The following is a 144179-nucleotide window of genomic DNA, read 5'->3' as shown; positions in this document are numbered from 1 at the left end:
TATGAGTGAACCCTATTACCTCAGGAAAGAGTTCCGGCCCTTCCTTTCACCTCTCATAAAGAAATCTATTCTGTTGGGTGCACGTGCTCATGGTCACACCAGGCATGAGTAGAAGCCTTGAAGCATCTACACTGGTTTCCTCGGGGGTATGTGACCAGCTTCTATTTAAGCACTGAGCTTATAAATGAGTTCCCACAATTTTCTGCTGCACATGCCCTCCCAAAGCAATATCTGATGCAGAAAGGAGTATAGGCTCGGACACTGAGCATGTTTCAGCCCTTTGGAGCAGGGACTTACCATCCATAGAAGGCCACTAGTCATCATTTTATTACTTTAGAAGTAAGAGAAGGATTTTTTCTCCTTTGAGTAAAAAATGTTGCAGTAGATTCTCTTGCTAAAAGAGTCATTTAAATATTACTGGTCACGTCACATTGTAGTTGTTTGGAAATAATTATATCCATATCACAGACAGTAAATAATAGAGGTACGTTCACTAACGTTTTATTCATGTTCTGTTTTAATATGGCAAACTTAGAAGTAATTTAATCTCCCAGTAAATTGAAGTGGTGGGGGGTTCTTCACACAGAAGACTGCAAGTTATTAATTCCGGGCAGTCTTCATCTTGTACAATTAGTCACTGTTTGCAGCTGGAAATGTTTTATTAATTTTCCATAGCAGTTGATTTTCCACAGTTTTCTCAGTTTAAATTAAGCAGTAAGAGCTGCTGTTTCTTCTTAAATAAATTTTCTTTCCACAAAAATACATGCCTCTGGCTATGTCAATTTTCCCATTTGATTAAAGTGCCAGCAGGCAATTAATAACTTAATGCATTTTAAAGTACTTTTGGAAAAAGTAATTTGAATAGCCAAACTTGTGTATTTGAATTGATTGTTGCAGAAGATTTAATAGGCATTTGAAAATCCTAGAACCTTGGAAAGGACAAATGTGACCCAACAACCGTGTCTGGGGGACTGTGAGGTAGTCTTCGTAAAAAGCCCACAGCTGGCACTTGCATGAGGGCTGAGGGTGCAGGTGACTACCTGACTATCACATTCCAGAAGGCTGGAAAGAAAGGCAACCTCAAAATGGTCTTCATGGAAATGTACAGACTGTGATGTGTGGTCTGAGTGGGGAAGTCATTTAGAAAGCAACAAGACAACATGAATGAACATGGAAGACTTGATGCTAAGAGAAAGAAGTTAGGCACAAAAGGACGAGTATGATGTGATTCCACTTATATGAGGTATATTTTGTAATTAAATGCATAGAGAAAGAAAGAATTAGTGGTTGCCAGTGGCTGAGAAGAAAGAGGGAATGGGGAGTCAGTGGGTAAAAGAGTTTCTGTTAGGGGTGATGAAAAAGTTCTGAAGATAGTGCTGATACTTGCACAACATGAGACTCAATGCCACTGAATTTATATACCCATACAGGGTTAGAAGGGTCAAGCCTTTTTTTTTTTAATTTTTATTTATTTTTTCATGAGATACAGAGAGAGAGGTAGAGACACAGGCAGAGGGAGAAGCAGGCTCCACGCAGGGAGCCCCACACGGACCCGATCCTGGCTCTCCAGGATCACACCCCAGGCTGAAGGTGGTGCTAAACTGCTGGGCCACCAGGGTTCCCCAGAAGGGTCAATTCTATGTATTTATTGTTTACGATAAATTTTTTAAAATTTTAAAAATAGCAATGTGGTCTTTTACTGTGTTCAAGGTATAGAAGCAAGGATGTGGTAAGTCCTCCAGTGCAAAATTCTCCATTTCCTTGGGTATTTTGGTAGGAGCCATGACCAACTATGCTGATAACACAGGAGCCAAAATTCTATGTATCACCTCTGAGAAGTGGGGTGAAGAGATGACCAAACAGACTTCTCACTGCTGGTGTGGGTGATCTGGTGATGGCCACAGTCAAGGAAAAGCAAACTAGAACTCGGAAAGAAGGTTCAGCCAACAGAGTAATTCCATTTTTTTTTTCTTGTCAACTGAATTCAAAAGTAATTCAATTCCAAAAGTCATCCTGGAGAATGATGTGTTCCTTTATTATGATCATTACTTGGGTACCACAGTAAATAATAACAAACAACAAAAGTGAGATGAAAGTTTCTGCCATCATAGAACCAGTTACAAAGGTGTGTGCAGACTTGGGGCCCAGGATTGTGTTCAATGCGGGCAATATTGCATGATTCTCTGGTGTGTTTGTTAAAAAACAAAAACAAACTCACCCCATTAAAAATTATTTGCTCCTCTCATGCTTCCCAAAAAGTAATGAAGATATTCAGAACTTATTGGTTTCTCTTCTTAAAAGAAAACATGCAAAAAAATAAAAGAAAATAAAAGAAAACATGCATTAAAAAGAAAAACATGCCATAGTTTTTTTTTAAGATTTTATTTATTCATGAGAGACACGCAGAAAGAGACAGAGACATAGGCAGAGGAAGAAGCAGTCTCCCTACAAGGAACCTGATACGAGACTCAATCCCAGAATCCTGGGATCACACCCTGAACTGAAGGCAGATGCTCAACCACTGAGCCACCCATATGTTCCACTGTAGTTATTTATGAGAGTTAGTTGCATGTGTTGGATAGTGAGGTCTCTAACTGATCTCTGTTTTACGGACTGAGGATCAGTAGACCCTATTCTGCTGCATCTGTACATATATTGACCAAGGCTCAGGAAAAGTTGAAAGCTCAGCTATGCTTGCATATTCTATTCCCACTGGTTTGTTGTACGCTCCTGAGAATCAGTAGGATTGTTCCCAAACCTGTTTATACCGGGTTATTTTTAATTATGCAACTTAATTAAACATTATGTAAGCTGATGAAATGTAAGCTCTCAAAGAAGAGAGTTGTTGTTTCTATGAAAACCAAGTTGAATGCCTTTGCAAAACCCGATAAAGGTGAGCCCCCCCCAAAAAAATATTGCAGATATACTAGGTATGAACAAAGTAAAGTTTATAGAAATGGAAAAGGATTCTGAACATAGGTTACTTTACAGGTGTCTTTATGTTTCCTCTTCACTTGAAAGAAACCAAAACTAGAACCCTTGTGTGCTCTACGCCTCTGTTACTAGAAACCAGCAGACTCAGAGGCAACAGTTAAGGCCTTAGCTCCCATCCAACTGCATCTGATAAAATAGCATTTACCGAACTTTCAAGCATCCAGAGCAGGGAATCAATAATCATTGTTATGACAAAGCCAACAGATTGGTAGTAGCTGCTTAGGTCCTCCTGTGTTGACAAGTATTTTGAAGTTACCTCTGGACTCAGGGAGCAGAAGTGAAAAGAATCAACAATGTTTTCCAGGAACATAGAATGGAAACAGAAAGAAAAATATGCCTCATGTTCACCACAACTAATCCAGAAAAAAAAATAGATGAGTGTAAATTAAAAACCAACTATTCTAATTGCTAGTTATTTTTTTAACTCTTTGCCAGAACAAAGCCTGAGTGTACTTTTATTCACATAAAATGACATGTGTCCTCCAAAGCACCCTTCTTGTTTCAACCTTAGACCCACCTACTCATGATAAATGGGGTCCCACCGATCCTGCTGACCTACCCCAGGACTCCCCACTGGAGAATAATATCCTATTCACTAATCTTCTTCCTAAAGATATATCAACAACATTGACAATTGTGTTGGATTGCTTTTGAAAAGCCCATTCTTAGGGGCTAGCTAACTTACACTTCAATCATCCACCTGCTTAAAGAAAATGTAAACTTCTTTTTAAAAATGTTTTGAAGAATGACATCTTGTGTCTGAGAGATGGTGTTGGATTGTTTTCCTAACACTGAGCTGGCATGTTCCTGACAGCTCTAATATAGATACTGAGTCATGTGTGTGGTCTCAGAAGAGAAAGGAATAGTGATTCATGTTGTAAATTTCAGTTTTTCACACATCTAAATGTGTGTTGTATGCCAGCTGAGGGCTTCAGTCCACTTAGTGCAAGAAGAAATGGCAGCTGAATTGCATTGATTAAAAAACAACAACTATTGAAATAATAGGATTAATACTATCACCAGCTATTGCTAAGAACCACAAGTTCAGTTTGGTGTTTGCTATGTTTATTATTAAATATCAGGGCATTAGAATGGGTTCCCCTTTTGGAGAACTGCTGATAGGAAGAGGGGGAATTTAAAACTGGCCAATCATTTACCCCTTCAAAAAATATCTTTTATTTAGCCTTTTAAAAAAAATTTAAGTTTCTTTAGTCACCAGATTCAGTTGTATTTGTTGTTGTTGTTCTTGTTTTTGTCATTGTTGTTTTGTAGATTTTTGTGCAAAAGGAGGCTTTTAGATATACCTTGGTATATCAACAAGTTTATGAGTTCTAGGTTTCTGAGTAAATCTGTCCCAGCTTTCCCCACCTTAAAACAGAAAAAATTTTAAAAAAAGGAAAATTGTATCACTTGATGACAGAAACCTACTGAGCATGACCGGAATCAAAACCTCCCAAATAAACAACAACAACAAAACATACAAACAGGCTTAAATAAGATAGAGGTGCCTTCATTTCTCACATAAAAGAAGTTGAGTAAAGCAATCCAGGGTTATCATATCAGCTCCATGGTTATAAAGAACGAGGCACTTTCTAGCTTGATGCTGTGCCATCATTTATGTGCCATCTCATTTCATTATGACTGCTCAGGTTCCAGTCATCATGTCCACCTTCCAAGAAGAAGAAAGAATCAAAGAAGAGTATACTTCCTCCCTTTGAGGACACATCTCCCACATTACACATAACATTTCTTTTTACATGTCATTGGCCATATTTCAATCATTTGCTACATCCAGGTACAAGGAAGATTAAGGAGGATATTCTTTTGACTAGATGTGTATAACTAAAAATTAGAATTTTCTGTTACTAAATAAGAAAGAACAACCACTAAAATAAGTGAAAATAGAAGTATAACTGATATTTTGAGAAAGGAGAAAATAGAATCATATAAAATGCTCAATTAAAAGAGAGCAAAAGAATAAAACAAAAATGGTATCAACAAATAGAAATGAAGGGCAATAGAAAACAGTAATGACTATAACAGATATTAATCCAACTTTATCAATAACCACTTTGAATGTCAAAGTTCTAAATATACCAATTAAAAGAGTTTGTCAGAGTGGATCAAGAACATGATCCAACTATATCTTGTCCACAAGAAACCCACATTAAATATAGAGATGTATCTTATATTTAACAACAATATCTTTGAGGTGCCCGGGTGGCTCAGTCAGTTGAGCATCTGCCTTCGGCTCAGGTCATGGCCCCAGGGCTCTGGGATTGAGCCCCATCTTGGGCTCCCTACTCAGTGGTGAGTCTGCTTCTCCCTCTTCCTCTGTTCCCCCCACCCCCTCCACTTGTGCTCTTTTTCTCTCTCACTCACTTCCTCTCTCAAATGAACAAATAAAATATTTTTTTAAAAAAAATTAAGTTAAAAAAAAGGATAAAAACGATAAAAACATTCACATTAACACCCACCAAAATAAAACACTTAGGTTATGAATCTAACAAAATATGTAGAAGGGTTACATGAAAGAAACTACAAAATCTTGAGAAGCAAAACCAAAGAACTAAATAAATGGAGAACTATTCTATATTCAAATAAGACTCAATATTATCAAGATTGAAGTACTCAGTATTGTCAAGACATCAATTATTACTGACTTAATCTATAGGTTTGATGCAACCCCAACCAAAATCCCAGGAATTTATTTTATGGATATTGACAAATAATGCTAAAGTTTATACGAAAAGGCAAAAGATCCAGAATAGCCAACATAATATTGAAGGAGAAGAACAAAGTTGGAAGGCTAATGCCACCCAACTTGAAGAGTTACCAGTAAAGCTACTTTATATCTTCTTCTTACACTGTAATCAAGAAAATGAAATAAATCAATAAAACAGAATAGAAAGTCTAGAAATAGACCCACAAAAATGTAGTCACTTGGTCTTTGACAAAGTAGCAAAGGCAATACAGTGGAGTAAGGAAAGTCTGTTCAATAAATGTTGCAGGAACAACTGGACATCCACATGCAAAAAAAAAAAAAAGAATCTAGACACGGACCTTATACCCTTCAAAAAATTAACTCAAAATGGATCACCAACCTAAATATAAAATGTAAAAGTATAAAACTTCCACAAGATAACATAAGAGAAATATGATCATACCTGTACCTTGGGTATGATCATGCCTTTTTAGATACAATGGCAAAAACATATTCCATGATAGAAATAATTAATAAGGTGGACTTTTATTAAAATTAAGTTCTGCTTCGTGAAAGAAAGTATCAAGAGAATGAGAAGACAAACCACGACTGGGAGAATACATTTGCAAAAGACCTATTTGATATAAGGACCATTATTCAAAATATACAAAGAACTTCTAAAACTCAACAATAAGAAAACAGACCACCCAATTAAAAAGAATGGCCCACAGCTCTTAACAGACACCTCACCAAAGAAGATGGGTGGTGGCAAATAAGCGTATAAAAAAATGCTCCACATCCTCTATCATCAGGGAAGTGCAAATTAAAACAATAAGATACCTATATATATATGTATTAGAATAGCCAAAGTCAAGAATATTGACACCAAATGGTGAGGCTTATGGATCAACAGAAACTCAGGCACTGTTAGTGGGAATGCAAAATGGCACAGCCACTTTGGAAGACTCTGATGTTTTCCTTACAAAACTAAACAGACTCTTACCATATGATCCAGCAATCAGGTTCCTGAGTATTTACCTGAAAGAGTTGAAAACTGATGTCCACACAAAAACTGCACACAGATGTTTATAGCAGCTTTATTCATAATTGCTAAAAGTTGGAAGAAATCAAGATGTCTTTCAGTAAGTCCAAAGATGAATAAACTGTGGTTCATCTAGACAATGGAATATCATTTAGCACTAAAAAGAAATGAGCTATCAAGCCCTAGAAAAGACACATGGAAACCTTAAGTGCATATTGTTCAGTGAAAGAAGCTAATCTGAAAAGGCTACCTACTGTATAATTCCAACTATGTGACATTCTGGAAAAAGCAAAACTGTGAAGACAAGAAAAAAATCGGTGGTTGCCAAGGGTGGGCAAAGATGAATCGGCAGAGCACAGAGGATTTTTAGGGCAGTGAAAATACTCTCTATGCTATTATAATGATGAATATATGTCATTTTGTACTCATCTAAACCCTATGATATTAAGACCAAACCCTAAGGTCAGCTATGGACTTTGGGTGATTATGGTGTGTCAATATAGATTCAGCCTTGGTAAAAAAATGTACCATTCTGGTCAGTGATAATGGGGGATGTGATAGATGTGGGGGGCAGGAAGTATAGGGGTAATCTCTGTACCTTCCTCTCAATTTTGTTGTAAACCTAAAACTTCTCTAAACAAATCTTTAAACAAATTTTTTTTTAACAAAAATAAGGAGGAAGAGAAAACAAAAATTGGAATTAAGTTGTATTCTTGCCCTCAAAGGAGCATCATAATCTGTGAAGACAATTTTAGGGAAAGTGACTTTTGTGCTTCAAAATTTCTTTGTTGATACTATAATATATAGAGAGGGTGGATGGATTTTTGGAGGGGTACAGTCTGAGTTTCTTTGCTAGAATTTTGTTCATAGAGTACTAAATGCTCGCCATTGCATCCCCTCGCCATTATTGCATCCCCACCAGATGTGAAATGTTTTGTCTATTTCAAGGAGGCAAGTTTAGAACACTTTGACAAATTTTACCTTATTGTAATCCCAAATAATTTTAAATCCTTTCCCTTCCCTCCACTCCATTCCCCCCAAAATTTCAAGAACAAGAATCAGTTGCCTTTTACCTTTCAACACTAAAAAAGAAAACAAAACAATAAAAATTATATCTACTTGTTGAAAAGTTTAGAAAGTCACAATAGATAAAATGTAGAATTTAGGAGGGTTGCCGTTTCTTTTCGCTATTTCTGAAGATTGTACTTGTTTCTCTCTTTTTGGAGGGTATTTTCCTCTCCTTCCTTCATTTCTTCCTTCCCCTTCATTTTTTTTTTCTTCCTTAAATCCTCATGAAAGAGATTCATCAGAGTTGGTGCACAATTTCCAACAAATCCAAAATCTAGATCTCTAAGTCTCTGGTTCTGGGGTTTCAGATGCACCAGAATGCCCCTGCTTTGGGCAGAAAAGATAAAATTTGTCTGCAGCAGGCTCTGGAGCCAGGCCTCCCATCCAGGGATCCTTCAATGCCTCTGTCTCTATTCCACTGCCAGCCATGAGTTCTTCGAGGACAGCACCTAACTTTCTGCCTTTCCTAAGGGTTTTTTCTACTGCCTTGTGCCCCTGCCAGATCCCCCTGAGCTCACTTGCGTTGATTCATGAAAATCATTGATATCTAAGCTTTTTTTCTTTATTCCACTGCTTATACATAGTAAGCATAGGGTAACTTTTCTGAAAAGTTAAATCGAAAAGGTGAGTTAACGGGCTATTGGATGTATAGTGCCCATTACTCTTGGCTGAGGGAAAGAGCATTCTAAGCAATAATTTTAAATCCTTTTCACTGAGTACCCTGAAGCAATGAAAGGAGTAAGAAAAGCAAGCTCGGTGGAGAGCATTAGTCAATTATCATTGAAAATTATTTAAGCTTAAATAACTAAAATAATTTATTCTATAAAAATCATACGAAGTAGTGGAAAGGATTCTGCATGGTCAATTTGCTTTCTCATGTAGCAGCTGAAGAGGTAAGCAAAAAATGTTGAATTCTAAAAGTCTCAACTTAGTGAATTAATATAAATTTGTGGGTGGCATTAAATACCCAAAGATGATGATGAGTCATTGCAGCAAGTGGATTGGCAAATGGGCTTAAATTATTTTCACTGATACAAAAACATAATAAAATGAAAGCATTGAGTTCCACACAAATGATGACCTTCTCTGCCACTTCCACAATAAAATGAACATTTTCCAATATTTATGGAGAATCACTAGGGAATAGTGGTTAAGAACGTGGACTTAGGAGACAGCCCACCTAAGTTTGAATTGTATTTCTGCCACTTCAAGGTATAGATCCTTGGGCATATCAACAAAACACCATGTGCCTTGGTTTCTTCCTCTGTAAATTAGGGCAGTGTGTGAGTTACTCATGTAAGTGCTCTGAATAGGGCCTGGCACACAGGAAGTACTATGTGTTAGCTATAACACATGCATTCTTTGGTTGTTGGGTAGCTCTGTCTTTGCCCCAGCTGTCTTTGGGACTGTGAGCTGTGGAGGAATCGCATCCTCAGCCTGCACACTGTGGTGGTCCTCACCATTCTTGGAATGTGGGGGAAATCATGTGTATTTATGTCGGGAGGGGAGGAGCATCTTCTCATCTCACTCCCACTGCTCAGGATGCTCCTATCCGTGTGAAGGGGGCCAGTAGTCACTTGCTCCTGCCCTCGAGACTCTACCAACAAAGATTTTGAGCACCTTTCGTGTGCCTGCCCTTGGTGAGGTGTGGGTGATACTGGGATTGACAGGCACTGCCTGCTCTGGAGGTCGCAGTGAGACATAGTGTGAGGCAAACAGACAGAGGAGGGCACAAGAGGCCATGAGAGCCCATGGAATACACCAACTGGACTTTGGAGGGATCAGGAAAGACTTCATCCAGAAGGTGACATATTTAATTGAATGTTAAAGAATTGATAGGATTCTCTAGATAGATAAGAAGGGATGGAGTAGAAGAAAGCAAGCACCCAAGTGCCTAGAATGTGACTAGTTTAGGGAATAGTAGGTCATGCTCTATGGATCTTATCCCAGTATTGGGTTAACCCTCTGGCAAGGGTGTGGCTATTCCATATGACCTCTTCTTTCTAGTTAAGAAGACGGAGTCAATTCAAGCTTGGTGAGTGGACCACAGGCTGGATCAGTATCTACTGTTCCTGGGCTGGGCACTCTATGCTTTAGTTCTATAATCTAGCTCCTATAGCTTTGCTACAACATGCTGTTGACTTTCTCCTTGTGGTTAAGAACTACATGTGACTCCTCTCTCTATATCATCTGAAACTGGATCTCAAGTTGGGGTTCTCAGACCAACAGCATCAGAATCGTATAAAGAGCGTATTTAAAAATGCAAATTTCAACCAGTGGTCCAAGATGGCATCATGGGAAGATCCTGAACTCCCTCCTTCCATGGCATAAAAACAGACACATAGATCAATGAAACAGAATCGATATCCCAGAAATAAACCCATGCATATATGGTCAATCAATTTATAACAAAGGAGGCAAGAATACATCATGGGGAAAGGATGGACTCTTCAATAAATGGTGTTGGGCAAACTGTCCAGCCACATGCAAAAAGAAAGAAAAAAAGAAAAAAAAAGAAACTGAACTACTATCCTACATCAGACCTAAAAATTATCTCAATCTGGATTAAAAACTTGAACATAAGACCAGACACCATAAAACTCCTAGAAGAAAACATAGGTGTTAAGCTCCTTGACATCACTGTTGGTGATGATTTTTAAAATCTGATTCCAAAACAATGGAAGCAAAATAAAAAATAAACAAGTGGGATTACATCAAACTAAAAAGTTTCTGCACAGCAAAGGAAAACATCAACAAAATGAAAAGGCAGTTTACTGAATGGGAGAAAATATTTCAAATAATATATCTGATAAGGGATTAATGTCTAAAATACATAAAGAACTTGCACAACTCAATAGCAAAAACCAAACAATCTGGGGAAGCAGAAGATGGGGAGGGAGAAGCAAGCTCCTCAACAAGCAGAGAGCCCAATGAGGAGCTCGATCCCAGACCCTGGGATCATGACCTGAGCTGAAGGCAGATGCTTAACCAGCTGAGCCACTCAGGCACCCCAAACCAAACAATTTGATTTAAAAATGGGCAGAGGATCTTAATAGACATATTTTTCAAAGAAGACATACAGATGGCCAATAGGCACATGGAAAGATGTTCAACATTACTCATCATCAGGAAATACAAATAAAGCCACAATGAGATTCCATCTCTCACCTGTCAGAATGGCTATTATCAAAAAAACAAGAAACAACAAGTGTTGGTGAGGATGTGGTGAAAAGGGAACCCTTATGCAAAGTCGGTGGGAATATAAATTGGTGCAGCCACTATGGGAAACAGTATGGAGTTCTTTCAAAAAATTAAAAATAGAACTACAAATGGTGCAACAATTCCACTTCTGGCTATTTATCTGAAGAAAATAAAAACACTAATTCAAAAAGATACACACACACTTATGTTCACTGTAGCATTATCTACAATAGCCAAGATATGGAAACAACTTAAATGTCCATTGATGGATGAGTGGATAAAGAAAATTTGGTGTACACAAACACACACACACAGACACGTAAATACATTCATACACATACACAGAAATACTACTCAGCCCTAAAAAATGAATGAAATCTGGGGTGCCTGGGTGACTTAGCCAGTTAAGCATTTGACTTTGGCTTAGGTCATGATCCTGAGGTCCTGGGATCAAGCCCTACATCGGGTTCCCTGCTCAACGAGGAGCCTGCTTCTCCCTCTCCCTCTGTCATTCTCCCTATTTGTGCTCACTCTCTCTCTGTCAAATAAATAAATAAAATCTTAAAAAAAATCTTATTTGTGACAATAGAGATGGACCTTGAGGATATTATGCTAAGTGAAATACATCTGATAGAGAAAGACAAATGCCATGTGATTTCACTTATATGTGGGATCTAAAGAACAAAACAAAGAAACAATCAAAACTAAACTAAATTCATTGATACAGAGAACAGATTGGTGGTAGTCAGAGGGAAGGGGGGTTGGAAGTTGAATGAAATGGGAGAAGGGGATCTACAGGTATAAGCTTCCAGTTATAAAATAAGTAAGTCTTGGGGAAGTAATGCACATCACGGTGACTATAGTTAATGGTACTATATTGCATATTAGAAAGTTGCTATGAGAGTAAATCTTAAAAATTCTTATTACAAGAAAAAAAATTTTGTAACTGTATGGTGACAGATGGTATCTAGACTTATTGTGGTGATTATTTTATAGTGCATTAAAAATATTGAATCATGTTGTACACTGAAACAAATATATTGTTTTATGTCAATTATACCTCTATTAAAATATTTTTTAATGCAGATTTCCACCCCCCACCCAGCTCTATCGAATCAAATGCACTGTGTTGGGGGCATCTGGGTGGCTCAGATGGTTAATTATCTACCTTCAGTTCAGGTCATGATCTCCAGGTCCTGGGATCGAGCTTCATGTCAGGCTCCTGGCTCAGTGAGAAGGCTGCTTCTCCCTTTCCTTTTGTCCCTCCCTCTGCTCATGCCCTCTCTCTCTGTGTATCTGTCTGGCTCAAATGCATAAATAAAATCTTAAAAAAACAAAAACAAAAGCAAATGCACTGGGATGAGCACTAGAAATCTTCATTTGTAATAAGAAAAAGGACTGAGGGGAAAATATACTTTTAAAAGCATATTCCCTGGTTAATTCTGATGCACATTATAGGAGAACCACTACTATAGGGCCTCGTAGAGAGCTTCATGTATTGTTTATACTCAATAAAGCTTCCATAAATGAAAGACTAGATGGATATCTAGGAGGGGAATGTGGTGCAGACAGGGGAGGGCAAAGGAATGGAAAGGCCTCAATAGGACAATGGGCAGCTACTTCCATTAAAAAGAAGGCTGAGGCCCTGTGGTAGAGGAGGGATGGCGTGACGGGGGCCATTATGAGTCTTCTCTCCAATGTAGACTTAAGTGGAATACTTGACTCTGAGACCTCTTCCGAGGTCTGCCACTTGTCCCCATCTCCTTTCTCTGGTCTTGTTCTCCACAACATAGCTTTTCCCCAATTGCTTCTCCAAGGTAGGGTTAGCAATCACCCCTTCACCTTTGTAGTTCCCATAAGCACAGAGCCCCTATGGCTGCAGGCTCAAGGTTTGTTGTGGTGAGCTACACCCTGCTTCTTCATGCTCCACCCTGCTCTTTTAAAAATGAGAAAAATTTATTACTTCAGACCTCCACAGATCAGCAGAAAAATCAGCCAAAATTTTTAACAAATAAATCACAAATGCCAGGTGAATATATTGCAAATTCCAGGTAGCAAACTAATAAACATGACCCTTCCAAAGCCATGGTTTTCGACCACAGTTACATCTTGCAATCATCTGGGTGAGCTTTTAAAAGAACTGCTTGGTCTCACACCCAGAGATTCTGAGATATTGGTCTGGAGTACATTATGAGTTTTGGGGATTTCTAGAAGCTCTTCAAGGAATTCTGATGTGCACTGGATTGAGAACAACTGCTCCAGCAACATCATCATTTGAGAAATTCTCATGGTAGTTTTCAAGCATCCTGATAAGTCAGTATAAGAAGGGTAGTTGAGGGCAGGAGGGCATCAAACTGTATCACCCTGGCTGGACCTGAGCCGAATTAAAGGTTGGCTCAATGAAACACATGCTCAAGACCCTGCTAAATTGTCTCTAGAGATAGAAGAGGATGGAGAAAACTATACTTACTGGGACACTTTTCAGGGACAGAATTGGAACAGGTTGGAAAGAATTCTCTGATAAGTCCCTTGAAGTATAACATGATTAAAGCCCCAAAAGGCATGCTCGGAGGGGCAATCCATGGTTACCAAACTGTCTCCTAAGAAGAATGAGCTCCGTTAACCATAGGGATTTTGTTTTGCTAGTTGGTAATTAGAACTTTGGGGCCAGAAGAAAAAAAAAAAGAAAAGAAAAAGAAATTTGGGACTGGAGGTGAACTGTTGATACCACCAACTGGTGTTCCCAAACCTTCCCACCTTAAGTCTTGAAGCTTTTCTACATATTGAATAAAACTGTAAAGAAAATCAGTTTGAATGGGATCCAAGTTATGAAGTCTTCTTGTCTCACTCTTGCACCTGCCCATCAGCTCCTCTGCCTCCCTGAAAAAAGCCTCTGGTCCAGGTCCTATGTCTGCAAAGACAGGGACGTCCAGCCCAGACTCCTGTTTGGTAATGGAGGGGGAAGCTCAAAAGCATTGCTTTCTTCTGAGACAGCATTTTTATTATATCTATTATAAAACCTCTAGCCAATTTGGATTAGATTTTTTTAAATTGTGCAGTTATAAAATATTTTTGCCAACATGTCTTAGTTAAAAAAAAATCTCTACTGATGCTGATATTTAAGCATTTTTAAAAATTTACTTTTTTTTTTTTTTTAGTTAATTCTTAAACTCTCAAAACAGCATAGGTGAAAGCATAGGTTACCTAAGAAGGAATTTTGAGCATCTTTCTGGCAGTTAGTTTAGGACTAGCAATAAACAACTAAATTCCCCAGTGGAGAGGCATGAGAGACCTTTTAACCTCAATCTGAAGTTGGCTTGGTAGCTGAATGCAACAATATAGCTAGTGCATTTTCAATGTCATGACCCATGTGTGCTTGGGCTACTGCCAAAGGGGTGTCTTATCCTCATATATCATAAAGCATTAAGTAACTTGAATTTAACAGGCACTTTATTTTTTTTAATTTTTATTTATTTATGATAGTCACAGAGAGAGAGAGAGAGAGAGAGAGAGAGAGAGAGAGAGAGAGAGGCAGAGACATAGGCAGAGGGAGAAGCAGGCTCCATGCACCGGGAGCCCGACGTGGGATTCGATCCCGGGTCTCCAGGATCGCGCCCTGGGCCAAAGGCAGGCGCTAAACCGCTGCGCCACCCAGGGATCCCCCTAACAGGCACTTTAGAACCAAGCCCTGGAGTAGGTGTTTGGCAGGTGTGGTCTCACCCCTCCAAGAACTTCTTATCCTCATGGGGAGAGAATACATTTTCCCATACTATAGGCAGTTATATACCAAACTGTATCTCAACATAGATGATAGAACATGTACCTATTTTTTAACTCAGTTATTTCACCCACAAAATGGAATAATAATACTCACCCACAGGGTTGTTGCTGAATGAAATAACTCTATGCCATTGGAATAAAATATTTAAGCTCCAAGCATACAGTAACAGCTCAAGAAATATTATTTCTTTTCTATTAATCAAGGGGGAGAGACAAATAAAGATCACCAGGACTAGTAGTTTTATTTTATTTTATTTTATTTTTAAAAAAGATTATTTTATTTATTTTGGGGGGTGGTGAGGGGCAGTGGGAGAGTTTTAAGCAGATTCCACACTGAGCCAGATGTCAGGCTTGATCTCATGACCCTGAGACCAGGACCTGAGACCAAACCAAGAGTCAAGCACTTCACCGACTGTGCCACCCAGGTGCCTCAGTATCTTCATTTTAAAAGTAGAACTCAGAAAGGTAAAATGAATTGCCCAAAGTCACACAGCTAGAAAGAGGCAGAGCTAATAACCAAGGAAAGGAACTGTATTTTGTTTCGAATTTCTCGGAATTCCAGGGTTCTTCAAAATTTCCCCCTAAACTTGTGCCCCACCCCCGGCAATAACCTGAGGTCGTTTAAATGACAAAATACAAGTCCTCCACCTGGTTTAAAGCCACATTCATCTGTTTTCAGTCGAGAAAGCTGCTAATGGCTCTCTTACCATGCCTTTCCCAGTCATAGCACAGAACCAAAACATTTGCAGCCTGAGGATTCCCTCCCACTGCTTCTAGATCAAACACAAACAGAAGCAGTGGGAGGCCAGGCCATCTCTAACTGAGAGAATCAATATCAATGAAACAGACAAAATCCCAAAATCTCAAAATAATGAAAACAAAGATATCCAAGTAATAAAATCTGCTAGAATCACAAAGACAACAGAACTCCGATCTCAGCTGGCTCAAAGAAAGTGTCCATTAACAAGGGATTAACACAAGGGAAGTACACAACCAGTCAATAGGAAATGAAAACATTTCACACAGTCTAGCCGCATTTGAGCCCACCCTAGGATTATGGATGAGGGTGTGTTGAGATGATGTGGTCCGGACTAGAGAAAGACAGTCTCCAGAAACCATTAGCCAGATATCAACTTAAGAAACACCCCAAACTGCTATTTGTATGACTGAAAATTTGGGCTAACAAACCAGAAGATAAAGCAAAGTACTGATTAACTGCCCTTAATTAGTCTAGTGCACTGCAGTTTTAAAATTAAAATTTGAAAGAAAGCCTCCATCAAAGAAAGGATTCCCCCCCTTCCTGCGCAAAAAAAAAAAAAAAAAAAAAAATTAAATTATGGAATAAAATGTTATTAGCTTACCATAAAAGAATAATAATGTTATATCATTATATTCCTTCTTATTATTATAAAATAAATAAAATAAGTAAAATGGCATTCCCATGCCCAGTATGAAGACAATGTAGCACTTTTCAATATAAAATATTACAGTTTGGATGAAATCGAAAGCAAATATCAAAATTGAATATAGTTGACCAGTGTGCATAAATCAGTATAATAATTATATTCTTCTAAAGACTGTGATATTCCTAGTTAACAGGCAAGCAGCCCATAGAGTTGAATCAAAGCTATGCTATTTGTATGATAACATTTCTGTGAGGGTTAACATTTAAAGTAAAATGAAAAAAAATTTTTTTTGCTCATTTTATTTGAGGAAAAAGTTATTACTATATCTACTTGATTAGCATATCTGTAACCAGGTGCAATGATTTCAGATAAGATGGATGTCGTGTCTTTGTTTGTTAATTACTAGCAACTCAAAGAAGATTGCCTATTTAAAAAAGTGCCTGGCCTCATAAGCACGTCAAGCTCTGTAGTCTAAACTACAGAAGTGCCTTGGCCTGAAAATGTGAGTTGGACCCTTAGAAACTTACTACAAAGGAAAGAACAGAAAAGAACAGAGAAGAGGGAATGGCCAAAGTTTGAATCCTTCATGAACACTGAACCTACAGCAGTTCAGACTGTTTAATAGAAAATGAGCTCAATAATCACCCATTCACCCATAACAGATCAGGACACACCATCACACATTGGATCTGCAATGGGATAGATTATTTGAAAGTGGGACTGCCTCAAAAAGTCTGACTCATCCATTAGGGTTTCCCTATCATAGATGGGTCACTATTCCAGAAGAAAGTCATATTTATAATGGCTTCTTCCATTCCATATAGGTCTCTGCCATCCAGGGTATATCTCAGCAGCTGCTATCTGAAAAATCTTCCCTCCACTGGTTTTATGTCAACATGTATATATACAGGCTCACATAAATCACTCTTTTGTTTTCCAATTACTAGAATATTCCTCATTTCGTCTACTTAGCATCCCATGTCTCCTAAGGAGAAAACATTTTAGCAAAAATGTGAAGCTTAGTCTCAAAAGCTTATTACTTAAATCCAAAGGATTTGAGGCAGGTCTTTGAGGCTATTAGTAAAGGCTTAGAAGAGACAAGAGTAGTTTAGATTGTTTTCTCTATCTAGGTGCTGGGAACATCTTTTCATGTAGATGCTCTCCAGACCTTTAAAACAATAACAACAGCAGCAACAACCACCAATTCATCACTTAGCAAAGTGGCAAGGGTTAGCATCCCTGCCTGTTTTTTAAATTTCTCTAAACATAGACTATGATAATATTACTCATTTGAACTGCAGCCACTTGTGTGCATTCACCATCATCCATGGGGAATTATGAAGGTGTTTACACAGAAAGATACTGAAACTTCTCTCCTTGCTGGGATTTCAACATGGTGTCTTAAGTCAACAAACCAAGTGCCCACTATGTACCAGTCACTGGGGACATGATAAATAAAAGGTTCTCCAAGAGGCTGCAAAGTATTTAAGACATGTACATGGATTTTGAAATCCGGTCACCCTAGAATCCAATCTAAAGAGATAGACAATATAGTCTAATGATTCTCCCCTTATCCTTGCTAAAAGAATTCCTCTATGGGATCTTTGTTCAGTTAAAAATGCAGTATCCTAGAATTTAGTGCAGATAGAGTAGTTGTGAAACATGTTCTGGCCATGAGATGACTGGAGATGGATATGAAATCTGGGGAAATGTTTAATGAGGAAAGGTGGCTTCAGCTGGCAGGGTCTTTTGCTTCCCTGTCCTTCTCCCTTCTTCCTGCTAGAGTTCTAGTAGCCACATGGCAATGATGAGTCCAAGAACAAAAGTCAACACTTTGAATGGCAGAGTGGAAAGACAAAGAGCCTTCGTCCCTGGGAATTTTGAGCCAATGTGGTGACCCTATAATGCCTTCCCATGACATCTTGTTGGGTGAGCCAAATGAACTCCAACTTGCTTAAGCCACCAATTGTTAGATATTCTACTATTTGCAGCCAAAGCACCTCTGAATGAAAAACTAATGTCTCTGGGCTTCATTCCCTTATCTGCAAAACAAGAGTGTAAACTTCACCAACTGTCAAGATTTGCTTAAAGCCTGTTTGATGTATGTATAATCCCTAGCCCAATGCCTGGCTCACAGCAATAACTATATGCTATCATAATTATTATTTATTAATAATATTGAAGTGAATATTTCTTTTTCTTTGACAAAACTTAAAGGAACAGAGTCGTGCTTTCCCTGAGAGGAAGACAATCTTCTGGGCAAGGTGCTAAGGTCATATGGGGTAGAACCAGCTAACCAAACTCAACTTTATAAGGACCTTCACCTTACTTAGTAGGATAGCCTATAAATAGTCAATATCCAAAAACTATGTCCCTCTGTCCTTAATTTAGGAGATTTTTTCTGGCTCATTGTTAATGCATACTAACTATTTTTAACACTTGGAGAGCAAACTATTGCTTTCTTTATAGTGAAACCAAATCCCTTGGCTGCATTTCATTCCTAAGCAGCAATCACACTAGCAAACTGCAAAATTAGCATCTAGTAGCTCATTTCAATTAAAAACCAGAAAAAAAAAATTCTTTGGACACCACAGGTTTTTGCTTCCAAAGATAGCACTTCTTTTTTATTTCCTTGAGTATGTGAAATTGCCCTAATTCTGATTTATTTAGTGTGATATGTATTTGGCTTCCTGACTTCAATTTTGTAGCCAAAATGATCAGTTGTTGCTCTTTTTCTAAGCCTGTACAAATTAGTCTTACTTGAAGCCTGTTGACATATTAGTCTACCATAATCAATACAAGGAGCTTAAAAATAAATCTTGTGTGATGATTTAGAGCATCCTCTGTGATGTACATCCCAGCATCAAGATACTGGCTTTCAGCCCTCTCCCAGTCCCTTCCATTGCTTAGCTACAATTTGGCTCAATAACATCAGCTCAGCACATTTAGAATACTAGTCAACAGTGGGTGAGATTTGAGATTTTGGCCAAACCAAACCAAACCAAAAAAAACCCCACCTATTTGCTAGGAGGCCTATTTGAGGAGCGATAACCAGAATAAATGGCCAAATGAATCTCAGGGTCTGTTAGGTAGAAATTTTCCATACCACAGAGATACAGTCAACTATTCCTATAGGTATTTCAAGCTTCTCAATTGTCTAGAGGAAGCTCTATGCCATCGCTCTCCAACAGAAGCATAATGTGAACCACTAATGTGAAACATACATGTAATTTGAAGTTTTTTAGTAGTCATGTTGAAATAAAAAGTAAAAAGCACAGGTAAAATGAATTTCAGTTGTATATTTTACTTCACCCCAAAAGTATATCCCAGATACTATCATTTCCAATATACGATCAATAATAAGAATTAAGGAGATAGTTTTACATTCTTTTTTTTTGTATTAAATCCTTAAAATCTGTGTGTATTTTACACCTACAGCACATCTCAGTTCAGACTAGCCACATTTCAGGTGTTCAGTAGCCACATGTGGCCGGTGGATAACATATTGGATAGCTGTATTGGAAAGCCTAATATTTCATGCGTTGTCTTGACATCCTTGAGCCTCATGGGGGCCCCCAAGTCCTAACTCTGAGTTCCCCTGCTCTTGCTGCCCAGTGGGAAAGCCTCCCTACCCAGCTAGTTTCCCTAGCAGCCAGACCAGCTGTGCTCCACCTGGTACTCAACCTAATGAGCTTCACCTCTCTGCAAGCCTATGGAATTATCCAAACAAGCCAATCACATCCTCCTCTGGGAAGCAGAAGTCACCTCACCCTCTTGTTACTACAAAGCTAGCCTCTCACAGCCCCTGCTGCTTCACTCTGCTCCCTGGTGCAATCCCTACATGGCTCTGCATGGTGAGGTGTGTCCCCTTCCCCTGAGCTGTGAGTATATGGGACTAACTGCTGTCAATCTCCTGTTCTGTTCGGTGTCATGTATTTGGCTCTCTTTAGCGCCTTAGGGTAAGGCTCTCTCCCACCCATAAGGTGAAGCAGAGGTGAGCAAAACAACAGCATGAGTCTATACTTTCTAAGAAAGTTTTAGAGTCAATTTTTCAAAAATATCTGGAAGAATTTGGACTAATCTCAGCTTTCTGACATTTACGTTGTCTGAAAAACCATAGTTGCAACTTTGTCTATAAAAATTTTTTTCTTTCGTTAATATTTTTGGCATTCCATGGTGCTAATCTTCTAGCCCAGCCTTGTAGCTGGTTATGCCTTGGTTCTGTATTATTTTGTTGTGTGTTCTAGTCATTAGCACTCTTGCTGAAGGTGACCAGTAAAATCGTCATTATTAGACAATGACATGAATTTACTTCAAAGATAAAGGCCTATTCCATGGCAAACCACTCATTTAGTCTGAAAAGGGTGACAGATTCTGAGCAAGTACACTACCACAGCTCTTCCTGCACCTGTGGCAAGATCACTAAGCCAGCTTCACCTCAGAATCCTCTTGATGTTGGAGATGAAATCCTATTGTCCTCTCTGGTCTAGAACCCTGAGGTATGCTTGAGACTTCTTCATGATCCTCAACCTGTAAACAGCAGTCAGGGCACTGCCTCACCTTCCCCTTACATACTACTTTCAAAGCATCTTTTGAATATATATCCCTTCTTCGTGCACATCACACACACTTTCATCCAAGTCTCCAGTGTGTCTAAGGGGAGCCACTGGGCATGTGTTCCAGTGGGTCTCCCTGTCTCCAGGCCTTCTACCTTCCCTTCATCCTCTACTCTGCCACCCAGGTAGTCCAAAATTCAGAGTTCAGTTATGACTTTTTGTCTTAAGTACCTCCAACTTTTCTTCACTGCTACCAACTAACACCCAAATCCCTTAACCTGATAATCAAAACTGTTAACAATCAGGCCCCAGTCTATCTTTTCTCTTTTTTAAAAAGATTTTATTTATTTATTTATTTATTTATTTATTTATTTATTTATTTATGAGAGAGAGAGAGAGAGAGAGAGAGAGAGAGAGAGTGACAAGCATGAGCAGGGGGAGAGGCAGAGGAAGAGGGGCAAGTGGACTCCCTGCTGAGCAGCTCCTTGCTCAGGACTCAGAGATCTGACCTGAGCTGAAGTCAGACGCTTAATCGACTGAGCCACCCAGGCATCCTTACCTTTTCATTTTAACCTTCAGCCACTTTTTTTCACTTATCCATTCTCCAAATTATTTCCAGAAAAACCCAGCACCTTCATGTTATGGCATCTTTATGGAAGCTGCTCTCCACTTGGCTTGGTTTGTCCCTAATTCCTACTTAAAAAAAGAAAGAAAGAAAGAAAGAAAGAAAGAAAGAAAGAAAGAAAGAAAGAAAGAAGATAGAGATTGGATTAAATGAAAATCCCACATTATAATGTAGGACACTGCATGGTAGAGCACGATGAAGTCCCCCAAGGTCTCCCTCATAAGTCAAGCACAGCCTACTCTGTCCACCATGCTAGACATGAGAGATAGCCCTGAGTCATCCAGCTGCTCCCAACAGATTTGTTTGTGTGATTCACTTTATCAGTAAGAGTAGATGTAAAGGAAAAAAATGTATCTATAAACACATAATAAAATAAAAATTGTATTTCACTTCATTATAATTTATCAAGGCTCAGCTTTGTGAGGATGACTCCTAGAGGAGGAGAGGCTGAAGAACACCATCACTGTGTTCATTCAGAAGGAGTCATAAATCCTGGCTCTGTCAATTAGTTTAGGTGGTTAGCCTCTCTGGCCTGTTTTTTTCACCTGTAATAAGTCAGTAAGTTAACTACCTCCTAGAACTTCTCAAGGATGAGAGGAGACTATATGATGTACTTACCCAAGACATACAAATACTACTATTAGTATGAATATCACATGGTTATTTTTAATTCTTACATTTATTACAGTAATTAACCTTAGAAAACTGTCTCTGATTGGAAAAATACTTTAGTAAAAGCCTGCTAGAATAGGGGACCCCAAAGTTTTGTTTTTGTTTGGGCGGGTTGCTTTTTTTAATATCTCAAGAATATGCTATTTACACCAACCCTGCTGGTGATGAGAACCAGAGGGGAGCAATATCTTGGTATCTCCAGTGCCTGGCACTGAATAAAAGCAGCAGGTCTCCTAGCCACAGGTAGGTGACTAAACTTCTTAGAGTTTCATCACCCTTATCAGTTATTTACCCACATTTTCTCAGCTTGGAGAAATTTCAGATTTTTTCCAAAAAACTGGTGCTTTAAACAAAAGACACAAGAGTATAGGAGGAGGAACCTCACCAGGGAGGAAGGGGGACACAGAAACGAGAATGTATCAAAATTAGATTTCTCCCATTTCACCACCACCGGGGGCCAGTGCAGAGAAAGTATCATCTTAACTGACAAGGAGGAAGGAGTTGAATATTTACTGAATGTCTACCTCATACAGGTGCTTTGCTGGGTAAATTATAGAATAACAAAAACAACCTTAGCTATCTATTGAAATAATAACCATTTACCACGCCTTGTACTCATTGCCTTACATACATTTTTTTCAGTTTATTTCATGACAATGTTGTTAGTGTGTAGGTAGGTAGCTCCATTTTACAGAGGAGGAAATGAAAGCTCAGAAAGGCTAAGTAATTTGTCCAAGGTCACACAGCTAGTTATTTTCATTCCATCTAGAACCAGACACTGCATCTGCCGGACCCCAGTTTATCTGTTGCTCTTTTCCATGTACCACGGTAGCTCTCCATAGACAAAGACCTCCAGGGGAGAGATTACCATTTCCTACTAATTCCTGGCTCTAGCAGAACCCCTTACTCATAGTAGGCGCTCAGGAAATATTTACAGAATAAATAAAAGTGGAGAAAAGCCTGGACAAAAGTAAGAACAAAGTTTTAATATATTGCAAAGCAACCAGTGAGGGAAATAAGGAACAAGAGGGTGTCCTTCATCATTCAGAGTGACACCCCGCAACACAGTTGTGCTATTCTTGGTCAGCTACATTTAACGATGCCGGGAGTCAGAAAGAAAGTCCACTGCAGCGACCATCATTTTGCAAGCCTGGTTGGACTCTTCATACCTGCTGCTTTCCATTAAATGCTGTTTAGAGAAATAATTGTGTGACCCTGCCCTGTTGTCATTAAATAGAAATCGTGGTTTGGCTGCTAAAAAATAACATTCAAGGAGTGCAGAGAGACAAGCAATTTTTTCTAAAGATGCTTTCAATGGAAGGCAGGAGGTACTAGAGGGCTTCCCTTTGCAGTAGGCCATAGGAGCGCTGCTCACCCTGCTGGAGGCGCTGGGCGGCCCACGCCCTGGAGCCATCAGTCACGGATTAGGGCTGCAAGGGGTGCCTATGCTTAATCTCATTTTTGAATGAATTAATATTATTAGTTTTGACAAATTAATGGTATTAAATGTGCAAGGTGAGTATGAATTATGTCCACATCCACCTATTACTAAATGTGCCTCATTCTTGTGTAAGAAAGCTTACTGAATCAATTCAGTGGAATCCCCTCTCATTTCTGTGTTTGAAAATGCCTTCTTAGAAGACTTGAAAAGATGGGTTTGTATACGCATGGACACATGTTTAATGATGTAAATCTGTACTTCAGTCCAGGGCTACATAATTGAGTCAGTCAACAGAGGAAGATATGACTTTGTGGTTACTTATTATACAACCTTACAAATGTAATTTTAAGTATACTCCATCCAAGAAAATCCTCTTTTAGAACAGCTTTGAGCCTCCCTCCCTGCCCTTCCCCCTTCCGATGAAATAATCCATGCTAAGGTATACCCATTTCCTTGGTATTAAAAAATAATAATAAAAAGAAAAGTCATATGCTTCGGTGTATCTTTTTCAATTTGAAACCATTTTTTCCCCTAACTTAAGTCTCGATGAAATGCATGTTGTTAGAGTCCTATGTCAGCAAAACTGAAAATGATGTCTGTCATTGAAGATTTGGGGTGGATGATGATCAAGTGTGAATGAGCCTGAATGATTTTCTTAATTGATTGTTTTTAATTATGAATTTAAGGAGTCTATAATGTCAGATGCTGTGAACCTACTCATTTTTTTTAAAACTGGACATTGTCACAACAATTACCACATTTAGTTCCTGATTTAAAAACTCAGACTTTGTTCTGGTAAAGGAGATGCCTTGATTTCAGAAACACTGACCACCACTACACCCATATATGGTAATTCCATTTTCCTTGTAGTGATTAGTGACCCAGTCCAGGCCACTGAGACGGTAAGGAGAATAAAGCTTTTGAAGCCCAGTGTCAGACACAATACCTGGTACTCAGTGAGTACTTATTGAATGAATGAGATATATTCAGTCTAGGTGTTCTCAATGGGTATTTAACAGAAATATTCTGCACACCCATATCTTTAGCAAATCTTACAGACTTTCTCAGAAAATGTACATATATGTACTTCAGTGACCCTATCATTCCCCTCCTGGATTCCTGTATCTTTTCATTTAAAATTTCTACCATTTTTCACTTTATTAAATAAAGCCTTTTGCCACCATTCTATCGAAATGCTGTCCCATAGAAATATAATGCAAACCACATAGTTTGTTTGTTTTTTTTTTTTAAGATTTTATTTATTCATGAGAGACACAGAGAGAGAGGCGAACACAGAGACAGGGAGAAGCAGGCTCCCTGCAGGGAGCTCAATGCAGGACTCTATCCCAGGATCCCAGGATCATACCCTGAGCCAAAGGCAGATGCTCAACCACTGAACCACCCAAGTGTCCCCACATACATAGTTTTAAATCCACTGGTAGCCACATATGGAAGGTAAAAAGAAACAGATGCAATTAATGTTAATGTTTAACACCAAGTGTCCAGTATTATTTCAACACAAAATAAGTATAAAAAATTATTGAGATATCTTACCTACTTTTTCTCATATTAATTCTTTTTCTCAGTCTGTGTTTTATACTGTAGCTTATCTCAATTCAGAGTGACTTTCTCTTTCCCAATCTAACTTCACATCCTACTGACCTGGTTAATTCCATATCATGTTCAATGTTTTGAAATGTTTTCTTCTCTAATGTATCAACTTTTCATTAATTTTATATCTTTCAACTTAATGAGTATTTGTTATTTAGTGCTGCTATATATATATATATATATATATATTTCCTGCCTTTGAGCTGCTTGTGGTGAAGGGAGCTCAGCTCAGAGTTAAGGAGTCCTTTTCTGTTCCCACTGTTAGCACCTCCCTTCCAGCAATTGTTAGGCTTCCTGTATGTAGGGAAGGGCTATGGAGACAGAAAACACTGTGTCTGCTTACAGAGGTGATTTTGTCTGTGTATTGATGATAAATAGGATTGTATATCATAGGAGTTTGAATTAAAAGAGACCTCAGAAAGTACAATGCTTAACTTTGTGACAACTTGACTGGGCCACAGAGTACCCAGATACTTGGTCAAACATTATTGGGGGTGTTCCTGTGTGGGAGTTTCTGGATGAGATTAACATTTACATTTGGAGGTTGAGTAAACCAGATTGCTCTCCGTAATGTGGGTGGGTGGACCTCATCCAGTCAGTTGAAGGCCTGAATGGAACAAAAGGCTTACCCTCCCCTGAGTAAGAGAGAATTCATCCTGCCTGAACACTTTTGATTTGAGACATCAGCTTTTTTTCTACCTTTAGACTTGAACTAAAACTTTAACTCTTTCTGGCTCTCAAGCCTGCTGGTCTTCAGAATGGAACCATATCATCTGCTCTCCAACTCATTGACTCACCCTGCAGATCTTGGGACTTGCCAGCTTTCATAATCATGTAAGCCAATTCTTCATAATCGATTCTTTGTGTATACACACACACACACACACCTCCTGTTGGTTCTGTTTTTCTGAAGAACCCTGACTAATGCAGAAAGCTTTTCATCCAACTTCTTCATTTTAGAATTGAATCAACTAAGGACCAGAGGTTAGTGACTTGCTCTAACCTAAGAGGTTAGTGACTTGCTCAAGGTCACACAGGAAGTTGGGAATGGATCAGGACCAGAAACAGGACCAAGTCCTTGAATTCCAGATTTAGTGCTTTTGCACGCTGTACCACATGCACAGTACCACAATGGTGTGCACATGTGTGTGCATGCGCACATACACACATTTTTTAAAAATTAAAACAGCCTACATAAATGATAATTTTGTTTTTGTTCTTGACAGGAAAGGTTATTTGAAACTCAAGTAAATCATGGTAAGAAGTCCATCAGGGTTATATGGATAGAATTCATGGCTGGGGGTACAAATAAGGTTGGTGGTATGAAGTTTGAAGAGATGATAGCCATAGTTTTTCAGTAAGAATGGAAAAAGCTTCCCAGGGTTTTGGCTCTGCCTGCAGATCTGGGTCGATGATTCCATGAATAAGCAAATGTGAGGTTTGAGTTGTCTGCTTGGCACATTTTCCTGCTACAGTGCATTCCAATCCATAAGTTTTAGAACCTTGAAAAGCTAAGGGTCACGCTTAGCTGGAGTGAGCTGGAGGTCCCAGAACACAGCCACTGAGACAGGCTCTCATTGCCAAGAGGGAGTGAGAATAGCAATAGCCAGCATTTATTGAGTGCAATGGGCTGGGCACTCTTCTAAGTCTTCTCCAATGGTAACTCTATGGGGAATTGCTGTCATTATTTCCTTTTTTGCACATGGTGAAACTGAGGTAGAGGGAGGTTAGTAAGTGGTGGGTCTGGGATCTAGCTCAGGTGTCTGGCTCCAGAACTTGTGCCCTTAACATCATACTATCCATCATATGTAGAAGCCTGAGTATTTCCTCAGAAAACTCATGAAGTCGTAGGTTCTATTCAAGTATCTGTGCTGAGAAATCTTCTAACCTCCTAACACTATTCCCGAATGAGGGCAAGGAGATCTGCATTAGTCCTAGCTCTGTCACTAATTAGCCCGGCCAGCTTCCATTGGCAAGTCACACAACTACTTCTAGGCATCCATTTCCTCTTATATGAATTATGTTGCTAGGTGAATTCTGACAATCCCTAGGTAAATTCTGACAATCCCATCTAGCTATGAAGCTCTTTTTTTTTAAGATTTTATTTATTTATTCATGAGAGACACAGAGAGATGGGGGCAGAGACATAGGCAGAGGGAGAAGCAGGCTACACGCAGGGATCCTGATATGGGACTCGACCCGCGGACTCCAGGATCACACCCTGAGCCAAAGGCAGATGCTCAACCGCTGAGCCACCCAGGCATCCCTAGCCATGGAGTTCTATGGTCCTACTCACTTTGAGATTATACTTTGAGACTATCATGGTATAGATTCTTATTGTAAGCTTTTTAGTTATAGTCAGGAAATACCTTTAATAATATATACATGATTTACCAATTTGTTAGTAAAAATCTTCAGGGGCATATGTCTTATCCTTTAAATGGTATTTTAACACCATGCACCTTCTAATATTTTCAAATGGGATCAGGAAAGAAAAAAGGATTTCTGAAGGAATTTTTTTTAGGAGACAAGGCTGAGAAGTGCATCAAGGTAAGTGTTCCAAATATACATGGACATGTCAAGAATGGGGAAATACACTGGTTTCATTAATAGAGAGTTCTTGTGCATTAGTTTGCATTAACCATTGTCTAGCGAAAGAACACGGTCTAGGCAGACTTGAAACAGGATTCCAGCTCCAGGTCTGGCACCATCTACACCTGTGATCTTGGTGGTCTCCTTGCTTCCCGGGTCTAAGGATTTAAAGGAAGCTGTTAGTTCAACTAATTTTCTTGTGGGTGTAATAGTGAAGAGATGGGCAAGGCCTCCCCTGAGGGCTCAGTTCTGACCACACCACTAGTGTGGACAATCTAAGGCAATTGCACCGGAAAGGAAGTCTCACTCTTGGCATCTTTCACAGGCTCCATCAGACATTGCTAAAGATAGAAATGCCAAACTTGTATCAAAATAATGTGGAGAGAAGCACAGATGGATGAGTGCGCCTTTCCTTCTACCTGACTTAGAACATGGGATCCAGAAGCTGCCCCACATGTCATACCCAGCAGACAGACTCTAAAGGACCACCCTCAAAAGCTCATGTTTTCCTGAGTGTAATGGAAGGCTACTGTCTCTATGACTGCTTACTATAGAAGCAGGGCTCTCAGAAATAATTCTCAGTTTTTGCTAAATCCTAACAGAGACCCTATTATGTGTGTATTTTGATCCACTTGGCCCTTTGGTGAGGAGGCCACTTTAGATTCCATCTAGTCCTTTCCGAAATTCAATTTAATTCGGTTTTGTTCAGTTCAGTAGAATCTGCCTCTGGGTGTGCCTTCTGAGGGAGGAGAGGTCTGACTTCAGCTTCCCCATTCTGTTCTAGACCTGTGATCTCGGACAAGTTCCATTCCCTAACCATGATCTGTTCTAGCACTTCCCAGTAATACTCTAACCCAAGTCTTTAGCTAATATTACCATATTTTCCTGGTTGGAGAACTAATCAACTAACTGCTCTATGAAACAACAACTCCACAGGTAAAAAAAGAGACAACTATTCCTATTCATGGCTTCTGAGTGTGTGTGCGTATTTCCCAAAACTTCTTCCAAACTTGAATTTGGTAATCCTGAAACACCTTTTTGGTTCTTCTCTGGAGACTCCTGAGTGTTTTTTTTTTATACCAGTGTATTTGGTACCAGACCTACCAACCCCCAAGCGGGCATGAATCCCCCACAGTGATTAGCCCTAACCAATATTTAAGGGCTTAATTTTTTTCTAGTTCTATTTGTTTTGCCCATGCTTCTAATTCATGGTTAGGTTATAACAATGGCTACTATTTAAATTGCTAGAGACCTTATTTTGGGGAAAGAAAAAGCCCTAATGCGTTGTTTATTTGTATCATTATTTTTGTTTTAAAATTATGCCAGGATTTTCTCCCCACACCTTCCTTCATCCTAGGTTTTTGAGGAATAACTAACAGTGAACTTGTCTGTGTAAAACTGCCCTGAGCTATTCTTTAAGTTAATTATCACTTCTTTTGGTTCTGTGAATGGCTGTTCAATGACACTGTCAGCAAGTGGAATGAACCAAATTACTTTAATTATGGAGTAATTGCACAGAGTGATGGTAATTAAATCTTGATCAGTTTAAGTGAGTGAATTAATTGCTTTAACTTGGAATGCACACGGCAGCAAGAGGGGTTGTTTTGTAGTTTAATTAACACCATCCACTAAAGTCTTATCGTATCTAAAATGTAGACAATTAATGAGTTTGATATTATTCTCACCTTCACAAGAACTAGGACAGAATACATGCTGAGAAAGGTACCGTACTCAGGGAATGAAAGAAAACTTAATATTCTTGTCACTTGTATAGATATATTGGTTGCCATCTCTGCCTTCTGGAGAAATGTGCAAATAGAAATATTTCCATATAATTAGCTTCTGGCCCCATTTCATTTCAATATTCCCTGATCTGTGCAACAGTATACATTTCCAAATTTGTTAATGTTTTAAATTTCTACAGCCTGAATTTAACCATTACTTGCTTCCTTTTAGTTTGGAGGAGTCTTGGCCTCGCGAAGGTATGCCTGGGGTCTTCATAAAATCTGATCATTTATAAATCGTCACTTAGTAGTTTTATATTTCTATGCTTTCTATTCCCCAGTACTGGGAAATGCTTTATGTTTTTAGAGGAAGTTTTCTGCCCAGATCTAGACCACCGATACTCAGCATCGACTGCAAATTAAGACCTACAGAACCTTAAAAAATTACCAAGCCCCAGACTTCCTCCAGAATTTTGAGGGTGTAGGATCTAGTCATGAGTATGTTGTAAAAGCTCTTTAGGTGATTCTAATATGCATCACCAATAACAGCATCACTCATTCATTGAGAACCGCTACTTTAGAACATCTGTGTATCCCATCTCTTAACCCTAAGAGAAAGATCGTATTGTCATAATTCCATATAGAGACCCTCTGGTTTGTTTGGTCAGAACCTGAATTCAATCCTCAGACCCTCTGCTGCCATGTCTTAAGAGACAATTCCTCATAAATCTTTTGCAGCTGTACTCTAGAATAAATCTGAGAAGTCCTAGTTTGAAAACGAGAGAAGCAAAGAAGCGAAAGAAATGAGCATGATTTATTTGTCAGTCTTGGACATTGTCTTATTAAGCTCCAAATAAGGAAAAGATGTATTGTTCTAAGCCGCAGGACTGTTAATATGTGCACAGTTGGTTTCAGGGTCATTTCTTAAGTGTCAATGTGTCCTAATGATTAAATAGAATTAGTTGGGGGAATGGCATCTGACTGAGTCATAAGTAAAGTTCTCAAGGTCATACATTGCCAAAGCCACAACTTGAATCTGGTCTTCTCTCATTCCAGTGTCCACAGATGTGAGCCTCTACTTCATGGGATCTGGCTAGAGTTAATCCAAAACAATGGGAACTCGGCCCAAGATGATATGTAGGGTTTGGGAAGTATTCATACATGAGTTGACATGTGAGTTGGATTCTGAAAGTAGGATAGTTTTCTATGTGGAAAAAGAAAAAAGAAGCCAAGGTGCTAAAAGACAGATGTGTGGGAAACTGCATGTGGTCTTGCTCTGACTGCAGGACACAATGTGGAGGACAGAGATAGGTTAAAGCAATGACCCAAAACTATCAATAATCTCAGGCCAAAAGGACAAATTTATTTAGCTCATTGTAGCAACAGAGAATGATCAGCAGAAGGTCCATGGAATAGCTCTGTAATGGAGAGTTAGGAAGGGCTCATTACAGGATTTGGGATCTTGCTGGGTGATTCTAAACAGCATCCAAGAAAATGTAGGCCTGTTCTGTATTGAGGGCCATTACGAGCAGGGGTGATTTGGTAATTGGATGTTTAATCATTTTATCCAGGAGATAGAAGAAACAAAATGGGACTAATATCATCCACAGTGAAGTCTTCCATCTTAACGGGGAGAGGGAGATAGGATAGTCATTTTGTAGTTGCAGAGTATCCTTGTCTCTGTTTCAGATATGGTCGTGAAGTGAAGTTGTCTCATCCTTGCCCTGTGAGCACAGCTTGGCTTCAGTTGGGAATATCACAGGCTAGCTGCCAGTGATGCTTTTTACTTTCTCAAAGGACCAGGTCCTTGATTGCCATTTAAAGAGCTAGGACTTAAAGGTTGAAGGATTTTACAAAGTGGAATGACATAACACAATTTCTGTTTGGGAAAACCCCTCGGGTGGCTATGTAGAAGATGGTTTTGAATGTGGCGAGACTGGATACAGATAAGCCAGTAGCAACAGAGGCAAGAAAACACCCCAGGAATGGGAATGGAAGGGAAGGGACAGTGAAGAGATGCCATAGAGGCAAGCAGGGGAGACTTATGCTACATAACAATTTAAAAAGAAGTGATGATACCAAGTTACTTGGACAAATCAAGCATGCTTCTTGATCTCCAGTGTTTCATTGGGAAAACTGTAAAATTTTAGAGTTTCCTTTTCTTTGAAAACTAAAACCCAGTGTTTACCATGTTCCTGCTGGGCAGATACAATTGCTTAGACAAGTGAAACTTGTCACAGTTCCGGTAATGTCCCTACAAGTACCTTTTTCTTTCTGAGATTGGTAAATTTGCAACATATTCATCTTGGTACAAGTCAGAGCAAAACACCAAGCAAAGAGACTGCTGGTTCCAGGTTCTGTTAGAAGATGGACTCCATCTGTTGGTCTAAGGCCATGAGTCCTGAATCAGCCACCAGGAGCCTGAGAGAAGAAGATAAGAAGGACAGGTGGTAAATATACGGTCAGGTCACCTGGCTCAGACAGTCTCCACCCTTTCCTCACCCCATTCTCCCCCAATGGGCAAAAAAGAGCAAATGGGCTATTCTGGGGAAGCAAGAAATCAGTAGATTGTAATAGAACCCTGGAAATAAGGAGAACAAAAATTTAAAGAGAAAACTTTCTTTAGTATAAGGCAGGAGATTGGCAGTAACTGAACATAAAGGAGAGACCATCTTTTTTTTAAAACAAAGTGCTAATTGTGTTGTCCTACCTTTTTTTTTTAATCCATAAAATTGTCATTTATTGATATAAAAACAGATGCACAGAGAAGACTCTAGGGCTAGTGCAGAAAATGAACCAGACAATGAAATCCAGTAGCAATAAATCATAGAGCATTACAACTATTAATGGCCATAAGTTAAAGGGGGAGAAAGGATAGGAAGAGACCCAAAAGTCTTTTAGTCTTTTTGTTTGTTTTCTTTGGGAGATTGCCACAAATCACTTAATTTTAATCTGTGACAGCACATTTATATAAATAGCTTTGAGCAGAGTGCTTCTTAACATTTACTTCTACTCCATTTAACGTAAATGTTTTGAGGAGCAGACATTGGTTTGAGAGTAACATTTCACAAAACTCAGATGTCTTATTTACCCAGTACTTCTACAAGCCTACCCTGTGGATTAATCTTTTCTAAAACTGTTTTTTTTTTTAAGCCAAATGAAACCCTCAGAAAGTGAGGATTCTATTAGTTCATGACCTTATGTTTTAGTGGAGAAAAAGTAGCTTTGCAACCCATAAAATGTATTAATGTGGGATAGAAATCTTTATCCTTCCACTTACACTAGGTCCAGTCAACAGGATGGATTAGGCCCTAACTAATCTGACATTAGTATTAAAAACAAATATTTAAAAACATATGTATCCATTACTGGAACATTAGGTATGAGGCTTTATTTCTTGGTATTAAGATATATTCTGACCCCAAAAATATTTAGTAGAAATCATGACTATATGTGAAGTTGGGTTGGGGATACAGATTATGACTTATATCACCTTCTCAAGTAAAGATTGATGGCCATTTAAGAACTGATTAGTGAAAAAAAAAAAAAAAGAACTGATTAGTGAGATAGCAGATTAAAAAGAAGGTACCTCGGGGTGCCTGGGTGGCTCAGTCAGTTCAGCACCTGCCTCTTTGTTATGGCTCAGGTCATGATCTCAGGCTTGATGAGATGGAGTCCTGAATTGACCCCATGCTCACTGGGGAGTCTTCTGGAAGATGCTTTCCCTCTGCCCCTCCCCTCTATCTAAATCTTTAAAAAAATTAGAAGAAGGTACCTTGTGACATATTTTGCTGCTCTGCCTTAAACTGTCCAACTGCAGTGTTGAAGGATATCTGCCATAAGCAAACCATGTTAGTGTTCAGATCTCATGACTAAATGGTGCTGTAATTAGCACAAAAGTCATGTCAAAGTCTCCAAAAACCATGAACAGTTCAATTATCAACAAATTGGGAGTAGCATTACATATGTAGTTAATTTATTTTCTAAAACTACAATTTTACATATTTCAAAATGTATCTCATTTCTGTCCAATTGCCTAGGTTTTTCCAACACCTAATTATTACTTATTTCTTCAACACATTTTATTTTGAGCTGCTGCCACTTGTTTTCATTCTGACAAAACCCATGGGGTATATAGATGCATAGTACTTTGTTCCTGCTCTCATGGAACTTAAAATCTACACGAAGAATCATTAAAGGTTAAATGGTGGCATATTAAAATAACACAAAGTCAATTATCTAAGCCACAATATATTGCTCAAGTAGAATAGATCATGTAAGTGCTCTCTGCTTATGGCAGGCAGGAAATTATTGTTGGGTTGGAGTAGTTAGTTGAAACTTTATGAGGAAATGGATATAAAACTGGCTTGTGAAAGATGGATAGGGGCCAGGGAGTGCTAAAATTCCCCAGTTCTTGGGCTGGAGAGCGTGATTTGTAGTTTTTGCAATTTCCAAAAATACCCTCATTGTGGCTGATTTGAAGCTACCAACCTAACATCATTGATCATGAGATGAGAGAGAGACATTCACAATTGGCTCTTGTGAGCCAGTACCGGCTGACTCCAACACCACTGAATGGGAGATTTTTAAGTGGTGAAGATGCATTCAGTTCAATAGTGTTTTGAAAAAAAAGAAAGGATAAAGAAAGGATGGCGTGGTTTTAGGTCCTTCTCAAAGCAAAACAGCATTTTGCCTTATCTCTCCACCCTCCCCTCTACCATCAATCCCAAATTCAAGCTCAGTCCTAATTATAAATCAATTACCTTTGAAAACTACATTCAGGACCCTTCCTATTAAGAGTGACAATGGTGATCTAGCATCATCAGTGCCTTTGAGATGCTGTCCCCACAGGTGATGAGAGTCTCAGCCTGATCAATTTATCCCTTCTTTCTCAGCATCTCTTATGAGCAGGACACACATTTGCCAGATGATGGGCCCAGATTAGAAGCACAGGCTGTGTTCCCAGAACAGATCAAAGTTACATACAAGCACAGAATTATGGGATTTAAAACTTGGTAAAACTTGGCTGATTTGCTCTCTCTCAGCTATACGTTTGAAGTGTTCAGTGGGGACCCCAAGTCCTGATCTCATCGCTCAAGAAATGTTAAAATGCCTCTGGTGATTCTGACTTTAATTCACCATGACTGCTGAAACAGGAGCTTTGGAAACGAAAGCAGTAGCAAATCTCCTGTGTGAGATCAGAGCTCTAAGGGGGACATTTTGTGGCAGCTTCCTTGGATATGAGTGTGGATCTAAAGAAATTAATGGGACTTCAGTATTTCTAACAATTTTTCCAAGTGCAGATGTGTGACTGAGGGGGGAGAAAAGATTGTTTGCCCATTCGTTTATTCATTCATTCAGCCATAAAAAGATGAAAATAGACCTCATTCTTCTTGCTTCAATCCTTGCCTCCTTTTTCTTTCTCTCTTTTATTTTCTCTCCCACCTCCTTTTTTGACTACTTCCCCTCCCATAAAACTTGATTAATGGACAACCTCCAAACTTACAAAAACAGCTTTTGGAGGAACTGTTCTGACAGTACCTGGAATGAGACTGATCCTGGGATCTCCAGCAAGAGTCATGAAAACCCAGAGCAATCTCCAACTATCTACTGCAAGGCAAATCTTGTAGCAGTTAGAGGTAAAAAAATTATAACCTGGGCCAGACCTAAAGGTCTTTCTCAACTGAGAAGATCCCAAACTGCATCATCTGGACTGTTAATGTGTCTTCAGATCCAGATTTGCATCAGCTGAATAAAGAAATTAACCTCTATTAGAAATACTTGAACAATTTCTTTTGCCCTGACACAACAAATAGTTATTGAGCATTTTCCCTGGCCCAACACTAATCCCGTTGCTTTGGGGATATCAGTGAACAGTACAGAGAAAAGACCCCTGCCCTCGTGGAGTCTGCATTCCAACCATCCATTAAACCATAGGCTGACAGATTTGAGATATGGAGCAGCAGGCTCATTTAGGGGAGTCATAAACATAAAGGCTGAAGGCGGAAGTTTAGGATTCTAGACCCACTGTCCATTCCTCAAATATTGTGTCCATAATCCCCTCTCTGATGTCCCATTTTCATTCTAAATTAGAAATTGACCTTTTATCAAATACTGCACTTTCCAGAAAGGACCCCCAAAGTACCAGGCACTTAGGAACCATATGAAGTGGGAGATTTAAAATACAAATCTTAACTTATTTGACAGAAGAAATGGAAGTTCAAATGCTTATTGATTTCTTGGAGAGTGTATAGAAAGCACCCAGCTCAATGTTTTGTAAGAATTACTTAGGCAATAAAGGACCACTACCAGGATAGTCTTTTATTGTCTAGAATTTCTCATGCACAGTGATAATAAAAATGGACTTACTTTTCATTGATTTTATTGTTTTTAGACTCGCTTCAGACAGTGTACCTCCATCTTGCCTGTACCCTGGGCTGACCATCCTGGTCAGCCTCCACCCTTGGGACACCACAGTTCTTTCTTCAAACATTTTCTTAGATTCATCTCATGTATAGAGTCTTTTTTTTTTTTTTAGCAGGGTCTTTTTTTTTTTTTAATTTATGATAGTCACACAGAGAGAGAGAAAGAGAGGCAGAGACACAGGCAGAGGGAGAAGCAGGCTCCATGCACCGGGAGCCCGATGTGAGATTCGATCCCGGGTCTCCAGGATCGTGCCCTGGGCCAAAGGCAGGCGCTAAACCGCTGTGCCACCCAGGGATCCCTATAGAGTCTTTTTGACCAGCCTATGTCAAGGTTGATCTCCTATGGCCATTATAATCCGTTTCTCCTAATTAGGCCTTATTTAAATGCAACCTGGAGTGTGTGAATTACTCCTTCCTGCATATCCTGTATCTTCTCAGACTTAACATAAGGGCAGGACTGGGTCTGGCATCCCTCACCCACCAAATGATAGGTGTGCAGTAATTGTTTATCAGTTGGTAGCAGAGGATGTGGATGGCTGTGTGCAAACCACCATCCCCCATGGGCCTGGTTCCTCTCATGGTAGGGAAGCACATCAGTGTCCCGGCTGGGCCCCAGTTGTTCTTCCTGCAGAGACCCAGTTATGTCTTATGACCCAGGGCAGCAGGCCCAGTGGGGGAAGAGATTGCAAGCCTGGGCGCTGACCTAGTAGCAACATTCCAGGAATAAAGGGCAGTACACTGCTCAAGTACAAGGTAGGGACTTATCTCGAGTCAGAAAGAGAAAAAGAAGGCAGGTAAATCTTTGTGAAACCTTGAGGCCCAAGCAATACTGCCCGGAAGCCAGTAACACAATGTGTCTCCCAAAGGGTAGGACTCTGCCCAACTTTGCCACAAATCCCTATGCAGGCTCCAGACATGGTAGGAGCTCCGCGAAAGAGCAATGTGACGGGGAAAAACCAGCAGCGTCGGAAAAAAGCAGTGGTGCCTGGCAGAGGCGGTAGTGCCTGGCAAGGGCCCCACCTACTCAGTATTAAAAAATCTTAACATTTATTGAAAATACACCTTGTTGCAAACACTAGGCAAAGGTACCTGATGGATATTATTTGTTTGCTATTCACAATCCTTTGAGGTAGTTTGATCTCATGGCTATGATGTGCCAGAAACCAGGATGGTAGTTGACTGGTTTTGTTGAAGAACACATGTGAGGCATCAGGACACATCAGACACACTTGTGAGGTGAGCTCTCCAGGGGCTGAATACTAGGGTGAGTTTTTCTGGTGGCCATTTTATTAATGTGACCCCATTTGATGTCACTGTTGGTGAAACCCCAGAAAATGCGAGTGACAACGAAGCAGGAGAGCTCGGTTTTTGTCTCACGGGGTCAAAGAATGAATCTCACAGACAAAAGAGAGTGAGTAAAGCAATAGAAGTGTATTAAGGGTGGGTGACAATAATGAAATAATCATACCAGCTTGAGGAGAAGGAAGGTAGATAACCACGAATGCAGATATAGAAAGTAGTCCAGGCTCAACTAACCGGAGGATTGGGACGGGGTAGGATGGAGGGATGGCACTGTGCTGTGCTGATGTCCCGAAGGCAGATCACTAGGAAGAAACCAGTTAGCACTGAGGGCTGGCAGATTGCAGTCCCTGCAGGGGCTTGAAAAGGAACAAGCCTTGGAGGTGTGCATGGGAGGGAAGTGGGAAGTCAGTTACCCTCCCTTCCCTCCCCATCACCTCGGGGGGAGGCTCATTAGCCCGTGCCAGTTCCTAGGCCAAAAAGAAGTGACTGCTCCTTACGCTTAGACCAGTGGTTCTAGAACTATGTTGAATGCTGGACCCACCTAGGGGCTTGAAAAGGCCCCACTTACAGGTTCAAAGATTATCGCTGGGCTGAGGTGTGGCCGGGAGGGGCAGATCAGGATTTTTTCAAAGCTCCCCCAGGTGATTTTAATGTGTAGCTGTCTGGGTTGAAAACCCCTGGGTTAGGGGATCTCTGGGTGGCGCAGCGGTTTAGCGCCTGCCTTTGGCCCAGGGCGCGATCCTGGAGACCCAGGATCGAATCCCACATCGGGCTCCTGGTGCATGGAGCCTGCTTCTCCCTCAGCCTGTGTCTCTGCCCCTCTCTCTCTCTCTCTCTGTGTGTGTGACTATCATAAATAAATTTAAAAAAAAATTAAAAAAAAAAAAAACCCTGGGTTAGGGCAAGCCCAGATGAAGGAGAATTGACTGCACCTAATATTTATTGAGCAACTACTATTCCCAGGCACTGTGCTGGGTGCTTTATGTGGATCCTTTCTGATCCTTAAAAATCAACCTGCAAGTAGGTATGCTCCTCTCATTTTGAGAAGTAAACTAAGCCTCACAGCTGAATCAAGGTCACAGAGGCTCTATCCCTTTCCCACTCCCCCCAAACCCAATCTTCTCCTGTTATATGTCCTGGCAGGACAGCCACCACCATTTCAAATTCTGAAAAGAGAGGTGGAAAGAGGCCAGAGATCGTCTTCTCAAACACTCTTCACGAGAGATTATAAAGCCTCTGACCCCTCTTCTGCCAGTGTTGTGTGAATGCCTTTGAACCTGTGTCCTTCCTCACAGCTGTCCTGCCATTATCTCTGAAAAATGTTTGCCCCTGTTTCTGTTGGTACTTCGTCTGTCTCGTTCAGATAACGGTGCCGTGCTAGTTGCTAGGGGATGTGTCAGAGAGAGAGAATACACAGCGCTTGTCTTCGGAAAATCTTTTGGTGAGGTGAGCAACAACTATTAAATGAAACCACTTTGGAAGAGTAATATGGGGTTAAGGAGGTTATTTGAAAAGCAGAGAATTGATCCAGCAATTGGCTGTCCCGTGGGGAGCCTCGGTGGCTCAGCTCAGGCATCTGACTCTTGGTTTCGGCTCAGGTCACGATCTCAGGGTCATGAGGGTGAGGCCCAAATTGGGCTCCGCAATGGTTGTGGAGCCTGCTTAAGATTCCCTCTCTCCCTCTCCTTCTGCCCCTCCCTGCTAAAATAAAGAAATAAATCTTTAAAAAAAAAATACGAAGTGGTCCTCAGACCAGCGGCACCAATAGCCTATGGGAGAATTTCAGAAATGCAGATCCTCAGACCCCCCAACCCAGACCCAGTGATCCAGAATCTGCCTCCTAAACCATCCCCAAGTGATACATTTCTATATTAACATTTGGAAACATTGGTCATGAGCAATATTGCATCACTCATGTCTCATGTTGTTGCTTTAGGAACATCTGTTTTATTCCTCCCTTTCTCCTAAGACTTTTCCCCGTGCACACACTTTTTTTTTTTTTTAAGAGCATCGTTGCAATTCTCCCTTCCCTTCTTAAAGCACATGAAACCAAGATGAACAGGGAACAGGGATCCTGTTCATAACGAAGTCTTTTGTCAGGTTTCCCTATATGGCCCCAGGTGCCCTGGCACAGCTGCTGATATTTAGTTACGTTCTGCACCAGCAATTCTAGCATTTGGGAAGTGAAATTCATTTTTCTCTCTCTGCCTTATGAAAGCCCGGGGCAAAGGAGGTGAAGAAAGGGGAGCTTGGAGGAAATCAGTATTGGAAGTATCAGGTGTAGCAGCGAGGTCAGACCATTTTCATCTTAGGACCTGGCATTTTATTTAGGCCTGGGCAATCTATCCCTTTAAATGGAGTTGGGAGAGTTTCTTTAATAAGGCCACAGACAAAGGTTTGTAACTTTAAGGGGCTCAACATTTGACTCAGAAGTCCTTATATTAAGTTACACCCTTAAAAAAAGGGATTGTGTTCTCTATGTTTGGAATAATTACTCTCGGAAATGGTCAGTGAGGTCCTCTCAAGCATGGTCATCAGGCACTTGTAATATGAATTGTTCCATTTAATAAGCAAACCACAGCTCCATTTAATCTTACGCGAATGCATGATTTTCATTTAGTCAAATAAGGCGAATCACTTTCTCCTCTCTTACAAATCAGTTCTCCTCGTTCTAGTATGAAGAAGAAAGACTTACCTTTGCTACTGAATGGATTCAAAAACTAAATCTACTCAAAGAGAGGGATGAATTTGCAGATATTGGGAAACTTTGGAGTTTCAGGATTGTGGGGACTTTGAAATAAACCGTATCATTCCTGCAAAGTTGCAGAATTTTGCTATAGAATGTTTGCATTTGGGAAAATTCATTATGATCCTAAGTCACAGGTCAGAAATATAATTAAACTGATAGTGTCATAGGGTAAAAATAAAAAGCAAGGCCTGCAACTGCTTCCTGCAACCCCTACCACCACCCCCCAACTCCCCAGAAAGGCTCTTAAAGGAACATTTAAAAGACAGGCCTTTGTTCCCTGTATCTGCGGTGCTCAGGTCAGGTGGACCCTGCGGTGTGGCTGAAATATTTCAAACAGTCACTCACAAATGTGTCATTTGACCTGCTGTTCTTCCAAAGAGGTATGAAAAATGTGTTTCTTGCTGAGATAACTTGAAATCAAATAAACATAATCTCTTTAATTCTTTCTAAATAGTTCCATATTTTAAGTCTAAGCACAATAGAGCACAAAGCTTCTAGCTTTAAAAAAAAAGTTTATTTTTTTACATATGTATTGTTGGATTTTTTTTTCTTCCAGTTTATGTTAGATTTTAAGAGTATAATTTACATTTCAAACCAAGTGAATATATTTCCTTCTGTTTGGAGACACATACACAAAAAATGGCAACATTTTTACTTGGTTAAAGGTATATGTGTGCTTTCACAGGAGTGCCATCTTTAAGCAAAAACATTCTTTTTTATATTAACCATCACTTGATAAACCAGAGGAAAGTCTAAACCAAGGCTTGTAGAGAAATGAAATGATATTTCCTTTTGCAAAATTGGTTCTGGTCCATTGTTTTTATTTATATGCAATAATGGCACTCACTCAAGTTTGTAATAACGCTGTCATGGCTGAAGGGAGTTTGTTTTAGGTATTATATCTATTATCTGCTTCCTCTCTCTTCTTTAAACAGAATCTCTGAGGAGAAAGTCTGTATGTAGCATGGATTTAAGAAGAAACGAAAAATCAAAAGCTTTCCTAAAACCTCACTGGGTAGGATGTTATTTTAGATTGTTTTAAGATTTTTAATAATTCTTGTTTGTTTGCCCTTGGCATTGAACATTGAATAACACAGAACTTGCCTTATTCTTACTGGAGAATTATAAGGCTTGCAGTGCTCGTGCAATGTTCTATTAATTTCCTCTGCTGCTTTCAGGCAAGCCTACCTAACCTTTTGCCCAAACAAGGAATATTTATCTAATGCTCCCTGTCCAAGGATAAATTTAGTAGTTTGCAAGTGTCTGCTTTGCTCCACCACCACTAGAGTGTGCTCTAGTGCCATAAGATTCAGAATGTTTCCTTCAGATGGTTGGCAAGGGAAATGGTTGAAATGCCTAGAAAAATTCTTTCTGTCTAATTGCATAAGTGTCCCTTTAAGAGTCTTGGTAAGACTGGATTATGTTCATGGATTTGATTAAGGTGGAACTGAAGACTTTACCTTCAGTCTTAATACATGACAGGGTTTGGCGAGGGTTCATTTTTGTATTTGAATTAGCTCTGCTTAGCTCCAGTGGGGGTGGTAAGAAATATTGTTTCCCCCTTGGTCCGCAAGCTATATTTCCAGGCAATAACTCTCTCACCTCATCTATAAGAGTGTGTTACCATGGATACATGGTGGGGTGACCTGGGAAGAATGAACTCCTGAGTGTTGGTGGCCCTTGTTGCAAGTTCCTGGCAGACGTGGCTTGCAGAACTTTGACCACAGGGGAGTGATGAGAGCAGTTTCAGCAGCTGTCCACTTGGGAGGCTAGGCGAGCTGGAGGACTGCACGTGATCTTCCCTGTGGTTCTAGCAAATTTCAGCAGCATCTCCCTGTCCTTCAGCCCCCTGCTGGACAGAGCACTGGCTTTTGCTCTACTTCTCCCCCCAGAGAAAGCAGATCATTGAGACTCCCTTCTGGCGCCCTGGTTCCTCCATTTCCCCTTGTGTCTCCATGACTTACAGTCTCTTTGCTCTTGGTCCTTTAAATAACTTCAGACCCAATATGACTTCCTTCTCCAGGGCTCGGTCAAGGTCACTCCAGCAAAGTCTGCAAGTTTCTTATAGCTGGGGCCACTTGTCTCCCTGAGGTGTATAAGACTCTCTGCTCAGGCTTCAGGGAACACAACCTCTGACCAGAAGGTAGCCCAAGACCTCTTTCACAGAAGTATGTGCCCGGGTCTGCCCGGACAGATGGAGGTGCAGCTCCTTTCCAGCTCTGGAGGCCACTCTGAAGCAGATTGGCCTGAGAGGGACCACAACCCCAGAGAGCCATCGGAGGTAGCCAGGGTGCCAGGCTTCCTTTGCTGCTGGATGGGCCTGGCAGGACCCCAGCACCTGTGTGGGACTATGTGCTCCCCCTCCATATGAACCAAGTTAGCCTGGGAATAGACAGCTTCCCAGTGCCCTTTGCAACCTGGCAGTGGTGGTACATCTCTTTGGTTGAAGATTTATCTTATACATGAGGAGATAGCTTGGGAGATTTCAGGGAGACCTCGTACCCCTGTGCACAATAATCTCCACCTAGCCCCTTTCAAAGTCACTCCAAATAAAAGCAGAATCTAAATAAAAAGAGTGCACTTGCTATGTATGTACAACTTTAAGCCAAGCCATGTCATGAGAGGCCTCTTCAGACTCCCAGCAGAGCCCCAACCTATGGACATCCACGAGCCATCTTTTCTCTGAGGTGGCTCCTAGGCAGGCAGTCCTGCAGACTCCCCTCCCAGAAGCCCAGGGCAGCCAGTCCCTACTGGATTCTAAGCCTCCCGAAGCAAATGAACGTCATCTGTCCTGCTGCCGATCCCGATTCTACCAGGAACCCCCCAGCTGCCACTTTTGGATACCCCATAGGCTTCTAGGAACACTCACGGAGGTGGTTTGCGTGATAACAAAGCCTCCAAGCCAACCCTGACTCTTCACTTGCTCTCTTGAAGTTCCTTCAGCCTCTGCATCTATATGACTTGCAGACAGTCTCTGGTCAGGAAAAAAACAATAGAAATCCAGCAATCTACTTCTCACTTGGGCAACAGCATGATCCTGGATGGAAAGAGCACAGGCTCCAAATTCTTCAGCTTGTCAGTTGTGTGACTGAAGGAATTTGTTCCAAATTTCTAAGCCTCAGTTTCCTTTATTTTTTTTTTTTTTAATAAAGGAGAGGCGCTATGGGAACCAGGCTTAGTGTGATGGACTGATACCCTAAGACGGAAAATCTGTGCTACTGATTCAGGCAGAGAATGGGGCAAGCTGGATGCATCACTGATCAGCTCATCTGCACATGGCTCACCAGATCACATTCGTCCAAACTGCCTTTAAAAAGGAAGTCATGTGTTATTCCTTCTTGGGTTTGCATTACTTACTGAATAAGCCATAATTTCAAAGCAACAAGGGGCTGCCAGACATGAAAAGAAAAAGAGAATTCTGAGAGTTGTGCAAAAATAAATATTTTCCTACCATGATATTGAATTTTCACCATCGAACATGCCATATGTTGACTCTTCAGAATCATTATAATTACTTACCTGAGATTTATTAAATGTATCATGGGAGAAGCTGGGGATATAAAAATAAAAAACAAAACCAAAAACACAGTGGTTCCAATTTCTGAGCCTCTCTCCTTCCACCTCAGGATAGAACCACACATCTAGGGACCATAAAGAGAGATTGTTAAATAGAATTTATTGTGCAAAATTATAGTTACAGTTTATGATGAAGAACACTATTTGATGATCTCATACCAATACAAATGCACTTATATTTGGGAGTATTTCCCCTCTTCAGCATCATGGCAGGAATAGAATATTGTGGAAGAACTTTGGACTAAAAAGCCAAGTTCCGGTTCTGTCATCAACCAACCAGCTGTGTGGCTCAGGTGAGACACTTAACTGTCCAGGTGTCTGCTTCTCTATCAGTAAAATAAAGAGTTCTAACTTTAGATCAGTGAGCCCCAGATAATGCTATTCAACAGGATCATCTGGGGAGCTTTGAAAACGTGCAGATATCCAGGCTCTACCTGGAACTGCTAATTAGAATCTCCACAGGTGGGCTTAAGACTCCACACTTTGTAAAAGTTCTGCCACATGTTGCTGATGATCCGCAGGTTTAGGGAATGCCTCATTGGAAAGCTGGCCACATTTGGTCTTTCTTTAACCCACCTCATTTCTCACCCTACTTAAAAAGATGTCTCTCAATTTTACCTGGTTTCCTCCACTACCTTCCTGCTCCCTGATCAGGGATTTCATGACACACTCCTTTGAATCTGTGGCCTTAAAAACACACCTCTGCTCCTTCTATGTCCTCAGGTCCCTCCTCCACTGGGAGCCCCACACTGTTCTTACTGGTTGGGTTCCTGTCCCTGCAGCTGACTAATCCCCATGGATGAAGTCACGTATCCAAGTGAAACCAGCCCCTCACCCCCTCCCCTCACACATCCACACACCCAAGATCCAGGACCAACCCTAGTAGGGTTTAAAGTGGGGGGGGGGGCTGAGATGAAATGTGGGGGGTCTGACCTCTTGTTCTACCACTTTGCTGGTTGTGTGGCTTTACCAGGTTACCTAACCTCTCCTTAACCCTTTCCTGATCTGAAAAATGGGAATAAAAATGATTTCTAGCTCACAGTTTGCTGGGAATGCAAAATGAGATCATATATCCCAGCTAACATTTTTTGAGTGCTTATTATGCAGGAGGCAGTGTTGTGAGCATTGTATATGCATTAATACATTTCACTGGTGGAAGGCAGTCTCAGACCCAGGTAAGGCAGCTCAAAATCCAGGCTCAGCCACTACTCTATAATGTATGTAATGTGCTTGCCAAAGTGCCTAGCTTACAGTAAAAATTGAATACATATTTAAAGAAAATCCAAAATCTGGGTTTTTGCTTTGTACACTGTGACTGTTCCTTTATCTTATAGTCCAATTTCAGCCAGACTCAGCATTATTCTCTATTTGAGACTCCCATCTTACCCCCCTGTCTACTCACCCAGTTCCCCCAGGACTTGACTATATCCTAAGAGCTTCCTCCTATAAGGCCTTCCTTCCTGACCTCTGTCTTTAACCCTATACAGTCTCTCTGCTCTTCTATCATTACCATGAGAAGGGTATGACTTGATGAAGGTTGAGAGACACACAAAAGAGAGTTACATCATGCCAGTCCTCCCAGCCAAGGCCATCCTAGACCAGTTAGCTAGCAGCCAGCAGATTCTCAGACCTGTGAGCAAATTCAGCCATGATCAACAGTCACCATACTAACTTCCCCGCGGGCAAACATAAAGCCTTATTATTGTATATTGCTAAGCTTTTTTTTTTTAAAGATTTATTTATTTATTTATTCAGAGTGAGAGAGAGAGAGGCAGAGACACAGGCAGAGGAAGAAGCAGGCTCCATGCAGGAAGTCCAACATGGGACCCGATCCCAGGACTCCAGGATCACACCCCGGGCTGCAGGCGGCGCCAAACTGCTGTGCCACCATGGCTGCCCTTGCTAAGCTTTTGTAGTGTTTTCTTACACAGAAGTATTGAAGCAGCAGATGACTGGTACATAAATGTTAAGTGGTATCATATGGATGCAATAACAAAAGCCAGAATGTGGGGAATCCTATGGGATAAATAATCCAGTTTCTTCTCTTGTCCTGTAAAATTCTCCACATTCTGAAGGGAGAAATGTTATAGATTAAAGGAGGCTTTAATCTATAAATGTTATAGATTAAAGAAACATATGAGCCAAAAGTAGTATCTGGATCTTACATGAACCCATTCAAGCAAGTCTGCTATTAAAAAACATTTGTGAGACAACCAGGGAAATTTAACACTAATAAGATGATTGATGTTAAGAAATTATTGTTAAATTTCAGGTGTTACAATGGTAATATAGTTGTTTTTTTTTTTAAAGAAACCATATCTCTGGGCAGCCCCGGTGGCTCAGCGGTTTAGTGCTGCCTGCAGCCCAGGGCATGATCCTGGAGACCCGAGATCGAGTCCCACATCAGGCTCCCTGCATGGAGCCTGCTTCTCCCTCTGCCTGTGTCTCTGTTTCTCTCTCTCCTCTCTGTGTATTCTCATGAATAAATAAATAAAATCTTTAAAAAAAAAAAAGAAACCATATCTCTGAGAGACACATACTGAAGTATTTATAGATGAAATGATACAATGTCTAGAATTTTCTTTAAAATAATCCAATGAGGTAAGAAGTAGGAGAGAGTTATTCATGAAACAAGATTAGCTATATATTGGTAGCTGCTGAAACTGGCTTATGGGCACTAGAGATTTATTATACTATTCTCCATAGTTTTATGTATGTTTGAAAATTTCCATTATAGGGACACCTGGGTGCTACAGACGGTTAGGTGTTTAACTCTTGGTTTTTGCTTGGGTTGTGATCTCAGGGTCGTGGGATTGAGCTCCATGTCAGGTTCTGTACTTAGCATGGAGTCTGCTTGAGATTCTCCCTCTTCCTCTCCTTCTGTCCTTCCCACTCATGTTTTCTCTATATATAAAATAAATAAGTAAATTAAAAAAAATTCCGGGGGATCCCTGGGTGGCGCAGCGGTTTGGCGCCTGCCTTTGGCCCAGGGCGCGATCCTGGAGACCTGGGATCGAGTCCCACGTCGGGCTCCTGGTGCATGGAGCTTGCTTCTCCCTCTGCCTGTGTCTCTGCCTCTCTCTCTCTCTGTGTGTGACTATCATAAATAAATCTAAAAAAATTAAAAAAAAAATTCCACTATAAAAAGTAAGGAAAGAAGGAAAGAAGGAAGTGAGGGAGGGAGAAAGAAAGGAAGAGAAGAAAATGAAGTAATTGCTAGGGACAGATGATGAATTACAAAGTAATATCAGAATTAAGGACTTATCACTAGTGTCACTTATGGTAGAACCCTGGGCTAAGCTATTCAGACCTAATTTGAAGCTGTGGATCCTCAATGTTAAATGGGAAACAACTATGATATAATCTTAGAATATGTATGGGGAAAAAGTCACAACATAATATACATGCAAATAATCTCAAGACCAATGAGTGTCTAATAGATCTAAGAAATTGCAACAGATCTAAATCCATAACCAAGGAAAGAAATATGATAGAGCAAGTCTCAGGACGTTAAGAGGAAAATAGCAAGCGTAAAACAAAAACTGGAAGTTATGAGAAAAAAACTTAAAATTATGAAATAGAATAGGATAATAAAGAATAAGAAGTAATTAGAAATCATGAAGTGAAAAATACAGTTGATTATATAAACTGTTAAAAAAAACTCATTAGATAAGCTTGTTAGTAGCCAATTTAAAACTGAAGAGATATTTAGTACATTGGAAGAAAGAATTTAGTAAATCCCTCAAAACGTAGCTTAGAGAGGTAAGAAATGGAAAATATGAAAGAGACTTAGAAACAAGAAATCCAATTAGAGTTCCAGAAGAAAAGGAAGATAACATGATAAAGAAGCAATCTTTGAAAAATATAATAGCTAATAATTTTCTAAAACCAAAAGAACAAAGGAGTACCAAACAGAATAAGAAAGTTCTATGTGGAAAGTTCTATGCCCAGATGTATCACAGAAAATTTAAAAAACAATAAAGGTGAAGAAAAAAAATCCACAAATTACCAAGAGCAAAAAAGGCACAATAGGTAAAAGAATGACAGATTGAAAGTGAAAGTGGATTTCTCAGCAGTAGACAGCAGGGGGAAAAATAGTGATAAAAGTGCTAAGAGGAAAATGATAAATCTAAAATTCTATACCTAGCTAAATCATTGTTCAGAATCAGGGTGAAATGAAAGACAGGCATAGATATATAGAGATTCAGAAACTACTAAAGATACATTTAAAAAAAAGATGAACTCTGAAGGAGACAGCATAATGAAAGAAGAAATAATGGGGGGGGGGAGAAAAACACGTTGATAAATCTCAATATTGCCTGAGAAAGCATTTATTTAAATGTAAATACTATAATATGTTTGACTACATTTTCCCTATCTCCACTACCATTACTCCTTAGGATCAAAGTCAGCTCTCACTTAGATCACTAGTTTGGTTACTGCTAACCATTTTCCCTGCCTTTCATCTTACTTGTTTTTCTTCTCCACTCTGCTGCAGAGTGAACTGTCTATAGCATAAATCATGCAACTCTTTGACAATTTCCTAAGGTTTTTAGGAAAGTGGTTTTACAAGTACATGCACATCATGTGTGAGCAGATGAAACATGAGGCCAGCTTGAGTTTTGTTTTTGCTGCTATAGACACTTTTTCCTTCTCCATACCCAGAAGGAAGTTAGATATCTGTGTTCAATTGGCTCTGTGTTGGAGAACTGAAAGGAGAGGTCACCAGGAAGAAGACAACTCTGGGCTCAGTATTCACATGTGACATTTGGGCTCATGAATGTTGGCTTGTCCCAGAGAGGGTGAGGAAGGGCTAATTGCTGAGGATTTAAGACACAGAAGAGGCCAAACTAGAGAAGTGAGAGAGATTTCTAGAGATAAGAGATCAGATTCCCAAAGGTTCAAGCAGGTTCACTTTTTATCAACACTTGAGACTAAGCACTGATGGAGAATGCTAGAGGTGGATAAAGGGAACAAGAATGGGCCTAGATACACACAGAGATATGTTTTCCATGTCCAGGGGGAATATTTCTGCAGGCCGCAAGCTTGGTGTTGGTGTTGATGACATCTGCATTCAAGGGAAAATGTGGCCTTGGACAATGGGCACACTAGTAGAGGCCACCATAAAGATTAAGTCCAGTATGTTGTGACTGTATAAGCCCCAAAATGACCTGGATAAAGTGGAAAGGGACCCAAGTAATGACTGGGTAAATTTCCTGATAACCAAGTGGGATAAAGACTCAGAATAGATTAAGTTTGACTTATTGAAATAAAGTCAATGTACTCTTATGATATGAATTAAAATCCGTCTCTTCTCCACTTGGATTACCATCACTTCATGATATATCCTCCATCCCACACCTGTGGACCTACCTAGCTTTACCCTTTATAGCCTACTCTCAGGACTCTATAGTCCTGAAAGGAGCATGGATGCTGGTAGGCCAGATTACACATGTTCCTCTGCACTCTAGGCCCACAGGCCTGTTTGCTTGAGTACACCACGTCATCTTCAACTCCAGGTGTTCACACATACAGCCCAACTTCTCCTTCCCCCAGGCAGCAGCCCTTATCTGGCAAACCTCAAACTCTTTCTCCATTTCAGGTCTCAGCTTCTTTAAAGCCACCTGTGTGATCCTATAACATCCTGCATGTCCCCAGTCACAGCCCTCACCACATGGTGTTGTAATAGCCAGATTATTTACTGTTTTTCACAATAAGATCTGTAAACTCTGGGAGAACACAAATAATGTCTGCCATACTTTTGTTTACTGGTACACAAAACTTGGCACACAGTAGATAGAATCCCAACTGATATTTTTGAGGTGAATAATAATAGTAGTGTTAGTAATATATAATTCTTGTTAATAAGATAATAAAAAATGTTGTTACAAACATTTGTTGGAGTCTTTACTCTATGCCAGGCTGGCTGCTAAGCCCCTAACCTAGGTAGTTTTATTTAGTTCTCATAATATTCCCATTTTATAAATAGGAAAAATAAGGTAAGAGAAATTGAGCAACTTGCCCAGCTAGTTAAGTGATTGTGGTGGGATTGAACTTAAGCATTCTAACACCAAAGCCCATGGAGTTGAGATGGAGTTAACCATTGCCTCCAATGGAGTTAACCATTGCCTTCTAGTCCTGAAAGGAGCATGGATGCTGATAGGCCAGATTACACCTGTTCCTGGACTCCAGTGAGACTACCATTCATCAGAGAGGCCCATCTCACCATTCATGACCACTTCCTGCAATGCAGGCATGATGTCTGCTCACTCTATGCCCCCATTCCTACTGCTCTTGCAGCCTTCTTTCATTTCTACAAACAAATGTACTTATGTACTACCCTTGTGTCTAGGATATTGCCTTCTAAGGTGAAAACCTCCTAAATCCATCTTCTTTCATATGCGTGGGGGAGAAAAGTCTCATTTGTCCCTTAGGTGGTGCCTCACCTAACTCCACTCATTTATAGTCAGCTTATTGCAAATGTCCTGAACCCAGTCTCACAATTCAGTCTAATGGTGCACTTGATATGATATATTCCCACAAAAAAGTAAAGCCCTTTTACTGGATTTGTGGAAAAATAAAACACTAAGAATGGCATTAACTGCCCAGTCTGCCATATTCCTTCTCCTGATGCCTGACAGAAGTGTCATGTGTTCAGGTGTTCTTCATCTAGGCTTATCTTTGACTTCACTTGGACTTGCTGTTACTATCCTCCCAAGGTGAGGATTCAACACTCAGCATCCTCACCTTTCCAATCTCAGAGAGACTAGCAGTAGGGATAGATATTGGGCATCAACTAACAGGATGTAAAGCCAGCCCCAGAATCTGTGGAGCTCAGATTCCAGAAGCACCCCTTCTCCCCTGTACTTATTGGAGCTCCCATCCTTCAGAGAAAACCCAGTTTCCCTCTGGGCTCTGTTAACTGAGAAATAAGGGGCTTTTCCCTCACTCATCCTATTTTATTCCTAAGGTCCAAACAGAAGAAAGATGATCTATCTTATTTTACTTAGACAAATTTAACAAGACACTCTTCTGATGGGTCGTGAAACGCTAAGCTGTCCTTTGGCTCTCAAAATATTTTGAGCCAATGTTTGCCTTTTTCTAAAAGCCAACTCTAAGTGTATGGCTATTTTCTAACATGAAAGGAAAATGTCAGTCTCAGAAAATCATTAAAATATAGTCTGAAATCTATTTTGCTTTTTTTTTTTCCTCCCTAACTTCCAAGATTAGATCATCACAAGCGAACTGTCATTTTTAAAGGCAATCATCCCCAACTTTGGTGTTTAGTGTGGCTGAGTGACTAATCATAGAATTTCAGGTCAGGGAGAAGTAAAGAGCAGGGTCACAGCCTGACTGGCTAATAGGGTCTTGGGTTATTGATCCTTAAAGAGTACCATCCAGGGACTCCATGGCCTATACCCAGAGAAACCATTGCATAGTCCATGGTAGGTAGACTTTATTTTTTTTTAATTTTTAAAGTTTTTATTCAAGTTACAGTTAGTTAACATACAGTGTAATATTAGCTTCAGATATACAATTTAGTGATTTAACACTTACACACAGCACCAGGCATTTGTCACAAGTGCACCCCCTCAATCCCCATTTTCTATTAATTCATCCCCCCACCACCTCCTCTCTGGTTACCATCAGTGTGTTCTCTATAGTTAAGAGACTGTTTTGTAGTTTGTCTCTCTCTTTTTCCCCCTGTGATCATTTGTTTTGTTTCTTAAATTCCACATATGAGTGAAATCTTATTTGTCTTTCTCTGACTTGTTTTGTTTAACATAATACTCTCTAGTTCCATCCATATCATTGCAAATGGCAAGGTTTCATTCTTTTTTATTGCTGAGTAATATTCCATTGTTTATATGTACTACAACTTCTTTATCCATTCATCAATTTGATGGACATTTGGGCTCTTTCCATCATTTGGCTATCGTAGACAATGCTGCTATAAACATTGGGGTGCAGGTATCCCTAAATTAGTATTTTTGTACCCTTTGGGTAAATACCTAATAGTGCAATTGCTGGATCGTAGGGTAGTCCTATTTTTAACTTTTTTAAAAAAGGGTTTTATTTATTTAGGAGAGAGAAGGCAGGGGGGAGGAGCAGAGGGAGAAGGATAAGCAGACTCTGAGCTGAGTGTAGAGCTGGATGCGGGGCTCCATCCCATGACCCTGAGATCATGACCTGAACCAAAATCAAGAGTTGGATGCCTAATAAACTAAGCCACTGACACGTAACTATTTTTAACTTTTTGAGGACTATCCATACTGTTTTCTAGAATGGCTACATCAGTTTGCATTCCTACCCGCAGTGTAAGAGGGTTCCCCTTTCCCCACACTCTCACCAACACCTTTGCTGTTAAGTTTAGCCATTTTGACAGGCGTGAAGTGATATCTCATTGTAGTTTTAATTGTATGTGGAATCACTACTTGTGTGCATATAAATGAAAATATTTAATTCATTTTATCAACTATGTTAAATTACTTAAAATGTTACATATCTATACTTAAGTGATTTTTCTTTAGATGTTTAAAGCATCAATGCAGGAATCCTGAGAGAAAGAAAATATACTAGGCTAAGGGTCAGGTACGAGATCGTTATTTTTGCATTCTGAGCTTGTAAAGTTTGTCACATGGAAGGTCCTTTATTCTACTAACTATATGCCTTTGATGATTTTGGGTATGCTAGTTTGGGCAAACTTACATGCTTTTCAGAAAAAGCAGGAAGAATTTGGAGTTGCAAGAGTCAACTCTGGGAAAGAGGAGGATGAGGAGGAGAGCAAGTCCGAAGCTGAGGTAATGGTTGTTGATGGAATACTTCTTTCCATTCTTCTAGAACCAACTCATTTGGCATGAGTGGATTTCCATGGAAACTGGAAAAAGGGCTGAGTTTGGGCTGATGCAGCATGACCAAAGAGCTAGAGGCAGAAGAGAACATGGTGACAAGATTTCCCACTCTGGAATATTAGGAAGACGTTTGGACTTCCATAGACCATGGAATTAGGTGTTTATCCAAGTTAGAGTAAGTCTCCAGGGAGCAAGGAGCTTCCCAGATCACATCTAGGCTGCAAATGAATGCTTTGTTTCTTTCATATATTTTAATTTCTAATAAATTAACTTTGAAATGAAGTGCGAAAGTGTAAGTTTTACTTGCCCTATTTTAAAATCATATCCCTGAGTGTTTCTTCCAAATTTAGATAATAGCAATGATAGCAAATATTTACTGTGACTCACAATGAATCAAGTTTTGTTCTTTTTATTATTATTTTTTATTGTTCAGACTAAATTTATGAGGATGGCACCATCGTCATTCTATTTATTTAATTTCTTTTTGTGTGAGCAATCTGAGGGCCATAAAAGTTAAGAAGCTTGTTCAAAATCACAGGGATAATTAGTAGAGCCAGGATTTAACACAAGCTGCTCCCTGAACTATTATGAAAATGCTTAAAGTCATATATGTGCTATAATTACTTTCTAAATTAGCTGTATAGTTATATGTCTCTTAAATTTCTTTTATCATTTGATTTATATCTTAAGTCTGGTTTAAGAAGGATCTTCCTTAGAGTGAGTGGTTTAGAGAATCTCTTCTGAAAACAATTGGCAAATTGGCAGTATTTACAACCTGTATGACCTTTCTACTACCAATCATCAACTTTTGGAGTACTGATTATTTAGGTAGTCTGATAGGCACTGGGATAAATCCACAGTTTTAGTATTCAATATCCATATTCAATCGGATAGGTACATTTTAATATCATCTTCACATCTTCTACATCTGAATGTAAGAAACTTTATTATTTGACTCTGAATTAGAACTAAAGGATTTTTAAAACTCTAGTTGAATTATTCAGGTATAAGTCCACCAGATTTTGAAACAGTGGTACCATAATATTTGTTATGAGACTCTTCTGTGTTGGAACCAGACATTTCTTTCCTTAAATGCATATTGTGTTAATGGTCTGATTTTTCCAGCCATTCTGCCTCAAACATGTTTTCTTCAGTCAGGCAGAAAAACAAAATAATATTTACCCCATATATTTTCTTAATTTTTGTATTAAAGGTCTTAGTGGAGGGAATATGAATGATGGCTGTGGTTTCTTTCCTATTCCTTTTGGTAGGTAGAGCCTAACTCCCCTTCCCTTGAATTTGGGCTGGCCTTAGTACTCGTCTGACCAATGGAATACAGCAAAAGCAACATTCTGTGTCTCCTGAAGGCAAGACATTAAACAAAACAGAACAAAACCAAAACCCCTGCAGCCTCCATCCTGGCCTCTCATAATTCTTTAGGAAACTTGAGCAGGAATAATGTCAAGTACCCTAAGACTTCAACAATGGAGAAGCCACCTATGACCACTCAGAGCAAAAGTTTCAGCTCAGCCCAGCATTCCTGCCATCCCCACCCAGGCATCAGACATGTAAGGAAGACATCTTGGACCTTCCAGACCATCTACCTACTGAATACCACCAAGTCATCTCAGTCCATGTCATTCAAAACAGGAGAAACTTAAAGCTGAGCCTTTTCTATATTTCTGACTCACAAAATTGTGAGATATAATAAATGGTTATTGTTACATGCCACTAAGTTTCAGGGTAGCTTTGTTTTGCTTTTTTATTTTAATTTTTAAATTTTTTTAGCTTTTTATAAAGATTTATTTATTTATTTGAGAGTGAGAGAGCATACATGCAAGTGGGGGCGGGGGCAGAGGGAGAGGATCTCAAGCAGATTCCCCACTGAGCATGGAACAGGGGGTAGAGGGTTCCATCTCACGACCCTGAGATCATGACGTAAGCCAAAACCAGGAGTTGGATGCTCAATCACCTGAGCCACCCATGTGCCCCCTAGGGCAGTTATTTTTAACACAAAAGCAGATAACTGGAACAAAGAATTTCAAAATACTTTATGAACAATTAATTTCTCTAATATGGATACAATTATATTTGCCAATCAAAGTAGAATGGCTAAATGAAAGAATTTTTTTAAATGTAATTCAAACGGGCAACATTAGGGCAAACATTTATGTGGTTCCTATGTTTCAGGCTCTTCATACACATATAATCTGCAATTCAAAACAGCTGTGGTTTTGGCTTTTTCTCATTCTCATTTATTCCTTTACAAATATTTTATTTTTATATATATATTTTATTTGTTTACTCATGAGAGACACACACAGAGAGAGAGGCAAAGACTTGGCAGAGAGAGAATCAGGCTCCACGCAGTGAGTCCGATGTGGGACGCGATCCCGAGACTCCAGGACCACGCCCTGGGCCAAAGGCAGGCACTAAACCACTGAGCCATCCAGGGATCCCCCTATTTTCTTATTCTTTATCAAAGTAATACAATGCACATGGCAAAATATATAATAGTACAGGACGACATAAAATGAAAGCACTATCTCCCATCCTGCTTCTCCCTTCCCACTAGTCTCCTTTTTCAGAGGGAACCACTTTTAACCTTTCCAAAGTTGTTGTACCAATTTACACTCCTGCTAGCACTTCCATTGTTCGACACACTCCCTGACATTAAATATTATTAAATTAAATATTGTTTTTGCTAACCTGGTAGGTGTGTAGTATCCCATAGTGGTTTATTTTGCATTTCTCTAATTACTAATGAAGTTGAACATATTTTCGTACATTCACTAACAATTCTGGGTCAAATTATATAAATACTTTATAGATTTTTGATACATGTAGCTAAATTACCCTCTAAAATGTCATACCAAATTACTTCATTACTAACACTCCATAGATATGAAATGTCTTCAACAATCGGAGAGACTAAAAATGGCTTACTTTGGTATTTATTTCAAATTCTTTTGGTTATTAGTACATTTGAGTGTTTAAAATTATTCTTCTAAGGCACTGTATAGGGACATTTATGTCTTCTTGTATTGTCCTATTGTGGATGGTTTATTGGATGGTATTCCAAGTATCTAATTTCCAATCTAAAGTCCTGAATCTAAGATTTTACAGATATTAGTAAGATTAAGACACGTTTGGTTTTGTTTCAATTTTTATTTTTAAATTTCTAGGTCAGAGAATTTTCTAGGTCAGGGAAAAAGGTTTCAAGGGAAGATAAATGAAGACAACATTCCTGATTCAAGATCTTGGACAAAGCTGCCTACTTCATGGTGTCATCTGCTTCTGGAGCCTGAGTAGGCTCTGGAAATCCTCAATTAGATGTCACTCATATGGATGGCCTTCTAATTGTTAGGGGGGTGATGATCTGGTTCTAGCTTGGTGTGTCTCCTGAGAATTCTGGAAGATTTTTATTTTGATCAAAGTGTAGATGGATAACAGTATTTCCTAAAGCCTTCCTCAGCGAGATGATGTTTTCTTCTACAAACTTTGATGTGTACTCCATCTCCTGCGTGGAGAGCTCAGGCCGCTGCTGCCCCACACACATCCGACACCCAGACCCCGGGCCTGGCAGCCGCAGGGGGGGCCACACCGAGCCCACTCTGGAGTCGTGGTCTTGGGCCAGACGAAGGGGCCCGCGACAGAGTGACATGTTTGGCTCTATTGTAAGTGAGGTTTAGTAGTAATAATGACTTTTAAATGACAATTTTTAAGGCAGACTTCAGTGCATTAATGTCTATGAAGCTGCTGTAAATGTTCAGAAAGAATAAACAAAGGAGAGTGACTCTTGCTTCCCAAAAGATGAAGTTTTCACACTTTTCCCTATTCCTCTTGCTAAGTAAAACTAAACATTACATGCAAGACAATGATAAGAAGACTGGAAAGTGGAGAGAAAGAGGCAGACCAGATAGGAGCCTCAGAAGTTGAAGAACAACATGCTGGTAAGTTCCCTGGGTTTTCTTTTTGCCTCATGGATCCTAGATTGGTTGCTAGAGACGCTGACAAACCAGAGACATCAATGGGCACACACCAAAAAGCCCCAACGAAAGCATGCTCTCTCCGGTCAAAGGACAGGGAAAGCATCAGGACAGATACATTAAGAAAGTAACATCTCTACTATAGCTAAAGACCAAAGAAAAAACTATGGCCCCAGCTTTTACCCATCCTAGCAGAGGCTGAATAGGGACCTAAATTTCCATCCTCTCCAGGTATCCCCAAATCCCCACCAGGGTGATGTTGGAGAAGGCTGAGGAAGGAGCCAGAACTTTCATACTGGCTAAATCGTAATGGGACCCTTCTTTTCCATGGTGTCAGTGGAATACACATGGGAAGCCTAGACTTCCACCCCACCCAGCAATAATAAGCTGCCCCTCTCTCTCCCTGATATGGTGGTATTAGATGGAGCCTAAAGGAGAGTTGGGATTTTTTCCAGCACCCCAAAAAAGGAGGCCACTTCTCTGCCCTGCCTCCTCCTCCTCACTCTGATGTCAGCAGAGGTCACTGGGGAAGAGGTCACAGTAATAAGATGCTCCTACCCCCACACATACACCTCCCCACTCCCTGCCCAGCTAGGGAAGTATCAATGGAGGCCTAGTGGGGAGCTGGAATGCCCATGTCAGCCCAGCTGTATTGAGGAGCCATTCCCTTAGGTGTCCCTAGAGGCTAGGTGCTAGTGGTAGGTGCCAGGAAGACTTTACTTTCCCTGGGGACTTAAAAGGCCACACAAATGATCTTATTTCCCTTTTGTTTTGCTTTCATTTATTTGGTCCACACATTCATATATTTCTTTCCTTCAATCTGATACTCTATTTCTAATTCGCATGTTCCCTGACCTTGAATTTGCATCATATATACTGTGATGTTCTTTGGATGAGTCAACTTAGCTTGGCTACATTCTTCCATTTTTCAATCAAACACTCATTTAGGTGTTTTTGTGAAGGTATTTTGTAGTTGTGATTAGAGTCTGTGACCAGTTGACTTTAAGATAAGGAGATTATCCTAAATCCTAAATTATCTGGGTAGATATGATTCAACTAGTTGAAAGGCCTTAAGAGCAGAGTGGAAGATTCCCTGATGAAGAAGAAATTCCACCTGTGGACAGCGTCTTCACCCCATGCCCAAGACTTCCAGCCTGCCCTTCCTGACGGCCTGTTTTAGGGATTTCATACTTGCCTAGCCAGCCTCTATGATCACAAGAGACACTTTCTTGCAATAAAATTCATAACACCCATATATCTCCTACTGCTTTTGTTTCTCTGATTGAATCCTAAGTGGTAAACAAATTTTCTAGTTTATAGTATGTATTACAGTAGCTGTCTCTAACCCATTGTGGAATGAACCAGAGCATGTATAACAGGTACATGTTCCTAATATATTTCACTAGTCTCCCCAAGAATCAAGTTCAGCTGTCATGTGTTCCCTTATAAACTCTAATATTTTCTATCTTCATCCTTTCTCTTCTTTCTTCCTTGGTTCCATCCCCACCAGCCTCCTGTATACTTCATCACTATGTCTCTCCAAACACTTTCTTGGATTACAAAAAACTCATTTGACACTTTAGTCCCTATGAATTCCCGTACTACTTCTCTCTTTCCCTTCACTGCCACACTTCTTACAAATGTATCCTATTTTCTCTTCTTAAATTTCCTCATTTCCTACCCACTACTGCCTGGTTTCCATATCTGCTACTCTACTGAAACTCACTCCTTGAACTTTCAAGGTTCAAATACTTCCAACTCACCAAATCTAACTATAGCAGCCCCTGCTAGCTGCTTACTGATATCCATTCTCCCCTTCTTCCTTGGTAATAGAACCAATAGCCATCTAGCTGCAATTGTATGTTTCTCAACTGCCTTTGCCCCTAAGAATGGCCTGTTCTTCAACTGTGACCAATGAAATGTAGCCTAATTGTAAAATGGCATTTCCATAACACTCTTTATTTTTTTAAAGATCTTATTTATTTATTCATGAGAGACAGAGACAGAGAGAGAGAGAGAGAGAGAGAGAGAGAACGAGAGAGAAAGAGAGGCAGAGATACAGGCAGAGGGAGAAGCAGGTTCCATGCAGGGAGCAGGGAGCCGACGTGGGACTCAATCCTGGGACTCCAAGATCACGTCCTGGGGCGAAGGCAGGCGCTAAACCGCTGAGCCACCCGGGCTGCCCTCCATAACACTCTTTAAAAGGATGGGACATTCCCATTGCTTCCTCTAATACAGATGAAATGTCTGGAGCATTAGCATCCATCATGGGTCAAGAGGTGACCTTGAGGACATAAGTTGAGTAGGATGGAGCAGAGAGACAGAAGGAGCTCAGTTTTCTCCTTAATGACATGAGAGAGTTGCCAAATGAATGTTGGACTGACTTCTTTCATAATGTTGGATAAACCTCTACATAAGAAAATAAATGCTTGCATGTTTAAGACACTGTAGCAGAGTCTCTGTTACCAGCAGCTAAAATGCAAACCCTAACAGAGGCACCAGTGATCTATCGTTGTGCATGTATCCATCCACTACACGAATATTTGTTACGTATTATTTTGTGCCAGTCACCATTTTAGGCATGGTATACAGTGCAAATAAGACAGACAAAGTCTGCCAGGTTGGAAATGTTGTTTAGATATATAAATAGGGAAATCACAGTGTAGTTATTTTTTTTTTAAAAGCAGAAGCATAAAGGAAAGGATGGCAGTGTGTAGTTTTGGGACCTATTAGACTACAGCTCCTACTTAAAATTTCAGTAAAACTATTTTGGGAAAGAAGGCAGAAAGATAAAAAAAAATAAGTCTACAAGTAATCCCTGGCACCCTCCCATATTTGGAGATCTGACAGAGCAGAGCCAGGGCAGGGAGGCCAGTGGTAGGAGGAGAGCAAAGCAACATGCTATCAGAGAAGCCTGGAGCAGCCAGTGCTCCAGGTGGAAGCGTCAGCCTACATCCACAGAGGCAGAGTCGGGCACAGACAGGGAACTGGCCCTACTTCGCCCCCAGAGATTAACTGTGAAGCTAAGGAAGCTGAAGTTTCACTGCCTGTCCTTCCAATGCCTGTACCTAATTTTCTATCTGCAGTTTTGTACTTTTTGCTTAAAGGATTCTTCTAATTGTATAAACTCAAGCCCCACAAAACCTATATCTGGCTCTCTTCAACCATCCTTCACCCCTCTGTGACAACCCGACCACATATACTTCACTGTCACCATTTCTTCTTTAGCTTCTTGGGACACATGACCCTCTGCCATGTTCTCTCCTCCTCTCCTGCTGTTCCAGAAATGAAGATATGGGCTAATACTTGACCTTAACCTTGTCCTCAATACACTATGCCTCTGTGATTTATTCATCCTTCTCATCCCTGCATGAGAACTCCCGAATTCCTACTTCCAACACTGATCTCTACTGCCCGTACATGGGCAAGGAATTATGCCCTTCTGAAAGTAATTTGCCACGATTAAAAAAAAAAAATGTATCTTTCTATAAAGCTCATGAGCAAACGATGGAAATGGTATTAATCCTTAGCATGCTCCTTCAGAAAAGAAATAGAAAGCAGCCTGTATTGGCTCGGTGGAAGTCAGGCTTTTATAACCTCATCTGCAAAGTGACATCCATCACTCATGCCTCATGCTGCTGAGAGCTCTGGCCCCCACACCAGGGGAAGGATTACAAAAAGGAATGAACACCGCAGGCCGCAGGCCGGGGATCATTGGGAGCTATTTTAAGAGCTGCCTGCCACACAGCCCCTGCCCTGCAGGAACCCCCACGTGGCTGACAAAGTTACATATGTAAGTACCTGGGAAAGACTAAGGTAGCAACCACCAACCTATGTGGGTAGGTGTAGGTATCCCACCCTACAGTGGAGACACGGTCTTCCTGCCAGATCACTTGTGACACGTTCTAGGTTGTCCCTAAGCTTTGGTGTATTTTGAGACATTCCAGAGGATGCCCTCCTTCCCTTCCACTCCAGAATAATTACTCTAATAATGTAAAATGTCAGCCTAAAAAAAAAAAAAAAAAAAATCTCCCTATGAGCTGTGCTCCGGGGCTGCACGACCGTCCCCGCTCTTTTGCGCACTGCTGCTACCCGGGGCCAGCGCGCGGCGCGCGCGTTTCCTCCGCGGGGCTGTGGCCACGGCTCCACCCGAATACCCCGTCTTCCTTAAAGCAGGAGACAACTTTAGCGGCCTATGAATTATTGGCGAAACTCAAGCTTCTCAACTCATCAGTTGAGTTTTCCTCGAGGTACACGGAAAAAAAAGAGAGAGAGAGAGACCAAGTAGCGGATTTTAATCTCTAATACCGAGCGACTCCATAGTTCGCACACGGGCTTGCAATTAAGTCGGAGGGACCAGGCACGCGACGGACGCGCCGCACTGCGCGCTCTTGCACAGCGCAGGCTCGGGCTCGCCGGCGCGGCCCTCGGGTGTAGTTCCACCCCACACCGGCGGGGGCAGAGGCGGCCCTAGCGACCCGGGTTTGGGCGCCGCTCTCTCCGTCAGACCCGACCAAGTCAGTGCTGGCGGGGGAGGCGGGGAGGGCGTAGAGATGGCAGCCGCGCGCCCGGGCTTGCTTTCTTAAAAGAAGGGTCTGGCTCGTGGCGGGCGACTGTGAGGCCTTTACAACCCCGCGGGTCCCACGGCGTGGCGCGCTGCCGCAGAACCCCCGGCCGCCTCGTGGCAGGCGGGCCGGGTCCTCTCCCCGCGCCCGGCGGAGGATGGTGCGGCCCGGAGTGGGGGCGGGGGCGAGGGGCGCGAGGCCCGACCCGGAAGCCGCCGCGCGGGCTGCGCTCGCCTCTCGCCCGGGAAGCTCCGGGCCGCCGGAGTCCTGGGGCCTGCCGCGGCCTCCTTCCCCGGGCCCCAGGGGCCCATGGGTCTCCATGGCGACGGCAGGGGCCCGGCGGGGGGGCGAGCAGCCCGGGTGGGGCCGCGGCGCTCCGGGGGCCTGCGCGGCGGCTTGGCCGTGTTCGCCGCCGTGGCCGCCGTGTTCACCCTCACGCTGCCCCCCTCGGTGCCGGGGGGAGACTCGGGTAAAGTATCTCAGGGCCGCCCTCCCGCCGGCCTGGCCGGCCGCTCAGCTCGCGCCCCCGCCCCCACCCACCCCCAGCCCGCCAGCCCGGGCTCAGCGCGGGGGTTCTGCGTTTGCAGGATCGACTTCTCTGTTTTCCATTCCTGTAGCGGGGTTCCTGTAGTTCTCCGGCTTTGGAGAAGGGGCTGTGCTGGGTTCCACGTGCTGGGACTCAGCGACCCTCCCCTACTCGGGCAGGCCTTTTTTTTTTTTTTTTTTTTCGGGACCCGAATTTTCCTCTTTGTTTCTTTTTAGCCCCCTCCCCCCCCCGGTATGTTACTTACTGAGCCCTTGTTGTGTTCCAGACAAAAGGGGTAACAGTGGCGGCGATCAGGTGTCGTGGAGAGTGTTGTAGTGCGTGTGGAGACGGTACCCAGACCCCGGACTAAACAGGGCGGGAGGGAAAGGTGGGGTAGCTGGGGGGGCGGGGAGGAAGGCCTCCCAGCGGGGCATTCTAGTGGGAGCCTGAAGGTTGAGAAGGAACCGGCCACGCAGGGTGTTTCGGAGAGAACACTGAGCTGAGTGGAAGCCAGCCGCGCCTTAAAGCAAACTGCTTCCGTTGAAAAGAAAAGCACAGCCCGGTTAACGACACACAAGCAGTCGTTCTGTATTTGTTAACGGGGATGGTTGACATACTCGGGATGAGGATCGAGAGCCGGGTTTGTTTTCGGGTTTTTGTCTTGCTGCCCAGTTAAATGATCATCCAGTGATGCCAGTAGTGCTCCAACTTCAGGTAGTGAAACTGTAGATAGATAGATAGATAGATAGATAGATAGATAGATAGATAGATAGATAGGAAGAAAAGACAGAGAGAGAAAGAAAGAGGAAAGGAAAGGAAAAAGAAAAGAAAGAAAATGTACTGCTTATCTCTTGCTTTGTAACAGGATGACCCCAAATCTAGCTGCCTAAAACAACAGATGTTAGTGGTCTCACGTTCCGTGTGCATCAGGAGCCCAGGTGCAGGCTAGCTGGTCAGGACAGGGTTGTTGTCCTGGCGTGGGCAGGGGCCTGCGGGCTTCTCAGGGCTCACCCTGGGTGAGGATTTGCTTCTTAACAACCTCAGTCCAGTTCTTTGCCACGTGGGTCTCTCGGGGAAGCTGACTCTTTTGGGAAGAGGAAGAAAGGGCACCTTCCACCTTCGCCTGACATTCTGTCTTTACATACACCTAATCTTGGAAGCGATGGATACACCACTGCCCTGTTTTATTCTTGGCAATGAGTATGTAAACACAACCCACCAGCCCCAGGGTGAGAGGATTAGATGGAACACCAGGAGTTGGGGATCACTGGGGGCAGGCTACCCGCCACATTGAGGATCCTTGATGTTCCTTTTACCATCCTTGCTTTTATTTTTTCTTTCAGGTCCTCTTGAACAAGTAGAAGCAGTGTTGCATTAGTATAGTCGGGAATAGAGTTAACCATTTTTCCCAAGGCTTATGTTACATAATAGAAATAACCAGCGTTTGTGGGAGTTTTGACAGTGGAGAACATGACTCAAAGATTGAGGAGTTCTGTACCTTTAAAACAGAAAAAGAAAAAAACGTTGACAATTACCATGGTTCCCCGAGCCTGAAGTTTTCCAGTAGGATGAATAAAAATGACACTCACTGAGCACTTACTCTGCCAGGCACTGTTGCCAGTGCTTTACCTGGATTGTTGCTTTATTTAATCCACTTACTAGCCCTGTGAGGCGGGTACTATCAGTATCTCCCTTTCGTGGCTGACAAAACTAAGGCTACGCGGTGTCCAGAATCACACAGAAAGTAGGGGCAGTCAAGGAAAGAACTCAAGTAGATGGACTTTAGAACATACTGGCTTAACCTCTGCTCTAAGTTCTTTGCTAAATCCATCATCACATATATAGTGATGTTTAGAATCTACTTAAAATCTCTAATTGCTGTCTTTATTAATACTGCCTCTTATTTTTTTCCCAGTAGAATAAAGTTACCCACATTGAGTTACCGCACTTTGTAGGTGTTCTGATTGGTTTAGTTTGATGCTAAATGCTGGTGGCTTCTAATATTTGGTGTTCATTGTTGGGAATGATAAATAAACTTTTCCAAGTATTTCCAGAAAAAATTGTATAATCCTGTCTTTGGTAATCTTGTTTATATGTTGAAAGTATTGTCCTCCTTGAATGTTGTGTTGATGAAATATATTTTTTATCAATAAACAGAACACATCTCAAAACCAATATAAAGTATGTATTTTTCTTCTTGAATTATACTCCATAAATCTATCACATTGTGTAGCCCTGCCAAAGTTGTCTTTTGCACTATTTGATACACGTACTTGATTTATGGGCGGGAATACTCATGATTTGTTGAAGGAGAGTGTGGGCATCTCACCTACACATCTATTTGTTATTCTTGGGAAAAATAAAGTAGCTTATTTAGGTGTTTATGTATTTTAAGGATACCGTCTTTAACAGACTTTATATATGAGAATATAATCGTGTAATTAATATAAAAAATACAATACAGAAGGAGCTGGGTTTTTGTAAAGGTTAAACATCTCACAACTCTGAGCTTGTCACCCTTTTGCATCTCAGGTTGTAATTCTCAAACTTGAATATACTTCAAAATTGCTTGGGGGAACTTGAGCACCAATGCCAGAGGGTTTTAATATAGGTAGGTTAGGGATCCCTGGGTGGCGCGGCGGTTTGGCGCCTGCCTTTGGCCCAGGGCGTGATCCTGGAGACCCGGGATCGAATCCCACGTCAGGCTTCCGGTGCATGGAGCCTGCTTCTCCCTCTGCCTGTGTCTCTGACTCTCTCTCTCTCTGTGTGACTATCATAAATAAATAAAAAAATAAAAAAAAAATTTAATATAGGTAGGTTAGGTCAAGGAATCTTCATTTTAAAACATCCAGGTAATTCTGGTGCAGGTTGTAGTAGGACTTAAATTCAGGAAACCCTAGGGTAAAGGGCTGGGAATAATCATCCAGGAGGCTCTTTTCCCCTTCCTAGTCACATTCTTTTTCTCATACTCAGTTTTAAAAGTAATGTTTCCCTTTAGCTTTATTTCAAGGATACATTTGTAGACTTTGAATAGTAGCCATTTTTTTCTATTTATATTTTAGTTTAACATTTGATAAGAGTAGGTGATGGAAGTTTGTCACATTCCCGATTTTTATACCAACAGAACTCTAATAAAGAATAACATTGTGACTTTTTAATAGTAAAAAGAAGTTAGAGAAAGGCCATTTTTCTTAATCTTAAATGCAATTCTAAATACATTTTACTTGGAGGAGAGTAATTAATGGCTTTTAAATTTTGAATTTAACTATATTTCATCATACCATACGGAAATATCAAAAAGCTAATTGAAACAGTTTGGGACTGCAGACAAGCTAATCCATTCTGGAGTAAAACTATAAGATGTCCTTATAATTACAACGGGAAGTGAGCTTTAAGTATTTTTAGACCACAAACAATTTTTTTTTTTAAAGTCTAGGATACAGCAAGTGTCTTTGGGTTCCAAAGCGCCTTTGCATATCTCCAGAAAAATTAAAAGTTGTCCTTAAGTGATTGAGTTAGGTGAGTAGTGTCTGTCTTGGGAGCCCTTACAGGGCTTCCATGATGCAAGCAGTCATTTACCCTATGATAGGGGTGTATGAGTAGCAAGGATGACAATATGATTTGTCTTAGTCAACCTGTGTGTGCAGGACTTGATTAGTTTCTTTGTGTGACCAGAGGAGGGAGATCCAGTGGTGGTGTCTTGACCAACCCCTGAAATGGGTAAGGTAATATTTGCAACTTAGTAGAAGAGACAGAAATGAAAACGACCAGAATAAGAGGCCATCTAAATAAGTGCTAAGTAGAGATTAGAGCAGGTTCTATGGAGGGGGAAGAAGTGATTAATTCTAATGGGGTAGGTTGGGGAGGGGTATGTCAAAGGAAATGTGTCACTGAGAAGGTGGCAATTGAACTAGGCCTTGGAAGGATTTAGGAGAGAATACTGGGTGAGAAAATGAGTGATAAGAGGTGCAAAAGAACCATTCCAGAGGAACAGTGGGTAATCAGATTTGACTGGTGTGAGCATAGGTTTCATTGATATATGCCTCGTAAAGGGACCTTGAAGCCATTAGAGGGCTAGCATGTTGTGCTGAGGAATCCGAGCAGAGAGCAGCCATTGAGAAATTATGGATTAACAATACAATCCGACCTGTTCTGGGGCAGTGGAGTGGCAAGAGGTGATTTCAGTATGAAGATGAATTGAAGTAGAAAACTGGTCAAAGCTCTTGCTGTCATCCAGGCCAGAGGGTAAAGATCTACATCGTGACTGAGACAGTAGAAATTAAAGGAGCATTGATACCCATTGAAGGATAGAAAATGGACATTAATACATTTCCTAATAGATACTAGTAACTTTCATAAGCCATCATCGATTTCTTACATTGTACCATATAGTACAGTACATAGGAATGAGTCAGAAATAGTCCCCGGAGAGTGCTCTGGATACTTAAAATATTAACAAATAAGCATTGAATTCCTGCATCATAATTTTATTTTATTTTTTTTAATTTTTATTTATTTATGATAGTCACACAGAGAGAGAGAGAGAGGCAGAGACACAGGCAGAGGGAGAAGCAGGCTCCATGCACCAGGAGCCTGATGTGGGATTCGATCCTGGGTTTCCAGGATCGGGCCCTGGGCCAAAGGCAGGCGCCAAACCGCTGCGCCACCCAGGGATCCCCCATAATTTTAGAAATAATCACTGATGGTGAGGAATTACAAAGGGCTATGTAAGTAATATAATGATTTAGTGGTTTGAAGAAATGTATTATGGTAGTCAGAGCTTACCAAAATAACCTGGAGCTAATAAGTATTCGGTGATCATTTAAAGATATCCAACTAATTAATGTAGAGAAGGCATTCAAATGCCAGTGTAGGGCAGGATGGTACATTCTATGGAGTGTCCAAACCTCAGATGTCTGCACATTTTACATTATCATGAAGTTGTGTCTTTGTAGACATTTTTATACTAACTTCTGGAGGGATAATACAGCGTGTTACACTAATACTCTCTAAGGGTTTTTATATATTTGCAAGTGTGTACAACTCAGAAAAATGAGCCCTTTTTAAAAACCAGAATTCACCTATATTTCCACTGACCAGTTATTAAAAACTATCAAAGATCATTTGTTCATTAAGACCTTAGGGAGAAAATATCCTTAGACTGTTTCATGCTGTTAAATCTCTACAGATTTACAGTTTTATCCAGTCAAATTAATGCAAAACCCCAGTGCAAGCATTTGGATTTTGAAAACTTTGGAGGAGTGTCATTTTCTAATAGTAATTATTGGTTTTACATTATTTTTTCACAGGGGAACTGATCACAGCCGCACATGAGCTTGGGGTAAGTATTAGTTTTATTGTTTAATCAATGCTCTCATTAACAGTTTTAGGAATTAAGAAAGTTTAATTAAGCATGGAGTAAAGTAGATTAATTTATTTTCAAACCCCAGTTTTTAGTAACTTATAAGTACAGTACGTGACAATTTACTTTAAGTTTTAAATCCAATTAAACTAAATTATAAAGCAAAGCCTTTCCTATATATACAGTAGCTGGCTTATTATCACCCCAAATTTTGTATAAGCTATGGAGAATAAAATAAATCGGGTTAACAGTTTTAATAAGTTTATTATTTAATAAACTTTATTATGGTGCATGATCCCTTTAGGCAAGACCTTAGGACTGTCAGCATGGTGGTAATCCGATAGCAGTGTGGTCTTTCAACTTTCTCACCAATACAAAATTTCAGAACCTGCTTTTTTTCAATAGCCTTTTAAATGACCCTAATGTACTGTGAACCCAGAGAACAAACTGCTTAAGAACTGACAATGAAATATGTCACCCTTTCTCTAGGTGACACACCATGTGATAGACGCTGCCAAATCCGCTAAAGAAAATATTTATTTGTATTGGCACAAAAGGATTACAATAGAAAACCACTATTCAAACGTGTAGTCATCGCCTCTTAAACTTGCCTGAGGAAAGGGCTACTTTTCAATTAAAGCCAGTGTGACTGTCTTGTAGGTGAAAACCTGACTTGCTGATTTTTCCATAGGTTGCCCATCCTCCTGGCTATCCTTTGTTCACTCTGGTGGCTAAACTAGCAATTATACTCTTTCCTTTTGGTTCAGTTGCCTACCGCGTCAATCTTCTGTGTGGCTTCTTTGGAGCAGTAGCTGCATCATTACTTTTTTTCACCGTTTTCAGGTAAAGTAGTTGATGAGTTAAAATTAATTTTGGCTAATTGGAGATGGAGCTTTGTGATGGCCTAAGTACATACACACACACACACACACACACACACACACACACACAAAACAACCAAACCAACAACCAAAAAACCCAAAACTTTTGTTGCATGAATGGCTTTCCTAATCACTCCTGTGATTTCACTTTCTTAATTTCTAGTAATTTCGTATGCATTTGACCCCTCAGATGATTACACAGTTGGTTGTGCTTCCTACCGTGGAGTAAAGGTGTCACCAGTTCATTATCACAATTCTCTGGTTAGGCAGAACTAATAAGGTTTGTCATTTTATTAAGATGCAGATGGACCAGTTTAATTCAACAATATGAAGTTCATCTTTTGGTAAATGGTAAATATCATTTAATTACTCACAGTGTTGCTGATGAGCAGCTGCCTATCAGGTCCAGAGCTAATACCTAATTATGTTGTATTCTAAATACGCACATGTTGTAGACTTTTTGAAATGAGACCGTTAACTAAGGAAATCAGTTTGGGATATGGTTTTAGTAAGGCTTCATTTTGTTCCATTAAATCTGTAGGGAAGATAGGCAAATTAGACCCTACTTCATTGTTGGAAGGTTTTCTTACTTTGGAAGGCTACCTTGCTTTTTAAAAAAATGGGTCATTAGTTTAGGATGTTGGTAAACTTATTGTCTGTGTTGCTCCTGTCTTCTTCATTCTTAACCAGCCTAACCTATGCCTAAGAAGATTATAGTAAAAAATTCAAGTTATACTTCCTGCAAAGGGAGAACCAAATTAAAAGACTTCTTTCAAAAACTATTGCAGTTTTTATTGTAAACACATTTTTTGTGTGTAAATATAGTATAACTAGAAGAGACAACTTCAAATGCCATTTTTGGGGACTAATGTATTTATTTGTGTTAGTCACAATATTTTGCCCTGTGACTAAACTCTAAACTTCCTTTTTAATTGTTTATAGAATAAAATACCTTTCTATTTATAGAAAGGTAAAAAAAAGCTAACAGAATTATAATTCTAAAGCTTTTAAGTTTGTGGTAGGCTTTCAGATTCAGATGTTATAACTGTTGATCATTTACTACATTTATATCTATATTATTTAATTCATTTTTGTTTCAGTTTTACAGGTTTTCTTTCAGTGATAGTCAATCTTTCAGTATGAACTGTTGAAAATAGCATCTCTGCTTGGATTGATTAGTATCATGAATACTTTCTTTTTCTAAATGATTAAAATAATCTTCTCTTTCTCCTGAGTCTTTTATAATTAAGAATCTGTTGTTATTTCTATTGAGAGAAAAACTGATCTTTAAAATCTTTAGGTTGAAATATAGAACTACTTGCCTTGTATTGAATGTATGAATTAATAATTTTCGCAAGGCATTTCAGACAAAGGCATTTAAAGAAAATTAATACTTGTATTTATTTGATAATTCATCTGTATTTTATTTATTTTATTTTTTATCTGTATTTTAGATGATCATTTCCATAACATATATTTAAATGCTATGTCTCTATAAAAAGCTATTATGCAAATAAAGTGGTTTGTTTTCTAAAACTTTTCCATGCTTTTCAGTATATTAATGGAAGATACCATTCCACACGAAAACTACTGTAAAAATCATACATAAAAATCTTTCTCTTTACAGAATCCAAATAGCTTTGGACAATAATTTTCCTTTGAGTTGTCTACATTCTAAAATAGCTTTTATTATCATGCTTGATTATAATAGGTTTTAGATTAGCACACTTAACCTGTGACCTTTTTTTAAAATACAATCTTAATAAGTTTGTATATCTGCTAACATATGCCTTTAAATCAAAAACTCTAAATATGACTAAACCTGGATACTTGAGAGATTTTAATAATGCTTTAAACTTGGGAAAGTTTCTTTCCGAAAAGGGATCTAACAATATTATCTCTTACATACATTTTAATATGAAAATACTTCATTATTTTGAATACAAATAATTGACAAGGTACAAGTCCTTTGGGAACAACGTAGTTCAAGTGGCAAATCTGTTTTGTCAAACAATAGACACCCTTCAGGAAAGAGCAAGCCATCTCTATGGTAATAGGACTAACAGTAGCCTATTGATTGAGTGGAAGAAGACATTATACAATGTCAGCTGGCTTGTTACAATTTCATTTGTTGTATGACCTGAACTTAACCTTTAAAACCTTTCTTCTGTGAATATAAACCCAACAGCAGGACACAGTTTTTGTACAGCCATTACAGTGACAGCTTTCTTCCCGTCCAGCGTATAGTAAATGTATTCCTTTGCAGGTTGACTCCTTTATCAGAATTTGTTTAGGCGACATTTTACTACTTTATTCATTTACAGGCCAAATCATCGTTCCATTTTGTTGTTGAATATTGAAGGGTTTTGATCCAGGAAACAGTTTTATTCTTTCTTTCCTCCCATCACTTAAGAGAACATTACTGTACATGAAGGATTAGTGCTGACTGGTGTGCAGTAAATTAATTCTTTTAACAGGTTTAGGTTTTTTTCAGGTAATTGTTCACATAGCATTCACTATATTTAGCTCTTGGGGTGGACATAAAGACCTTCTGTACCTTTTAAACAAAGATTGTATTTTAAAAGCAAATTTCTGTTTAAATGTGTTGATGTAAAAAGCTCCATTTTTTTTCAGTAAACATGACTTAGATTGAAAGAACAATTTATTCGTTGTTTCCAATTACTATGTAATTTTTGCTTTCCTTGCATCTTTCTCTTGCTTTTAAGAGCTGTAAGATGTCATTAACACTGCATTTTTTTGTCAGTCTTTCCTAATGGTTGACAAGAACTCATGTATATTCGTTTTGCCCTGATGTAGAAAGCATATGAGTAAAACAGCACGTAGAAAGCTGTATGCATCACTATACTTTATTGAATTAATATAGTAAGATGTGGCAGTTGTTTCTGTATGTATTTATGTATTGTCCCCTTCAGGAGTATTTTTCAGCATTCTTTATGTGAAGGGAGTTTAATTGAAATATGTTTCATTTATATGAAATAGTATTAATTTTATTAATGTGTACATCTGTGCTTTTAATGAGTTTTTAAGACTATATAACAGTGATTTGTAGGAACTGGGATATTCTCTTTCAAGGCCATTGAAGTAAATGATTTTTAAGTTTGATGGTATGATATCTAAAGTGTCACATTTGAAATTCTCAAATTCTATTAATACAAAATTTAAAAAGTTATAGCTCATGTAAGTCACTAATATGAACATGACTTAACATTGCTTAGTACTTGAATTTCAAACTTATTTTCTAAGCAGCCTCAAACTAGGTCCTATATACTTTAATAAGGAAGGCGCACTGAAATCACTGTCACAAAATGTCAGCATACTTACCTTATGTTCTGGTATCACTGAAAGAGAATGGAGTGTGTTGATAGGATTGTATAAAAATTCTTTATCCTGGGGAAGATTTAAATTGCTTATGGTCTGATCTTGTATCATTTATTTTGGTAGGAACAGCACAGGAAATATATTCTCAATAGGTGGGAGAGTCAGCATGTCCTTTCTACACTATTGTGGGCCAGATGGAAGTATAGAAGAATTCATTCAGCAGTGTTTGTTGAGGACTCTTGTGAATAGAAAGTAGGACTATTTTAGTTTTTTTTAATCAAAATTCAGTGTTTGTTTTAAAGAAATTAAAACAAACAAAACAAAACAAAAATAATAAAAAAAAGAAATTAAAACAAAGTGACTAACCACTGAATAAACAGTTTTTCAAATACTTTTTTTCTAGAAGGTACTCTTTTTCAAAACTTGCATAAAAAACTTTCTAACATTGTTAACATTGTACAGTAAAACATTGGATCTCTTAATGTCAACCGGGTTACCAAGAACATATGAATATTAATGATAAATAAAGCCATATCGAAACTATGCCTGCTTTCTACAAAGAACCTACAACCAATTTCAATGATGTTTAAATATCTTCTGGCAGATTATTTTGTGCCAGTATTTTACTTACGGGCTATTTTATTTTTTTGTAAGTTATATACTTCTAAATATTGCGCTGCTGCTAAAAATTAATTTGATTAAACTTTTGGAAGAGGAATATTTGATTCTGAGCACTGTGTCTGCGATTCTTACAGCTTCAGCTCAGATTCCATTCAATAAAGAATAGAAAATCAAAATGCCATACCTTAGAGAATGTAGAATCTCCTGCTTAAGGGACATTTGGATTTTCCAGCTCAAAGAGTATTTTAGATTATTGCCAAAGAGAATAATATGAAGCTCTTCCTAATTTCAGAGGTAACTATGCATAAGTAACAAATAGTCACCAAGTTTTTGTAGTTGAAGAAGAATGGAAAGTACTGGAGCATTAATTTCCATTCAGGAGAATATCTGTCTTGATCCCTGGTTAATTGATCACATATTTCTCTCATACTTGTATTAAAATTGCATTGACTCAGACTGGTTAAGCATATTAAGAGCTTGGTTCATTTGCATTTTCTTCTAAGTAGAGGGACATATTAGGCTCAAATAGCAGCACTTCATTTTGAAGGGGAAAAAAGCAGGGCAAAAACTCTTTTTTAAGACTGTAGAGTCTTTTCTGACAGCTAGTCAGAGTTAGAATTAGTTCAAGGAAATGTTAATAATGCACTGCCTGGCCTAATCCCTTTGATATCACCAGGTATCCTCCTGTTCATGGGTTAATTGCTTTAAAAGCGAAGGCAATATTCTGAGCGGTGGGCCGCTTCACCTTTTCACAGCTGTTACCATTGAGTGACAACTAAATCCCATGTGTAAGATGAGGAAGAGCTCAATCTCCAATTGGGAGAAAATTTATGTAAACCACAATCCCTTCAGAATGTGCGGAAGTCATAGACTTTCTTGATTTACTCTGCTTTTCCCAGAAAGCTCTATTGTTCACTTTCCTAAGTCCCATCAACCCTTTGTAGCAGAATATCACAGCGGCAGCAGATAGCTTGAAATATATAAATGCTATCATAGCTCTGATTAATAGCAGTGCTTATGAGTCAAGTCTGATAACAGTGCAGCTCTCCACTCAATTTCAGATACTGCTAATGGAATCTGTCTTCTCCAATTGTAATATGAGAAGGCCTAATTTGCCATGGAGCTTGGAGCTGTCACCAGTAGGGGATTGTGGGGTCAGATGGGAGCTGCCAGGTTTTTGCCCTGCAGCTTGTATCTCTCACTTTGAATAGAGCAGCCCCCTGCCTGCCAGTTAGCTGATAGGCCGCTGTGGGGTTTATGCCACTATATACAATAGGAAAGGGCTACATAGGCTGACTTTATAATTGTGAAGCTAGCTCATATTTCCACAGCTACTGTGCTGCATAATTTCTAATAAGTGGTTTTAACAAATGTCAGATTATGAGAAGTTTCCTCAATTACAAAAACTTATAAAACATTCAAATTGCTAAATCTGTTTCCTGCCGAGATTTTGCCACTGGAACTAGTCATCAGTCATTATGGTATAATAAATGCATATATTTCTTAAAATTACGAGTAAAATTCTAGATCGTAACTCATATAGATTTCCTACTTTTCAAAGCCATAAAAACAAAGCAGTTTAAAGGAATTGAAGTATTAAGATGTTTCATAACTTCACATAAGACTACTTAATATTAAATCTCTGTTGTTTATCGAATTGAGTAGTGATGCTGGTGAAAATAGTTTTATACCCTCATTCTGCTGATTTTAGTTATTTGGGTCTTTTAAGCTTACCTCATATACATTTAGTTATCTTAATGTCTTAAAAAGTATGCAGCAACTTCTAAGTTTTGAGTTAAAAGGGACTTAGTGAGATGACACGCCACGGCCAGGGCCTTTGAGAACAAGATGCTGGAATAGACTTTTTAACCATTCAGGTTTGCTACTGAATACAAAATACACTATGTAGCTTGAGTAACAAGCTAATTTGAGGTCTTCTGTGTTTTTAAACATTTCAAACAAAATATGATGAAAATTTGTAATTTGGGAGTAATTTTAAGCCAGGCTGTGCTTTCAGAAGATCTTGTTTCCCATTATGCAAGTTATTTGGCACACCATGAGAACTTATATGATGATGATTCCTAGAAAGCCCAGTTCAGCATCTTTTCTTTTAGGTAATTAGATATAAGTTGATGAGATATAACAAAAGGAATTGTTCTAAACCTTGAATAACTTTCTTATTTATCAGTTAATGCATAAATCTGATTCTAATGGGACTTGTGGGATGATATCCTATTTACAGAAGCTATTCATAATCTTCCTCCATTTCGGTTGTTTTTTTTGAAGACCTACAGTTTTTTTCCCAATGTTATTTAGTGGCTTAAGATCGGGAATAATACTTTATACTTTTTCTTTTTGTGTACTGGTAGTTGGTATTTATGCAGTTGAAAATTCAGGCTAGACTCAGTTTTCCTTTTGACAACAATCCTAGGTAGGATTTTATCTGGAGTGAAAGTGAGTTTTTATAAAATGTGGAAAAAGGGATTACTTGCAAGTTTATTAAAGATGGACGTGTTTTACATTTTTTTAGGTGCAGTGGTGGCAGCTTCCAAGTGTTGCTTTAATATACCATGCCCTAAATGATTGGTTTATGTTAATTCGGTCCAGCTTTAAAATGAGCAGAAAAATTTAGGTTCTACTGTTTTCTAAATGGCCACTGACTATAATTTGCCCACAGAGTATCTGGAACATATTAGATGCTCAATGTGTATTTGCTGCCACTGGGTTGAGTGAACTGCCAGGGAAAGAGAGATTCAGCAGTAGCTAGCTTCCCAGTTTGACCTTTTTCCAGGTACACAGTAGAGATAAACATATCGGTGTTGTGATGTAGCCAGAAGGTAACAGTTACACGTTTTCATGAACAAGACACAATAAGATTAGAACTTGGGAGGATGGGGGTGGTAGATTTGCTATTTAATTGTGTCCTGCTTTACCTCACTTTTTTTCTGTAATCCATTACAGTTTTTTAGTCGTCATTATGAATGACACTAATAGTAATTTATTTAACAGTCAGTCTTAGATGCTGCATTGTGGCCTGCCTACTCGATCCTACTTCCATTGAGCAGGAGTTTGCAGCATAGAAGGAGGGTGGTGAAGGGACCCTCCATGTTGGGTCCTTTGCATGCAAGTAGCACTGAAGACAAATACGTTCATGAATTTTATGAGGCACAGCAAATGTGTGTTCTGAAAGAATTTCAGGTTTCTGTTATTTGCCTTTTGATTGAGGGTTAGACAAACATGTGACTACACATGAAAATCAAATACCACGTCGTGGAAAGGAAAATATACCTTATCATCAATAGCAAACCTGTGTCAGTGGTGTAAATTGTAACCTCCTGATTTATCCATTGTGTCAACAGATGAAAAGTGTTCCATCAGTGAGAAAACTCCTGTACAATCAGTAGCTTTCTTAGGAATCTTACCTAACTTTCATGGATTTTTGTGGACCAAAAATAAGGCAGTTATATATTACCCATAGAATTCTGAGCTTCACATTCGTTCGGGTGATTGTAATCCTTACCCCATATTCCTTACCTAGTGGAGAATTTTTGTTATTTGCGTTATCTGGGTGGAACTTCTCTGGGAAGATTTATTTACTGCAAATATACTGGTGAATACATGTCATATGTAACATAAAAGTGTTTATTCACATGAAACAGACTTCAGTGACTTTTAGATTATTGAATGTTATGAATCACCTGTATCATTGCTTTACTCTATTAATATGAGCCCTTAAATTCAGCATACCTCTTCCCAGTGTAAAATCTTGATTTGGATTGTTACTACTGACATGTGACTATCTTTTACTATATAGCGGTTATGTTATTAAAATGATCACAGTAATGGTGTTTTAAGTATGTGGTCATTTCTTCATATAACCTCATAAGATGTTGTCTTTTGTAAGTCAAGTTAGATTCTAAACATATGTATTCCAGTCAAAGAAATGTCTTTTTTGATCTCCTATGAGGCTTTGTGAGAACCAAATGGAGAATAGAAAACATTTTTTCTCATATTGAATCTGATTCATCATAAATTGTCCTTAAATTAAAATGGAAAATAGTTTAGACTATTTTGCAAGATATTCTTGAGTTCTGGTGAAAAGATTTATTTTATTTGCAACCGCATTTGAAGTTCTCTTTCTTTTTTGATGAAGTAGTTTCATCAGTGTCAGTAGAAAAATGTATATCTTTTAATTTAGTGAGCTCATTTTAAGATGCCACTTTAGCACATTTAGTGTAGATAATTAAATTCGCCAACTCCTTAGTTGCTTTGTAAAAAATAATAAGCATGTTTATTCAAAAGAATAAAATGAAAATGAAAAGTAGGACTCTTGGATTACCAGGTGAAAACAGTGATGTTCATTTTCATTTGGAAAAAAAAAATCATCAGACTGAGTCTGTGGGTAGATGATAATTGTTTTTGCCTATTTTGGAGCTACTTATATTTATAGTCTATCTCTACATCTGACTTTATGGATGATTCCAAACAGCTCATTTTGTGGGCTCAGAACAACAGTTTCATTTAAAACCTATGTTTAAGGAATAATGTCAGATTGGATATTCCTTCCATATGTTTTAAAAGAAAGATTAATTAGCCAGAAATCTGGACTACCAATTAACTTAACAGTATTGCATTCAGTGAGGTACATGAATAGTATTTCCTTCTACTTACATAATTTAAATCTGCCTCCCTCCCACCCTTCGAAATTATAGATATGTGTTACTGCCTTTTCAGGAAAAAAGTTTTTTTGTGGAGTATGTATTCTGGTTAGAATTATTACCCAAATGAGATTACAGCTAACCTGTCTATCATTCACTCTGGGACACCCTCCATTGAAAAGGATCATATTTGGCCAGTCTTATAAAATAATGGAGACGCCAACAGTCAGAAAGAATATGGATTCATTGGAGACTCTAGGTATTCTGTGGATTCATACAAAAAATACTTTTTTAAAGATACTCATAAACAGATAATAAAAGGGTTTGTTCAGTCACCTTGTTTGCTTAACAAGTTTAAAAATTAGATAGGCCTTCAGACATATTCATCAATGTGATATTTACAGCATTACTTAGGTAATTCTGCACATTTAATGTCCTCTCTCTTAGACTTGCAGTGGTTTATTGATATAAGAGGGTTCATTGATATTTTGCTCAATAAGACATAAGATGAAAAGTTTGAGTATTTTGTTTGAAATTTCAGAAAAACGTGAGAAAATGTAAGGGACTTACCTTACACATCAGTATACTAAAGGCAATATGAGAAACTGTAAACCTGTATTTTGTCGTTTCCTTTGAAATTTTTTTATAGACAAGGAATAAAGTAATATAAATTTTTTTAAATAATTATGATTTATATACTCTTGCCAAAAGAGTATAAACACTTGAATTAAAGTACAGGGTGAGGGATCCCTGGGTGGCGCAGCGGTTTGGCGCCTGCCTTTGGCCCAGGACGTGATCCTGGAGACCCGGGATCGAGTCCCACGTCGGGCTCCCGGTGCATGGAGCCTGCTTCTCCCTCTGCCTGTGTCTCTGCCTCTCTCTCTCTCTCTGTGACTATCATAAATAAATAAAAATCAAAAAAAAATTAAAAAAAAAATAAAATAAAAAATAAAGTACAGGGTGAGGGTGCCCAGGTGGCTCAATTAGTTAAGTGTCTGCCTTCAGCTCAGGTCATGATTCCAGGATCCTGGGAACGAGTCTTTCAGTGGGGAGTCTGCTTCTCCCCCTGCCCTTCCCCCTGCTCGTTATTTCTCTCTCTCTCAAATAAATAAATAAAGTACGGGGTGGAGGGGTACCTGGGTAGCTCAGGTTAAGCTTCCAACTCTTGGTTTCAGCTCAGATCGTGATCTGCCTTGGGCTTTGTGCCCAGCTAGGCGTCTGCTTAAGACTCTCCCTCTACTTCTGCCCCACCCCCTGCACTTGCATGCTCTCTCTTTCTTTTGTTCAAACCTTAAAAAAAAAAAAAAAGGTATGGGGTGGAAAAATGATTATTCCTTAGTTTCTGTAAGATATGTCCATATGGACATCATTTTATTTTTAAAAAATCAATGTAACAAAAATTAATATAATAAAAATTAGTATAACAAAATCAAAATGAATCCTTTAATTTTTCCCTCAATTTCATGTGTTACTAAGACAGCACTTTTATAATAGTAAAGCACAGCAACAAAAAAGGACATGGTTCTTAAAATTTATACCACTACCAAACTGTCTTTTCTTTCTGTTTTTTTTTTTGCATTTAAAAAAATAAAGAATAAATTCTAAATAATGGCATAAGTAACTTTATAATAAAGCATTATTTGGAAATGTTTGGACTTAGGTCGAGATAATTAGAAACCATTGTTATTTGAAGAGCATTAGAAACTAGAGATAAAGTATGTCTGAAATATATAGGTGGAAAACATTTAGTTTTCAAAAACTCAAAAGGTTTTTCTACTGTAGAAACGTGAAGTGAGGTTGACTTAAGTTTTAGAATGCACAAATATGCTGAAATGGATACTGTATAGTGGTAATCAATAGTCCAAAAAAATTTCACTATAAGTAATAATTTATTTTATAATTTGTTTTATATTTATAATATATATACAAATTCATTTATAAATAAATAATTCATTGGATTTGTAATTTATTTAGAGGATTTTAAGTTCCCCAAATCTGATTTCTTTACTATATTTTGAGTAGGTTGCAGTTTAAAATTTCTATTTCTTGGAATTGCAAATTTTTAGAAATATAGAAAAACCTGTCCTTTCAGTACCCATTTAATTCATTTAATAAGATCTAGAGAAGGGGCAAACACCCTGGTTTTAATGAAAATACTTTAGGAAAAACTTCTTGGAAAGGTATGCCTATACTGACTTGGAAACAATCAGTGGGAGTCAGCCTAGCAAAGGCAAAACGGCATTCCTCATCTGCAGAAAAAATGCAGAGATGGAGAAATAGCTTGTAAAAACAAGAACTTACAACTCATTTAGTGTTGCTAGAACATAAACTATGAGTTGGGTTATGTCAAAAAATGAAGCTGCGGGTAGGCTGAAGCCAGATCATAAAAGGTCTTGTCTGTTGTAGTGAGGAGGTTGCAATACGCTTTTTTTTTAAAAAAAAAATATTTTAGTTATTTGAGATTGAGAGTGTCTATGTGTGAGACGGGGAGGGAGAGATTAGAATCTGAAGCACAGGGATCCCTGGGTGGCGCAGCGGTTTGGCGCCTGCCTTTGGCCCGGGGCGCGATCTTGGGGACCCGGGATCGAATCCCACGTCGGGCTCCCGGTGCATGGAGCCTGCTTCTCCCTCTGCGTGTGTCTCTGCCTCTCTCTCTCTCTCTCTATGACTATCGTAAATAAAATTAAAAAAAAGAAGATTTTAAAAAAAGAATCTGAAGCACAGAGCCCCATGCCAGGGTCAGCCTCACAATCACTAGATCATGACCTGAGCTGAAACAAAGAGTTAGAGATTTAGTAAAGAGTTGGAGGTTTAACCTGAGACACCCAGGCAACCCTGTAATGTGTTTTATAATGAAAGAGGATGCCTTATAGGGTTGGAAGCAGAAAAATAGAAGATCAAATATGTTTTAGATCCTTCACTCTGGTGGCAATGGTGGGCCTAGGGCTGGAGGCAGACCACATAGGAGGCTGTTGAATTGGTGTGAGCTAAAGTAGGGCAGTGGTGGTATGGGTGGAGAGAAGGATGAGTTTTCAAAATGGTTATGAAGTAAAATTGGCAGTATGTGGTATGTTTCGGGGGGAGAGAGGTACAGGAGCTTTGACAATGACTCTTAGGTTTCTTAACTTATGTAACTAGGTAGATGATGGCAGTTACTAAGAATATGGGAACAGGAATCATTTAGGGAAGTGGATGAGAAATTAATTTTACACGTGTTGATATTAAGGTTCTGTGGGTCATCTAGAGTCGGAATGGCTTTGTGGTGAGGTGTACAGCAGTCACTTGGACATCTGTCAGTTTGAGAGTAAGGGGGAGGTAGCACTAGGGACAGATTTGGTTACTTCAGTTTGTGGTTGGCAGCTGACATCAAGATAGCAGATAAGGCCACCCAGGAGGAGTATGTAAGAGTGAGAAGAATTGCCTGAGAATGAAATCTTGGAAACACCAGCTTTAAAGGAGATGATGGAAGAAGAGGAGCTGTTCAGAGAAAACACTGAAAGAAGATCCAGAACCACACAGGGAACATCTGAGGGATGTGGAGCCCTGGTCAACTCAGTAGAGTTGGGGTGGGGGTGGGGGATCAATCCAGCAGGGCGGTCCTGAGAGCCTGTTGTATTTGGCAGTTAGATGGTAATTGTATGCTATTTCTATAGAATGTTAGGGAGAGAACAGAAAATAGAGGCTACAGATGCGGACAGCAGGAAGCTAATACTGACCTTCACTATGATCCTGAACTGTTCATGAAGTCATCTTTGACTTCAGCTTGTCTTTAGTCATTTATCTCTGTCTCATTAGGGTGAAGTGAAGCAAGCTCAGATAGTGAAATATGCCTTACACAATATAATGAGACTACCTACCTACCTACAGTCAGTGAATAAAAGGAGTCTTCAGAAAGTCCTCATGGCTTGGGCACCTGGGTGGCTCTATCAGTTAAGCGGCTGACTTTGGCTCAGGTTGTGATCTCAGGGTCTTGGGATTGAGCTCCGCATCAGGCTCCTTGCTCAGCAGGGAGTCTACCTCTCCCTCTCCCTCTGTTTCTGCTCTCTCTCTCAAATAAATAAAATCTTTTTAAAAAAGAAGGAAAGAAAGAAAAGAAAAGTCTCATGCTTATCACTGCTGACATCGTCCTTTGCCTGTCAGCAGATCACAGACCCGGTTTGCAGGGTGCTGATGTGGGCCATCACATCTCCTTGTTAGCAGGCATATGGTGTCCTGGCCGTGCCGCACCCCTGTCTTCCTATATAGCACTCAACTTGCAAACTTAGTAATGTATACTGTATTGCTTGTCTTTTAGGACAAATACTTAGTTTTAACGAAAATCTTATGATTTTGAAAACAGCTTTATATTAAATTCTTTCCCATCCCAGGCTCCCCTCAACAACAAAGTCCAGTCTTGTTTCACTGTTCCATCCTTTAACCTTTCCACATCCCCTTCCCCGACCCACTTTTCACTACCTGGCATAACTTTAGCTTTCAGTTCACTTGTTTCTTTGATGCCTCTACACTTGTCTTCCATCTGACTGAGACCTAGAACCCTTTGTTCATCCTTTTTTATTGCCTTCATCAGCCCCCTGCTGCTTTGGTACCTTCCCTATCCAATCTAGGCCCCACGGCTTATTACAAACTACCTTCCCTCTTGTCCGCTCCTACTTGCGAGGCAAAGCCGCTAACCCTGGCTCTCTCCAGCCACTTCGGGCCAGCTGCTTCAGACCTTTCGATAGCCATGCTGAAGGTCCTGCGACTTCATATCCACAGTGACTTCAGCTTCAGCTGGGCTTTTGTTGCTACCTTCAAATCCTTGTATGTACCCTTTCTCAACTTGACGTTTTTCACAACAGATGTTCTGAATTTTCACTTTCTTAGTCTTGGTACATGTTACACAGTAACTGTTGACTGATTTTTTTTTAAAGATTTTATTTATTTATTCGTGAGAGACACACAGAGAGAGAGGCAGAGACACAGGCAGAGGGAGAAGCAGGCTTCATGCAGAGAGCCTGACGCGGAACTCAATCCTGGGTCTCCAGGATCACGCCCTGGGCTGAAGGCAGCACTAAACTGCTGAACCACCCAGGCTGCCCTGTTGACTGATTCTAAATCTTAACATAAAGCAAACTTTGTAAAGGCAGTAAGTTAAAATACTGTGTGTTTTAATGGACAGTCACAGTTCAGAAGAGGCTGCTGAAATCAACGAAATTCATACAAGCTTAGCTTATTATACACAGTACTATGAACACCCCAAATCAAATAGTAAAATGATGAGGCCTCCAAATGTTTTCTATTCTACGTACCCTATATTTGGATGCACACATAACTTTCTGTTCTTAGACACATTGCCCTCTCTTCTATTTTTCACAAAGCTATGACCTCTTCAGCATTTATTTTCAGAATTTGCTCACAGTTTGCCTTGGAAACTTAATAGGAATAACAGAGGGAAGGCAGTGTGTTTCTGTCAGGGCTCTTGGGTGCGAGCAATGGACTCTGGCTGTGTTCAGCAGGGAAGAAATGTATTAAAAGTTGAGAAGAACTCTGCAATAACATGAAGGACAACCTAAATTTTAAATGGGCAGTGGATCTGAATGAACTTCTCCAAGGAAGACATGCAAATAGCTAATAATAAAACTTGAAAAAAGGCCCAATATCATTAGCCACAAATATGTGTGTATTGTTTTGTTTTTAACCATTTAAGAGTAAACTGCATAGATAGTATCCTTTACCCTAAAATCCGTGAAAGTATGTTTCTTAAAAACACGCACATTTTCTTACATATCCAACAGTGCAGTTCTCAAAGTCAGGAAATTATTGTTGATACAACATTGTTATCTATGGAGGTGATTAAGATTTTATCAAATGTTCCGATAATATCCTATTTAACAGAAGAAAATAATTTTCCATCATTTCTTTTACAGCTATTAGTTGTTGACTTTCTCTTCTCCCATTTATTTATATCACTATAGATTCATAGATTATTTTTTCATTGGGTTACAATCTACTACAAGCCCAATAATGGGACAAACTTCATATACTTCCCAATCTATTCCAATGAAAAGAATCTCGAATTTTCTTCTGTTAAATCGGAGTGGGACTCTTCCAAGCCTTTATTCTATTGTTATATCCTTTTAGTCTGTTTTGTATGGATTCATGGTCTTTTGCTTTGTTTTTGTCTTTCAAGACTTTGGCTTTTTTTTTTTTTAATCTATATTAGCCAGTTATTTTGTAGAATGTTCTTCAATTTGAGTTTGTAGGTTCAGGTAATATGTGTTGCAAGAATACCATAGAAATAATGCTCTATTCTTTTCATTGGAATAGGTTGGGAAGTATATGAAGTTTGTCCCATTATTGGGCTTTAACTTTGATCATGTGGTTAAGATTGTGTCTGCCAGGTTTTCTTCTGTAAAGCTACCATTTTTCCTCTGCAGTTAATCTACTTAGAGGGGGATGTGTTTTGACTATATATGTATTTCTGTAAAACTTTTACCCAATAATTTTGATAATCCATTATTATGATGATAATGGCTGCTAAATTCCATCATTTCTTTTACAGCTATTAGTTGTTGACTTTCTCTTCCCCATTTATTTATATCACTATAGATTCATAGATTATTTTTTCATTGGGTTACAATCTACTATTATAATTACTGATGTTCAGATTATCCTTGATTTGATCCCTTTAAGCTGGCTCCGTGTCCTTTTGTCATGTCCTCTTTTGAACCCTTCCTTACTTTCTGGCACAAGATATTTCAGATTCATTTTGTACTTGAGATACCCTTGACCTGGAGTCAGCCATTTTTCCAAGGAAGCTAATTTATGTTTTACATAGAGGAAGGACTCTTGTATCTTAAAGATGCTGACTTTCCAAAGTAATATTGACATATGAAACATAGAGATTCCTTTTATTTTATTTTTTTAATTTTTTTTTATTTATGATAGTCGCACAGAGAGAGAGAGAGAGAGAGAGAGAGAGAGAGAGAGAGGCAGACACAGGCAGAGGGAGAAGCAGGCTCCATGCACCGGGAGCCCGATGTGGGATTCGATCCCGGGTCTCCAGGGCCGCGCCCTGGGCCAAAGGCAGGCGCTAAACCGCTGTGCCACCCAGGGATCCCCTAGAGATTCCTTTTAAAATGTTATTCGTTCTTTAAGATTAATTCATTCTCTCATTCACTAAGTTTCCTTTCTGTGCTTAGGGCTAAAGATTTCCAATATAAATGAATTTTAACTCAAATTCACATTTCAGAAACAACGTCAGAATAATTATTATAGGCACCTACATGCTATACAGGTTCCAAGATGAGCTAGCAACCTGGGAATTTTGAAAAAAGAGTAGATTTGAATAAATAGAAGAAATCTGACAAGACATTCACTTCATGGCTACAGCATGAGCAAAGGTATGGTGCTGGGAATAGGCATGTCTTATTAAGGAATTTTGAAGAGCCTAACTGATTGGTGGAGATAATGTTGGTGATTAGTGGCTAGGTACCACTTATTGGGAGCTTCATTCCAGCCTGACTCATTTAGAATATTTCCTAGAGACATGAAGAGTCCTTAAATTGGGGGGCTAGCTAATCATAAAGAGTATGTTTTAGGAAATTTAATGTGATGTTATATTGCAGAATAGGTTGGAAAACAGAAGACTACTTAGGAAGCTTAACTGAGTCTAAGGTAGTAGGAATACAAGTTGAAAAGAATTCAGAAAATAATTTAGAGGGAAGAAATGCCTTCAATGTGATGAATCAGGGTCACTGGGAGAATGGCAAACTCAAAGAAATAGAAAACTGATGATTTTTATAAGGGAAAGAAAAATATATTGCAAAAAGGAACTCAAAACCAAGTTTGGTGATAACAAAACTTTAATTTTTATTTTTCTATGATGCTTGATTAAAAGCCGTAGAATGACTCCACAACTTTTTATCCAAAACAATAAAGTATAAAAGTGATGATTTAGGGCCATATATTATTATTGACTATTAGACATGGTAATGTTTGCTGAATCACAAGACTTGTTAGAAATATTTGGTAATAGCTTTTTTATTATTTTAGATTTATGGTGAAATAGGAAGTTGTTTTGTTCTATCCACCACATTACTCGTCTCAAATCAAATCTTGGAATTGAGATCTAGATTCCTGATTGATTTGAAATGTCTGACTCATTAGCATTGGCATTGAGATGAGCTTTTTTATTATTTTAGAATTATGGTGAAATAGGAAGTTGTTTTGCTCTATCCACCATATTACTCGTCTCAAATCAAATCTTGGAATTGAGATCTAGATTCCTGATTGATTTGAAATGTCTGACTCATTAGCATTGGCATTGAGATGTTTGTTTCCAAGTGTGACTTTTGATTCTTTTTGTGTTACTGTAATTCACATTCCCATCCCCCCCTTTAAAGAAATACATCACTTTTCAACTTCAACCTTGTGTAAAGAAAACATCTCTAGAAACTAAGAACTTGGCTTTCAAGATCTTTAAATCACCAAATATTGTGATGACATCTTTGCCATATGTTGGGAGATAAACTTTAATGTGGTCATGTGGAAGTGCCTGGGCCCAAACACTCCACAAGAAGTGAGAATGAATGTTCCTGAATAGCTGTTTTGCCATTTCATTAATTTTTACAGTTCAGAATATTTCCGTCTTAACCAGACCATCATTCTAATTTGTGGATAGAGCAAGAAAAGTGACACAGGTTTGTTATCTCTCCAGCTACTATCTCTTCAGGCTTTCTGAACTGGCTTGAATCCTAGAGGTTCCATCTGAGAACTTAACCTCATTCAATCCATAGGAGACCAAGCAGGTTTGTTCATTTGTTTGTTAATAAGTCAATATATGGACTTCCTAATTAAAATCTGTTGGAAGAAATTATTATACGAAGTAATGTATTAACCATATAATGTGTTGGGATAGTGCTGGGTGACTGTCATAATTTCTGCTGCTACAGTTTATAAAAAGGAAAAGAAAGTCGGTTCTTTTTGTTGGGAAAGAAGATTTCATGTTATCTGTATTTGCAGGCTTTCTGGCTCATATGCTGGAGGAATCCTTGCTGCGGGGGTGTTTTCATTTTCTCGTCTAACATGGCAGTGGTCCATTGCAGCAGAGGTTTTTAGCTTAAACAATCTGTTTGTGGGGCTGCTTATGGCTCTTACTGTACATTTTGAGGAGGCAGCAACTGCAAAAGAAAGATCAAAGGTAACCTATTTTGATTAAAGTGAAATCACTTTTTGTTTTAATTTTTAGACAGATGCTGTATTTCTTTTTAACTTTCGATGCTGTTTATCTGTTCTGAATACTGTCAAGGCAAGCTAGGCATGTTGAGAGAGAAAATATTCTGAGTTCTTTTACTGTGAACCATGATATCCTCTATAAAACATGCGGCTTTTTTTTCTCTACCAGAGTTCAAAAGTTTTCTGGAGAATGAGAGGATTGAAATGCCCTCTGAATCCTATGGGCAAGATAGGCTTGCTTGCACAGGCACGTGTGTGTGTGTGTGTGTGTGTGTGTGTGTGTGTGTGTGTGTGATCGTAAGATGCCAAGCTCTAGATTGACCACCTTAAATTATATACCATCATGGTACATTGACTTACTCTCTAATTGCAAAAAAAGACCAAATTTGTACTTTTTTTTGGTGTCAAATGGATAAATGAAGTAGTTCAGAAGAAGTTTCAATGAATTATAAGGCAAACACGAATATCAAGATCCTTTGAAATGTGAAGGAACCCTGTCTTCTATGAGCTTACAGTCTAATCATTGGGAATTACCAAACCACCTTAGTGTAGGCAGCCTCTTGCTGTTAAAGAGAAGAGCACCATGGTTTATCAGTGGTTTCCATAAACAGAGCTGTGCTATTAGAGTTTTTTCTCCAAACTTTTTTCTGATTATGAAAATTACACATGTTCAAAAAGAGCAAAAACAGCACCCATAACTGGTTTCTAAATAAAAAGTGTTCAATTTTATTAATTTAATAGGAGAAAAAAGTAAAATGGAGAGGATGCCTGAGTTTTAGTTACAGATTTTATTAAGAATTATACAATATCCTATTACTTGTGGGACTTATCTAGTCATCACACAGACTTTCTAAAACTTAGGTTGAAGGCAGTCATTTAAGGCCAAAGCTGCAATGATGTGGTGAGAGTGGACAATATTATAAAAAAATAATATTGGTGCTAAATATTAGTGTCTGTGGAAGCAAGATTGTTGAATTTAGGTTGAATTTAGCCTGACCTATGGTACAAATGCTTGGTTTTCATATAAAGAATAACTTTTTACTATTGTGTTTACTTAAGAGTTTTAGGTAAATATTTAACCTAGGTTTTTTTTTTTTTTTTTTTTTTTTTCAGATAGCTAAAATTGGTGCTTTCTGCTGTGGCCTTAGCTTATGTAATCAGCATACAATAGTACTCTATGTTTTGTGCATAATACCATGGATTCTCTTTCGACTCTTAAAACAGAAGGTAGGTTTTTGGGTGCTTTTAATGAAAATTTGTAATATTTTCTTAAGGCCTGATATAACATTGATATAACATTTTTGGCATCAGAAAACATGGGGCTTTTTTTTTTTTTTAGTTTTATATAAAGTATAAGTGACCTTAGGTTCTAACAACATTGACTGAAAAAAAATAGGATTTACAGAAATTATGCAATATTGATTGCAGTGACATCTGGCTTGTTTCATAATTTCCTTACTGATTTTGAACAGCATCATAATAATAGGCTAAAAGGAGTTAAAATGAAATAAAAAATTTCCTTGATTGTTCTAATATGTGTCCTAAGACAAAGGATAGTGTGTTAATAATAGATTATTCATTCATCTAGTTGTTTGTTGAATATTTGCTCCGTGCCGGATGCTCTAGGTGTTAGAGATTCAGCTTCCGACAAAACAGACATCATCACTGCTGTTGTGAACCAAGGAAAAATCTCCGGTAAATAACAATCTTGTTTTCTCAGAATGTATTTCTCTAGAATTTAAAAATAATTTATTTTAGTTTTCCCTTTTTCTCAAAGGAAAAATGATCATTAATTTAAATAACAGTATAAAGCAATATGAGAAAATTACTATAGCATGTAAGGCATTGTGAGATGGACATAAAAAGGTGTGGAGCTGAGGTTTTGGAAAGATAGAAGCCCTTTACTCTTCTGTCAGTCTTCCTCCTGGAAGTTAAAACAATAAATACAGAGCCAGTACTGGAGTCATTTTACTTAATTTGTTGTTTATTTGTTAATTATACCTCAGCTGCATTTATTTATCATTTCATTATTTGTTGCTATAGTCAGAATTATATTAGGAAACATATCTTTCGTAAAATTTTTATACAGAAATAGGGAAATTATACCAAAACTTCAGGTAATTGTATTTACCGCACTTGGATATATTTTGTTTTTAGCTTCTGACAACAAAGCAAAAAGGATAACATGGAGGTTATATAACATTCTTATTGTGTGATTTAAAAAAATGGAAATAACAAGTGACAGGAAAGGTCAAATTTTTCTTGGAACTGAATTCTGTTAAGTCAATCACGTACAACCTAAGGGATATTAAACAGCATATAGGCTGTTTCTGACAGTGGTTTTAGAGAATATACTAAAAGTAGTTTATCTGGCCTTTTATAATATAAACCCTTGATTTTTAAAAATGGAGATGTAACATAAAAAATACAATTCAGTGAAGACTTTTCTATAGATTACAAACCTGAGGAGGCCCAGATATTTTTCCTATGGATTGATGGATGCATCGATGGGGATGCATTAACATCCTGCTATCAGTTACCTTAGCCATGCTTTTTTTTTTTAAATCCAGTTTTTATTTCTTTTTTTTTCCAGTCTTCATTTATTTCTCTTTTTTTCCCCCCAGCTTATTGAGATACAGTTGACATATAACATAAACATAAGTTTAAGGCATACAACATGATGATTTGATACATGGATATATTTTAAAATGATTGCCACAATGAGGTTAGTTAACACATCACCTCACACAGTTACAGTTGTGTGTGTGGAGAACTTTTAAGATCTACTCTCTTACCATCTTTCACAACTACAGTACAGTACTATAGTCCCCACACTGTATTTTACATTCCCAGAACTTATTCATATTATAAATGGAAATTTGTACACTTTGACCACCTTCACCCATTTCCCTCATTCCCTACTCCCTACCTCTAGGGATCACCAATCTACACTCTGTTTCTGTGAGTTGGGTTTTTTTTAGATCCCGCTATAAGTAAGGTCATTCGGTATTTGTCTTTCTCTGTCTGACTTATTTCATCTAGCATAATACCCTCAGGTTCTATCCATGTTATTGCAAATGGCAGGATTTCCTTCCTTTTGTGGCCGAATAATACCCCATAGTATGTACATATGGATATATGTCTTCCATGTTTTCTTTTAGAAGTTTTATGGTTTCAGAGCTCTTTCAGAGCTTTTCAGAGCTTCTCTTTGGGGATCCCACCAAGGCTGGGCGTATTTCCTCTGGCGTGGGACCCTGGTCCTTCTCTTTCTCAGGCACAGCAACTCCCATGCCTGCGCCGAGACCTCAGCCCACATGTGAAGCCAGGAGGATGCAGAGGCCTGGAGCGGGGTCACCACTCGGGCTCCACCCTCAGATTTTACAATCAAGTCTTCAATCCATTTTGAGTTCATTTTTGTATGTGGTGTAAGATAGTGATCCAGTTTCATCCTTTTGCATATGACCCTCAGTTTTCCTAATACCATTTATTGAAGAGACTGACCTTTTCCCTTTGAATATTTTTGCCTCTTTGTCATAAATTAATTAACCATATACACATGGGTTTATTTCTGAGCTCTATTCTGTTCCACTGATTTATGTGTGTATTTATGCCAATACCACGCTGTTTTGAGCACTATAGTTTTGTAGTATAGTTTGAAATCAGGGAGCATGATGCTTGCAGCTTTGTTGTTCTTTTTCTTTTTTTTTTTTTTAAAGATTTTTTTGTTTTCTTTTTTTGGTGCGTTTCATTTCCATTTCATTGGTCTCAACGTATCTTTTAATTTCTTTTTTTGATGTCTTCATTGACTCATTGGTTGTTCAGTAGTATGTTCATTTTCATATATTCATGATTTTTCCAGTTTTCTTCCTGTAATTGATTTCTAGTTTGATATTGTGTTCAGAAAAGATGCTTGATATGATTTCAGTCTTAAATTACTAAGACATGTTTTGTGGGATAACATATAATATCTCCTGGAGAATATTCCATGTGCATTTGAGAAGAGAGTATATTCTGCTGCTTTGGGATGGAATGTTCTATATATATTCATTATTACATCTAATGTGTTGTTTAAGCTCAGTGTTTCCTTATTATTTTCTTTCTGGATTGTCGATCCAGTGATATAAATGAGGTATTAAAGTCCTCCTAGTATTATTTTAGTGCTGTCATTTCTCCATTTAGGTCTGTTAGTATTAGCTTTATGTATTTAGGTATTTCTCCATGGGGTACATAAACATTGACAAATGTTATATCTTTTGCTGGATTGACCTCTTAATTATTATGTAATGCCCACCTTTATCTGTTATTACAGTCTTTGTTTTAAATTTATTTTGTCTGATGTCAGCAGTATAATTATCCCTGCTTTCTTCTGGTTTCCATTTGCTTGAAATATCTTTTTCCATCCCTTCATTTTCAGTCCATGTGTGTTCATATATCTGAAGTGAACCTCTTGCAGGCAGCAGATAGATGGGTCTTATTTTTTTTATCCATTCAGCCACTCTGTGTCTTTTGATCAGAGAATTCAGTCCATTTAGATTTAAAGAAATTGTTGGTATGTACTTACTGCTATTTTATTAATTGTTTTTCATCTCTTTTATAATTTCTCTCTGTTCCTTTCTTCTTTTCTTGGTTTCTTACCATGTGGTTTCATGACTTTCTGTAGTGTTACACTTAGATTCCTTTCTTAGTATCTTTTGTCTGTCTACCATGGATTTTGCTTTGTGGTTACCACGAGGCTCATATATAACAGCCTGTATGTATGTATGTACATATATATACACATATATGTATGTATGTACATATATATACACACATATATATGTATATATATGTGTACATATGTACATTTATATGTGTATATATATATACATTAAACAAGCTGTTTTAAGTTGATAACAAGTTAAGTTTGAATGCATTCTAAAGCTATACTATGCGGTGCCTGGGTGGCTCAGTGTTTGAGCGTCTGCCTTTGGCTCAGGTCGTGATCCTGGGGTCCTGGGATTGAGTCCCATGTCAGGCTCTCTGCAGGGAGCCTGCTTCTCCCTCTTTCTATGTCTCTGCCTCTCTGTGTGTCTCTCATGAATAAATAAAATCTTTAAAAAAAATAAAGATATACTTTTATTCCCCCTGCCCTGTGATTTATTGGTGTCATATTTTACATCTTTGTATTTTGTATATCCCTTAACTAATTACTGTATTTGTAGTAATTTTTCTTCTGTTTTATCTTGTAACCTCATACTAGCTTTATAAGTGATTAAACCACTACTATATATTTACTTTACCAGTGACATTTTAAAAATATTTTTTCCTATTACTAATTAATACCCTTTCCTTTTAGCTTAAATTCCTTTAACATTTCTTAATAAGGCTAGTTGAGTGTCAGTGAACTCCTTTAGCTTTTGTTTATCTGGAAAGCTCTTTATCTCTCTGAGTGGTAACTTTGCCAGGTAGAGTATTCTTGTTTAGGAGTTTTTTTCCTTTCAGCACTTTGACTATATCATGCCCTTCTCATCTGACCTCCAAAGCTTCTGCTGAGAAGTCTGCTGATGTCCTTAGGTTGTCTTTGTAGGTAATGAGTTGTTTTTTCTCTTGGTGCTTTCAAGTTCTCTCTTTATTCTTACCTTTTGACATTTTAATTGTGTGTCTTGGTGTGGGTCTCTTTGGGTTCATCTTCTTTGGAATTCTGGGCTTCTTGGATCCAGTTGTCTGTTTCCTTTCCCATGTAAGGCAAGTTTTTGGCAATTATTTCTTCAAATAAGCTTCTGCCGCTTTCTCTCTTCTCTTTCTGGGACCTCTATAATACACATGTTATTCTGCTTGAAATTATCCTATAAATCTCTTAAGCTACTTCAGTTTTTAAATTCTTTTTCTTTTTGCTGCTTGGTTTGGGTGAGGGCCATTGCTCTGTGATTTAGCTCATTTTTTCAGTACAGTTTTTTTTCAGTACAGTTATTGTATTCTTCAGTTCTGTGACTTCTGTTTGGTACTGTCTTATGTTTTCTGTCTTTGTTGGGCTTTTTGCTGTATTCATCCATTCTTCTCCTAAGTGTGGTGAGCTTCTTTTGGACCATTACTTTTAACTATTTGTTAGGCAGATTACTTTACTCTGTCTCATTAAGATTTTTTTCCCAGGGCTTTTTCTTGTTTTTCACTTGAAATATATTCCCCTATCTCTTCATTTTGCTTGACTCTCTGTGGTTGTTTCTGTGTATTGGCAAAATAGCTGTCTCCCGGTCTTGCAGGAGTTGCCTTGTGTAGGAGATGAACGTCATTGTTTAACTTGCTCTTGGTTGTCTCTCAAACCTTTATAACTGTCTAAGCAGCCTAAGTTTTTCTTGGCAGGTTCCAGTTGTTGTGTCAAGACCTGTGAGTGTTCCAGAGGGAGGGATCTTAGTCAGCACCTAGTTTCAGGCTGATTGGACACTAGCTCCTCAGTCAGCATCTTTAAGGTATGCAAATTTATACAGTCCTGTGAGACTACAGTCACAGACCCTCCTGGCCTCCAGAACAAGTGATCTGGAGGTCTTCCCTTAGGGACTGTTGCAAATTCAGGGTTCCAGACGAGTATATGAGCCACTTTCTGGGAGGTGCCAGCAAGCTGTAGTGAGGGAAGGTGAGAATTCAAAGATGTTATCCTTCAGCCTATGTTCCCTGAAAGTCTTTAGATGTATGGTAAATGTGAAACCCACCCCTCAGGCTGAAGTTTTTTCAGAAGAAGACCAGTGGTTGTTTTAGTCTGTTGTCAATGCAGTCCCTTGGGGCTGGCAGCCTGCTAAGCACTGTCCTTCCACTTATTTCAGACCCATAGGACACCAAAATGCAATCCCCCTTGGCCACCAGATCCAGGCACCTATGGGGCATGCCCTGTGTGGGCTCTACACACCAGCTGACTTAGGTTGCACCATTGGTGGAGTGGTATGTGAGGGCTGGGCATTTGCCCAGCTGGCTTTGACAGAGCCTTGATGGAGTGGCATGCAGGAGTGTGTGCATTCACTGGCATTAGCAGGATAGAGGAAGGATGCCAGAAATGGCACCCTCCCATGTCTTTGTCCCCAGACAGAATTATACCAGACTTCTGTCCTTGCAGCAGACATTTGAACATTAGCAAATGAATCTCCTTTACTTTTGGTCTAGCACTTTCCAGACTGCTGCTTCTGTACCAGTTTCTGGGGCAAGTGAGTCCTTAAGAGCAGAGCCTTTGTCCCTTACAGCCCTATAATTTTCCTGAATATTTGACCCATTGGCTTTCAAACCAGATATTTTGGGGGGGGGTCATCTCCCTGGTGCAGGACCCAAAGGTTGGGGTGCCTTATGTGGGGCACAACCCCCTTGCTTCTCGGGGAGAAATCCTATATTTCTGAGATCTCTCCTGGCTGTGGGTTGCATCCCTGGGGTGGGGTTTTCAGTGAGGCCATGTCTCTGCCTCTCCTACCCATTTTCATATAGCCTTCTTATTCTTTGACGTGGAGGTGCTTGCTCAGATAGTTTTTAGGTCTTTGTAGCTTTGTTGTGTCTGTGGGAGGAGGTGAGTTCAGAATCTTCCTACCCTGCCATCTTGAACTGCCTCCTGATTACTATAGTTTCATGATGTAGTTTGAATTTAGGAAGTGGATGCCTCCAGCTTCATTCCTCTTTGGCAGGATTGTTTTGCTATTTGGGATCTTTTTTTGTTCCATACAAATTTTAGGATTTGTTTTTCTGTTTCTGTTAAAAACTGCCATTGGAATCTTGATAGGGGTTTCATTGAATCTATAGATGGTTTTGTGTAATAGAGACTTAAAAAATATTAGTTCTTCCAAACTGAACAAGGGGTATCTTTCCATGCATTTGTGTCTTCTTCAGTTTCATCAATGTATTGTAGTTTTCAGTGTACAGATTTTTCACCTCCTTGGTTAAGTTTATTGCTAGGCATTTTTAAATTATTGCTAGGTATTTTATTGTTTTGATGCTATTATAAATGAGATAATTTTCTTTCTCTTTCAGATATTTTATTCTTAGTGTATAAAAACACAACTAATTTTGCACATTAATTTTGTATCCTGCAACTTTACAGAATTCATTTATGAGTCTAACAGTTTTTTGGTAGAGTCTTTAGGATTTTCTCCATGTTAAGATCATGTCATCAGCAAATAGAGACAGTTTTACTTCTTTTTTTTCTGATTTGGATGCCTTTTTTCTTTTTTTCTTGCCTGAATACTCTGACTCCAGCACTATGTTGAACAGGAATTGGTTAGAGTGCGCACCCTTGTCTTATTCCTGATCTTAGAGGAAAAACTTTCAGTCTTTTACCATTGAGTATGATGTTAGCTATGGACTTGTCACATGTGGACTTTATCATGTAAAAGTATGCCCCAGATCAATTAAATCAGAATTATTTTAGGGTGGAATTAACTACCAGCTCAGCTCTACAAATGGGCAAAACAGCTGGCTTGGATCTCTGCTTTGGGCACTGCTGCAAGTAGGAATACAGTCTGTCAGATCTGAGTACTGGCTACTGAAAGCTCTGCTGCCCCTTTCCTGTCTGTGTTCTCAGGGGTTGAGCACAACAGACCCCTTCCTCCCTCCATGGTCGTCATGAGGTGAAGACCCAAATGAGCCTCCTGGAAAGTGTCCTGCAGTGCTGGGGGAGCTGGATGTCCACCTTGGACTCTCTTTTCCCCCTGGAAAAACTGTAGCCCCAGGGGTGCTCTGTTAGTGCAATGCTGTGCTAACGTGAGGGAGAGGTGATGCAGTCAGAAGGCTCCTTTTTATTTCTAATGTGGTTCTTCTTAGTCTGTATGGTCCAGGGGGTGCTTTAGCCTCACCCCTGGATTCTGAGATTCTTCTCAATGATGTTTTGTCTGTAGATAGTTGCTAGCTGGTCTTCCTGTGGGGAAGACTGGAATCACAAATGATCTATGTTGCCATCTTGATGGCCCTATTCCTAGATAGGCTTCTGATGTCAGAGAAGGTGCATTCAGATAACAGAGAGATACATTGACTGACACAAACTTAAAAAGTAAATATTTTGTGTTAGTTAATTGAAAGAGGAACCGTATGCTTTGTATAAAACATGCAAGACTCAAAGTTGACAAGGTAGGAACCTAGTCCAAGGGCCTGTTTATTCTGTCCTTAGATCAGCTACTGATGAACGATGACATTTTGGGAAGTATGACTCTTCAAAGGACATTGCATTTTCACTAGTTCAATAGCAGAGGCTAGAAAATAAGGTCTACCAATGAAGTGATAGGGTAGTGGGATCTTACTGGTCAGATGATTTAAGGCAGAGTAAGAAGTCCTGAGTCAGTTGGTTACAACCCTGGCTACTCACATTGTCTGGGATGCTTTTAAAAAGTCTGTTAATGTGTGTACAGATGTATACCTACATTTTTGTATATGTATGCATATTTATGCTGATCTCACCCCAAAATAATTCTGATTTAATTGGTCTGGGGTAAGGCCCAAACATTGATATTTTCAAATAGCTCTGCAGGTGATTCTAATGTATGTACAGCCAGGACTCAGTGCCACTCTCCTGCAGTATCTGAAAAAGCTCTCATGTAATTGTCTCCTTGTTTATTTCCTATACAAAAGAAAAATTCTCTATTTCATCATGCCACTCTAAATTGAACTTTATAACATGCAGAAACTGTCAAAATATAAACATTTGCTTTATTTAAAATGACTTTTAAGAATAGCAAAGGCATGTTGCTCAATTAGTTATTTCTTATACTCTTTTCATGCTATTATTTTTATGCATCTCATTACTATAGAAATATCAAATGAAATCAGTACTATAATAAGAATACTACATTTTCAATTAAGAGTGTTTACTTGAAAATGCTAATATAAGTCAACTGCTTATTCTTCTGGGGATTGTGAACCTTGGTTCTTGTATTCATGGTCACATATGAATTTTCCTTTTTTGTAAAGGAAAAGTTGACATATTCCAATTATGGTATTTATAAGAGACCCTTTCCTAATTACTAAAGCAACCACTATTTGAATCTTCTAGTATACAAGAATTCTTTTAGATGTAATTTTTATAAAACTTTGTCAATATTGTCCTTTATTTTAGAAATGTGTAGATGAGGGGGCACCGGGTGGCTCAGTCAGTTAAGCATCGAACTCTTGATTTTGGCTCAAGTCATGATGTCAGGGTTTGGGATCAAGCCCTGCATTAGTTACTGTGCTCAGCAGGGAGTCTGCTTGAGATTCCCTCTGTCCCTCTCCCTGTGCCCCTCCTCACCCAAATAAATAAATAAATATTTTTTAAAAAAGAAATATGCAGATAAGAAATATAGTCTCATATGAGGCAACATCGTTAGGTACAACAAATTTCCATCGGTACTCCATCCTATATGTAAGTTGAGGAAAAGGAACATTTGGATGAGCTGGAAGGTTATTCAAAAGCTAACTTCAGGGATGCCTGGGTGGCTCAGTGGTTTAGTGCCTGCCTTCGGGCCCAAGGCATGATCCTGGAGTCTCAGGATCAAGTCCCACATCAGGCTCCCTGCATGGAGCCTGCTTCTCCCTTTGCCTGTGTCTCTGCATATCTCTCTCTCTCTCTCTCTCATGAATAAATAAATAAAATCTTTAAAAAAAAAAAAAAAGCTAACTTCATTTGTGCCAAATATTTCCATGAAATACCCAAAACCCTTGTCGAAAGAATCATATTGTCAGTGTGTAATCGTAATAGAGAATATAGCTGAAGTCTGCTCCTGGTGATGGTGATGAAGGGAATCGTATGGAACAATGTTTTGGGTATATTCAAAGTCAGCCAAACAGTCATTTCCTGTGGGTTATCTCAGCTGTGTAATGCTGCATTGTCATGACATGGTTTTAAATATAAATACGATACTTTGGAGTCTTCCCTAATATTATTTGCTTCATCCAGATTTCACCTGCCATGCAAAGGAGTTCAGGCAGATGCAATTTTCTAGTAATCCACAGTACTCAGAAGGTTTAACATAGTATTCTGTGGTGACTTAATATAAATTGAGAGATCAGCTCTGTGTAAACATTTTGATGTGTTCCTCGATGTGTTCTTGAAGTTCCAGGATGAATTGATGAAAAATAAACATTGTTCTATGCTTTGATCAATATGCTTTGATGCAGGAACTCTCCCTGGGCTCTTTGTTGAAGTTAAGTCTCTACTTCTGTGCTGGTCTGCTGCCCTACGTCTACCTTCCTATCTCATCCTACCTCAATCAAGCCCGTTGGACCTGGGGAGACCAGACAACATTGCTAGGATTTTTGACACATTTTCTCAGGGAAGAATATGGAACATTCAGTCTGGTAAATTTATATTTAAAGCCCTTTAAGGGAAGTAAGTGGTGTAACTTTAGTGTTCTGCCTGGGTCTTGACTGGAAAAAAAAAAAAAAAACCACCAACAATATTTATCAATGACAGTACAACAGCATTTTCATTTGTTTTTTATATAACAAACTTGCTCCTTGGAATGTGGCCTTTATCATACATTAGGGAAAAACTTGGAATCACTTAACCTCATGACATAATGTTGTATCTCTGAGAATGTTTTTCAAGATAACAAACATTAAAAAGACTCTGCTGCCAGCCCTTGAAACATTTCATTCTTCTTAGCATTGGCTATGACTTTGGTCCCTTGGTCTATGATGTAAAATATTTGGAAAAGATTAAAGAAAAAAAAAACCCTCAAAATTTTTAATTTACCTTGACCAAAATATTTTCTTCTTTCATATTTGACAAATAGTGTTCACAGCAGTATTTGATGTAATACTGATGTGTAAATACTTTATAAGATATAATTTCACTAAAAGTCTTTTTTTTTTTTTAAGTTCAAAAGGCCTTGCTTTCCCTGAACATAAAAGGGAAAAACACTGAATGTGGTTACAGTAAAGATTTACCTGAAAAGTAAAAGGACAAACACATCTTTTTATTTTAATAGAGACAGTTGTATCAGATTTTTCTTTCATGGTTTGTGCTTTTTCTGTCTTATGCAAGAAAGCAAATCTCTTAAGACTACATATTATATGACACCATTGATACAAAACTCTAAACCATGAAAAAACTAAACAACCTATTGCTCAAGGATTCAGACAAAAGGAGTAGAACCATATATTTTTAGAAAGTAAGGGAATAATTAACACAAAGTTCAAGGTAATAGTTATCACTAGGGGGTGAGAAAAGTGAGTCCTATGAATGCTTTGTGAGATACTTCATGGTATTCGTGTAGTTCTGTTTCTTAAATGAATGGTGGCTCTATAGATTTTTAAAAACTCTTTATTCCTTAAATATACATTATATTTGTTGTCTGTATGTAGGGATATTTCATAATAAAATAGCTTAATGAAAGGATAATTATTAATTACTTCTTGACATAGAGAGTTTGATACTTGAGTTTTATACTCTGGCTTACTTATATTGGTTATTCTATTACAATATTGCTTGAGGGTCATTCCAGATTTGAAATTTGTATAATTCACACATAATTGTGAAATTATAGGCTAACATGTGATAATGAGCTCTAATCAAAGTGCCTTAAAGAGACTCTGTAACAAAAGTGTAAAGTCTGTTAATTCATTAATGTGTTAATCATTCCTGCTGGAAATAGTTTAACTGATTTTTAGCCAATCGTTATTTCTACAGTTCTTCCTAAAGGATGTCTGTGTTTACTACCCACTGACTTCTCTTCAAAAACTCAGTAAAGCTCTGAGGTAAAGACTGGATGAAGAGAGATGTTGCATTGTCTATTTAAAACATGTGTATTTTAAATCAAGAGAGTTAAAATACAATAGCCTAACAAAGCTGCAGTTTAAGGCTTACACAAACTTTTCTCTTTTATGTTTAGGCCAAATCTGAAATAGGATCCAGTATGTCTAAAATTTTGCTGTGAGTATGAAATATTTGAAGCTGTTTTTTTTTTTTTTTAAGATTATTTATTTACTTATTCATGAGAGAGAGAGAGGCAGAGGGAGAAGCAGGCTCCACACAGGGAGCCCGATGCGGGACCCGATCCCAGGTCTCCAGGATCACGCCCTGGACTGAAGGCAGCACTAAACCACTGAGCCACCCAGGCTGCCCATGTTTTTTGTTTTTGTTTTTGTTTTTGTTTTTTTAAGATTTTACTTATTTTGAAGTGGGGAGAGGGAGAAGGAGCAGCAGACTCCCTGCTGAACAGGAGCCCGATGGGGTGCTCAATCCCAGGACCTTGGATCATGACCTGAGGCAAAGGCAGACACTTAACCAGCTAAGCCACCCAGGCACTCCTGAAGCTGGTTTTTGTGAATTCTGTATTAGTTCTATAAGTGATTTTTGGGATTTCGGGGCTTGTCCCTTTGTGAATCAGTAGCTATCTGAGAAGTAGCTTTTGCCAGTATGGTTACCAGTTGTTTGTGTGTACTGTCAAACATTCTAGCATTTCCTTCAGTAAGATAAAACTTAAAGTGACTAAAAAAATACAATAATTATTAGTAGACTATATAGAATCTATAAAACTAAAATGTTTCCACTTTCATTTGGATATGAAATTACCCAATGCAGTGTTGCTTTATATATCATTTATTCTTTGTTCTGGTTTCGTCTTTTTCAGAGACGTTTTATAACATTGTACTTAGCATTTGATTATTTTCTTTTTAGGATTGAGCTATGTTCCTAAATTTTTTAAGCTTCATTTAATGTCTTGTAAGACTTTGTCTTTCAGCTGTTCTTAAGCTCTGTTTTTGACTTAAATATTTCTAATATCCAACCTTTTTTACAGCCGGTTAAACAAATATATTTCATTTGTATTACCTACTAAGGTTTCTTTGAAAAATGGGTTAAGGGCAGCCCGGGTGGCTCAGCCATTTAGTGCCGCCTTCTTCCAGGGTGTGATCCTGGAGACCCTGGATTGAATCCCACATCAGGCTCCCTGCATGGAGCCTGCTTCTCCCTCTGCCTGTGTCTCTGCCTCTCTCTCTCTCTCAGTGTCTCCCATGAATAAATAAAAAATCTAGAAAAAAAGAAAAAGAAAAATGGGTTAATATTTGCTCTAAAACCGACATAGATTAAGACAACTTGAAAAATACCCATACCAATCCTGTACTACCTTTATAATATTTTTTATATAAAATTATGCAATAGTCTTCTATAACCTAAAGTGAGCTCTCCTAACTAATTATTAATTTGGGATTCCCAGGACTTTTGGGATTCTCCCTATTTTTAAGATATGGGGAGAATATTTCAACTCTATGTACGAGGCAGTTCATAAGTTCTCACAATTTCTCTCTTGTTTATTTGCTACCTTGTTTGTTTCTTTCCATCCTTCCTTCTTTTCTTTTTTAAATGTCCCATTCCAGGACACCTGGGTAGCTCACTTGGTTAAGCTCATTCTCTCTCTCTCAAATAAATAAATAAAATCTTTTTAAAAAATTTATAAAGAAATGTCCCGAGCAGCCCCGGTGGCTCAGCGGTTTAGCGCCACCTTCAGCCCAGGGCGTGATCCTGGAGACCCCAGGATGGAGTCCCACATCAGGCTCCCTGCATGGATTCTGCTTCTCCCTCTGCCTGTGTCTCTGCCTCTCTCTCTCTCTCTCTCTCTCTCTCTCTCTCTGTCTCTCTCATGAATAAATAAATAACATCTTTAAAAAAAAAGAAATGTCCTTTTCCCCTGCTCCCAAAATGCAATACATAATCATTATAGGAAGTTTAGAAAATATAGGTAAGCAAAAATAAGAATTAAAATTAAAAATAAGAAAATTAAAATCTAACATATAGAGAGAACCAATATTGTTAACCCATTAACATTTTTGTCTATATCCATTCAATATTCTTTATATTTTTGTCTCTAAAAAATGGGATCATAGTGTACATACTGTTTTATTAGCCTGCTGGGCTTCATTTTATACTGTATCTTGAAAACATTTTCGTGCCACCAGTTATTCTCCTGTAGCCTTTTGTTGGTTCTCACAACTGATTTTAAGTATTTTTTTAATGTCTGCCTGAAATTTTTGTGGCTCCTTTTTCTTTTTGGTTGGGGAAAAGGTAGCAAGAAGTTCAGTAATAAAGAAAGCTTTACTGATGTCTGTGGGCTTTTACTTTATTCTCCTTTGCTCCATGCCAGATGACTCACTGCCTGTTCTTCCTACATACCTTACAGGGCTATTATCACATTTGAGATTGCTAGAATATTTTACCTTAAGAAATCCCACATGAACTCCAGAGAACTCTCAAGAGTAATGCTGGACTATACATCTAACTTTTATTAGTTGCATCATCTATTGGGGAACATAAAAGCCTCCTTTATATTGAAATAATAGCTGTTAGGTGATATGCCTAGAAAAAAGAAGACAAAGGTGATGCCCACTCACACCCACACTACTTGTTCGAACCAAATCATAATGTAGAATGAAGGCATAATCCTAGCACTCTCTGATTGAGTGAGAGAATTTCTAGTCTTTAATTGTTTCAGGTGGACAGGAGTGTTGAGAAAAGCAACTCATAATTAACTTACTAGAAAATCCTTCAAAATGATGGAACCTAATCATCTATCCTTTTCCAGTCAAGCAAATTAAATTCTTTCCCCATGCATATCTCTAAATTGCAATCCTGTACAAGGAAATTATTGAATCTAACCCTAGGCAGTGACCATGTTTTAGAGCTTACATTTAAGCAACAGATCTCCAAGAATTAATTTTGAGACTGACTTCATTCCTTTTGAAGAATGGTTTGAAATGGGCCTCATGCTGGAATCAATTTTTCAAGTGTATTTGAAAATGAGTAAGAATATCTTCTCATAGTAGATGAGTCTCCATTAGTAAAATACACATTGTGTGGTTTCCATAATTATGGCATCACATTTTCTCCAGTAAAATTGCCAGTAGGGAAAAGAAAGTTCTTTGAAATGGTGTATAGAGTCATTTCTTTTATAAAATTGGAGACTGCTAGAGCTATTTCAGAACTCAAATAACACATGGGAAATGCTTATTAGTTAATAGAAGAATTTAGTTTAATTATAGGGAGAAAATACATTTCTCAGATTGCTTAAACATTTTTGAACCAAATAATATAGAAAACAAGGAAGTCTTTTTTTTTTTTTGAGAAAGAGAGAGGCGGGGCGGGGGTGGGGGAGCTGGAGACATGGCAGAGGAAGAGAGAATCTTAAGTCAGCTTCATGCCCAGTGTGGAGCCCGAGGTGAGGCTCGATCTCAGAACCCTGAAATCATGACCTGAACCAAAATCAAGAGTTTGGATACTTAACTGAGCCACCCAGGCACACCTAGAAAACAAGGAAGCCTTTTAAGTTAGAAGAAGAGATCACCTTTCTTGTCTTTTTTTTTTTTTTTATGATTAGCTCTCCAGAAAATTATTTGCATTAATTTTGTTTTCTTTCTTTCTTTTTTGTTTTTGAGAGTGAGATGTGGGATGGAGGGGCAGAGGGAAAGAGAGAATCCCAAGTAGGCTTAATGCCACAACCCTGAGATCATGACCTGAGCTGAAATCAAGAGTTGGGTGCTCAAGCGGCTAAGCTACGCAGGCACCCCACATTTTGTTTTTCAATCGCTAAATCAAAGGAGGCCATACCTACACTGGTCACAGAGTTAAAAAGTCGATTTGAGACAACTTCCTACAAAACCAACTGGGGGATCCAAATTGGTTTATATTATCAATACAGCATACCAGTATTATAAATACAGAATTATGTGCTCTAATCCTATCCCAAATAATGTAAATTGGTAATCAAATATTACAATTGGAAAACATCTTAGAACCATTTAACTCTTTCTTATACTTTTTCTCTTATATTTAAAAAAAGACAAAATAACTTTAAAATCTGCCTCTAGCCCTTAAAACTATTCACTGCACAGTCAGATGTATTATACAAGGAATGTTTTATTTGGAACTATCTTAAGTTTGTTTTCTACCCATGATAAGTTAGATTCTGTCTTTTACAGTTCTCAAGTAACAAGTATGAGGACCCAGCTCTCATTCAACATTCAAGCCCTTGCGATTTGGGCAAATATATGTTTAGCAAGAAAGTGAGTAATATAATTTATTTTTCTGTTATTTTTTCCCATATTCATTAATTCAAGTCATATTTTAATATGTGATTAAAGAACATTGCCAGTATTATTTTATATTCCAAATAAATGACCCTAACCACTTCTGTTATAGCAAATGTGTTTTGCTTTCTTGCTAGTTTTTCTTTTCTGATTATAAATTAATGATTTTGGAAGAGTGAGTTATGTATTACAATCTAAGTAAGCAAGTCATTTAATGTCTTAAACTTTTGATTGGATCTCTTACTCTGCCCGTAGCTACTTATTGTTGCATTGCAAAAGAAGTAAACAATTATTTGAATTCTTCCGAAGAAGAAAATAACCTCTGATGATAAAAGAAAATCTAAAAAATACGGCACTCTTAATCTCCATTAATTTTTTGTTCATTTTCTTTTAGCCTGTTTTATGTAAATTTATATATGTACACACATTTATAGTTCTGTTTCCTTGACACTTAACATTATATTGTGAGCCTTTGCCTATTTAAAAAGATTTGAAGTTATTTAAATGTCTGTATAAAATTCCATTCTCTGACTTAGGAGAATTAACCTAAATATTTTTATATTTGAGAATCTTCAGATTGCTTCTACTTCTTCTACTGTTATAAGTAATATTAAAACATTTTTATGGACTTATCTTTATCCACATTTCTGGTTTTGCTTAAAGATTTATGCCTCCATGTTAAATAACTGGGTCAATGAGTATGATTACTTTTAAGGCTCTTGATATATATTATCAAATCAATTTTTCTTGAAGATTATACTAATATACCATTTTAAAATATTATTTTGAGACATGAAATTAATCTTTAACAAGATCGGTGATATGTATTTCTTTGAATTTTAACTTCCTGTCTTTTGCTGCACAGTTCCAAGTAAAGTTGTCTGCAATATGTAGTGCGGTGTATAGGTGATTCTTATGTTTTGGTTATTTATTCCAGCTCAAATTTTTTTAACCTGGGACCTTTATTTGTCTGTAATTAAAAATGGAAAGTTTGGGGACAGCCCCAGTGGCTCAGCGGTTTAGTGCCGCCTTCAGCCCCGGGCCTGATCCTGGAGATCCGGGATCAAGCCCCACATCAGGCTCCTCACATGGAGCCTGCTTCTCCCTCTGTCTGTGTCTCTGCCTCTCTCTCTCTGTGTCTCTCATGAATAAATAAGTAAAATCTTAAAAAAAAAAAAAAAAAAGGAAAGTTTTATAGGTCTAACTTCTTTCCTGTAGTTTAAAACTAAGCAATATTAGGGGATCCCTGGGTGGCGCATCGGTTTGGCGCCTGCCTTTGGCCCAGGGCGCGATCCTGGAGACCCGGGATCGAATCCCACGTCGGGCTCCCGGTGCATGGAGCCTGCTTCTCCCTCTGCCTGTGTCTCTGCCTCTCTCTCTCTCTGTGTGACTATCATAAATAAAAAAAAAAAACTAAGCAATATTATTATTAATATTCATGCACATAAATAATTTTGGACATATTTGATTTTTTTACAGGGACAGACAGACTCCATCTTTAGTATGGCTTTTTACTGGAATGTTTTGCATTTATTCACTGTTCTTTGCTTGGAGGGCGAATTTAGATATTTCAAAGCCACTTTTCATGGGTGTGGTAAGTTTTACTTAGATATATCCTTTGATCAGAAAGTTGGTGAAGAGTGTACAGAGTTGTCCTTGTGAATCTTGTAGAAGAGCAACTTATCTCAGAAATAGTTAAAATTGTGTATACATTATAATAGATAAAAAGTTAAATTCTTGAACCAGTAAAGACTGAGGCTTCTTTTTGGGGGGAAAAATGCAACATTTAGTTAACACAATAGTCAGGTAGAAAAATAAACATAAGGTAGTTTTAAGTTAGTTATTTTATGTGTGTGATTCCAGGTATAAGTACTACTGCAGACCTCCTGGAATTTTTTAAAAAACAGCAAAGAAATAAAGGTTGTAGCTGGGGATTCATAACCCACATATTCCTATAGTTTTTACCTCAGTGGTCTCAGGCCTGTTTTCCCCTGGCTGCCATTTCTGAGATTAGAATATTTCTTCCCTTTGTAGTAGAAACTATAAATGTAGACAGCTCCTTTTCACTGGCTAAAAACAACTCTTTTCTGTGTGGGTGTTTAAGAGGCCTAGTAAATAATACCCTACTTGATCTTCTGAGTTCTGAATTAGTTGAGAAACAGGATAAACCAGGACAACTACAGCAGGTGAATCACCTTTATACTGAGAACGCTGAGATTGGGGAATGTAGTTTATATCTGTGGGTAGGTGGGTCTTCCTCACACTGGCTCCCAGAATGGATGGACTTACCCCCCTCATCACAGGCAGGGCTGCACAGGGCAGGCTCCCCCACCCCCCACCCTCCTGCCCCCTGTGGCCACAGGAATGTGGTCTGCCCCTGGACACATGCCTCCTACCAGCAGGTCACTTTCCAGAAAAAGAAAGAGGAAAGAGGAAGGCCACACAGGCCCACTCCCAGCTCTCAGACTCCCCTTCAGCTCAGGGCCTAGAGTCTTACAGGAAGGAGTGAGGGGTGTTCTACTGCGAGGGGCCTCCCCACATGGGAGGAGACCTCAGGAGTAAAGCAAAAGCATTTCTCCACCTCCTCCCTCTTTGAAATGGCAGAAGTCCAAGGTGCAAGTCCCAGAACTGAAAAGAATGTGTGGATCCACAAAGGGAGATTCATGTGTCAAACTGGAAAGGAGACATATTTGAAAACCGAAAAATAAAGTGATGTGGAGTTGGATTGGGGAAGCCAGTGAACAAGACCCAAGTGACAGCAGGCATAAGCAGTGGGTGTACACAGTGTATTTTTTAAATGGACAAGTACCTGACTGATTACATAAACCGGTCAGCAGGATGTCCTGTTTGCACGTCTCTGTCGCAGGTGGAAAGATTCTGGATGCAGAGCAATGCGGTGGTGGCTGTCCTTGCTGGCCTCGGCTTGGCTGCGCTTGTTTCTGAGAGTAATCGAGTGCTGAACACCAGTGGGCTTCAGTGGTTGGAATGGCTTTCAGCAACTCTTTTTATAATTTACCAAATATATTCCAATTTCAGGTAACACATGCTTATTTTTATGAAAAGTTGCACTCAAACAAGAGATACTTAGATATTTAGATTCTTGGGAATTTATTTGACCTTTAACCTCCACTGGTTTTCAGAGTAAGAAAGCTTAGTCAGAATACAGTGCTTCTTAAATTTTTGAACAGGATCTCAGCATGAATGATGTGTGGTTTCAGAGCATTGCCAACAAGGGCTTGGGTGGGACATATAAACTATTTGTGTGTTTTCCTATAAGGAATCCCAGAGATACTTTGTAGGATCTGGAGGTTATATAGAAGTCCATGATCTAAATATCACTTAGATGGAAGTAAAGACATTTGGGTCTTTTTGTATGTCCTAAAATATTTCCATTTTATACTTCGAAGATTTCAACCTTTTTTCTTTTTTTTTTCTTTTTTTTTTTTTTAGATTGTATTTATTTCTTTATTCATGAGAGACACAGAGAGAGACAGAGACATAGGCAGAGGGAGAAGCAGATTCCCTGCAGGGAGCCTGATGCGGGAGTCGATTCCAAGACCCTGGGATCACACCCTGATCCAAAGGCAGACACTCACCTACTGAGCCACACAGGCAGGCATCCCAGATTTCATCTTTTGAGTAACTAACATCTGGCCCTTATCTAGTTCACTCCATAGTAGTAAATATTAACTATTTTGAAATAAAGTTCTAAAAGTTTCTTAACCCTTATGCATCATTAGTAGTACTATATGTAGTTTTCAAAATATTTTTAATAACCATGCCAATAAAAATCTCACTCTGGCATAAAGCTTTAGATGATAGCTTTAGATGATACTTCATTGATTTCCAGCAGTATTGAATAAATATTACAGCAGTGGAAGAGTCCACTGGAGTTTCATTGTAGTGAGATTTGATTGATATTTTAAAAGGGTCCAATTTCCCCCTTTTAAAAAAGATTTATTTGAGAGAGAGAGAGAGAAAGAGAGAGCATGAGTGGGCGGAAGGGCAGAGGGAAAGGGAGAGAAAGAATCCCAAGCACACTCTGCGCTCAGTGGCAAGGCCAATGCAGGGTTTGATCTCACGACCCTGAGATCATGACTTGAGCCTAAACCAAGTCTCATACACTTAACCTGCTGAGCCACCCAGGCACTTGAATGTCCCTTTCAACTTAAGTTTAAAAATTGATGTTCTTTATAATAGCAGGGTAGAGCCAGTGCTAAGAAGCCTGCGTCATCAGGAGGTCCAGTAGAAAGGGGATGCAAGTCCTAGATACAAGTCCATAGCTAGCTCAACAAGGGCTTTCAAAGCCTACCGTGTTTCCCAAGTTTCTTTTATCCCAATCTTCTCCTGACTTGGATCTTTAGGGTAATCCAGTTTTAACACCAGGGATGCTTGTACAGGCTGGGCTGTTTTATTTTGTTTTGTTTTATTTGTCCCAGAGCAATAGCAACTTTGCTAGGTGGCAAAATGTGAGGCATCACCCTGCAAAGTAGAGAATCACAGTAGGAAACAATTGCATCAATTACAAAGGCAAGGGTTAATATTTTATTCCTAGTTGTGTTCATTTGCTTTGTGACGCTAGCCCAATGATTAAATTTTAGGCTGTGTTTCTCAGAACCATTACATGTAACAGACCTGATAATAACAGGAAAGACATTGCTTGTTCCATTTTTTGGTGCTTTTACTGTCTCATAGTTTTTTTCTTTTTTCATGGGAAGCTCTCAGAATTCATGCCAGTTTTCTTTGAAGTTAGAAAGTCCACTCTATGATTAAAAGGAGTTGTACTGCTGTTGTTGGCAATAGGCAAAAAATGCCTGGAGAGAAGTAAACAACTTTCCCTTCCTTCTTGTTGGTCTCATTCCCTATGATTTCTCTGCCTAGAAGGAAGAGAAGATCACAAGGAGCCTACGGTTTGGGGAAGTGGCAGAAGGGATCAAGCTTGCATGCAAGAGAGTCAGACCAATGTTTCATACAAAGTTAAGCTAAAAATTGGCAGATTTCCTTTTGCATTTCTGAAAATTCCTTTATTTGAAATGGAATTGACATGACATTACCTTGAATTTCACGTGAAATCAGAAGCCTTACTTCTTTTAGTGAAATTGGATATCCTTTTAGGAAGAAAAATAACTTACTCTTGAGCAGTAACCAATTCCCTTTTTATAGAAATGGTCATAAATTCCAAAAGTAAAACAGTACCCTGATTTTTATTCAGCAGCACAATTAGTTCCTCCTCTTTTTCTTGCAGATGACAGCATTCTTTTTTCAAATATCCACATCCTCTTAGAAGACATAAATTAGAGTACTTTGAAACACTGCATACAAAGAATGGAGCAGAAAATAAACACATTCTCTTTAAAACTGTAGGACTATGTTGCTATTTTAATGTTTCCTTATCTTTTTATTTAGCATTTGTGACCAAAGGACCAACTATGTGATTGATAAATTTGCAAAGAACCTTCTAGCTTCTATGCCTCGTGATGCAATTATCTTACTCAGAGGAGATTTGCCAGGGAATTCTCTCCGTTACATGCATTATTGCGAGGGACTGAGGCCAGATATTTCACTAGTGGATCAAGAAGTAAGTATATAAAAAATATACTTAAAACATAGTAATCACTTTAAAACACATATTTTTTAACAGTAGATAGATACAGTTTTCACACTCTTAGAATATATATCATGTTTTTTTGTTTATTTTAACTAAGGTATAAGTAGGCCATATGAATTGCTTCCTTCTCATCTAAACTAAATGTTTTAAGAATTGATGTTTTTCATGTTAGAATCAAATAATAATCTAGGTCTGTAGTTTATATGACAAACCATGAAAGTACTGTATTGCAAATTTATTTTTAAATAGTTCTTTGAAATTCAACCAACCCAGCCATTCAAATTAACACTGCCCACTGGTCTGGGGATTAAAATACATTAGATTGAATATAAAATAAGTCATGCTGCAAGTAAGTAAACATTTCACTCAAAATCGAAATTATTAACCACGATTCTGCTGTAGAATTTGTGTGTAAACTTTGTTGGTCTTACAACAAAATTATGTTTGGAGGGGACTTGTGAAAATTTCCAGGTCTATTTAAAATAGTCCACTGGAACTGAAGAAATGTACTTTAACTATAAGATTTATTATTTAAATGGTAAATACCTTAAAAAGAACAAATCTATCTCTAATGTTTTTAGAGCAGTCATCAGGGAAAGAGAAATTCCTAATCTTGATACTAATCTTAATACTATGATTAGTTTGAGCAAATTTTTAGGCATAATACTTAATAAATTTTGTTGAATGAATGAATAATTAGAATCTTTGGAGAAAACTAAAACAGATTTGCAAATATAGGGAAATTTGCAAATTACACATTATTATAAGCAGTTTGCATTTATATCATCTACACAAATTGATTAATTTGATCTTCAGTCTAGTTTCTGACAAAAGCTAGGCTGTTAGTTGTTAATGTGGTATCCCATCATGATTTTAAATACTGTTTAGGATGGCAGCAACTGTAGTGAGAAGCATGGATTTCAAAGTTAATTAGACCTAAATTCAAGTCCTCATTCTGTCACTTCCAGGATGTGTGATATGGGGCTAATGATTTTTCCTCTCTGAGCTTCTGTTTCCTGATCTATAAAATGGAAATGATCATCATATAAGTTAGGATACTTTTGAATGCAGGAAACAAAATACCTAAGAGTAGCTTAAACTATGGCGTTTTTAATCTCACATAAGAAGTAGTTTGAAGACAGGAGGTTTTAGGATGGATAATATAAGCAGTTCAATGATGTCAGTGTTCTAGGGCCACTTTTCCACATCCATCTTGAACTGATGATTGCCTGGTTCCAAACAGCACAATGAAGAAAAGTGCCTCTCCCCTTCTCTCCTCTCCTCTGCCCTCTCCACTCCTTTCCCCCTCCCTTCCCCATCTCTTCTCTCTCTCTCTTTCTCTCTCTCCCCACCCTTCTTTCTCTCTCTCTATTGAGAGTAACATGTACCCCAGAAACCCCTGTCAGACCTCCTTTTGGGTCCCCCTAACCAGTATTGGGTCATATGCCCATTCTTAAACTACTTAAACGTGGAGAAAAACTAGACCCAAGCATGTAGCTGCCCTGGACCACCTGATCAAAGTCAGGATTGTGTTAGTGAGGAAGAAGAGGGTATTAGCTGCTGAGTGGGCAATCAGCAATATCTAATGTAATTATTTTCATACAATAAGGTTACTGTGAGAATTATATGAGAAATATTGAGGTCATCGCATATAGAAGGTATTGAATTAACGTTAATATCCCTAAGAACTGAAACTGTTGTGTCATAAAATTTAATTCAATAAGTATGTTTTGAGTATTTAAAATGTACCCCTAGATTAAAATTAATTTGTCATTTCCAAGTTAAATTGCTTGTAGGAAGCAAGTAGGACATAATAAGCATAATTGCTCAAAAGGTGATGTCTAAACGATAACAAAACTTTGAAAGTGTAAATAGGAGAATCTTTTCCTTAAAAGAAAAAGTAAATCTGTGCATATAAAAGTATAGTTAAGTATAAATAAAGTATAGAATTAAGAACAAGTGATTTTTCCCAATATTAATGATTTGTTTTAATCAAAAGGACATGTGGGGATATGTAGTTAATTTGGACATACTAGCAAACTCAGATAAATTAGCCAAAGGGTTTTTCTCTTTGAGGTTTAAATTCTCATACATTGAGCTTCTCAAGGGCAGGGATTTTATCTTCTTTCTTGGAGTTGAGCTATACTTGTTTCTTGAGTAAATGGATGAACAAAAGAATAATGACACGTCTCTGTATCTTGTGCAGGTCTCCTAGTTTGGCCACCATAGACATTTCAACTGCAGCAAACATAATTTGAGAACAATGCCAGGCACTGTGCTAGATTCAGAGGCACAAAGCTGAAAACATACAGTCCCTTCCCTCTAGAAGCTCACAGGCTAGTGAGGAGTAGGGTCTGAGCTGGGACAGAGGTAGGTACCAAGTGCTATAGGAGTGTATCATTCTACTGTGGAACCTTCGGAGGGCGTCAGAGAGGAAGTGATACTTAAGCTCAGTCTGAAAGTTGGGTACACATTCTCTAGCTGTGAGAATGGGGGAGGGTCATTCTGGGTAGTCCGTCTACATGGAGGTGAGATAAAACAAGGTGCTTATGTTACCAATAATAGTCACAGCTTAAGAAATGAAATCCAAGGTTTAAGTCATTTGAGGAATAGTCAGTGTCATATGCGTCACTTGTGCACATTTGTATTTTTCAGTGATGCTAATATTTCATGAGTATATCCACATTTTAGAACTTTTTGGTTGTACTTGATAAACTTGTTTCTTTTTGAAGAAGTATATAAAAAATATGACATCATGTGTTATTTTTCTGATAGATGATGACTTATGAGTGGTATTTACCCAAGATGGCAAAGCATTTACCAGGTGTCAACTTTCCTGGAAACCGATGGAATCCTGTGGAAGGAATATTACCTAGTGGAATGGTCACGTTTAATCTTTATCATTTTCTTGAAATAAATAAACAGTAAGCATTCTTTTCATATAATAGCTTTTCTAAAATCTTAAGCTTTTCTAAAATTGTTTATGTAGCAGCTGTGCCTCATCCAAAAGACCCAATTTTCTACACCTCTTTCGCTGTCACTAGTGAGATTATCTTTGTAATTAAATTGAATATCTGTGCATAAATGAGGCCAGGCAGAAATAAATGTTATTGTTCTGGGTAAAGGAAAAATAAAGACAGATTAACAAGAATAGCAAATAAGATCTTAGTACAATTCAGAAAAATTAGAGATGTGCCTGTCTACTTGAAATCATTGCAGGTAGATCGCAAACAATTGTAGCTTCCCCTGATCAACACCGTGGCCCCCTTTTAAGTGTAAAGCAAACGTTTTCCAGGAATAATCACTATATAAAAATAGCTTAAGGATTTTTTTTATAAAGGATAAGGCATTTTTGTAAATATGGAAAACACCTACAGTTATGCTGGCTGAGATAACATATGAGAATTGTGAATTCTATACTTAAGAACATAAAATTATTCATAGTTAAGGTCAAGAATGAATAACTCCTTCAGTGGTAGAGTGTTGAACATTTTTCCTATCCATGAAATGTTTGGGATTGTCCAGAATATGAAGAAGAAAACTTATTTCATAACTTCTCTTCTCTTATAGAGGGGACTTGAGAAATTCTTTCTGAATTCCAAAGTTAAATTATCCCTTACTAAGAATATGATAACATGGGACTTTTGGTGTTCAGAGCCTGAAGTTTACTGTGGCTCATGAAGTAATAAGTAATGAGCATTAGTGTGCTGTGAGAGTAACATTTAATCATTCTATTTTGGAATAAAATGTCAAGATCCATTAACATCCATAAGTAGGCATTTTTTTGGTGAATTTTATTTAATTCCACCCCACAGGGCAGCCCCGGTGGCGCAGCGGTTTAGCGCCGCCTGCAGCCCAGGGCGTGATCCTGGAGACCCTGGATTGAGTCCCACGTCAGGCTCTCTGCATGGAGCCTGCTTCTCCCTCTGCCTTTGTCTCTGCCTCTCTCTCTCTCTCTGTCTCTATGAATAAATAAATAAAATCTTTAAAAAAAAAAAACTAATTCAACCCCACATTTATTGAATCTACTATGTTCCATCTCATGTTAGGCCTTGGCAGTAAAGTGAGACTCAGTTCCAAATTCAAATAGACCACACAATCTAGTTGCATATATACATAGATATGTGTATAAGTGACTATAATGTAATGAGGTAAGCTCTATGCTAGCCAAGCTTTGTCAAGTGTAATACCCAGTTCAATATGTGTTTCCTGAATGGATGATTTAACTGGGAGCATGGATGAAGAAGCAACTAATTCTGCCTGGGGGCAATCATTCCACATTTAACATATATCAAACGGCCAAGATACCCCAACAACTATCTGCTGTAGACACTTGACATGGCCCCTCCTGTTGCAGTCTTCCAGGAGGGTTTCAGGTGGTGCCTAACATATGAAGCAGATAAATTACATTGTCATCTGGTAAACATGGTAATGTTGGTATGGACAAAATGTTAGAGACTTAAAGACTAGGTAGGAATTTGCCAAGTGGGTGGGAGAAAGCAGATTCAAGAGAAGTGTTTGTGTGCAGTGCTTTTGTGAAGTGTTGGAAAAGGCCCGCTAAGTACTAGCAAAGTATAGCACACAGGGCTTAGAGGGTTTGGTGAAGAAGGGATGAGTGTGCAGGGAGGGTGGGGCCCAGATTGTCAAGGATGTTAACCCACAGACATGGATGAGGCATGTCCTCATTATGGAAATGTTGTATGCTCCTTGGAAATTCTAAAAACTACAGACAAGTAAGTGTAAAGAAGAGTAGTATCATCTGTCTTAAAGATGTCTTAACCTGTTGGTAAACTTTTTGGAATTCCATTCAGTTTTAACATCAGTCATTTACTTATGCAAACACGTATACATTCTCACACACTCATAGGTGGGATCATGTTTAGTTTCCTGTTCAGTTTCTTTTTGCCTAATATGTCATAAGCATTTCCCCTTGTACTCAGAAAAATACCTTTATTACCATCATTTCTTAACTATTTAATATTCTCATATGGATGCATGATGACTTAACAAATACTCATTTTTGGACATTTTTGTTGTTTCTAGACTTTGGCTATTATAATACAGCATGGTGATGAACTTTTTTGGCCATCAATTTTTGTTAATATTTTGGATTACCCAAGGCCTCAAGATTAATATTGCTTATTGGTATCAGTTTTTAAAATAAAATTTTTAGTTTAAAAAGTAGCATTGTTCATTATAGAGTAAGAAATTATTTTTTAAACTAGAAAAATATGGTTCTATCATTCAAATACAAATAGATAAAAATACATTTTTTACAAATTTGAAAGCATAATACAGAAAAAGCCTGTTTTCTCACTAAATGTCATAAAACCATTTTTAATGTTTTTACAAACTCTTTGTAAATATTTTTAGTAGGTACATGTACTATATTTTAATAATAGAGGAATGGAAATATTAGTAGATATTTAATATACCTTAATTTTTAACTATCATAAAATTATAGAGTACATCAAATGATTTTTTGTGTATAGTTTTTCTTTGGAGGAAATGGAAGTTTGAATTCTTAGGATAGATTCTCAGAAGTGAAATTACTAAGTCAAAGGACATGAACAATTGAAAGGCTTTTGACAGAGATTTTTTTTCCCAAAGCATTGAACTATCAGCATCCTATGAAAACTCTCCAAATGGATACTTTTTAAAAGGAAGGAAACTAATATTAACACAACTATTTTAACATGCAGTAAAATTTGTCTTTTTTGACATATAGTTCTATGAATTTTAACACATACATACATTTGCATAACCCCCACAAAAATTAGGATACAGAACAGACCCATGACCCCAAACTCCCTTGTAGTCATACTATTCCCAAGGCCCTAACTCACCCCCACCCCAAAACCCACTGTTCTGTTCTCCATTGCTATAGTTTTACCTTTTCCAGAATGCCACGTAATGGACACATAAAATATGTAACCTTTTGACACTGGCATATTGCATTTAGCATAATGCTTTTGACAACCATCCAAGTTGTGCATACTGATAGTCTCTTCCTTGTCATTGCTAAGTAGTATTCCATTGTATAGATATACCACAGTTTATTTATCCATTCACCTATTGAAGGGCATTTGGGTTGTTTTCAGTTTGGAGATAGAGCTGCTATAAACATTCATGTACAGGTTTGTATGTGAATATGGATGGGATTATTGGATTATTTGTTTTCTTAACAATTGGGTTTTAAGAGTTCTTTATGTATTCTAGGTACAAATCCTTTGTCAAATATGTGATTCATAAAGTTTGTAGCTTGACTTTTTATTCTCTTTGAAATGTCTTTTGCAGATAAAAGTTTTTTATTTTGATAAAATCCAATTATCATTTCTTTCTTTATGGATCATACTTTCCTTTTTTTTTTTTTTTCTGGATCATTCTTTTTGGTGTCATATCCAAGAGCTCTTTGCCTAATGCTAGGTCATAAAGATTTTCTCATGCTTTCTTCTTAGAGTTTAAGAGTTTTATGTTTTACATTTCAGATCAATGATCTACTTTGAGTTACTTTTCATAAAGGACAGGGTATTAAGACAAGGTTCTTAGGAGTTTTTTGTTGTTTCTTTCTGGCATATATATGTCAGATTGTCCTCATACTTGCTGAAAATGTCATTGAATGATATTTGCATCTTTCTCTGGATTTATAAAAAAAATTATTCTCAATTTTGTATTGGTTTTAATTTGATTAGTGTTTTCATAGCATATCTTTTTTTATTCTTTTGTTTTTAAGCACCTGTATCATATTCAAAGTGGTTTTCTTTCTATAAGAAAATTTATTATCCATTCTGACAAAGTCTACTGTTTCATTGGTGTATTTAGACCATTCACACTTAATGTAAATATTGGCATATTTAGATGTATGTCTACTATTTTATTATTTGCTCTGTTCCCTCTGTTTTTTAATCCACTGCTTCCCCTTTCCTGCCTTATTTTGGAAAATTTGATTTTTTTTAGTACTCCATTTTAAATTATTTGAGATTTTTACTATATGCTTTGGCAAATTTTTTTTAGCAGTTGACCTTGAGAATCATGGTACACACACTTCTTCATAGTCTACTCAAGATTAATATTTTATTACTTCAAATGGAATATAGAAAATTCACTGCCATGTAAGTCCCTTTAACCTTCCCACTTTTGATTGTGTTGTCATATATCTTATATCAGACACGTGATAATTTTTATTTTCAATTGTCATACATATATTTTTCAGTTTAAGAGAAAAAATAGCCTATGATATTTATCCAGATATTTACCAGATCTGGCGTCTTTCTTTTGATCCTGATAGTCCAGTTGCCCTTTCGTATTATTTCTCTTCCATCCGAAGATATTCCTATAGTGTTTCTTTTAGGGCAAGACTGTTAGCAGTCTTAGTACTCTTAGTTTTCCTTTATCTGAAAATAACTTTATTTCTTCTTTGTTTTTGAAGGATATATCTAGTTGGGAAGTTCTGGGTTTTTTCCCCCTGCCAGCACTTCAAAAATGTTATCTTGCATCTTTTTAACCTACATGATTTCTACTTGAGAAACCCACAGTTGTTCAAATCATTGTTCTCTATGTGGAATGTATTGTTTTTCTCTGGCTGCTTTCCAGATTATTTGTCTTCAGCTTTTAGCAATTTGATTATTGTGTATCTGGGCATGGATTTCTTTGAGTTTTTTTTTTTAATTTTTATTTATTTATGATAGTCACACAGAGAGAGAGAGAGAGAGGCAGAGACATAGGCAGAGGGAGAAGCAGGCTCCATGCACCGGGAGCCTGACGTGGGATTCGATCCCGGGTCTCCAGGATCGCGCCCTGGGCCAAAGGCAGGTGCCAAACCGCTGCGCCACCCAGGGATCCCAGATTTCTTTGAGTTTAATCATTTGGGGTTCACTGAGCTTCTTAAATCTGTAAGATTGTGTCTTTCACAAAATTTGGGAGCTTTTCAGACGTTATTTCTTTACTTTTTCTGCTTTACATTTTTTCTCTTCTTCATCTGGAATTCGGATGACATGAACATTAAACCTTTTGGTGCTGTCCCACAGGTGCCTGAGACTATACTTTTTTTCAGTCTTTTTGCTCTTGGTTTAAAGTGTATCATTTCTCTTGATCTGTCCTCAAGTTCACTACCTGCTGGTTCATTCTCATTCTCTCTCTCTCTCTCTCTCTCTCTCTCTCTCTCTCTCTCCTTATATTAAGCCCATCTGTGAATTTTTAATTTCCATCATTGTATTTTTCAGGACTATAATTTCCATTTGGTTCCTTTTTGTAACTTTTATTTCTTTGTTGAGATTCTCTATTTTTTCCCATTCATTTCAAGAGTACTTGCCTTTACATCTTGATATATGCTTATAATACATAATTTCAAGTGTTTGACAATTCTAACATCTGTGTCATCTTGGAATTAACATCTATTGATTGTATTTTCCACTGTGAGTTGAGATTTCCCTCGTTCTTCATATGCCAAATAATTCTGGATTGTATCCTGGACATTTTGAATATTTGGGCCTTATTTAAATCCTAAGGAGAATGTTGATTTTGTTTATTTGTTTGTTTAGCAGGCTGCCAGCCAGGTAAATCTCAAGCTCCAAGTTCTGACCTGCCTTTTGAGGACTATATATAGTTCCAGTGTTGGTTATGTTTTCAAAGCATTTGCAGTGCTGTCTGAATCAATCCCTGTTGCTGCCCATTGCCCAGTCTGGGACCAGGGCGACCATCTGCCCAGTGGCTCATTTCTCAGACTCTATTAAGGGTCAGATCCATGCATGCTGAGCTCAGAGATAAGCCAGGAGTTCATACACAAATTTATGGGATTGCTCTCTTGACCTCCGTCCTTTCTGTCATCACTTTGGCCCTTCCCCCTCCTGGGAGCCTTCTTTCCAGTTCTTTGGCCAGAAAACTAGGGCTTTAATTTCCCTCTTCTGCCACATACTTCCTATGACTGTGGCTATGTCTAGAACCAGGCTTCCAGAGGATACAGAGAGGTAAAGAGCAGTGAGGATTTGCTTCCAGCTCTTACAACCACAGCTCCTCTGATTTGAGAGAAATATTCCTTTCCCTCAGAATTATAGGAACCTGCTCTGCTGCCACTGCCATCATGCTGCTGCCCCGTTGCTGGCACAGTACTGCCTGGTGCCTGGGGATCTTCCCAGAGAATGGGGAAAAGCCAGGGGATTTCCTCTGCTCTCTGCAGAGTTTATGAGTTCCCTTTCCTCCTTGGGCTAGAAGGAAAGGGCTTTTCTTTGGGCTCTTCTTGTCCTCATTTGGTTTGTACTTCCAGGTTTTAGGCTTCCCTTGAGTCCAGGGTAGACAATACCAGAAGGGGAGAAATGGTAAGCTCACTACAGGTTTGGTAGAACTCAGAATTCTGGTGTCTTTCCCCATTCTTCTTTTACTCCATTTACCATTTCCAGAGTCCTCAAATTCTATGCATTCTGTCCAGGAAGTCTAGTATGCAGTGGGAGAGACAGAATAGAGTGTGCTTGCTCCATCTCCCCGGGGAACCAGAACTCTTACTATGTTCTGAGACTATACTTTGTATTAGATACCTCATTTAATCTTAAACAGCTCTGAAAGGGCTGTTTCCCAGCCTTTTCCCATTTCACAGATGAGGGGACAGGTAGTTATGTAATTTCTTCCTAATCATAGAGGTCATAAATGGTGGGAAAAAATCTAAAATCTGGCGCACCTGGGTGGCTCAGTGGTTGAGCATCTGCCTTCGGCTAAGGACCCCTCCTGGGGTCCAGGGATTGAGTCCCACATCAGGCTCCCCTATGTCTCTACCTCTCTCTGTGTGTCTCTCATGAATAAGTAAATAAAATCTTTTTTAAAAAATCTAAAATCTAAGCCAGAGGTATCTTGTTTCAAAGTTCATGACATTTTATACTTTCAAGTAATTTTTTCTAATATGCTTCCCCACACACACAATTAATAATAGCTACTCAGGCATACACCACAAATTAGAATAGAACTATTCAATTACAGTGAGTGTGAATCAAGCTTATTTAAAACATTTATATTACTAATTCTTGCAGGTATCGAAGCTCCTAATAGTTTATTCAACCTACTAATTTTATTCAGCAAATATTAGCTAAGCATTGTGCTATGTGTGATTCAGAGTTAACTCCGAGATAGAGAGCCTATCTTCAGGATGTTTCTGGGCTACTCGGGGAGTTATGTGAATGCAAACAATAAGTACAATACAATAATAATAAAAGACAAAAAATAAAGTGCAATGGGAATTGAGGAAGGAGACATTACTTCTAAGTAGGAAAACAAATGAAGACTTATATTTCCACCTGTAAAATGAAAAAAAAAGTGTCAGATAATGTATATGTTTACATATGAGACAGGACCACAGAAACTTTCACTCTAACAATGCCTGTCCCCAAGTGATTTCTTACAGTGTTATGAACAGATCGGTTTTATCATTTATGTTTGTTAACTTCTCCCCAGGTCCCCCCGGCAAGCTTTTTTACACTAATGTAAATTCTAAACAGTCCGTTTGGGAAAGATTTAAATAAACCAAAAGGTTTTAAATGGTTTATTGGTAACAATGGTTTAAGGAGTCAAAAATAGCCCCTCGTGTATTATATTTATTAACATTGAGAACTTTGAGTTAAACATTTTTTTTCCTGTTTTCAATAGGAAAAAAACATTTGTTTGCATAGGAATTCATGAAGGTGATCCAACGTGGAAAAAGAACTATTCACTGTGGCCCTGGGGCTCTTGTGACAAATTAGTTCCTTCAGAGATTGTATTCAACCCTGAGGAGTGGATTAAACTTACAAGAAATATTTATAACTGGACCGAAGAATATGGAAGGTATGGACAGCGGCTGTGTTTTTCATCAGAGCACAGCAGTTTTGTGTGCTTAAAAATTTTAACTAAATTTTGAGATGCCCGTGCATATTTTTTATTTTTTTATTAGTTATTAATACTGTTATTTGCTGCCCACGTGAATCATAATAGAGAACATGTATTTCTGGTTCTCATGTTTAAAGAACAGTAGGGTGATGGGAAAGCAGGAAGGGCTGTGGTGGAGTGGGCTCCCCAACAGTTTGGGGCATGGCACCTTCCACTTCCAGCTCTTATAACACTATATTGTCCTAAAAGTGGAAGAGATGCATTAACTGCAGTAGAGCTGCAATAGGTACTCTGTGTTTTGGGATAGCTTGCACATGCATGAACTTACCCTGTTTGTTGTTTTCGGGAATGGCAGGTCATTCCTCTCTGGGGAAGACTGGCCCTTGGGGAACATGTTCTTCACAGTTATCATTAGCCTGGTTAGGTTGTTTGGGGCATGATCAGTCTTACTATAAGCATCTCTACAGAGCTGACTCACTCCCGTTGGAAATCAAGTCACCATCTATAGAAACGTGCCTCCCTTGCCATTTTTTAAAATTATGAATTATTTAAAGATTAGATCACTATTGTGTATTAATTCAAAAACAGGCAAGATGATATTTAAAAAAAATGCTACAAGGAGTTTTGGGTCCATATGAGGAAACAGACCACATTGCACTAACAGACAGAGATGGATGAGTAGGTCTGTGTCAAAGCACTCCATGAGCAGCATGAGGAAAAGTTAGAAAATAATCTTTTCTGTGGCACCTAGCTGGTTCAGTCATTGGAGCATGCAACCCTTGATCCTGGGGTTGTGAGTTCAGGCCCCATGTTGAGCATAAAACTCACAAAAAAAAAAAAAAAAGAAGAAGAAGAAAATGAAAAGAAAGAATATAACTTTTTCTGCAAACAGCTGACCAAAGGACAAGTACCCAACACCATTCATTATATCCATTCCATCAAAATAGACACATAATAAGGAAGTTTAATTAAAAGAAAAATTCAGCAGATGGTTTAGCCCATGTTCTGTGAGCGGCGTCCTGGCTTGAGCAATGCTGTTAGCAAAGCCAGGAGTCCCCTCTCTCAGGCTTCTCGCCTTGCTTCTCAGCTGTTTGGCTCTTAGCTGTGGTCGTAGAGTGACCCAGGCTTCACCCCTGCCCCATTGCCCATCTAGCACTTCTTAGGAACAGCTGGCTCTTCAGATGCCTCCAGCCTCTTCCCACTAATCCTTCATCTGCTCCCATGGGGCACTGGGGCTCATTATGCAGATTAAGAACACATTTATGAAAATCTCAAATTCCTAACGATCAGACTTTTCTAGGAGAATAAGTTTATTATTTCGATTCCTATCAGTACTTCAATATCCAACCTATTTTATCTGCCTCGTAGGATTATAAAACAAAGATTACATGTCTGTAGCAATAAATGTAGCAGCAGAAAAATGTCACTGTTTTCTTGTAATTACAGGTTTGATCCATCTTCTTGGGAGTCTGTGGCCAATGAAGAGATGTGGCAAGCAAGGTGACTAGCCCACACTTTTGTGTTTGCAGTTTGTTTTGGGGTCAGTGGTAATAATAAAATAACATTTTTAAAAAGATTTTATTTATTTGAGAGAGAGAGCGAGAGAAAGAAAGCATAGGCAGGCTGAGGGGCAGAGGGAGAAGCAGACTCCCCACTGAGCAGGGAGCCCGATGATGCCAGGCTCGATCCCAGGACCCCATGATCATGACTTGAGCTAAAGGCAGATACTTAACCAACTGAGCCACCTAGACACACCCCTAAAATAACATTCATGAGCAGCCATTTTGTTTGAGGCATTGTGCTGGTCACTGTACATTCAATAATCTCATTTGACCTTCATAAAAACCTATAAAGAAGTTGCTATGATTGATCCCCATTTTACAAAAGGACAAACTGGAAGTAGAGAGCTTACTTGTCCAAAGCCAAATAGCGACAAGTGATGGAGTCTGGAACTCACATCCAGCTGACTCAGGAATACTGCTATGCTCCTGTGCCCTCTGGCCTCATCTAAACCAAAGTGAGTATAATTGATTGAAGAGAAGTTGATAATGCCTCGAATCCATGTTTAATGTGCTAGCTAATTATGTAAGCACTTACTGAATACTTCCCAAAGGCCAGACACCATGCTAGGTTTAGAAGCTATGTATGTATGTATGCATGTAACCCAGTTCCTACCCTCAAGGAGCTTCCAGTCTAATGGAGCAGACCCACTTGTTAGAAGAAACTTGAGGATTAATGTGCTAATTGCTATACTCTCCTGTTGTCCCTGTACGGAACACTTTGTGGTGATGCAATGGATGCTTTTGGTTCCTGTCATTATTTTAAAATCTTCAGAATACCCAGGGTGCCTTGGTGATGCCGTCCATTAGGCACCCAACTCTTGGTTTCAGCTGGGGTGGTGATATCAGGATCATGGGATCAAGGTCTACATGGGGCTCTGCCCTCAGCAGGGAGTCTGCTTGAGACTCTTTCCCTCTTCCTCTGTCCCTCCCCACCATGCTCTCTCTCTCGCTCTCTTTCTCTCTCTCTCAAATAAATAAAGAAATCTTTTAAAAAACAAATAAAATATTCAAAATATCTAACACTAACAGACTTTGACCTAAATATAATATAAAAGTCTTAAGTGGCCTACAGAAGGGGATACCAAGTATATATGAAGCATTTCTTTCCGCAGAGAAATGGTGCCCAATTTGAGCCAGAGAATGTGCTTTGCACTGAGGATTGAGTTATGATAGAAAGGATTTACATAAGTTTAAAGAGGTTTTTAAAAAAATTGTCAAGAAATAGAGCTCCAAAATAGCAATTACAAAAATAGCCATATTATGGTTATTACATCAGTGTTTTTGAAAAGTCAGAAAACAGCATATTTCAAGTTATCTCCCTAGTTATAGGGACAAATGCTTGCTTTGAAGAACTGATCAAAGATGCACCGTCTGTTCGCACAGTTCTTCAGTGTGATTGAATGTAGGGAGGCTGGGGAAGAAATCACATAAAAGAAGAAAGCAGGTCATTATTCAGGCAGGTATTGATTTAATTGGTGTGCAGAATACAATTTGGACGAGTACATGTGGTCAAAGAGTCTAACTACCTTTGAAGAACTAGTCACACCTGGCCCGAGCAGTTGCAGTGGGTACCTTCGGGGGTGTGCTGACAAACCCAGCAAGTCTGTCCCTTCCCGGCTGCTCTTGAGTGACAGTGATATACATCCGGAGGAGAACTGATGTGTGATAGTGATGATGAGTTTAAGCTTTTTCCTAAAAGCTTTGGCAAGCAGTGTGAATGCAGCATGTTGGCAGTAGGGAAAGGAGGTGCTGCTGGTTCAGAGTACACTTCTATGAAGATGAGAGAGGAAAAGTATACAGTAAAGGGATTTTTTTTGTATGTTCTTTATCAGTGGAAGAGTCTGACAGATGTAGCTTTAAATGTGAAATTTGACAACATGATTTTAATGAACGTTCCCACCTCCCCTACTCCCAGGATGAAAACACCATTCTTCATCTTTAACCTGGCAGAAAGTGTGAGCGTCCCTTCAGCTGTGAAGGCTCAACTCTACACTTACGCATATAACGTATGGTACACTTTTATATATATATACGTATATATATATGAATATGTTTGGTGAAAAGGTGGTGGTGATTGGAATGGAGTGTGTGTATCACAGTAGAGTTTCTACTTTTTTGTTTCTAGTTTTATTTGGCTTTAGGAAGTGATATAAATGGAAAACTACTTGTGTATCACAAATAATCTCTAAAGTAAATGGTGTGGTTGGCAAATGATACCCCTCCTCATAGATGTCCAAGTCTTCATCTCTGGAACCTGTGAACAGAAGGCCTTACATGACAAAGGGGACTTTGCACGTATGATTAAGTTAAAGATTTTACGATGGGGAAATTATCCTGGATTATCCAGGTGGACCCAGTGTAATCGCATGGCCCTTCTAAAAAGGAGGCAGGAGGGTCAGAGTCAGAGAAGGAGAGGTGGTAACGTAAGCAGAAGTCAGAGAACAAGGGATCCCTGGGTGGCGCAGCGGTTTGGCGCCTACCTTTGGCCCAGGGTGCGATCCTGGAGACCTGGGATCAAATCCCACATCGGGCTCCCGGTGCATGGAGCCTGCTTCTCCCTCTGCCTGTGTCTCTGCGCCTCTCTCTCTCTCTCCCTCTGTGACTATCATAAATAAATAAATAAATAAAATTAAAAAAAAAAAAAAAAAAAGAAGTCAGAGAACAAGATTCAAAGGCTCTGTGTGGCTGGCCTGGAAGGTGGAGGATGGGGCCATAAGTTGGGGAGTGCAGGCAGCCTCTGGAAGCAGCCAAGGGCAAAGGAACAGATTGTAGAGCCTCCAGAAAGAACATGACCCTGCTGGTTTTATGAAAACCTTGATTTTATGTATTTTTACCTCCAGAAGCATAAGATAATAAATGTATATTGCTTGAAGCCACTATCTTTGGTGGTGATTTGTTACAACAACAAAAAGAAACAAATAAGAACAATTGGAACAGAAAATGTCACCACCAAACAAGTTCTGACAGGTTGCCCTCTGTGCAAAAGTCCTGACCCTGGCTGCACTTGAAACGATAGGTTTGTGGCTGATTGGGATTTCATGAGGAAGGGGGGAAGGGTCTTAGAGAGTGGCTCTGACTTGTGACTGTGGCCCCAGGAGGCCAAAGCAGCCTTCAGAGGGCCCAGCCACAGAGAGGCTCTTGCACAGGTAGGTGGGCCTCTCTAATGGAAAACAAAAGGACAGAGCAGAGGCTTGCTGGTATCCTGCTTTCATGAGCCCCTTCTCTTCTGTAATCTATAGCCCTGGGCTCTTCAGATGCCGTCTGGGAAACGGAGGCTGTCGGAGGATGAGGACATCGGAGGATGTCCTGGCCAAGGCCAATGAGACCAGAGCCCCAGAGCCATGTGTGTGAGCACCTGAGGTGTTGGCCATCCCAGGTTGTGGTGGGTCTGCTCAGCCCAGGCGCTGGTTCAACGCTATGTCCAGATCACATGGCATCCAATCAGTATGACTCATTTTACTCCTAAATTTTGGGATCATGGATCCATCGTTTATTCATTTATTCATTTACTCACAGAGCATTTATTGAGAATCCAGTCTGTACCAAATAGTGTGGTGATGACCAAACATTGTCCCCCTGCTACCAGAGGTAGTAGCAGCCTGCAGAAAGAGACAGGAAATAGAGTCCTCCTTTACATTCAGTTTTGTAAGATTTGCAGAGGTGCCGTGGGGGCAGCAGGCTGTGCATGCGTACATCCTTCCAGAGAGGGGGTGGTGAGGAGGGGAGGGAGGCTTTGGAGAGAAGTCACCGGAGTGTCATCTTTAAAAAAAAAAAAAGATTTTATTTATTTGAGAGGAGAAGAGAGAGAGAGAGCCTGAGTGGGGTGAGGAGCAGAGGGAGAAGCAGACTCCCTCCTGAGCAGAGAGCCAGATGTGGGACTTGATTTGGGGATTCCAGGATCATGACCTGAGCTAAAGGCAGATGCTTGACTGACTGAGCCACTCAGGTGCCCTGGAGTGTCATCTTGAAAGATCAGAGGGAGCTAGCCAGACACATGATGGGGCCAGAGTAGTGAGAAAATGGGTGTGGGAGGACAGGCCACAGGAACAAAGGCAGAACCCTCCCAGGTACCCACTTGAGGATGGCCAGGGATCGATTATGGGAGACACCAAGCTAGAGTTCTGTCTGGCATTCGGGAAGTCCAGCTTCCAGGCCTGCTCCACCATTAATTGTCAACTATAAGTCAGTTCACCTTTCCAGGCCTCGATTTCTTCTAAATATAAAAGTGGGCTTTAAGCATTATCAGTGATCTCTCATGTCCTTATCATGGCATATCCTGTTCATCTCTAGTACTCTGTGATGGTGTCAAACACAAGCAGTATTTAGTTGGGAGAAATAGGAGACTTACTATTGTGTCATATTCTCATCAGTGACCTGTTCCCTGGTCAGTTGCTAGGCCACTACTGAAACTAATTCACAGATTTACTATCCCTCTAGGCCTCTAAACTTTACTCTTTTGAGTGGACACAAGTCCATAGGTCTCTTCTTTGCAGATGTCTCCAGATGTGTGACCTAGCTTGCAAGGCAATTCTACCCCTGCACCCCACCCCCACCCCCGTACTGGTTTTTCAAGAACATTCTTGTTAGGTGTAAGACATTTTTGTTATTATTTAAGTATTCTAGTCAGTAACTTAAACAGAACTTGAAGTTGAGGGGACATTAAGTTCAGGTGTAGAGGGGGAGCAGGGATTATCCCTATTTAGGAATACGTTTGTTAGATTGGTGTCCCCGGTAAATAGAATAGAGTCTGCTAAGATAGTAACACATAGAGGAGGAAATAGAATTACAGGTGATGTGAAATGACTGGCTTCTTAAGATACAGCACTGTGGCTTAATAGGCCACCCAGAATAAGTCGATGATGTGTCAACAACAAAGTGTTCTGCAAACAGGTAGTATGCTGGTTCCAATAGCTAAAGACGACACAACAGAGAGGTCACGACTGAGCCTGTCGTTCTCTTGAGCTGATGGGGGATGCTCACTGAAGGGCTGGCCTGTTTCAAACTCCAGAAACTTGGTAGGATTTTGAGAACTGGGGAAAGTTAAGAACCTAAACAGTTCCTGAGCCTATACGGCAGGCAGCAAGCCGTACACTTCACACGTGTCCCTCATCAGAGGATCGGAAGGAGGCTCAGGAAGAGGAGCAACAATTAGAGTAAAAAGACCCATGAGGAAGGGTAGAGAAACACTGGTATTTGACCAAAAGAATGGAAGAGCGAGAGGCTAGCTTCATAGCTTTGATGTACATGCAGGTGCAAGGGGACTGTTTCCTTTGTGATGGAGTGAAAGTGAAGGGGAAAACTGCTTTAAAAGTGAGCTGGAAGGCAGAAGGTTATTAAATAGCGAGATGACACCTCAAACGTGAATTCTGGGATTTTTCCTGTGGATACTATTTAAAAGTAGGTTAGGTGGGTATGCATTTATCTGCCCTGGAGTAGAAGTTGGGGCAATAGTTAATATATTGGGTCCCTTTCAACCTAATGATGTGATGAATACAGTTCTAACTGCAAAAGCCCTTGGTCCTGGAGAAGGCATCATTGCTTGTTCTGTGTGTTCACCGAGTCTGTTGCTGACCTCAAGTTCCCACAGATCCGACACCAATTTACCAGACCCCAAGAAGGCTGTGAAATTTCCCAGTAAGCAAGTCTAGTGTTCCATTGTGCAGATTTGGGTCGACTTTATTTGTTAAATTTTGCTGTTTCTCCCTGGAAAACTCAGTATCAAAGACTCAAACTCTATCCAGTTAATACTACCTCTGATGTTGCAAAACAAAATTCCTGATCTCTGTGGGCAAATTTTTAACTGTCAAAATTGTGATTACAGGATGCTCCAAAGATTTTTAATATCTTGCTATAGGGATGGCTCTTAAATTCTCTATGCTCAGCCTATTCGATGATGTATTCGTTTGAGCTGTTTTATTGTTGCTATTGTTATTACTGTTGTTTTTAAAGTAAAGAGAAATTTTTGTCAAAATGAGGTTCAAAATTCAAATTCCTTCAAGTTCTCTTTCCATGCAGTTTTCTAAAGAAATCTATTTTTTTCCCCCAACAGCTAAATTTAGAGTTTCAACCTTTTTGCCTGTTGAGTAAATAGCTTTCCATGAATTAGAACTAAATCCCTTTCCCAGAACATCGTTCTGAAGGAAGAGCATTTTGTCCTGACACAGTGTGTCTTAGGTTCCCTCTGCAACATCCGAAAAACCCCAGAAGCAGTTTTAGATGAAGCCCATTTGCCTCCTGCCACTGTAATAATTACAGTAACGTTCTTGCATTTTCTGCATGGCCTGGGAACGATTCGATTTTTACTATAGGCTGCTTGGATTTTTCTTCTTGTGTGATTAATTCCTCTGTGTTTTCTGTTTTTTGGGGGAAAAAAAAGTCAAGGAATAACGATGGAATACCAACATCTTTGCTGTTTTTCAGCTTTATAAGGAGATTGTCTATTTACAAAAGGAACACCCAGTGAATTGGCACAAGAACTATGCCATCGCCTGTGAGCGGATGTTACGCCTCCAGGAAAAAGGCACAGACCCTGAAGTCTTGATATCTGAAACCATCAGACACTTCCGTCTCTACACCCAGAAAGCATCAAATGATCCCCAGCTGCCTGATATTTTAATTGCTCTAAAGCACTTAAGAAAAGAACTGCAAAGTCTGAGAAATATGAAAAATGTCTGAGGCAGCAGAATGTGAAAAACCTGCTCATCATTCAGCGTCCAAAATTCCGAAGTCCAGAAGTTTTTCCTCCAAGAAAAAAAATTGCAAAAAAAAAAGAAAGAAAGAAAGACTAAGTCCTCTCCCATCACTAAGCAATACTATTTAGTGGGATGTTTTAGTTATTGTGATGTGGTGGGTATGCAAATTCTATTTATCCCACATCACCAAATTAGCATTTCAGTGAGAATCTTCCAGAAAACCTTCCTACTTCCTCAGTGTTTCACTTAATGACTTTGCTTGGTTAGATGCTAGAAAAGAATGGACGATTTTCAAGTACTTTCAACATCGATTGCAAATCTTTTAAGGGCCCTGCTTACTGGGATACGTTTTGAAGATTAAATTCTTAAAATATTAATACCAGACCAAAGACACATTTTCTGTCTCCCAAAAGCGATTTTTTAAGAGTGAATCTTGCTCTGCTTCAAGTTAAAATACTTTTTTTTTCTTTTAAGTGGCTATGGTTGTTACATAATTTCACAATGCAAGCCAAACACCAACCCAGTGAATATTTTTTAAAAAGTTGGAGTTTTATTGTCTTTCATAATTCTCTGAAATCATTAAAAAATAAAGCTAATTTGTTGTTTGCTCTCTTTCAGTTGCATAAAGTGGCAAATAAAAAGGATTTTGTATTTCCTCACTTAATTTTATATTTATGTTTTACTTCTGTTTGGGCTCATAAATCCGGGCCCAATAATTAGTAGGCTCCTGCTGCCAAAATGCAAAAAAAAAAAAAAAAAAAAGGCGGGGATTGGAGGAGGGGATGGGGAAGTGGTTCAATAAATTCATTTCTTTGACAAGCATCTTTTATACATATTACTAAAGAGAACAGAGTAAGAAATGCAAATAATAGTTCTTTATTTTATTATGACAGTTAATTAATAGCAACCTGTTTTAATGAATAAAGTCACTCCGAGTCCTTCAGCACTTCCTAAGTAGAGGCCAGAATCCGTAGGGATTCTCTTCCCCCCAATTGTAGAGCTCCGAGACTCCAAGCGCTATATAGGCCCCTGTATAGAAATGCTCACTAATGAAGAGGGAGGGCTAGAAGCTTGTCTGCATTCAAAGATCACTGGTGAGTCATTCAGCGAGAAAAGGCCTCTTACCAGGAATAGTCAAAGTTCCGCGGCATTGTACTAGCAAAAGGGTCTGATCAAAGGTCTCCCGTGGAGCTTGCATGGTTCCCTTTCATACGACGACCATAATTAAAACCACTAATTCTCTTTTAAAATGCTGCAGGATGCCATGTAGGCATCTGTCTGGAGTGTCCTTTGTGATGTCATAAGCTGTGAAGGACCAGTGCCGAGGGCTTTTGAGTGAAATGCCAGTCATGAAGGTGCTTCAAGACAAGGGTGCCTCTCAAAGCTTGACAGGGCCTTGACTGCACAATCCGAGCTGAATTTGCCCCTTGTCAGCTGCCAGTAAATAAATCTCAAAGGGGGAGAAGCTGAAGTTTCATTACCTGATCCGTGGGGCTTTGTTGGTTTTGGCATCACACAGGGGAAGCTCTTGCCTCTCCATTCTCTGGATTTGAAGATGTCCATTGGAGCCTGCAGCGCCTGGACAGGGTTCAGAGCGGAACCTTTTGAAGAGTGTCAATAGTTGTAACAGTTCAGCTGTTAGGAAGACAAATAAATGGAGGAGCTCATTAATCCGCTTTTGGCTCTCGGTGCCTTTTGCCCTTTTATCACAGCCTTATTAGGCTCCTACTCATCTTGAACCAGAAAAAAATGAATTGGAGTCGTTGAGTACTAATTGGCAAAGACTTTTAATCATGGGCCAAGAACTTTCACTGACTTGAAAGTAACTTCTCCACAGGGAAGAACCCAAAACCTGGTTTACCTTAAAACAAAAACCGATTCGGTTCAGTGTGGTGTAAAAATTGAAGGAAGCGTTGAGAAATTGTCTAAGTGTATCCATTTGAAAGAAATCGTGTGAGATTAGGATTTCCACTTTTCTCAAAGAAGAAAAGGACAAATAAAATTCAAATGAACATTCTCTGGACGCGTGTTGTGTTTATCAGTTCAGGAGAGAGATGGCACACATATGTGAGGTGATGGAGCATCTGTAGACATGTGGCTGTGAATATGCGTTTGGGCATCTGTATTCACGAGGTGTCAGAAGAACCTCATGGAAAGCAATATTTCCTATTTATGGCCTTAAGAATGGCAAATGGAGGCCTCTCTTTGAGACTACTTGCCTATTAAATTTGTGTCTAGGTGGTGGTGCTCCCTAGGTAAGTCTGAATATACCTCGTGTATTGACTTGTCAAATGGTGCATAGATTCTTCTGTACAGTATTTGTGCAGCTTTGGACCACTCTTTGAGAAAGCAATGACTATATATATATATATATATATATATAGTGGCCCAGAATACATGGGGTCATAATTATTTAAATTGCTAAAAACCATCAGTATGTGAAAAAAACAACAAACTGAGCTGAAACTTGGGCACAGTGGGCTTTGTTCCCAGATCTTTTATACTGAAGGATTCTTTCCTTTCTCTTGTGTGAGGTTAAACAAGTTGCTTTCTTTTTCTTTCTCTTGTCCTTGGCTAGGGCACAGACACCATAAAACCTGACAGAAGGGGTCTCCTTTAGTCTAACCCCCTGACATGGAAGAGCATGTGAGGGAGGTGACTTCTCATGCAGGATTTGGCCAGGATTCTCCCAGCAATGTCCCCGGAGTGCCGCGGGTTGGCAGGACGACAGGAACCCCACAAGGCCAACTTCTGCCTGGACTTTGGCCTGAGGAGCAAGTGGGAGCCAGCAAAACCTCCTGCCTCTCCACACGCGGCGGTGCCCTCCTGCCCAGCACCGAGTCTGGTGCACACCAGAGGGTGAGCAGGGCAGGGGACTGCGGCTCTGTGCCCTCTAACAACCCCCCACCCCAGCCTCATGGCCACTGATGGAAGCCATGCCCTGTTCTTACCGTTGACTTTCCTCTTTTGGGTTTCTCAAAAGGTCCCATTTAAAAGAATGCTTTCGTCCTGTTATTCAAAATAAAGCCTAAATGGAAGGGGATCAATTACTAGTAGACTTTCTTGAGATCTTCTAATAGAAATTGTGATATGTTATCTCTGTCCATATTCCTAGTATTTTCTGATGGTGGAACCATGGTGTTTACTTAGCCTTTATGATATCTAAAAGCTCATTTGGAGTGTTAGGGTGATTTTTTTTGATACCCTGCTGATTTCTTTAAGTCATCAGGTTAGGTATAAAGACTAGTTTTGGTGTGTGTGTGTGTGTGTGTGTGTGTGTGTGTGTGTGTGTGTGTTTAAGGTTTTATTTATCCATTTATGAGAGACACAGAGAGGCAGAGACATAGGCAGGGGAAGAAGCAGGCTCCTGTGGAGAGCCTGATGCGAGACTCGATCCCAGGACCCCAGGATCACACCCTGAGCCAAAAGCAGATGCTCTACCACTGAGCCAGGTGCCCCGAAGACTAGTTTTTTAAATGTGTATTTTAAAAGCTAAATAATGTGAGTCCTTAATCACAGTTCCCACCAGTATCCCTCGGAATTTAGAAATGTTAATACTTTTAACAGGAAAAAAAAATTTTAATATCAAAGATTGAAAAAAAATGGATTCTGTTACAGCAGATCCTTTTACTTTGTTTTAATGCTAGTATATTTTATAAATGCACCAATGTAGAGTATTACTGTTCTTCTAAGTGGCTCCAAGTCCTATGGTTAGGTGAAGAAAAAAAATTCCAGCCTAGGAAAAACCACACTGCTTTATTCATTCTCATATTTTGTTGTGACTACAAAATCATTCTAGAGCTTATACTCACAAACAAATAAGTAATGTTTCCAGGGATTCTGGGAACATCTAAAGGCCAAGATCTTGGCACAGCATTACAGAGCAAACAGGGAGCTACAGATTTAGCAGCGATCATATTCAATGAAGACATCATTGTCAGTACCCTCTAAAGGTTTGTTTGATTTGGATCAGCATAGGACGGTGTAAAAAAAAGCCTCAGAAATAGCACAATGTGCTTACCTGGATATAGGAAAGCAAACTAATAGGAAAATATCTTGAGAAAAGAATTTTTCTGGAAAAAAAATTCTGATTGCTCTTCAACACTGTAATGCATATCTGGTGGAAATCATATGTGCAGGAAAGGTTAGCTCATGTCATATTGCAAAAAGAAAAAAGTGGGAGGGAGAAATGGGTAGAGGTTCCAAAACTATAAACATGAAGCCTGCAATTATTGACCTATAAATGCAGTTATCTGGATCTTTTCCTCAGATCCCACGAATTATTGGTTGGAGTTAACAATGTGACTGGGGTTAGTGACATAGGTATTATGATGATTTTAGAAAAGTTGAATTGCTAAGGTTGAGGAACTTTCAAGATATGGATCGAACATAAAGGCAAATAACTGGCCCAGGTTTCTATCCTGGTGACCGGCTTCTCTAGCCACCCAGTCGTCTTGTCTTATACCTAGTTGCCATTAGGGGAGGATGATGTTAAATGACATTCTAGTAAAAGATAAATAGAAATCCAAAGCTAAGATTTAACGCTTTCGTAATTTCAATTGTTTATAATTTGCTGTAAATCTACCTAAGTAGTATTGGGGGAAAGAAGTACAATAGATGGAGTATAATCCTTATATTGGTAAGTTAATATATTATAGATTATAAACTAATAAGTGGACATTATGTCTGTTTTTTTAAAATATGCACACATAATCATCTTCTGTTTAGAAGTGTTGCCTAAAAAGAGGTTATTTTGTAATATAACCTTTTAAAGAAGATATTTTGAGATTTCTCTCATCTCAATGAACTATTCCCTAGATGATTGAATCATTGGAAATACCTGTGAAGGGTATTTCCCTTGTTGCATATAGAGGAAAGTGTGAGCCATTAGACCCAAAAGGGAACACTCTTGGGAAGTGAGACCATTTTCTCATGGTGATGGGACCTACATGTGTCACCTGGTGCCCTAGATCCTTGAGTATTGTTAAAGGCACAGGAAATCCCAATGACATCCCAGCATACCAAGATGTGAACTCAAAAACTAATCCAGAGGGCCATCTAGGATTTGATGACAGGGTAAAAGATGCAAGGACTAGAATCTTCTTACAACATCTCCCCTCAAGACGCGTTCCAGAAGAGGAAGGAAAACAGATAATTATAGTGCTTTCAGTGCTTTCAAAATTTAATACACAAAAAACAAGGGCTCTTTTAAAATACTGCAGCAGGGGCACCTGGGTGGGTCAGTCGGTTAAGTGGTCTGCCTTCAGCTCAGGTCATGATCTTGGGGTCCTGGGATTGAGCCCCCGCTCAGCAGGGAGTCTGCTTGTCCCTCTGACCCTCCTCTCATTCATACTCTCTCTCTCCCTCTCTCAAATAACATCTTTAAAAAAAAAAAACTCTAGCAAAAGCTACAGAAACTTTAAAAGGGATTATTTATAAATGCAAGATGATTCATTTGTTAAAACACCAGGGTTCCTGTGACTAAAGAGTTAAAAGCCAGCCTAACAGGCGAGAAGTTTCAAAAAGTTTTGTTTCTAAAAGAATGTAAACCTTAGGTTCAACAATGCAGCAATTACAACAGGAAAGGTCACCTGGGGAGCACTTGTATTTAGCGGTTGTTTTTATTTAGTGTGTCATAATTTGTTCACTAAGATTAGAATGCATTCCTTCAATATGTGGACTGGTATCTACAGTTTTTATATTTTCCTTTAAGTTATTTTTTTTAAGATTTATTTATTTATTCATGAGAGACACAGAGAGAGAGAGGCAGAGACACAGGCAGAGGGAGAAGCAGGCTCCATGTCGGGAGCCCAACGCGGAACTTGATCTCGGGACTCCAGGACCACGCCCTGGGCCAAAGGCAGGCGCCAAACCTCTGAGCCACCCAGGGATCCGCAGAATTCTTTTTCTTTAGATTTTTTTATTTACTAGAGAGAGAGTAAGCATAGAGGGAGAGAGAGAAGCAAACTCCCCACTGAGCAGGGAGCCCCATGCGGGACTTGATCCCAGAACCCTAGGATTATAACCTGAGCTCAAGGTAGACGCTTAACCAACTGAGCCACCCAGGCCCCTCAGTAATTAGAATTCTAACCACTAACCTGTGTGATCACCTGTGTTCCCCTTGAGACCATTCTTCAGAGTACAGGCTTGTGCCTGGTTATGGTGTTTGTCACCAGGGTCATGGAGTAAATCGAGTGGAAATTGACCATCTTTTTCTTAATGAAATACAATAAAAATATCATGATGCATCCGATGTAACAAGGGTTAGTATTCTTTCATGCTACTTTCAGTTTTGTTCCTTATATATATGTGTGTGTGGTTGTGTGTATAACACATACACCATGCTATGTATTGTGTGTGCATGTAGAAAGCACTTGCATATGAATATATACATGTATGTGAACTAGGTTATAATATAAAATATATTTCTTAATGTGGGTCATAAAAAAGAATAAATTGGAAAGCCACTGGCTGAGGAGAATTCATCTCACTTTATTGAACATGAAAGCCAAAAAATTAGTAAGGGATCATCTAGTATAACTAGCACAACTAATCCAGTTTAGTGAATGAGGAAACAGTCCTACACTAAGTAAGCGACTTGATCTGTGTCACCCAGCTAGTCAATTGCAGAGCTGAGACTAGAGCATGAGCTTTTTGGCTCAATAGTTATTGAGCTATTTGGCTCAATAAGTGTGATTTCCATTACAGTTAAATAAAACCAGCTACATTCCACTGCCCACTGTGTGTCACATTAAAGCCCCCAAGTAATGTGACCATATTCAAATTATGATAAACCTTCCTAGAAGTAAATGGTATATAAAATTGAGAAGTATGTTGCAGGATATCGTTTAAAAGCCATACACTGAGCTGCTTTCTTCCCTTTCTCATGACCTCTGAGTTATAATATCTTTTTTTCCCTTCCCTTTTAGACAAAGCCTGTATTCCTGGCCTTTGACAGAGATTTCCCTACCCATTCTGGATTTAGGAACATATCCAAATTAAAATGCTTTAAGTGTAGTAAGAAAAACTCACTTTGGGGAGCCTGGATAGCTCAGTCAGTTAAGTGGCTGCCTTTGGCTCAAGTCATGATCTCCAGGTCCTGGGATGGAGTCCCAGCTCTCTGCTCAGTGGGGAGTCTGCTCCTCCTTCAGCCACCGTCCCCCCCCCCCCCAATGTGTGCTCACTCTCTCTCAAAGAAATGGGTAAAATCTTTAAAAAAAAAAATTTCACTTTGAAATCTTGGAATTTGTTAGCATAATTATATTCCAGCTGAATTAGCTAGTGAAAGCTCCATTTGAAAAATGTTGCACTAACATATATTCCTTACCCCTCCTAAGCAGGGTTCAAAACAATAGTATTTCTGTGTTTTGCAGAAGGAAATATATCCCAGGTCCACTGGAATGTTCATTGAGTTGAAAATTTGACTTTTCTTCCCAGAAACTAAGGCCAGTGTTCATGATTGTTCATGAACTAGAGGTAGTGTTCATGATTGTTCTATTTGGTTCAGCCACTCTATTATATTTTTTTAAGTGTCTAGAAAAGCACACTCTTCTTTGGAGACCTAAATGTCTGGTTTCCTAATTGTGAACATTACCGATTCAGTGTTTAGGTAAAAGTGATTTCTTCCAAATTGGCTCTTGAGTCATATATATGATTTGTAGAAATATATAATAACGGTAATATGAATATTATTGTTGGTTATAAAACAACTAATTCTATTTAGTATCCATTGAATGACTGCAGCAATCTGAAATCACCTAAATTTCCTGCAGTTACTGTCAGAGTTGGAAGTAGTTTGGCAGGACATCTCTGAGTGGCTCAGCGGTTTAGCGCCTGCCTTCAGCCCAGGGTGTGATCCTGGAGTCCAGGGATCAAGTTCCACATCAGGCTCTTTGCATGGAGCCTGCTTCTCTCTCTGCATCTCTCTGTGTGTCTCTCATGAATAAAAAAGAGCAGAAGCTTAGTCCTTCCCGACTCTTTCATTCACTCTCCTAGGTTACACATTGTTCCAGAAAGCACAGGCCTTTTGCAAATTGCACTAGAGGCACTATATGGTATCATGTCCAGAGCTAGACTCCCAGCTCTGCCATTTACTAGCTGGATGACTTGGAGCAAGTGTCTCTGTTCCTTAATTTCCTTTTTTGTAGAATGGGGATCTAAGAGATGCACCTGATTCACCTGATGATAGGTCTGGTGAATGAAGGATGAAGTGGCTTGCTATGTATAAAGTGCTTCAAAGAGTACCTGGCACATTCCAACTACTCAGTGCCAGCTGTTGTCATTAACACCCCAGTAAAACCAGCTCTCATCCATTTATTACACCAGAGTAAAACAAGTCTAAAGAGCCTCATGCTGCTTTGCTTCTCTCTTGTATATTTTTAAAAAGTCCTCACTAAATATGTGTCTGGAAAACTTAAATAGTTCAATTTAAATTGCAATGGTAGGGCAGCCCTGGTGGCTCAGTGGTTTAGCACCACCTTCAGCCCAGGGCATGATCCTAGAGTCCGGGATCGAGTCCCACGTCAGGCTCCCTGCATGGAGCTTGCTTCTCCCTCTGCCTGTGTCTCCGCCTCTCTCTGTCTCTGTGTCTCTCATGAATAAATAAATAAAATCTTGGGACGCCTGGGTGGCTCAGTGGTTAAGCATGTGCCTTCAGCCCAGGGCGTGATCCTGGAGACCCAGGATTGAGTCCCGTGTCGGGCTCCCTGCATGGAGCCTGCTTCTCCCTCTGCCTGTGTCTCTGCCTCTTTTTCTGTGTGTCTCTCATGAATAAATAAATAAAATCTATAAATAAATAAATTCTTAAAAAATTAAGTAGATTACAATGATAACTATAAATGTGTTAATTTAATTTATATGGAAAACTGGCAGTTGTAAGAGAATAACCAAGAAGCACTGAGCAGATGAAGAGTTGAAATCAGTACCATTAATAAGCAACACATCTAAGCCTGTGAAGGTGTGCATGCACGTGGGCACACATGCAAATACAACCTATTCCGTGTGACTTCAGGATCATGATGGTCCTTCCCTCTTCCTGTTGGCTTCCCCAAAGCATGCTCCATGGAAGGAAGCTTCAACATTACTACCATTTGCCTTCTCTCCAAAAACTTAGATTATGCCATCTACACATTTGATATGGATCTGATTCTTCCTTCCCCAAAACCAATGTGGATTCTGTTGGTCCCAGAGACCTCTCAAAGAATAGTCTTCTCCCAACACACCTTCTTAGAGCACTTAGAGGACTGACATGGGGCAGAAAGCTTGGAGTCCTGAACTCAAGACCGCTGCTGGGCTTTTAAAACTAGGCTTGGGACAGAGTCATAGAGTTCCCAGAGGCGATGAGTGGAGTGCCCATCAATATGTTTTGCAGAAGAGTACTGCATCCATTCTCTCTCTTTTTTTTTTTTAATCAAAACACATTTTTTGAGTTCCTACAAAGTGCCAGGCCTCGGTACTAGGTTTTCTGAGGGAGAGGGGAACCAGACAAGGGCCTGGCCCCTATGGAGCTTCCATTTGCAGGGAGAAGAAAGCCAAAATGCAAATCTTAAAAATCTGCCCAAGGATCCTTTTTTCTCCACCACTACTATTCTTTAACCCCACTGAGGATATCAGACCTGTTTTTTCACTGTTACAAATGCTGATTGGAAACTGTTTACTGCCACCCCCTCCATACAAATGAACAAGTTCCCACCCATGGAGAGGTCTGCATCTCATTCTCAGGTTATCTAGAGCCCTGCTGAGTCCACAAAGGGCTGCACTGGACCCACTGCCATGTGGTCCTCCTCTTCCTAAACCCCTTTACCCCACCACTGGCCACAATACTCTGCCTTCCCTGGCTATCCCTTGTCCTGCAAATTTCAATGGCACCGGATTAAAAGAACACTAGTCAGTAGAGCATGTGGACTCTTGATCTTCAGATTGTGAGTTTGAGCTCCATGTAGGGTGTAAAGAGGACTTAAAAAAAAAAAAAAACTAAACACTAGTGCTGTCCACCTATAGCAAAGAAATGTTCTCACTTCCATTGCCACCCTTAGTAACAGAGAAAGGAGGAGAGAGGTCACAGAAGCCTGTCAAGTGTTCCTAGGCTGGGTGCCTACCTCTCCTGAGACCCACCACTAAGTTTCTAGAGGTGTACTGATTCATTCGGACCTTCCACATGTGCCCTCAGTTAGCCTCACTGCAGGAAAGGAACAGGTCCCACATCTACAGAGCAGTGAGAAGCAATCAGCGCCTCTGTAGTGTTCTTGCTCAAAATACATAACCTTGTGACAAAACCTCACACAAACCCAAATGGTGGGACACTTCACCAACACTCTTCAAAAGTGTCAAAGTCATGAAAGGCAAGGAAAGACAGAATATTCCAGATTAAAGGACACTAAAGAGACATGACAGCTAAATGCAATATGGGATCTGGCTCGGGTCCTAGAACAGAAGAACAATATTAGTGGAAATATTGGTGAAATTCGAATTGAAGTTTGTAGCATAGTTAACAGTATTGCATTAACAGTTTCTTGGTTTGGTTCCTTGTACTGTGATTATGTAAGACCTTAAATTAGGTAAAGTTTGGTGAAGGGTATTCAAGAGCTTCCTGAACTATCTTTGCAACTTTTCTGTGATTCTAAAATTATTTCAAAATAAAAACGTTGTGTTTTTTTTATTTTTTAACTTCTTTAAAGGCAAAGTGCTCCTAGTCCCACTTTCTCCTCATCATTCTGTGTTGCCTGTTTTAAGCTTCAAGATGAACAGTATTTAGAACAGTGGTCTTTACTACTTGGGCTCACCAATGATCAAGAGACAAGTTCTTTAAGGACAGAGGCCACAGGCATGCCACCAGCCCTGCCATTAGTGTAGGTGGCCCTCGTTGGCTCTGGCCCTGAGCTCCCCCCCTAGCAGCTGTCCATTGGCACCTGGGTGAGGACTGGGCATCTCCAGGGAGCCTTTGGCTCTGTTTCCAGCATCTTAGGGAGGCTCAGCAGAGGTCTGTGGGATTAAATTCCCCGCAAGCCACTGGACTCACCCAGTTTAAAGACAGCAGGATCTAGTCTCGGATTATTCCTGTGGTCCCGGTTTCTCTCTTCAGGCAGTCACTACAGGAGAAGAGGGAGTGAAAGAGAAGCCCCCTTAATACCCTAATTCTTTCCGAAGATGATTCAGGTTTTTGTAGCTTCATTAGCATTTGCAGATAGAAATACATTTTAAGTGGCATTATGCTAAGTAATTATTCTTACAGGATGTGAAATTAAACACATTTTACTCAGCATGAAATTATTCCTGCCACGTACTGAGTTTGGTGACAGCTTGAGAGTTTGGACAGTGGGTTGCAAGAAGGGGAGAAGCAATCGATGTATTAAAAAAGAAATCCAACCCCAAATATTCCACCAAAGGTAAGTCCTTGTAGCGAAATAATTTTGGCTGGATGGAATATTAAACCTGCTACTATAAATTTCACGCCTTGCATTCCTAAAGCAGATGCAGTGTGATGATGCCAAAAATTCATTGGAAATAATGCGACTTGCCTTGTGTACTCTATCCAGCAGAGGGCATAGCAGATAAGCGTTGTGTGCGTTGGTGACTTAGCGACTGATAAGGCTTGTTTGTAATTGCTTCTGTAAAGATATGTAGCAACATGCTTGGATGCTTATTTACATTTAGGAATGTGGTTCAGAATAGGAGGTTTAGATTTATAACTCTGTTTTTGTCTGTCAATACATGGGAGACTTTTGGTTGTTGCGAGCATTATATTTACCGATGCGCAATGTTAAATTGCTGGATTTAATTGTTACAGTACAGTGAATTATTCTATTATTTCTTACTTTTTTATCCTAAGGAAAATTCAAACTTTCCAGGCTTTAGGGCAGGATAAAATGGCTCTGAGCATGTCAACGTCTCAAGAGCACATTATTTTCTTATTGGATTGTATTAACTTTACAGATGGAAATTTGAAGGAGAATTAGAAGGCTTAGGGATGGGAAATTTGGAGAAGAAAAGAATAATGTCTTAAGATTTCTGGAGGGGTTAACTGGTAAGTCATTTTGAAAGCTGCTGATGCTAATTCTCATAGCAAGAGACATAGCAGACCCTAAAATTATCAGGAGCGAGGCACAGAATCGCTAAGAAGGAAGAGAATCTTGTGTCACACTCTGCATTGCCAAAGGATTATTCAGGTTTCTTCTCTCTTCTTCTCTCTCCTTCTCAATACCTGCTATAACTGGCACAGATTTTTCTTGTGTAAACTCCTAATAGGGCAGCTTTCCACGATGGAGGCAAAGGGTGTTTGGCAGTTCCACTTAGTTTAAAACACAAACGGTTTTATGCGTCAGATGCACCTTGCGACCTGAAAGGACAATGAATGACATGGCATATACAAACAAACACCAGAAGTGCAGTAACCTGCAGCGAAAGGGACAGCTGTGGGGATGGGGCATGGCAGAAGGGAACCCAACAGGCCATGGTGCTAACGGGAAAGGCGTAGGCCTGCCTCCTGCGGGCACATCAGCCACCTCCCTAGGGGTGGCCAAGAATGGGCAAATGCAGGGGTCCTGCCCACATGTGTGATCTGATCTTAGGCCAGGCATCAGCTGGTGGGCCCGGCACCCCAGCCCCCGCCACAGACTCTTCTCCCTCTAGAGCTCCTCCCCACCATTCTGGAGCTTTGCACACACCCCCAGCGCAGGGGCACCGCGTGGGGAAATAGGCTGGGGAAGAAACTCACCACAGAGCTGGCCTCTGGGTGGGTGGGTGGGTGGGTGGGGGAACCAGGAGTGAGGGCTCAGGGGTAATGGGAGATTTGCTGTGTGTCCTTTCCAGCTGTAAAGTTTGTGCCTTGAACAAGTGCTGACTGATCTTAAAATTGTAGCGAAATGGAACCCACACCTATAGATAGAGACTTGCCCATTCCTACACCCGTTCTTGTCAGCCTCTCCCCCTGCTGTGGGAACTACTCTCCTTTTCATATAGGAATAATGGCCCTTTCTCCTGGGCATGTGCTCTCCTGCAGACCTTGTGATCCATCATGTCTCCTTGGAAACTTCGGTGTGTCATTTAGAGTGCAAGGTTTCCTTACAAATGGACTCCTCCCATGTGTATGTGTTGTGGGAATAGATGATGACACTGAAGGAGTGTGAAAGTTAGGGTCTCCAGAGCTCTGCCTCCCACTCATGCCTCAAAATTCTAGTGGTGGTGCTGTCACAGAATATCATATGCACACCCAAAATGGCAAAAGCCTTGGCTTCTATATAGCTGCAGCTGCCAATTAGATGACCTTTGAGATCTTTCTAATCAGAAACTATATTTAATTTTGTGAATAAGTACCCCCATGGCATATGAGTTGGGCTCCTGTTGCAAAGGACAGAATGCATGCCAGCTAGGGAAGCAAGAGAGGGACTGTTACAGGTACTAAATGGTTCTCAGGATTGCAGGGAGTTCTGAAGAGACAGGCTCATTAACTTTCCAGAATGACCTCAGCACTGCTCTGCAGAACCTGAGCACCATCAAAGCTATAGTCTTCCACAACCAGGAAGTTCTCTGTCAAAATTGGAAGCTACTACTCCTGCCTTCAACTCCAGAACCTCAACATCACTGTCAACCTCAGGAAGCAACCATGGTCGGGAGTTCCCTGTACCTGCTATAAGGGAACCACCCCAGTGCCCACTGGAATCCATGTCAGCAAATGGCTGGCCCACCGCTGCTCTCAACATTCGAAAAGCTAGTGATTAGATACAGGGAAACTTAATGTGCCTGACTGGGCTTGCCAGCAAAATGAGCAGAAATGAGGAAATGTCTTGCTCTTGCCTTACAAATCCCAGGGAGTGCATCTAAAAGGCTGAGCCATGCTCACAGCTGAAACTCCACCTGCAAGGGCATCTGGGAAATGCAGTTTTTATTTCCCAGCCTCCACAGTACAGAAAGCATTTGAGAAGGTAGAGTTGGAGTAAATATGGAACATTAACACACTATATTTGCTACACTCCAAACAATTACAGAGAAGAAAACATGCTTTTTTTAAGAAGCTTATTAATAAGCTGTACACAAGAACAAATAGGTTTTTTTAACTAAAAAATAAATGTGCACTCAGAAATGGACAAACCAGTAATGCAGGATTGTTCCAACAGGAATTTATAGGTACTGAGGTCGGCACAAAAAGGGCAGAGGGGGGTGGGAATTATTTTATTTTCTCTGTCCTAGCAATAGAGGAATTAGCAAAGATCAATGTGTTGTGTCTCTTTCTGTGATGGTAATCAGTACATGATGAGAACATGGAGCAGAAGGGCAAGAAGCAGCTGATTTTACCCACTAATGACATGGAGGTTGGTGGGTACTTTCCCGCTGTGAAGACTAGAAGTGAGAAAGGGAACAACTGCATCGTTTATGGAATGGATTAGAGATATAAAGTGGTCATGGCCGTCCGTAGGAATTGGGTCTGCATGCGTGAGCAATGGAATCAACATGCTTCCAAAAAGATCAGAGGGCCTGCCTATAGGAAAGAAACACAAAACAGAAACCAGAGCTCCTTCCCCATCCATCATCACTTGAGAAGCCAAGTTAGGACATCATGGGCAGTGAGTGGAAGTCCATCCTTGGGACATTGCTGGAAAGTACTTAAGGAAGTACCCCTCAAGTATCAGAACTAGGATGATGCTACAGGAAAAGAAGAGCTTAAAAAAAGAATTTCTGGGAACTCAAAATCAAATGACCAAGAAACTCCAATACATACACCATCCCGAGGCTTTCAGAAGCTGGAAGGCCCCTTAAAAAGAAAAGCAACACCTACAACTGAATAAAAGAGACCAAGGATCGCAGAAGAGACAGGAGGCAAAGGGTGCAGCAAGACACGGCGGAGATTATCCTGGGCGAAGCTCACAAAGCTTAATGTGATTTCAGGTGGACACTCACAAGTCCATCCAAGAACGAGAGCAAGAGCAGACAGCAGTGTCTCGACAGCCACGCAGAGTGCGGTTGCCTGATGTCACCAGAGTAAAGTGCAGTCGCATTGTGCCTGGAGGGCAAGCGGGATCACCCCCTCTAAAGCTCCGAGTTACTTAAGGCCTTCAGCATAGACATGAACTGTTTTACTCATTTAACAGATTGTGGGGTTTTTTGAGCATTCATTATATGTCAAGTAATTTGAAAACCAAAGGTAATGGTACATCAGGGGGTTTATAGTTTTAGAGGGCCACAGGTAAGCAAAGAAGCAATTACATTACAATGTGGTGACTTGCTGTAGTAAAGGCAGCATAGAGGATTATGGGGCACACTTACCCAGACTCAGAGTGAGAGGCTGTGCCAGGGAGGGGCCTGGGGAGAGGCCTGGAGGAGGAGAGTTAGCCAGCGGAGGAGGGGAGGCCGCTCGAGCAGCAGGAGAGTTGCCCAGAGTGTTGCTGGAAGAGCAGAGCAAGTGCAAAGCCTTGGAGGGGAGAGAGACAAAGAATGGGGCTGTCCGGAATGTGAAAGAATTCTGGCTGGTGAGATGCAGAACTGGAAGTGGAAGAGGCAGGAAGGAACGTGAAGCAGTGTCCTGGATCGGCTAAGAAGGGATCTTAGGAGCCTCATTAAAGAGTTTGGATTGTATCTTGAGGGCAAAGGGACCCTACTGGAAGTTGCAAACTGGGGTGGGATGCCTTGTGAATGTAGAGGGATCACGGTGACAGCGGTGGAGGTAATAGCCCCGGAGCAGAGGCAGGGCGGGCAGAAGAGAAGTCCACGGGAGGTGGTTGCCATCGGGTAGAGGTGCGGGCATGGCCTGAGCTGGGGGGCAGTGGGCATGAACGGAACGTGCGTGTCCTGGGGAGCCACAAGCCCTCCAGCAACCTCCGTAAGCTTGGTCTCGCACCCCCAATACAACGAGCTTCTCTCCTCTCAACTCCAGCCCCCTTTCCCCACCTCTTAACTGTCTAATATGTAGTTGAGAAAACAGAAGGCATTAGAAAGGATTTCTCTCTCCATCACCATCAGATCCACCTTGCTTCCGTGCCCATTTTCCCCTTTTACGGGCATGACACCACCTCTCATCACATGCCAACCCCATGATAACCTGAAATCCTGTGCTGGCCGCCTTCTCCAGGACTCTGCTCCTTAGTGTCTCTTCTGCATCACTGGTGTCTCATACCTTCTCTGTCTCTGTCTCTCTTTCTCTCTCTCTGCCCTCCTTCCATGATCCAGCTCTGCCTTTCTCTCCAAGCTCCCTCCTCTGGGTCCTTTCACATTTCAGCCTCACTAGCTCCAAATGTTCCAAGCCCTTTGCTGCCTGAGGGCCTGTAATTAAGACAAAGTCATCCTGGATTAAGGTGAGCTGTAAATCCAATGACAGGTATCCTTAGAAGAAGAGGAGAGAACAGACAAAGATACATACACAGAGCAAAGAAGGCCATGTGAAGATGGAGGCAGACATTAGAGTGGTGCCTCTACCAGCCCAGGAGCCAAGGAGTGCCAGCAACCACAGCAGCTGGGAAGAGGCGAGGGAAAACCCTTTCCTGGAGCCTTCAGGGGGAGCATGGCCCTGCTGACACCTTGATTATTGACTTCTGGCCTCTAGAACTATAAGAATAAAATTTTGTCATTTCCAGCCACCCAGTTTGTAATTTGCTATGGCAGCCCTAGGAAATGAAGACCCCATTCTTCCCTGACCCATCCCTTCTCAGCCCTGTGTCTTCCTCGGGAGGTCCTCCCTGGCCACTTTATTATAGATTTCCCTCGTATTTTTTCTTTGTTGAACTTAGTTCATTTTCTTTATAGCCCTAATCGTGAGAGGAAATCACGTATTTATTGGCTCATTTTTGTTTTTTATCGGCTCTTTCCCACCCTAAACTTTAAGCAGCAAGAGGGCAGGGATTGTTTCTGTTTACCTCTCTAATCCTGGTCTGAAACTTGGTGTTTAGTAATATTTGGTGAATGGGTGAAAAAATGAATGAAAGGATGGATGAGTGTCTATTCAGACACTAGAATGGACAGGATTCATTACCGGCTAGATGGGAGGGGAGGGGATAGGGATTCCAGGT

At 39.4% G+C, this 144179-nt stretch overlaps 1 protein-coding gene and 1 long non-coding RNA gene across 2 annotated transcripts; one reads left to right on the top strand and one right to left on the bottom strand.

Moving 5' to 3' along the window:
* Nucleotides 1–30212: 30212 nt before the first annotated feature.
* Nucleotides 30213–61772, bottom strand: LOC129496391 (uncharacterized). The gene is made up of 2 exons (XR_008661717.1): nucleotides 61666–61772; nucleotides 30213–31837 (listed from the first exon to the last, which is right to left on the bottom strand). It is a non-coding gene; the product is annotated as an uncharacterized LOC129496391 (long non-coding RNA).
* On the top strand, nucleotides 61075–127844 carry TMEM260 (transmembrane protein 260). Its single transcript, XM_055304533.1, has 16 exons — nucleotides 61075–61343; nucleotides 66710–66741; nucleotides 67454–67605; nucleotides 85265–85442; nucleotides 86591–86704; nucleotides 96572–96751; nucleotides 98287–98327; nucleotides 102368–102451; nucleotides 103955–104069; nucleotides 105342–105511; nucleotides 107882–108053; nucleotides 110859–111007; nucleotides 118713–118889; nucleotides 120378–120431; nucleotides 122409–122499; nucleotides 126914–127844. Exons 1-16 carry the CDS (start codon nucleotides 61184–61186, stop codon nucleotides 127166–127168), a joined length of 2124 nt encoding a protein of 707 aa, XP_055160508.1. The 5' UTR covers nucleotides 61075–61183; the 3' UTR covers nucleotides 127169–127844.
* The last annotated feature ends 16335 nt before the right edge of the window (nucleotides 127845–144179 follow it).

Source organism: Nyctereutes procyonoides, unplaced genomic scaffold (genome assembly GCF_905146905.1).
Source record: "Nyctereutes procyonoides isolate TBG_1078 unplaced genomic scaffold, NYPRO_anot_genome, whole genome shotgun sequence".
In the NCBI taxonomy this organism is placed as follows: Eukaryota; Metazoa; Chordata; class Mammalia; order Carnivora; family Canidae; genus Nyctereutes; species Nyctereutes procyonoides.
The sequence above is the reverse complement of the archived record's forward strand: the minus strand, read 5'-3'. Positions and strand labels throughout refer to the sequence as shown.

Bases quoted from the DNA above. Each gene is read 5' to 3' on its own strand.
- TMEM260 (XM_055304533.1), top strand. From the start codon at position 61,184: ATGGGTCTCCATGGCGACGGCAGGGGCCCGGCGGGGGGGCGAGCAGCC. The intron at 108,054-110,858 runs GTAAGTATATAA...TTTTTCTGATAG, and splicing joins TTTCACTAGTGGATCAAGAA to ATGATGACTTATGAGTGGTA. The intron at 120,432-122,408 runs GTGACTAGCCCA...CCCTACTCCCAG, and splicing joins GAAGAGATGTGGCAAGCAAG to GATGAAAACACCATTCTTCA.